The sequence below is a fragment of the Indicator indicator genome, chromosome 1 (assembly GCF_027791375.1).
Source record: "Indicator indicator isolate 239-I01 chromosome 1, UM_Iind_1.1, whole genome shotgun sequence".
NCBI lineage: Eukaryota > Metazoa > Chordata > Aves > Piciformes > Indicatoridae > Indicator > Indicator indicator.
The window spans coordinates 81,241,282-81,385,460 of NC_072010.1; the positions used below are offsets into that span (position 1 = coordinate 81,241,282).

At 40.7% G+C, this 144,179-nt stretch overlaps 3 protein-coding genes across 6 annotated transcripts; all 3 read left to right on the forward strand.

The window, feature by feature from the left end:
- The first annotated feature begins 4,015 nt into the window (after positions 1-4,015).
- On the forward strand, positions 4,016-28,386 carry PRPS2 (phosphoribosyl pyrophosphate synthetase 2). 4 transcript variants are annotated; one of them, XM_054391234.1, is made up of 8 exons: positions 4,016-4,149; positions 14,630-14,817; positions 19,236-19,242; positions 20,392-20,488; positions 21,702-21,826; positions 24,165-24,338; positions 27,021-27,180; positions 28,131-28,386. In XM_054391234.1, exons 1-8 carry the CDS (start codon positions 4,028-4,030, stop codon positions 28,221-28,223), a joined length of 966 nt encoding a protein of 321 aa, XP_054247209.1. In that variant the 5' UTR covers positions 4,016-4,027; the 3' UTR covers positions 28,224-28,386. The 4 variants fall into 4 exon arrangements, with proteins under 4 accessions (XP_054247209.1, XP_054247185.1, XP_054247201.1 ...); XM_054391210.1 differs by lacking the exon at positions 19,236-19,242 and adding an exon at positions 17,375-17,395 and having other exon boundaries at positions 14,630-14,813; positions 20,390-20,488; XM_054391226.1 differs by lacking the exon at positions 19,236-19,242 and having other exon boundaries at positions 14,630-14,828; positions 20,390-20,488.
- Positions 28,387-42,947: 14,561 nt separating this feature from the next.
- On the forward strand, positions 42,948-48,014 carry TLR7 (toll like receptor 7). The gene is made up of 2 exons (XM_054384657.1): positions 42,948-43,001; positions 44,874-48,014. Exons 1-2 carry the CDS (start codon positions 42,948-42,950, stop codon positions 48,012-48,014), a joined length of 3,195 nt encoding a protein of 1,064 aa, XP_054240632.1.
- Positions 48,015-107,476: 59,462 nt separating this feature from the next.
- Positions 107,477-109,071, forward strand: TMSB4X (thymosin beta 4 X-linked). Its single transcript, XM_054381909.1, has 3 exons — positions 107,477-107,547; positions 108,108-108,221; positions 108,584-109,071. The coding sequence occupies exons 2-3, from the start codon at positions 108,122-108,124 to the stop codon at positions 108,616-108,618; spliced, it is 135 nt and encodes a 44-aa protein (XP_054237884.1). The 5' UTR covers positions 107,477-107,547; positions 108,108-108,121; the 3' UTR covers positions 108,619-109,071.
- The last annotated feature ends 35,108 nt before the right edge of the window (positions 109,072-144,179 follow it).

The following is a 144,179-nucleotide window of genomic DNA, read 5'->3' on the forward strand; positions in this document are numbered from 1 at the left end:
GGTAGTTTAAGAGAAAATCTGTTAGAGAAGAAGAGAACATCACTATGGAGATAAGTAGAGGGCTACGAAGTCGAGCCCATTGATGTGACAATGCATACAGAGAACAGTTACATTTATATAACTTGCAGTTGGAAATTCTTTTCTCTCCATTGATCATGCATTGTGTAAGGTGTTGTTAAATGACAATTAGAGCTGAGAAAAGTGTGTTATGATATGCATTAGGAGAAATTTATAAAAGATGTTTGGCTTAGCATTTTCCCTCAGAATACATGTAATAAGGGCAATAAGCTTTTCTTAAAGAATAAAGTAGGTGAGGCAGTAGGAGCTGTATCTGCTGACAAAAAAAAAAGTGGTGCTAAGTGATCAAAGAGATTTCACTAGCAGGTGAATCATAGAGCCGTGGCTCTGAAAGAGAATCAGCAGCTGAAATACTCAGTATTAAGAAAATATCGAGAGGTAACGTTAGAAACAATTACAGATACTGGAAGCCATAGAGCAAAGCGGGGAAACCATGGGGATTTGGAAGACAGCTGGGAGGAAGATAGCTGGAGCTATATGGAAATTGGGAACACCGCGGGCAATTTGGGAGCAGTGTGAGGATAAGCTCATGAAGCACATGCTAAGTTATTGGGTCTTATGACAAAGCTTTATGCTTCCTGAGTACCATTATTCATTTAACAACTCTTTATGTTTTTATTCTTGCAGGATAGAACAAGCTTTGAAAGAACCAGATCAGCATTTGAAGACAATAGAATCACAGGTCTCAAAATGCAGAGATAATACGTTTGGACACATGTGACTGTAATGCTGTCAGCTGCTGCTATTCCATATCAAGCCCTCCAATATCTGCTGTTTATTCTTCAAGCCAAAGCCCTTGGAGACAAGTGATTAGAAGCAAATATTAGCTTTCACTGTTTTTAAGGAACACAACTGTTTGTTTTATATCTCAGATTTTTCACTATCAACTCTTTTGAGGCCAAAGCTATTTACTGAAGTTTGACAATTAAGTAATGTAGCTGAGAGCAGAAATCAGTCAGTAAAGTCTTTTGCAAATTATGACTGTGAAAGGAAGGAATAATATAGCTTGATATTTTATTCTCAGAAAGTCACTAATTCTTTTTAAAGGCTGGAGTTTTTTTCCCAGCAGATATTCCCCTGTAAAGATATTTTTTAATTTGGAAAAAAAGGAAAAAAAAGGGGGGGGGAGAGGGAAGTCGCAAGTCATTGTGATACAAAAAAAAAAAAAAAAAATTTAAAAAGGCACAAAAGACCTGGGTTACTCTGAATGACTTTTTTTCCAGAGTGTAGCAATTTTTAGTATGGGAACTGCCAGGAGAATGATAAAGTCAGCTATATGCTAAGACTGTCAAAACTGTGCACTGCAATGAAACCAAGATGGATGAATATTTTTCAGTCCTATGTAAATCAGAGCCTCTTGATAGTTCAGTTTCTGCTTCTGATATCTTTAAGTCTCTTATTATTCCTTTGCTCTCATACCTTTGCTGGAAGGGCTTTCTTGTGCAGGAGCAAAATTACATATGCCTTCTCAGGTCCAGCTGACTAGTAATTGTTGCAGTCTTTTTCCTAGCTTAGCTAATCAATACTTGCTGGCTTTTAGTTACCAGGAAACAGCATTTACTAGTTCTGTACTGATTATTACATCCTACGTGAGGCACTACAAAGTGATGATAAAAGCAAGAAAGAAATTTCATGTAGAAATTTTTACTTTCTGCCATTAGGCAGGTAGTTCCTTTATTGTTCTTACTTAATTAAAAGAGAAAAGGGGAAATAGGGGTTATTTCTTTTCTTCTAGAAAAGTGCAGAGCTTCAAGTAGTGATGACACAAACTTTCAAATTCCAGTTTGCAGTTTAAGTCTATCACAACCAAATGAGAGATACTCTGCATGTCATTCAGCACTATTTCTTTCATATGTCAGCCTCCACAACTGGTTTTAATGAATGCAGTTTCTATACTGCAGCTATGGGGTAAGCCAGCAAATAGAAAAATATTTACTAACCTACATATGAGGACAAGAGTTTTAACTGGATACCTTGCGAAAAAAGCAAGAGCAGCTCAAGACATTCACTAAGTGAGCTACTTGATTGTAAGGGTCATCCTGCTAAAACTATATTTTAAAAAGTCAAGTCAGACCAAGTTGTTTTCATGTCTTTTGCAGATAATTTCTAAAGTTCTAGTGTTGTTTTGGGGTCTACAGTGAAGTATGGTTTTCCTTTATTACATTATTGAAGTTAAATCACCCTTTTCTGTCTAGAAATGGTTTTAGTTCTGATAATCATGAGGTTGTATCAGCAAGTTTTCTTTTTCACATATTTGAAATTTGCAGTCATAATGGAAGCTGAGATCTCCTGCCACGGAAACTAAAGATTTTAGAATTGCCAGTATTAAAAATCACAACAAAATCAGGACAGCTGGCAAAACTCAGAGTTGTAAGTAACATTACAAAATCTACAGCAGTACAAAATCTACTAGTTGTTGAAGATGATGTAGGAACAAGAAGAAAAACAGGCTTGACTTTCAAGATGCTCTGATGAGCCTACAGTGCTGACAGTTAAACCCATTTCTTTTAAACTGCATAATACAAACACTCCTTATAATACACAGAAGGCAAAATGGTGAATGGGCCGTAAAGCAGTTCTCATATGTGGAGATACTGGCAATGTATTAAAAACTGGAATAGATTCTGAAATTATGCTGTGGTAAGTCACAATACTTATTGCTTCCATTCTTGTCCATAAGTTGTCCCCTGTTTATATTGCCTCTGCAGTAATGCAGTACTCAGCAAGGAGTGTCTGATTTGTGTAAGTATCTGGCTAGATGTTTTAGGCCATGGAGAAAGAGTGATAACAACCCAGACTATTAACCTCTATATCCACAACCCAAACCATTTATTACTGAGATGTTTATTAAGACATTCAGTTTGGGAATACACTTGGTCTTTTTGAATTTTTTTTTTTTTTAATTTGATGGAAAACATTTCTTACTGGAAAAAAACTTAGCATTACTTTGCAGAAATTAAATTTCATCAGAAATCTAGTATTGAGTTGAAAAATTACCTTGATAGGACTTCTTGATCAGCTCTAAAACTGTCTTTAGAGGTCAACTATGTAGCACTGGGGTTTATCTAGTCATGAATTATCCCACTGATAGAGCATTATTAAACACACGTTTGAGACCTCGCTCTTTGAAGCAATGGTTTGCTTAAGGCAGGAAAACCGAGGTGGTTCTAAAGTAACTTATCCAATGCAATATATTTATTTTTATACATACAAGCTAAAATAACTGTAGCTGAAGGCTAAGACTTTTTTGTCTTTGTTCAATTTTCTGACCAAAGTTTCCACGTGAGCCTATTTCTAAGCAACAATCGAGAAAAACAAACATGTTGATGGAAAATGAATGGTGTATATATAGAATCGGCTGCAGGTTATTCAGGGACAGCTCTGGTAGCTAAAACTAGTTAGATATCTGTCTAACTAAACATACATCTAGCTATAGCTGTATTTGGCGATTGCTCTTTTAGGTGACAGCGTCACTTGTACAATACATAACCAACTGTATAGGCAGCCAAGCCCCTCTTAAGATCGTTCGTTACTCTCTGACAAGTAAGAGAGAGAAGCAGAGTTTTGCCCGTCTGAAGCACAGCCCGGCCTAACCCTGCTTCAGAGACAAGGCGGCAGCTCTCTGCCCAGAAAGTGGCATGGGCTGCACCTGGGCAAGGGAGCGCTTCGAGGAGGAGGGAGAGGGCTCGGAGACCGCGCGGCCACTTCTGTGTGCCTATCGCTCCATTCAGCTCCTCCGAACCCCGCGCCTCCCTTAACACCACCTCCCGGGCGACTAACCACCGCCGGCGCTACCTGTGCCCTGTGCCCTGCGCCCCCCGGCTCGCCCCGCCCCTCAGGCCCTCCCCGCTCCTGGCGGCGGGGCGGGGGCGGGCCCGCAGCGCCGGTTATTTGACCCCGCGCACCCTCTCGCCCTCCCTCTCTCTGTAGCCGCAGCTCCGGTGCCGTCATGCCAAACATCGTGCTATTCAGCGGCAGCTCCCACCACGACCTGTCCCAGCGGGTGGCGGACCGCCTCGGCCTGGAGCTGGGCAAAGTAGTCACCAAGAAGTTCAGCAACCAGGAGACCAGGTGCGTGCGTAGGGCAGGAGCAGCGACAGCTCGGGGACCGGCCGCTGCCTCTCGCGGGCGGGGCAGTGCCCGCCGCGGCGCTACCTGCGCTCACGACCGGCCGGCGTCACGGGCGCGCCCCGGCCACACCCCCGCGGCCACTGTGCTGCCGCACTCCGCTCTCCGCCCCGGGCCGGCAGGTCCTGCCCGTGCAGGAACCGCGTAGTTCTTACGCCATACAAGCGTAAGAATAGCCCCTGCTAGGTGCGGGTGTGCCCGTAGGGGTACGGCGTGGACAGATGTGTCCTACCCGGGCGCCCAGCACCCGTTCCCGGTTGGCCCTCCCTCCCGCTGTTGGCAGAAGGGGCCTGCGCAGCACAAGCGCCGCGGCGGAGCGGCCCCGGCTCACCTGGACTGACCCATCTCGGAAGCGTTCCCTTCGCTAGCGCCGGAGGGGAGGTGGCACGGCACCTGACAGAATCATAGAAACATGCAGGTTGGAAAAGACCCACGGGATCGCCAACTCCAACCGATAACCCTACTCTACAAGGTTGACCCCTAGACCACATCCCCAGGCAACCAAGTGAAGAGCATCCTCCCGTGGGGAGAGGATAGTACTTGCAACAGACAGCCCATCTACAACGTGGTGCTCATCCTGCTGTGCACAGATAGCTAATTAAATGGTTGCTTGATTTTATGAATTGGAGTATGTTACACAGATTCTGTATGTGAGTGGATATAAAAACAGGATGGTGCTGATGAATTCAGTACTTGAAAAAAATCCTAGGTCAAATCATACTTAAGGAACTGTTGTGGCTTGTCTTTATTTTGCATTAGTAACCAATTGTGTGTATGATGGCCTAATTACAGCTCCTATATGACTTCCTTCCTGAGTCCAAGGCTTTTGCTGGTCCTGCATGAGGGTAATACAGCCAAGCCAGGCCTTGGCTTACTAGTGAAAGTGCAGGGATATTAAGTTCCTGATCAGCCAAATGCAGAAGTGACTCTAGAAACACTGCAAAATATCCTGTGTGAAACTATGTGGACAGTTTGCTCACCTTGATTCTCAGAGAATGTGCTTGCCAAGTGCTTTTTCTACCAGTATTGCCTCTCTTCAGTAGTCTGTTATCTTAGCTTTCTGATCCATGTGTTTTATTCACTCACTTTCAAGGAACAATTTTAAATTGAAGCAACAGCTGTACATTCATCCCATGGAGCTAGTAAGAGTGTGCAACTGCTTTTCTGTATAGGTGCATGAGACTAGGCTGCCAGCTGATTCTGAAACACAAGATCCCAACTTTTAAGTACCTGGCTGGTCTCTGAGGCTGTTTTATGTTTATTTTTAGTTGTTCTTGTTCTGAATTTCTGGAACAAGCATGTTTTCACTGCTTCCTTTGAAAGATTAACATGGTGTATTCAAAAATTGCTCTCACAAAGCTTGTCCATTTGTCTGTTTTTACATTCTCAGTTTAATTGCTCTTGTTCCTAGTTATGCTCACTGGCATTACTATAAACCGTTTCCCTTTGGTGTTTATGCAACCTAATGTTTACACACTCTAACTCTTCTATTCATTCCTGATTACATGAAGGTTTAAATCTTCTTTCAAGTCTTTCCAGCCCCATGCTCACTTTATTTCTCTTTGATCTCTTTTCTGATGATAAAAATTTGTGTATTTGATTGCATGGCTTCTTTCTAATTTATGTCTAATACTTTTAAATGTTTATTCTCCAAAGACAGTTATCTTTAGTTCTGCTGTTTGCTCCATTTTAAGCACATACCTATTTAGATTTCATCTGAGGTAGAAATGTATCCCCAAAGTTTGCATAGTCATTGTATGAAGTAAGCTAATTAAATTCTAGGTTTCAGGATACAATAATATCTAGTTTTACCATTCCACCTGATTTTGCAGGTGTGCAATATTGGTCTCTGCCATTAGACAAGCAGGTAGTGGTGACTGCAGCAGTTTGCTGGTTTGGCTAATCTAGTACTGCCAGTTTATTTTCTTAGACAAATAGGGATGCAGTGTGGTATAGATATGAGGAATGTATCTAATCTAAACGTTGTTTCTGGTAGCTTCTGTTGCAACACTGAGGGTGACATTGTCTTTTTTTTTTTCTTGCTTTTTTCTTTCCTGAACTTAAAACGTCTTCACACTTTAAAACGCTTTGAAGTATTTGGTTTTGGCTTCTCTTCTTGTTTTTGTTTTCATTTGTTGGTTTGTTTTTTTTTTTTTTGGGGGGGGTGGTTGTTTTGTATGTTGTGGTTTTGGTTTTTTTTTTTACAAATTCATATTTCTGAAATCTTTGCACTATGCTTAGAAACTTGTTTCAGGATGTTGGCCTTCCAGTTTTGTAGACTGATGTTCTTGAAAGCAAAACAAAACCTACAACAAAAACACCCAACCAATTTGCAATAATAATAAAATAATTCTTCAACAGTGTACTTGGAGTTAAGCTACAGCTAAAGGCAATGTTTATGCTGCAGTGGTCCTTTCCTGAGGCATCTGGATTTTCAATCTGTATAGCAAAATTTCTTCATGTGCGCAAGCAAAAATTCATTGTTTCCTATATAATGATAATCCAGCACAGATGTTTTTCTCTCTTATTTTTGTGAACATTTTAATATTTATAAACAAGTGTATTTGCATTATGAAATACATCTGCAGTATTGCAGAATGCTAGAACCTGACAGTTAAAATGCTCAAAGAACATTAAGCCTTCCCAATGACACTTAGGCAAACCCCTGTGCAAACAGATAAGCCTGGGCCTGAGGGTCAACAAACTCTTGCTTGGTCAGGTCTGTTAAGTTAGCAAGTTGCAGAAAAAAATCAGCTTTTCTTAAAAACTATTTTGCTGTTTCTGCTGCATTCTCTTAAATATAAATGTAAATTATGTGTAAATTGATGAATGTGTGCAGTGCCACGTTTAAGTCCTTGTTGAAGGATTTGAAAACTACAGTTAGTCTGGCTTGCAGAATAGAGTGGAAGGTGGGGTCATTAAATATTTTGCATTATGTTTACAATTCAAAGAGGCTTTAGGTCTCCATCCCAAATGATAGGAAATGTAAATGGTTTTGAGGAACTAAAGCTGTACCCTGTGGTTAGTCAGGGACAGTACCCCAATGACAGGCACATTGGCACAGCTCCAGAACATTTAAAATAAGGAAGGCTGCTCTCTAATTTATAGCAAGAATAGTAAGTGTAGCAATATCCTAGTTCTCTTCTGATTTAGGCATTCAGTATTCTTGCAGGTCTGTAACTGAGACATAATATCTCTGCTAGAGCAGGTGAGGAAAATTGCTGGTGGACTCAACCACCATACCATTATTTTTCTCCTTCCATCTAAACTGTATGGAAATGCTTTCCTTCACCTGACTGTCAAAGCTATGCAACCTTAAGTAAAGCAGTGAGAGAGCTCCTTAATAATATCTGATTGTGGATTGCCCCTGTTACAGGAAGGATCTGGATGTGCTGGAACGTGTCCAGAGAAGGGCCATGAGGATGATCAGAGGGCTGGAGCACCTCTCCTATGAGGACAGACAGAAAGAGTTGGGGCTATTCAGTCTGGAGAAGAGAAGGTTCGGAGGAGACTTTCTTGTGGCCTTAAGGGGGCCTACAAGAAAGCTTGTGAGGGATGTTTTAGGGTGTCAGTAGTGATAAGACTGGGGGGAATGGAGCAAAAATAAAAACATGTAGATTCAGATTAGATGTTAGGAAGAAATTCTTCACCATGAGGGTGGTGAGACACTGGAACAGGTTGCCCAGGGAGGTGGTGGAAGTCCCATCCCTGGAGGATTTTAAGGCCAGGCTGCATGTGACTCTGAGCAACCTGATCTAGTGTGAGGTGTCCCTGCCCATGGCAGGGGGGTTTGAACTAGATGATCCTCGAGGTTCCTTTCAACCCTAACAATTCTATGATTCTGTAACTGTTTAGTATTCAAAGCGTATGGGCGTACCACTCATGTTAGTGCTGTAATGGGCAGTCTCAGTCAGTTTGTCTTCCAACTGTACAAACAACTGTAATCAACAGTTTGGCAGTCTGGAAGAAGAGGAAAGGAGAGGAAATCCTTAAACAGACATGGCTTCTGTAGCCTCAATGTTGTGAAACTGACAGACATGTAACAGAAGCATAAAGGTATTAAACACTGAAGTTTTTCACACAATTGTCTCCATATACTGAGATGGCATTTAATTATAGTTGATACACAGTTAAATACTAGTGTGGGTATTTTTGGTGAGTCAGCTGATAAAATTATCATTGAATGTACATCACATCTTAAATAAATATTTTTCTTACACAATACGGCATATTTGCTTCTCCGAACGCTATTTATTTTAGCTCTGACCTTGAATTACTTGGTATCCACAGAATGGAGAAACTGGAGTCATAGATGGCATCATCTTACACACATCTATCCCAGTGGAAGGAGATGGTGCTTCCACCCATTCTTGTGAACTTCCTTGCTTCTTCCTTTCAGATTCACTGGATGAAGTGAATCTTCTTGCACATCTTCTCCAGAGATCCATTAGGGACATTCTGGGATGTGAAGTCTCTTCATACTGCCAGCTGCTGAGCAAGTGATTCACAGCTGGGGTAGTTGTGCTCTGTGTGTGGCAGTGGAGGCAGCCATTTCCCTTGCTACCTGCTCACTTATGCTGTACTGAGCAAGGAGAGGCTGGAGAAATAGATTTTAGAATGAGAAAAATTATTTTCAGATTGCATATTATGGATGTTTTGTTTATGTAGGGAATTGAAGGTACAGCCAATATGGCCATTTATCACATTGTTCATTGCTCTGAATCTGAAAAGTCCCCAAAATGCTTCAGAGTTTTTGGCTTGAGACTTTCACTTTGTTGACCTTGCTGTATGCTGTATGTTTTTCTCTAAATACCAAGCACCTAGTATTTACTTAAAAACAAAAATCAAGCTGTGTGAATAATGGCTGATGATCACATATGTCTTTAGCTGCAGAGTCTAGCCTTTGAAGACTATGCATGTACTCAAGCTTTTAGATTCTGTTTCCGAATTTTTGAGGCTTCCTTTCAGATTGTACATGGCTTACCCAGAGTTGCTCAAGTGAAGGCACTTTCTTGTGATGGAAGAATGTGGTCCAGAGTGGAGGGTAAGAACAGACTTCCCATCTTGTGTTTCTCCCCATGCCAGTGCCCACCATGAGGTTGGGGCAGCTGTCAATGAAGATCTGGTTGGGGGTTGGTCTTGGAGGTGTTAAGGTGTAAGAGTAGTTCAGAGGAGACCATGGGTGTCAGGAGATAGGGGATAGCCCTGCACTTAAAACCAGCTTTGGCTATTTTATTGTTTCTTTGCTGCTTTGGGCTTTGCTGGTAGCTACTTCCTTATATAACATCACAGCAGTTGAAGTATTTGCCCAGTAAGCTGGAGGCCTTGTGTTAAAAAACTTTACTCAACAAAATGTGTTCCCAAAGGTCAGAGGTCAAACACACCCCTCTGCTGAATGCTTTCCATTGGCTACGTTTCAATAAATTGCAAATTCAGCATGTGGGGTTTTTTAATAGCTTTTGAGATACTGATTCTTTTTGTACATTCTATGAGGACTCTAAACCTTACATTTTGGCCTCTTCTCTGGTTATTAAAAGTGTCTGAAATACACATTTACGTTATTGGCACCTAAATTTTTATTGGCACCTAGATTGCTTGAGAAATCTTACGTCTTGTAAGCATGGCTAGAAACTTAATCTGTTATGATTATTTTTAAAGGTACATAGAGCCCTTTTAAGTGGGTGATTTGAGCAGGACCCTAGTTACAGAGTTACATCATTTAACCCTGTAGTCTGAGTCTGTATACTTATTCCCCTGCTTCCCCACAGCTGTTGCTGGGGCTTCTTTTCGGTTAGGTCATACAAATTTAAAATGCCTATCACTGTAAGTTCTGTTGTGAGTGTTCTTAAACCTAGCTCAAAAGGAGCTCAGCTTGCTGTTTTTCCTAATTTTGAAATGTTTGTAATGTTTTGAGCTTTATCCTTAATCCACCAGTCCTATTCAAGTTCCTACTTATTAAAATGAACTCTCAAGTCAGCCTTTGCATGATGAAGGCAGATACCAACACTCAGACTTGGTTTTCATTGTGTATATCTTTCCTAGTTAGAGGCTTGTGCTTGTGAATTCTAAGCAACTGTCTCAAAGTTAATTACTTTTGTAAGCTATTATTTTTATTTTATTCTATTATTTTTACTTTAAAGCACAATTGTGTGCTGTCAGAGCTATTAATGTACAGGTTCTGTTGACTCTTCTTGAATGAGAAGTTTATTTAAACTGTTATGAAATAGATTAATTTGATTAAATTGTATAAAACAGAGCTTGTAATCCTGAGGCAAGAGCTTTTCCTTGTGTCCTTCCTCTATGTCCTCTGTGAAACTGTTTAAATAACTCTCCAAAGTTAATTAGGTCATTATATAGATGGTTTAAGTGGAATATAGTAGTGATATTCACAACTGTCTCAAAGTTTGACTGCTGTTAGCTTAGTGTTCTTTGAGATATTTGAGACACACTACTTCAGATGTCTGATGCTATAGTTAATAGTCTCTTATTGTTTGCCTGTTTAGCAGAACATGGATTAAAAAAGGCAATCCCCCAAAAACACACAAGCAAAAGACCCCCAGCTGCCAAGATCCCCACAAAAAAGAAAAAGAAAACAAAAACCCCCACAAAACCAAACCAACGAGACACACAAAAAGAACCCAAACAAAAAACCAAACAAAACCCACGACTGCAAATCAACAAAACAAACAAAAATCAACCCCCCCCAAATCACCCAAACCCCTCCAATGTGATTCGTAGAGGTTATATCTGCTAATATACTTGCAACACAATGACTAGTTACCTTCATCAAGCCATACAGTAAAAGATAGGCAGATGTGTGTCTGATTGAATCTGTGCATTCTCTCAATACCAGTCTGTGAGAAGGTAAACAGTAAGAGATACTGATCTGTTGCACAGCTGTCTCCAGTTGACTGGGAGAAGATCTTTGTGCAAAAATCACATTGTGCTGTTCTCTGGCATTTCAGCTGTGTTATTCCTGAGTGCTACGCAAGTATTCACTTAAGCTTGAGTTATTTTAGTTAACATAACTTCAATGTCCACTAGAAAAGGTATTTTTCTATATAGATGTACACACATTCACATTTGTGTGACACACTAAGTGTGCCATTCTGGCCTGAAAAGCATAACAAATTTTTTTTTCAAATGCACCAAGAGAAAGAAGCAACTTCTCAATTCTTTACAAGATGAAAAAGTTATTGCTAGCCCAAGGTCATTGAAAAAGACAGTATTTAATGGCAATGGAAGAAGCATCACTCTGGTGCATTGCATTAGCTAAATCTGTATTTATCTCAAAGTATGTTCCATGGCCTTCTGAAACCTCTTTTTAGTGCTGTGCTTAGAAATTACTGGTTTTTAAAGGAGCAAAACAACTCCAAGTGTTCTTTGTGTATATAATGAACGTTAAGATCTTCTGTTTCTGTTACTCAGGAAAGCTGTGTTTTGGGGGGGGGGTTGTTTGTTTGTTTCTGTTTCATAATATGCCTATGAAACTAGTGGTTACTTTTTTTTTTTCTTCAAGTACTGAACTTATTCTGCATTCATTTGTCCTTCCCAGTAACAGTCTCCCCTGAAGACCGACAGTGTTTTCTTCTTAGCCTTTTTCTACCCTTCCCTCCCCTCCCCCCTGACTTTTCCTTTGCAATGGCTTCTAGGTTAATTTCTAGAACTGGAATATAACTTCACAGTCTTGGGTTGAAAGAGGTTCCACAGAGCTTTCACTTGTTGTGGTGGCTCTCATTCTAAAGGTGTAGTATGTAACGTTTGTTGTCAAGCAGATCTGTGTAAGTAAGCGCAGAGTCAAGTGGCAGTTAAAATTTTTCAAAGCCCCCATAATAACCACCATGAATCTGTAACAATGACTGAGGTTGCGTCCATAAGCTAATGGGTAGATATTTTACTCAGAGCTGTATTTGTGTATTCAGAAGCAATGATGGGTTTCTCTATTTTGTTTTGTTTATTCTTGGAAGTGGAACTCTGATATTCCAATACCAGGACTGGTTTTGGTAGGGCTTCTTCCTACTACGAAATGTGTAGTGTCTTGCTGAATTTTACTTAATTTGGCCACCTCTGTCCTTCCAGAGATTATGGTATTGCTTGATAGATTGCTTTCTTTTGGCCTTCAGAAATCCTGCTAGTTGCATTTTTGGACAAAAAGTATATGTGGCTAAGGAGAAAAATTAAGATGGGATCTTTATATAGGTTGTTTAGGACTTCAAAGGAATCAACTAGGAGAGCTGAGAGCATAGAGTCTACTATCTTGATAGCAATAAATCAAATGTGTATCAGCAAGATGTTTTAAGCAGTTAGTTCCTTTCTGTGTTTTATAGCTACAGAAAGCTAATGAGACTTGCACAGCACCCTGAAAGCTGATAAACAAGAGTTACCTGGACTGTACTTGACTAGAACAAGCCTCAATGTTGAAGGACCCATTGGAGAAATTATCCACATCAGCGTGATTTTGGATGGTTTTTAGCTGGAAGCTTTTGCTTATTTGTGTCTTGGGTAAAGGTGCAACCTTCTAAATAAGGGACCAAGATACCCTAATGTTTAATAATTAAAGACTAACCTAATACAGCATGGATTTGAAAGGTCTAATCACCTCATTGAAAGCTGTAATCACCTTGATTTGGAGGTCTGTATATTTCTTGTATGTTGTGTATGGATTGAGGTCTGCTGGTAGTGCTGCTAGTTTTACAGGTGTGAAAAGTTAGTATGTTTAACAGAGATTTCTCTTGCTTGGGTCTAGAAAAATAATCCACATTTAACTGATTTCTTTAATTTTCCTATTTATTTATCAACTCCATTTACATTTTTGAATTCTGTAGTATAAGCAGTGATCAGTGCCAGAATTTGCCTTGAAATCTTAGAATCATAGGATTGTTTTGGTTGGAAAAGACTTCTGAGACCATAAACTCCAACCATGGACCTACCACCACCATAGCCATTAAATCATGTTCTGAAGTGCCATGTCTACATGTTTTTTGAACACCTCCAGGGCTGGTGACTCCACCACCTCCCTGTGCAGCCTGTTCCAATGCCTGACCACTCTTCCAGTAAAGAAATTTTTTCTAATGTTCAATCTAAACCTCCCCTGGGACAATGTGAGACCATTTCCTCTTGTTCTATCACTTGATACTAGGGAGAGAAGACCAATGCTTACCTCACTACAACCTCCTTTCAGGTAGTTGTAGAGAGCAGTAAGGTCTGCCCTCAATCTCATCCTAAAAGTAAGCAATCCCAGTTCCCTCAACTGTTCCTCCTAAGACTTGTTTTCCAGGCCCTTCACCAGCTTTGTTGCACTTCTCTGGACACAGTCCACCAACTCAATGTCTTTCTTGTAGCGAGCACCCCAAAACTGATCACATAATTTGAGGTGAGGCCTCACCAGTGCTGAGTACAGGGGCATGATAACTTCCCTATTCCTGCTAGCCACACTATTGCTGATACAGGAGAAGATGCTGTTGGCCTTATTAGCAACCTCATCACAGTGCTGAATCATGTTCAGCTGGCTGTCAACCAACACCCCCAGTCGTGTCCACTGGTCAACTTTCCAGCCATTCTTCCCCAAGCCTGTAGAGTTGTTGTGACTCAAGTGCAGGCCTGACACTTAGCCTTGCTAAACCTCATACAACTGACCTCAGCCCATTGATCCAGCCTGTCCAGACCCCTCTGCATCTGTGGAAGAATAAACCAACTCTCAGATACTATCATAAGAAACCAAAGTATGTAAGCGCAGTAAGAGTAAATAGAACAACTGACGTAACATTAAAGGTGATGAGTCACAGTGAACTGTTGATGAGCAGCTCTCTTCACTTCTCTCTAAGGTCGTCTTTTTTAGAAGTATACTTTACTTGGAGATCATGATGTAAATCTTAACCAGAATTCTGGTGGTTTTGTGGTGTGACTTGGTACTCCTCTTTTGAAAAACTTCTGTGTTTTATAAAATTAGTAACATCTTAGTTATAGAAAAATAATTGTCCTTTTTTACGACAAATTTTGTTGCAGGTAGTATTTATTGCTCCGAAGTTGGCTCTGTTTTTTCTGTACTTATCTAGGTTATTCTTTAAATGGTCATCTCCTTGGGAGATGGCAAGGACACAGAACATAGACTAAACCAAAAAAAAAAAAAAAAGCAGTATCAAACTTAATAACAATGTGAGCCTCATCAGTGCTATTGCCATAATTATATGTTGGTTGGTGCTGACCTTACAGAGACCATATTTAGGATGAAGTAAATTTCATACTGGCTTATATTGAAATAGATTTTTATATCAAGGGGACAGTTATCCAAATTGCTTAAAAAAAAAGTCATCTTCCTCTAAATGGGGATAAACCTATTAAAGTTAAAACAACTTTTTTCTAGTCTTTAATAATGCTTTTCTAGTAATTCAAGTGTTTAAATGATCATCTCTTGCTCCTTCAGTGTAGAGATTGGTGAAAGTGTGAGAGGAGAAGATGTGTATATCATCCAGAGTGGTTGTGGAGAAATAAATGACAACTTAATGGAACTGCTCATCATGATCAATGCTTGCAAGATTGCATCATCCTCCAGAGTGACTGCTGTAATTCCATGTTTTCCATATGCCAGGCAAGATAAGAAAGACAAGGTAGGTAAGAACTGTGTAATTTCACAAGGCTTTTTTTTTTCAGTGTATTCTCTTGAAATTTTTAGAGATTAAATATATTTTCATAAACATTTTAGGAGTTCTGAAAGATTTGCTGATTTTGTCTTTTTTGGTAAAATGTACAGTTATATCTTCTCTAGGTGAATGAAGGAAAAGAATAAATTATTTTTTGGTTTTGTGACATGCCTTCAGTTTGAAAAAACAGGTACATCCTGTATGTGTCATATGTTGCAGAGTACTCTTGCTAGCAAGCCTCACCTTATGTGACAATTTTTCCTGCTTTTTCTAGCTGCCTTTTTTTTTTTAAACATCAATATATACAGAAAGTACACCCTTTAAAATATTTTAATTGCATGGAATGAAATTCTAAATTAGAGGTTTTCTAACGATTATGTAGGTGGGTTTTACAAAGAGCCAAACAATGGTTAAACAGAGATACAAATGGAAGGAACTGATTAAATCAGCAATGAGTAACAGTAATTAATAAAAACATTATTTTATGCTTCAATTCAGAATTAAAAAAAAATACATCTGTAGTAATTATTTTTATTGATGCAGGCATCCCTTTGACTTTGGACATAAGGAAACTGTCTTGAAAGCCTTTTGTTATTCTTTACATTATTTTATACAGAAAATAACAGGACTGAGAAGTAGCGCAGGAACTAAAAATATTAGCAGATATTACAAAAAGTGTAATGCTCAGTGTGTGATGTCTGGTAACAAAACTAAACTAAGACAATCTTTTATGTATTTAAAGAGCGGACATAAATAATTTTACTCCTGAAGGAAGCAAAGAGCAGACATAAATAATTTTAATCCTAAAGGAAGTAAAATGAAGATGCTTTCGCTGAATTGGAGAGAAATACAGAAATTTTATTTAAAAATATACAGGAAAATACAGGATACATGAATCCTTAACATCTAATGCATATACAGGATACATGAAAAACACCAAAAAACTTTCCCCCAACCAGACTAAACTACAGATCCCAGTTGCTCCTTTTCTCCCTCCCTCATTGTCTCCCTGGCCTAAGCAGAGCATAATTGCACATGAGAAAATTAGTCAGGTCTCTGAAGGCTATAACCAGGCCTGCTCCCCCATGTTTCCAGACAAGGACTCCCTCCAGAATACTGAAGGGAGGGAGGAAAAGAGAGTGAGTTGGCCTTTCTGCTAGCTTATAAAGAGATAGCAGAACTAAGGGATTGAATAACATCTACAGTTTTCCAGGGTCTACCTCCTGGACCTTTCTGGCCTTCATGGAGGAGTCAACTCTGTGTTTTGTTTTGGGTTTTTTTTTTTTTTTTCTTAAGGGCCTCAAACCATGACAAAGATATTTTCTAGTCTACTCATTTTTAAAGTTCAGATTCTCTAACATCCTGCTAATGTTACTGTTTCAAAAAGGAGTTAGGTAGTAGCTCCCTGTTCTGTGCCTACACCATTTGGAACTTCATTTTTGCTGTGTTTTGCATTGAGTAACTTGCTCTTTTGATCAGGAGGCCTGAAATGCTTATTTTAGTCAAAAGCGCTTCAAAGGGAACTGATAGACATTTTGGTGAAAGGGAAAGAAAGCATCTGTTCTGATTTCCAAGTTTGTACTGGAAGATTCTACTGGACCATCCTGTAAATTCTGGGAACAGGATGAATATGTCCCAAATTTCCCATGTGCCTAGGTTATGTCTTGTCAAAAATACCTAAAATGCATGTGGCACACTTACAATGCATAGTGTGGAGGCCCAGTGTGCATTTTGTCATTTGAAAATGCCATCCAAAGATGGATAGCCTATGAAAGTGATTTTGATTAACAGATTTTAAGCATTGTTCTAGACTGTTCTCTGGGTGTCACTGAGTTGTCATGCAATTCTAGTCAAGCCATTTCTCTTTTTATCTCTTCTTTTTTTTTTCTCCTGTTTTGCAATTGAGAAAATGTTTGCAATATTTGGAAATTAACCTTGGTAGTTGACCTCCATGTTGCAAAGTAAGGTATAATATAACTGTCAACATTGAGCAGCTTATTGACAGGGAGATCTTTCCTGCTGTTACATTGCATCATATCACTTGGTCTTTGACCCATGTTGAGTGCACAAGTTTTGTACACTGCCTGAAGTGTCAGTAAAGTGCCAGCCATTTTCCTCCTATGGCTATACACAGGTTTTCTTCTTTGTGGTGGAAGATTGTTGTAGTTTGCTTGTCTGCAAAGAAGTACAATCTTCACTAGCTAGATGCTGTTTTCTGCTTTGAATTTAAGTGAAATGAAAAAGCTTGCTGAAAATCAAAGTTGGTAAATTAATTTAGACATAATCAAGCACAATCAACTAGAATACATCTCATACACAAGTTAGCTAATATAAAACTAGCTCATGTGTATCTGTACTTTGGCCATAGTTACATTTATGTATCCTCTAATTAGGCTAACTTTCCAAGCCATTGGCAGGATGTGTTTATATAGGATGCTGCAGAGATGTCTTTGAGATAAGTTAGAAGTAGAGTGACAGGTAAGTTTGGTATTCTATAGCTCACATAACTTTGTTTTTTTGATTTGTAGAAGGGGTCCGTGGAGCGTTGGGTAGGTATCTTTTTTTTTTTTTCCCGTCTAACACTATTCATTTCCATTAATATGGCCTTAAAGGGTGAAACTTACTGGGTTGTGTTATGTATAACTGGGAACATTTTCAGTTTCACTTCTTGATTTCAGTTGTATTTCACCTAGGCCATGACAGTAATCCTGTGGATTAATTTGCTACTAGAAAATTCCTGAATTCTAGTTAAAAATGTCTGGACATTGAAGATAGTGGTTGTCAACTTCTGAAGCTTCAAAGCATATCTAATTTTTTAAATTATAAATTTAGTTCATCCATTAGTGAACATTCAGTATCTACACACTTCACAACCAGCTTTCTTGGAAGTGAAAGTTCCAGTTATATATCTTGGGGTATTCTTGGATTATTTGGGGTGGGTTTTTTGTTAATTTTTTTTTTGGTCAGTATGCATGTGATGTATTTTGAGCAAAACAATAAGGTGCTTAAAAGACAACAGAGCTTTAATCTTGATGGACAACTTCTTACTTTCAGCTGTGTCCTCTGCATAGTTTCTCTTGTGAGGTTGGTTATATTAGCTTTGTGGATTCCCTTCTGGCCTTGATAATTTTAACAATTGTGAATAAATCTGTAATGCATCACAAAAGAAGAAATTATTTCTATAATTTACAATAAGTAGAGATTTTGCTTAGGAACTAAAAACGCAGTAATTTTTTTTACAATTTAGTTTCTGCTTATAACGTTGCATTTCACACTAATTCTGATACTAATCTGAAATTCTGTCAAAGAATGGGACAATGAACACTGTGAATCTTTGTGTTCTTGCCTTTCTGATCAGAGGTAAACCTTACAAACTCCAATATAAAGAAACTTGTCATCCAAGTTTCGGAATAATAGACAGGTTGTCTGAAGTTCCCATGAATATACTTCCTTTGATTTAAAAATCATCATCACTTTGGGTCATGCTGTAGCACAAAACTTATTTTATATGCAAGCAATCAAGCATAAAATCCTTTAAACATATCACGCACAATTTTGTGTAAAGGAAACTCAGATAGTTGCAAACTTCATTTGTCTTAATCTTCTATTAGCCCATTCTTGAGAAACAGGTATTGGTGTGTGGCTATTCTTCCTTTCAAGACTCTGTCCACCAACATGTAGGCAATCAGATGTGTGCATGTCTGCTAAAATGAGTTACCTAGTGGTAAAACCTTCCAGTTCTTCCTTCTGGGAAGGCAGCCTGAAGGGCCAGCACCTCAGAGAAGTACCCAATGGTAATGTATACATTAGTATTTGATGCAGAAAAGTTTTGGGATCTTTTTTGTGATGGTGATGCTCATGATATTAGTGTATGAGACAAGCTAAGTGGCATTCATGTTGAACAGAAATGGAAAAGAACAAAAGAAAAATCCAGTGTGCTAGGTGGAGTGGAAATGGCAAACCACATTCTGGAATGTAATTTGCCTTTAGCAGCTAGCTTAAACTAGTTATTTGTTTCTACCAGAGCCTTACCTGGCTGCTGTGGGTTCAGACAAGTCCTGGTGTGCAGCACAAGGAAAATGGTGGAAGTGATTAGCCGTGGAAAAAGGATGGAAGGAGCAGGGGAGCCAACCTCTGGTTTTCAGCATGACCTATTAATCCAGTTTAGCACAAGATCTTTGCAAAGAGCTGATAAAAGATGCTTTTCAAAATGAAGAATTTCTGTAATGATTATGAACTTTATTTAGCTATAAGAAACATATCTCAGTTACTTTCCTGGAAGTTTGCTGTCCAACTGCAGGTTAAAGCAGAGAAATGCTGAGTTTCCAACTAAATCGGCAAAAGTTCTGAGGAGAATACGGGCTTCTTGATATGACATAGATATAAAAGCAGCCAGGTTAAATTGACAGTGGTTCAATTTATTTTAGGTTACGCCTTGAACATCAGTGGAAAGGGAACAGAGATACTTCATAATTGTGTATGGGGTGGTGTTATGAGGGTGTTCCTAGGAGGCTATATGAAACTTCCTCTTTGATAAAGAGATATGCCAGGAGAGAATACAGTGCCAGCAGAAAACAGTCTGAAAGAGAGATAGAATATCTGAAATCCAGTTCTGCCTTCATGCTAATGCTATTGCCAGCTATTAGCCTTATGTAAAGATCGGTGAGAAGGAAACAGGAGGTTTTGATTAGTGATTCTGTTACAGAAAAAGCTATCTGGGGCAACACAGCTATTTTTTTCAGTTTAAAATCTGAAAAGTCTTTGGAGCCGCTCAAAAAACACCAACCAGTGAGCTATCCTCCAGTCATGATTTCCTATCTCTGTGTTGCTGTCCTGCATCTTTGTCACATAACACACACACAAAAACCTCTTGATACTGGCATTAACTTGGCTAATTAGATTTCCCGCCCCTCTTCTTTTGTTTTTTCTACTTTTTTTTTTTTTTATTCACTCCTATCTCTTTAGGGACTTCTAGACCTCTAATTGTATCCAACAATCAAGCCTGAATTAGCTAAATAAATAAATAAAGTTGACAACATGGATCTGATACAAGTTTTACTGTATCATGAAGAAACGATACTGACTTTGTTTTAAAGCAGTGTTATCAAAAGTTGAGTTTGTTCTGCCTTCAGTCCTTGTTTATCTAGAACAGGATACCTGCTTCAGAGTTGAATGTTAAATGTAGGGTAGTGGCTTAGAGAAGTAGAGATTTTTCTTTCTGCTATAGAAAAGCTAGGTGAAAATAAGATTGGGAAGTTATACCCTTAGTTTTGTCTACTTGTTCGTAGTCTAATTACTATAAAGCATTATTAGGTAGATTGTGTGAACTGATTCAGATATTCCTAAATGTTTTGCAGAGTTTCAAAATCCTAGTATCAATATTAGCTATTGACAGGCTGGTTTGGCTAAAGCTCTGAGTCTCTTCATATCAGGATTCCAAATATTTTAAAGGGAAAAAAATTCAACAGAATTAGCTAATTTTCTGACTCATTGGATCTATTTGAAATCTTTTAAATATTTAAACATTTGTGCTTATTTCTCAGAGTCGTGCCCCAATCTCTGCAAAACTTGTTGCCAACATGCTGTCAGTTGCAGGGGCTGACCACATCATCACCATGGACTTGCATGCTTCTCAGATCCAGGTAACCATGGGTTCTTGCTAACTGTGGGCAGGGGCTGTGCTGAATTAATGTGAAAGGCTAATATTAATTCTGTTTTCTCATAGTTTTGAAAGGCTATGGTTGGAAGTGTAATTCTCAGAGTTAAGAGAAAGTTCCGTTACCCATTTCTTCTAATCAACTTCATTTTTTGAAAGAGACCATCCTTAATTTTATGGGGTGACTTTGCAAGCTCTTTGAATGCTTGTCTTAAGTGGAATTTGCTACATCTTGTGTTAACCACTCCCAGAACGTAAAAAAAATACTGATTTGAGGCAAGTTCTCTTAATCTTTGCCTGGTCAGAGAGTATGATTCTCTGAAATACTATCTATAAAATGGTTTGTGTTGGAAGGGGCCTCCAAAGGTCATCTAGTCCAACCCCACTGCAGTGAAAGGAACATCAGGTTGCACAGAGCCCAGTCAAGCCTGACCTTGAATATCTCCAAGGATGGGACCTCAACCACCTCCTGGGCAACCTGTTCCAGTGTTCCGTTAAACAGAGTTATTTCCCTAAACGGTTTTATTGTTACAGCAAGGGGACAATATTCTCTTAAGAAAAGCTGAGATGGAGGCTGGTAATTCTTAACTGGCAAATCACAAAACTTTCCTGAGACAGAGAGCAGACATCATTTGTTATTCTCATGTGTACCTCTTTCTTTTTTTTTTCCTAGAAAATACCCTTTTCAAGTTGTAAGATTCTGGTTAATCAGAGTTTCCTATTATGCTAGGTTACCACCATGCCAATAAAAAGCAATTTCATTTTTAATCTAACACAGATTTCTTTTTGTTACAACTTGCATAAAAAGAAATATTCATTTTCTGCTGTTCAGGTTATATTAACTTGAATCTTCAACTGTCAAGCAGTTGAAATTTATGTTAGTAGAATATTATTCATTGGATTTTTTTTTTGAGAGCTTTTCAAAAGCATGAATTTACTTGGCTGCCTAAAAATGGTGATGCTTTTCTGATTTTTATATAATTTGAAAACAGCTTTCCTTTATTTCACTACTCTTGGGTGAGATTTTAAAATTTGTCTAACTTCTGCTGTATTTAATAACATTTTAGAGGGCAGAATTAAGCCAGTGTAAAATACTCATTAAAGTTCTACCATGCATGAAAAACAAAGCCTTGTTTATTACCTGTGTCTTCATTCCAGGTAAGACATATATTCATGAAACTCTTTCTCTTTTGGACTAGGGTTTCTTTGACATTCCAGTAGATAACCTGTATGCAGAACCTGCAGTGCTGCAGTGGATTAAAGAGAACATTTTGGAGTGGAGAAACTGTATCATAGTCTCACCTGATGCAGGTGGTGCAAAAAGGTACTATACAAGCCAAAAACATTACTTTTCCATGTAGTTTGTGGTTAATGAACTATTTTGGGTTTTTTATCTCTATGAATTGTGCAAGATACAGGGTACATCACTGATGAATCCAACTGCATTGTAAAAACAGAACAACTAGTTCTTACACTGTTGTTCATGAATGAAAACAGCCAAGAGCTTTCTACACTCTAAAGAAAATCTTTTTGTCTCTCCCTGGATATGGCCTCATTAGCTGAATCCCTCTGCAGGAGGGAAGAGATTTTTCCTGCTGCTTGCTTCTATAGTCCAATTGCTGCACCTCTTCCTGCTTCGCTCTGGAATTGCCTAAGTTTCCTTCCTCTGTCAAAGCATATGGCCTATCCCCAATGTACCTGCTGGCATTTAGGTAAGAGCTTGCTTGAGTCCTGTTTCTTTTTTTTGTTTGTTTGTTTCCTTTTTCTTTACATTAGTGCATTTCAGCTATAAACTTAGTGCTCAACTTGGGGTTAGTAGGAAAAAGCATGCCATTGAGGCAGAATTCTTCTCAGATTTTATTGGTGGTGCTGATGCTGCTACATAACTGGATATGAACAAGGCAAATGATATAAGAATCTGGTAGTATCACAGTAATTTAAATATTCGTACTGTAGTATGGGGGCAAATGTTAAAGACCATCATAATTTGCTTTTAATTAAAGTCCTTGGGTTTGTTTTGAGTGTTCATGTTGTAAGCATAGGGAAATAGGGCTGATTAGAGCTCCCTAGTTGTTCCATTTTAGATTAACCACGTTAGAGATGTTAAGGATATCAATTATAGAAAGTAATCTAAAATTCAGATGACTCAGTCAGTTAAATTTCTTTGTTCATTCCTATCTGGATAGTATTGTTTTCACAGCTGTTTTGTTTGTGGGAGGTTTTTTTGTTTGTTCCTTTGGGTAGTGTTTTTTTGCGTGTTTTTTTGTTTTTTGTTTTTTGGTTTTTTTTAACAAAGTACCACCTTTGTTTAGAATTTGTCAGAAGACAGCTTTTTTTCCCTACCAAATATTTGTATAAGAGTTTACTTTTGAGGGTCACTTTCACTGTATATAGGAGTCTATCTTTGGTACATTTCTGCTGTAATGCAACCAAGCAGTTGCTGGTGAAGTTGTTGCTTTCAATAATTTCACAGATTCGCCTTCACCTCCAGTAATGTAAAGAAAATGCTTTAGCCTTTCCATTTAAAGCATGTAGATCTTCAGAATAATACTTCGGTTATGGAAAAGTGAGTAGAATATGAAGAAAGTTTGTCTTTAAATTTAAATAAATTTTTTAAGTGTTGCCACACTCATTTAAAATACCTGAATTCATTTTTGTTTCATAACATTTGGGTTTTTTTTCTCAGCTTATTAAATTTTGTGAGTGTTAAAAGGCACGCAAAACCTATAGATCTTAATTCTTTTGAGGTAATGAGACTTGCAATGAAATTAGACTATTGTTCACAAGAAGTGCCAAAACATTTGGCTTTTTTGTTTATCACACAGTTGTTGAAATGCAGTAACAAAAAATTTCATATTTAAATGGTAAAGAAGCAAAACTATTCTCTTAACTTTAATAACCTTGTTGTTAACATTCTGAATTATTTATAAAAAGACAGGCTACAAGGTTGTACTGGCATATAAAAAGCATGGTATTGTTTATTCCTATGTCTGCATATTTACTAGCTCTGGAATACTAAAAAAAAAAATGTTGAAAAAAGCATTCAGAATTCTGTAATAAAACAGGTTTGTTACTGGAGGTTTGTCTGGCCACCAGAGGTCACTCTGAATAGTTTTAAAAGATCTTTGTAAAGCAGATGTCTTGCTGAGGGAATTACTAATGAAAAGAGATACTTGATTACTAGTCAAGTACTGCTACAAGAAGTATTAATCTATTAACTTGTTGTTTGTTTTTTTTTTTTTTCCTTTGGTCTGGTTTCACATTCCTGCAGTGATATTTTCAGTTAGGAAATTACAGTGCATGCTGCCTCATTGAGGCTACTTGTGCTTTCAGTTATCTAGTATGACTATGTATTGCAGCAGCTTAGTGAAAGCTTGTGAATAGCTGAACTGTTTTCAAAGTTAGGCACCTAGTGACAGAAAATCAAAGGGAATTGAATTTAAAAAAAAACATCTATTACTGGAGTATCACTTAATATTCTAGTTGTATTTATTAGCAGTGGATTTATATTGTTTCAAACCTGCTCATTGCTTGCAAAAATCTGTGCTGTGGTAATTTGGAAACCAGGACACACAAAACCTGTGGTCTATGACAAATATATGCCTCTGTTCTTTCTTGTAAAATAATTCTCTAAATGTGGTACATGCCTTCTTTTAACTTAGGGTTACTTCAATTGCTGACAGACTGAATGTGGAATTTGCTCTCATTCACAAGGAAAGAAAGAAGGCAAATGAAGTGGACAGAATGGTTTTGGTTGGTGACGTGAAAGACAGAGTAGCAATTCTTGTTGATGACATGGCTGACACATGTGGCACGATATGTCATGCAGCAGACAAGTAAGTATTGCTATGAGCTGGCCTGCTGTCTCACTGTACTGTAACCTGCAGACAGCTGACAAACACAGTTGCTGTTCCCTGCATGCTTATAACCCAGCCTGACCTCTGTAGCATGAAGTCACTCTGATCCTTGAGCCTATAGGTCACAGTCCTGTGATCAAGCTGTGTCCTTCTTCAGAAGGTGGAACTGAGAAAATATTTACAGAAGTGTATTATCTGTATTTAGAGAGAGGACACAGTAAATAAAGTAATGTAACTTGGAAGGGCCATCTAGTGCATTTTTCAGTTTCAGCACTGAAATAACAGAAAGAAAATTATTCTCTTCATAAATCTTGGAGCTTTCCGCTCTCCTTAAGCAATCTTTCACAAAGCTGTACTATATTTAATACTGAACACTGTGGAGAAAATACTTTAGGATGTGTGTTTAATCTTTACTGTACATCTTCAGTATAAAACTACTCGTCCTTTTCATCTGGGGACACAAGAATAAGTTTTCCTGTCTTTTGTCTGGAAGTTTGTTGAAAAGTGATCTCATTCTCTTCTAGACTATAAGTTCAGTTTATCCAGTCTTTCCATATAGTATCTAGACTTATGCTCTGTTGTTGATGCCTTTTGGATTCTTTCTAGTTGGTCCATTTCTTGAAGTGAAGAGTGTGAATGTAGACCCACTATCTTCCCTGAAGCCCTAATAGTGCTAAGTGAAAAGGATTACTTTATGGTTTTCCAGCTGACTCTATGCTGGTATGTTGCAGGGCAATAGTACAGTCTTTTTTTTTTCCACAGAACTTGGCATTGTTGACTGCACTAAACTTTGGTAATCATTGTAGCCTTTAAAAAAATTGCCAATTTCTGAAATGATGAATTCTTTCTATTGCTGTAGCTTCAAAACTCAATATGTACGGCAATAATTCTAGCTTCAGATTTGTCTTGACATATAGAAGAAATTGACTGAAATGCATTAAAAACAAATGTCAAGTATTACAGCGGAGCAACATTAAAGTGCTTATGTGCGTGCACTCATATCCAAATATTGCTACCAAATTTAGCTGGGAAGTCGAAGGGTTGCAATTTCAACTTGGCCAGAGTTGTCAGTCTTGAAATATTCTATTCAAAGGTCTTGTATTTTGATATTGTTTATAGCAAAGCCCACCCCTCTATGACTGTAAATAATGCACATCAGAACTACTGAGGAGCAAGTCATGGGAATACTTTAAATAGGTGTTGCTGAACATTCACTGTAGCATTGGATGGGTTGGATTGGAAAGGAATGGATGTAATCCTTTCTAAAGCTAGTGTGTCTCTCTTGAGAGCATTTTGAGTTTATATTTGTCTAACACTTTTGTACACACTACAAGAGTATCAAATATTTTGCATCCAAAACAAGTCCATGTGGTACTTCCTGCCTGACTCTATTTGAATCATAGAATGATTTAGATTGGAAAAGACCTTTTAAGATTCAAATCCAACTGTTAACCTAAGGCTGCCAAGTTGCCCCTGATCCATGTCCCTGTGCATCACATCTGCTTTCAGGGATGGTGACTCCACCACTTCACTGGGCAACCTGTTCCAATGCTTGACAACCCTTTTGGTGTAGAAAATTTCCTAATACCGAATCTAAACCTCCACTGATGCAACATGAGGCCATTTTCTCTTGGTTTATCTGCTGTTACTTGAGAGAAGAGATGGACACACTCTTTACTACAATCTCTTTTCAACTAGAAGTAGAGTTGTAAGGTCTTCCCTGACCCTTCTTTTTCCGACCTAAGCTGCACACTTCTTTGTTTACTTACAGTAGATTTCTATAGAGAAAATTGTAAACCATCGCAAACCTCCAACTTATCTCCAGCGTTCTCTAAGAAAGGTGCTTTGCTTCAGTGATGCTGCCTTATGTTCTTGGCATGAAGTAGTTCTTTTCATTAATGCCAAATCTAGGTGAGATGTACTTTGTGCTTAATTAGTCTTGCTCACTAAAGTATCACACTTCAGGGCCTCAGTTTTTAAGACTACTAAAGCAGCTAGAACATAGCTGAGTGTGTGGAAGCAGAGGCCAGGCCAAACCTAATTTAGAGATTCTGACTCATTCACAAGGTGTTCTAATTTGTTTTCCCTTGTGGCATCACTTCATGGTGTGCTTGGATCAGCAGCATATCTTCCCACAACCCTGCAATAAGCTAGGCTTTTAATCGTTAACATTTCTTCTTCAAACTCTTTCCAAGCAGACTTGTTTGAATTGCAGATTAGAATAAAGGTGAACAATAATGGAGGTACAATAAAACTGTCAGTGTTGCCATCCAATCTACTTCATTTTTGCCTGATTAAGACAGAAAATTTGTGCTGGAATTCAGTTATATGTTGTGTTGATAGGGTTAAAAGTACAGCATTTTAGATTAGTATCACTGCTACCGATAAGAACTTTTAGTTAATTAACAGGTTTGGTTTTGTTGTTGTGGGTTTGGTTTTTTTTGTTGTTGTTGTGTTTTGGTTTTGGTTTTGGAGAGACTTATTTGTATAACCTCAAAAAAATTTAAATCCTCTCAATTGTTTTGTAGATGCTTGTATCTTGCTGTAGCTTTTAGGAGGAATTTGTGTGTAAAATGTACTTTTAAAGATTTGTGTCTGACTTCATTTATAGCCTTTTATGTAAACCTGCATCACAGCATACTATTCCTTTGTGTTCCACAGGTTAGTATCTGCTGGAGCTACCAAAGTTTATGCCATTCTTACTCATGGCATCTTCTCTGGTCCTGCCATTTCTCGGATTAATAATGCATCCTTTGAGGCTGTTGTGGTAACTAATACAATTCCCCAAGAAGAGAAAATGAAGCACTGCCCAAAAATTCAGGTACAGCAGTGGGTTTTTTTGTCATCTGTTTAAATTCTAGATTTGTATTTTTAGTGTTCACTGGTGCTAGAATTTGTGCCTTGAGAGGACAGCAAGATTCTAAAATACATTGTTTGCGGAACATCTTGCTAAAACATGCCAAAGAACTTCAAGGGGATTCGGGTAATGCAATAGAGTATTTCAGAATATACAGTATTTGCAACAGGATAGATTGTCTAACTGAAAGAGTGGTAGATATAAAATTGCCTGCTTTTTGGGGGCTTGGCTTTTTTTATCAATGGTAATTGTACAATATTTGTATGTAGGAACTGAAATTAGTTATGTTATTGTGAATGCCACGGGAAAGAAAACAATTTATTTTTTAATACACTAATGAAAATGGTCAAGCTAACAATGACATGCTGCTTTTCAAAAAGCAAACAAAATACAAAGCTGACTTATGTCAATAGCTTTTACATGAGATTCTTCTTGGAAGTCATGTGTCCATTTTGAATTTTTTGTTTAGTACAGCATGAAAGAAAGCATAAAAGATTGTGGTGTTCTTAATGCAACAATGAATTTTTTGAAAGCTTAAAATTTATTTGGCATTTATTGAATAAAAGGCAAACACTTAAAAGATGTGCTTCCCTAAATTGTTATTTGTGCCAAGTGGACACTGCCATCCGATGGCTGTAATAGTTTCTTTCAACTACCAGCCCTGTGCCAGAAATCTTTAGCACTATGCCTGCACAGCAATCCTGTTCAGTGCTTTCTTCCATTTTTGAGTTTGTATTTTGTATCAATGCAGTTGTGTATATTAGTTACCTAATGCTTTGATGTTGTTTGCTTCCTAAAGGAGATGAGAGCACAATAGTAAATTGAACATTTGTTCATGTGTGTATAAACTGCATAGCTTATTGTTCTTAGCATCTCAAAATTTATCTTCTTCTTGTTTTTTTTTTCTCTTTCAGTTCATTGACATTTCCATGATCCTAGCAGAGGCAATTCGAAGAACACACAATGGTGAATCTGTGTCTTACCTGTTCAGTCATGTCCCCTTGTAACAGCAGGAGATTGTTGCATCTTTGCAAAGGTCCCTTCAGCTGGCACTGTTTCTAACAATGCATCTCAACCACCAGAAATTAGTATCCTTGTACAATTCCAGAGCTAGTACATTTAATTATTATATTTGTCTTGTAATTACCATTTCTTCTTTGTAAATGGGCAATAAATCTCCATCTTGCAGAAACTATGAATTCCCTTGAGAGTCTGTAAGCCTTGTTGTGTAGGTCCTCTTTTATGTGGCTGTCCTCACTTTGTGCTAAGCTGCTGCTTCAGATCCATTTTTCTATACAGATCTAGAAACCGTTCAAAGAACTTAATGGGATCTGTGCATGTAAGATCATTTTCTCTGTTAAGCTAAATGCTTCAGGATTGGGTATCTTTTATCTATTCATCCATCTGGCAAGCAGCTGTTGATTTTTGTTGTTATGTTTAACTGTCATGAATAGTATTTTGTAAGCCCTAACAGTGCATAAACTTAATGTTAATTTCGAGGAACTGGTGACACATCCATAATATTGTTTCATACAATTCCTGTTCTTTTTTTTTTTCCACAAGAGATATGTGGCTGCTGTTTTCTTTTGTAAAGCTCTCATTACATTAAATCATTTGCATAACATCTATTCCATGGAGTTACTGTCTTCACTTGCAAGATTAATGTTTCAGTATTCCTGGGATGGTTCATTTCATGCATTGCAGTAATAAGGACTAATTTTTAATCATAAGCAGTTCAGTTTGTTTCAATTTTTTTCCTGCTGTTTTTTCCCTAGTTTTGACAGTCCCTGACTGTGATTGTGCAAATCATTTCATAGTATTTTCTCTTGATATTGTAAATCTTATTATGGAAAGTCCAAGCAGTGATTTTTATTTCTTTTCAAAACACTTACACAAGCTGGTTCTACCCACATTTAATGAAGAAAAAAATGTCTGAAATAAACTTGGGGTTTTTCAAACTGCATGGTCAATAGGGTTTTGGGTTTCTATTACAAAGTATGGCACTGCTTTACTGTGCAGCCAATGAACTGTGGTAGGCTAACTTATTCTGAAACTAGAGGATCATGAGAACAGTTTTATCTTTTGAAGGCTGAGAAGGCTTATGGTTAATGATTGGTAATGCAGTCAGTAATGGATTCTGCAAGGAAAAAAAACCCCAATCTAACACTGTAATTTTAGGTCTGCAAATCCTTCTGAGTGTTTTCAGTCTTCCTACTAGAAAGGAAGTCTCTATGTATTAAGACAGTGTCCCTGCACCTAGATCATAGCACAACTCGATTTTCTACCTGCAGTTGTTAATTATAAAAGCATTCACTATGCTTGAGATGTGCTTCTTTGCTGTGACACTGCATGAAAAATACACATTTCATCTTACCTTGCTTATTCTGGAATGTACTTATAATGAAACAATGTTGGATTATAAAATGGACTTTTCCCTTCCATTTAAGACAGTGTTCAGACAAACCATTATTTTGGCTTCTCTGAGATTAAATCTGTTTTGTCTTTACGTTTTTTCCCAGTAGTTTTCTATTTTTCTGTGAGTTGTTTTGGGGTTTTTTTTCCTGTATGAAAATGAGTAAAACAGAATTTGACCTCTTCTGCTTTCAGCAATAATAGAGAAATGGACTGTATAAGATACTGTGCTGAGAATTCAGTTCAGCAATGAGTTCTCAAAGGAATTCCTAATTACAGCTGAATTTTCAAAAATACATTTTAACACAATGGGAATGAATTAGCTGCCTTTTTTTTTTTTTTTTTTGCTTTGGTAAAGCAACTTTAAAATGTATAATTATTTAACCTATTATCTTGAAAATATTACTTTGCAGTTAAGTTGTTAACCTCAAGTATGTGGCCACATAATTGTACCAAAGTTTAGAAATTATTACTATGCAAGAGGTATGCAATAAGTTTAATGCACAGTATCAGTTCAGTTCCTTTTATAGATCAGATCTTTATTACTGAGGAAATGCTGTATTGTTTGACTTTACTGTGCCCAGGTTTTATAAACACTGAAAACTACTCATTCCAAGACATTGCTTGTGGTTTTGGTGCTATTTTGGTGGGATGGGCCCTGCACAGGTCAAATAAGGAAAAATGTAGGCATTGATTCTCATGCAAACCTTGCTCATAAATCAGGCTCCAGCTGTCCTGGACATAAGAATGAATTGTTAATCACACCAGACTGGTACACATCTTTAAGATACGATCATCCTTTTTTATAGTTTGACAAGAAAGACACAATGTTTAAATTTTGTTGACAGTTAATGACTTAACACTTTAAGAGCAGCTGAAGATCTTGTTTCTCAGACTGTTGTAAGCACACCCACTCAATTGTATTTATCGGGATGAAATGAAGAAAGGGGCATAAGGATAATCCTCTGTCTGCTTTTTATGCATTTTAAATGGTTCTGGAGGGTTATAGATTAATTCCAACCACCCTATGAAAACCTCATCTATTTTGACAGAATTAAAGGTGAGGAAACAGAAAACGGAGGTGTTTGATATGTTGGGGGTTTTGGGTTTTTTTCAGTGGGGTTTTTTTGTTTGGTTGGTTTGTTGTTGGGTGTTTGGTTTTTTGTTTTTTTTTTTTTTTTGTGCTCTAAGATTCCTAGTTCATGCTGGGATTCCAGTTTGAAGATTAAGTGGCACTTAAGTCTGGTGGAAAACTTTCTTCTCTTAGTAGCATTATTTTGAAAGAAGGAAAGAATACCCCATCTTACCTTAATTTAGAGGTTTCAGCTCCTATTTGTCTACAAACTTTATTCATTTTACTGCCCTAGTGGAAGTACAGATTTTTTCCTTTCTTGCTAAAAGTGTTTGATGTTCTCCACCTTTCTGGACTCCAGGGTTTCAAAATGTCAAAAGTTCAGATACTGTTGCTGAGGCAGTAGGGTGAGTGGAACCTAGGGGTGTTTCCAGTGCAGAAGTCCTTCTCTGAGTTGTCAGGCATCTATTGCCAGTGCTAATGCTTTTCTCTGTCACATGTGCAGCAGCTGACCTTGGCTGGCAGCCAAGCCCCCACCTGGCTTGTGAGAGGTGAGAGGGCTGACATGAGAGTAGCTTGTGGGTGCAGATAAAGATAGGATAATAAATGAAGAAAAGGAAATGGTACAAAAGCAATGACCTGCCCCGAGGCAGCCTCTGAGTGATGGCTCTTTTGGCAAAATTCCCCCTTCCAGTTTTATTTCTGTACTTGGCACCATGTGGCATGGGTTATCACTTCAGTCAGTTGAGATCTTCTGTCCCAGCTGTGTTTCCTCTCAGCTTCTTGCCCAACTGTAGCCTGCTGTCCAGGAGGACAGCATGTTGAGGCTTTGAGGATATGTAGCCATAACAGCAGCCATAACACTGATGTTGATTTATCAACACTGGTTTGGTCACCAGTCTAAAACACAGCACCGTGAAGGTTCCTATGGAGAAAACTAACTCCATCCCAGCCAGACCAGATATGGTGGTTGTGATTGTAGACATTTATCTCATTCTTCTCCAGGCCTGTTTCATGCTGTGCTGGTAAGAAAAGGTAAAGGAGGAGGAAAAGAACAAAAGACATTGCAGAGAGCAAGAGCTTAGGAGCTAGCTTTTCTCTTCTTCTGTCTCTTATTACTTGGGAGAAGACTAGCGTCCACATTGCCACAATTTCCTTTCAAGTAGTTTGAAAGAACAGTAAGGTTTCACACAAACCTCCTTTTCTCCAGACAGAAGAACACATGTTACCTCAGCTGCTTCTTATAAGACCTGGGCTCTAGACCCTTCACCAGCTTTGTTGCCCTTCTTTGGGGACACTCTTTTCCTGAACAGTGTTCAAGGTACAGGCTCACCATTGCTGAGTAATCACAACTCTGGCCTTGCTGGCCACACCGTTTCTAATACAGGCTGGGATGTTATTGCCCCTCTTGACCATCTGGGCACACTGCTGGCTCAAATTCAGGTGGCTGTTGACCAGTACCCCCAGGTCCTTTTCCACTGATCAGCTTTCCAACCACTATTCCCCAGGCTTGTAGTGTTCTATGGAACCGTTGTGACCCAAGTGCAGGACCTGGCACTTGGCCTTGTTGAACCTCATACAATTGGCCTGAGCCCATTGATCTGGCCTGTCCAGATCCACCCCACTGCAGACTTACAGGTGGTGCACTTGATCCACTAGTCCAGGTCATTGATAAAGATATTAAAGAGAAAAGGCCTCAGTACTGATCCTTGGGGAACACCATCTGTGGCCAACTGCATTTTAACTCCGTTTGTCACCACTCTTTGGGCCCAGCCATCCAACCAGTTCTTAACCCAGCAAAGCATTTACCCATCTAAGCCACAGGCAGACAGTTTCTCCAGGGGGATGCTGTGGGAAACGGTGTCAAATGCTTTATTAAAGTCCAGGTAACAGCCTTTCCATCATCCACTTAGCGGGTCACCTTGCTGTAGAAGATCAGCCTAGTCAAGCAAGACCTGGCATTTCATAACAGCATGCTCATTGGTCCTGATCACTTTGCTGTCCTGTATGTTCCATGTGATGGCACTCCAGATTATTTGCTCCATAACCTTCTCCAGCACCAAGGGGGACAGGCCTATAGTTCTCTGGCTGCTACTTCAGTCCTCCTTGTAGACGGGTGTCACATTTGCTAACCTCTAGTCAACTGGGACCTCCCCACATAGCCAGGACTGGTGATAAATGATTGAAACTGGCTTGGTGAGTGCTTTGACTGGCTCACTCAGGACCTTTGCATGGATCTTATATGGCTCCAATGATTTCTGTGTGTCTGAGTGGGGTAGCAGATCACTAACCATTTCCCTTTGGATTATTTGGGCTTCATTCTATTTCTTGTCCCTGTCTTTGAGCTCAGGGGTCTGAGTACCCTAAGAAAACTTGGTCTTACTGTCAAATAAGTATCTCAGTCTTTTCCCCAGTCTTTGTCACTGTGCTTCCCCCTGCATCCACTTAGTGTCTATTTTGCTTAGCCCTCCTTATTTATAGAACTATGTTTTATTGTCTTTTACTGTAGTACCCCATTAAGTTCTAGTTGGGCTTTTGCCCTTCTGCTTTTCTCCTTGCATAGCCTCTTGTAATCCTTCTGAGTTTACTGCCCTTTCTTCCAAAAGTCCTAAACTGTCTTTTTTCCCCAGAGTTCCAACCAAAACTCTCTCTTCAGTCAAGGTGGTCTTCCCTGCCAGCTCATCTTTCAGCACATCAGGATGGCCTTCTGTGTCTTTAAGATTTCCTTCTTGAAGAATGGCCAACCTTCTTGTACTCCTTTGCCCATCAGGACTGCCTCACAATACAATCTGTCAACAAGGTCCCTAAACTGACCAAAGTCTACTCTGTAGAAGCCAAAGATAGTAGTTCTGCTAAACCTTCTTCTCCAAGGATTGAAAACTCTTTATCATTTTGTGATTACCTTGCCCAAGATGTCCTCCCACCATCAAATCACCCACAAGTTCTTTGTTTACAAACAGATCCAGTGGGGCACCTTCCCTAGTTGGCTCATTCACCAGTTGCATCAGGAAGTTATGTTCCACACACTCCAGGAACCTCCCAGACAGTTTCCTCTCTGCTGTATTGCATTTGCAGCAGATATGGATAAGTTGAGTCTCCCATGAGAACAGGGCCTAGTGACTATGTGTGATGGTTTGAAACTGTCTTTTTAATTTTTCCTTGCAAAGTTCAAAACAGAGAAAGTGAAAGAATGTAAATAAGTCACTATTGGGTGTAAGAAAGCAAAATACTGATTGTTCTAAACACTTCCATTGGATAGATAGAAATGTTTAAGAACTATTACCCAAAACAAAGTAGGCACTCTGCACATTCTGCGTTCGGCAGTGGGGGCAGTTGCTGGGCTGTCTGGCTGCTGTTTCTTCTTCTCTTCTGGCTGAAGATAACACGTACTGACCTTGGCAGCTAAGTTAACAACTTTCTGCTTAACTAACTCTGCTTCTCTGTCCAGGGGGGTCTGGGGGGGAAGCTCCTGGGAGAGGGAGGCCCCTTTGGGAGGGTCCCCTTGGGGGGAAGCAAAGGGAGATCGGTTGTGCTTTTCTGTTGATTGTATATATTTGTGAATGTTGTGGATTTTGTATATTTGTACATATTCATTGCATTTCATTGTAGATTTTAGACTCTGCTTGTAAATACAGCTTTTCATTTGCTTCCAGACTGAGCTAGCCTGGTTATTGTCGGTGGGGGGGTGGAATTTCAGCTCACACCAACACACTTTTTTAGTTTTTGGCGCCCAACATGGGGCTCGATTGCTTGTGATTTATTTCTGCTCAGATTAGGAAGCAAAATGAAGCTGTTTTGGATTCTGAGTCATTCTATTTCATCTATTATCGGTGCAATTGTCTACAGATGGGCCATTTCTTGCATGATAGACAAGATTGTGAGATATGTGGCATATAAGTCGTTTCTTTGGGTTAAGAACAAGTTACTGAATGTTGGTGAATTCTGTTGTGGTCTTATTGGGCTAAGAAGCTATGGTAACTCAACTATGGATCTGCTAGCAGACACATATGAGTTTGTTACTCCTCTTACAACTACAGAGGGTCTTTGGAACCAGTGGTACCCTAGATATCTTGTGCTTGCCTTAATTTTGTTGCTTCTTGGAATAATCATATGGCTACTGATAGCACTGTGTCAAGAAAGACATAAGGCTACTTGCTCTTCCAACTCTGCTGTGAATGTGAAAACCAAGCCAGTAAATTTGGTTGCCACTATCACCAGAAAGCGCAAAGGAGCTGCAGGAGATGGTGCAGATGGAGATGAGGGTCCTTCTACTCAGGGTCCCTCTGTTAAGAAAGATCCTTCTGATGAGGAAGAGAGGGTTAGCCTTAAAACTCTGGTAGACCTCTTGAGACCCCACATGGATGATGGAGATGTAGGTCAGGATGTAGACCCTAGTAGATTAGCAACTGCTGGTAGTGCCTCTGAACTCAAAGAAATTCAACGGAGGATTAAAATAGGATTATGGGGACAGCGACCTCAGGATGATGATGATGATGATGAGGATGAGGATGACATACAGTCAGCTAATGCACCCAGACAGGAAATTAGACATGTGAGGAAGGATTACATCAGAGGAGATAATGAGCCAGTCCTGTCTTGGCTAGCCAGGTGTTTTGATATGGGAGCTCCAGCATTGGTGGTAGGCGACAAGTCGGCCTCTCAGTTGGGGATGCTCTCAAAGGATACAGGCATAGACAGGCATCTAGGCAAGTGCATTGGTAAAGTTTCTCTGTGGGCACGCCTCCTACTGGCAGTCTCGCTGAGGTACCCCAGCAGAGATGATTTACCATGGAACCCTAAGCCTTGGACCACAATAGCTGAGGGAATCAAGCGTCTGAGAGAGTTTGCTGTGAGAGAAGTAATGTATGGAGATCATAAGACTCTGAATCCTGATGAAATTCCTGTTGGAACAGGCCTTGCCAAAAAGCTCATTAAGCTTGCTCCTCCTAATTATGCCACTATTCTGGCAAGCAGGATTGTGGCAAGAAATTATGGTGGAGTGCCTCCTACTGTTGGCCATTTCACTGACCAAATGAGGCAGTTGGAGGATAGTCTTGCACGTACTTCTTTGGTTTCAGCCATTGAAACTTTGTCTGGAGAAATGAAGAATTGCATGAAAGAGCTGAAGGAGGAACTTAAAACCTCCATATCCAACTTGATGAAGGGGGATGATTCTAATTCCTCTTCCTCCAGATGGATACAAGTTTCAGCTGTTAGGAACAGACGTGCTCCAAGAAGGCCATTCCAGAATAGGTCAAACCAAAACAGACAGCAGAGGCAATCACGTGGCAGTATCTGGATAACTCTGTGTGATCAGTTTGGTGAGAACATGAACAGATGGGATGGTCAACCAACTTCTGATCTTTTCAAGAGGTTACGGGAGCTGCAGAGGGGCAGATCCCGAGGTAGCAATACCAGGAGGGTAGCTGTCGCTTCCTCAGTTTCCCAGAACAACTCTGATAGCTCCAACAGTGATCCTAATTCTGGTGCTGGACGTTGTGCCAGCTGTACATGTGGAGGTAATCCCCACCATTAGGGGTGCCCTGCCTTCCGCCAGGGGGAGGTAAGGGATAATGGAGATAACAGAATCTATTGGGATGTGTACATCCAGTGGCCTGGCACTTCAAAATTTCAGAAGTACAGGGCCTTGGTTGACACAGGAGCTCAGTGCACCATAATACCATCAAATTATCAAGGGGGAGAATCTATAACTATTCAGGGAGTCACTGGTGGATCTCAAGAGTTGTTTAAGATAGAGGTTGATATAAGTTTAACTGGGAAGCAGTGGAAGAAACATACTATTGTAACAGGTCCTAATGCACCTTGTATTTTGGGAATTGACTTTCTGAGAGAAGGGCGTTTTAAAGACCCTAAGGGTTACAAATGGGCTTTTGGAATAGCAACTGTAGAAATTGATGGAGGGAAATTGAAGTTGTCCATTAGACCTGAGCTTTCAGATGAATCTGCAGTTGTGGGACAACATGAGATAGAGGATGTAAAGCTGCCGGTTGCTTCTCAAACTGTGCATCACAGACAATACAGAACCAACCGTGACTCTTTGGTGCCCATTCAAAACTTGATTCGTCAGTTGGAGAGTCAGAAGGTCATCAGCAAAACTCATTCACCTTTCAACAGTCCAATCTGGCCTGTGAGAAAGCAGAATGGAGAGTGGCGTCTGACAGTTGATTTCCGTGCCTTGAATGAAGTAACTCCACCCATGAGTGCAGCTGTACCAGACATGATGGAACTCCAATATGAGCTGGAATCCAAGCAGGCCAAATGGTATGCTACCATAGACATTGCTAATGCTTTCTTCTCTATTCCCATAGCAGAGGAATGCAGGCCTCAGTTTGCTTTCACCTGGAGAGGCATTCAGTACACATTCAATCGTTTGCCCCAGGGGTGGATTCACAGTTCAACCATCTGCCATGCAGTGATCCATGATGCTTTGGAGAAAGGTGGAGCTCCAGAACACATTCAGTTCATCGATGACATCATCGTCTGGGGTGAGACTGCTGAAGAAGTCTTCGAGAAAGGTAACAAAATCCTTGACATTCTCTTGCAAGCTGGTTTCGCTATCAAGCGAGACAAGGTGAAAGGACCTGCCAGAGAAATCCAGTTTCTGGGAGTGCGGTGGCAAGATGGTCGCCGTCACATCCCAATGGATGTGATAAACAGAGTCTCCACCATGGTAAATCCCACCAACAAGAAAGAAACTCTGCATTTCTTAGGCATAGTGGGATTTTGGAGACTGCACATTCCTGGATACAGTCAGATTGTGAAACCTCTCTATGATGTGACTCGAAAGAGAAACAGTTTCCAATGGGGTCCTGAGCAACAAGCAGCCTTTGACCAGATCAAGCGAGAGGTAGTCCAAGCGATGGGTCTGGGACCTGTCCGAACTGGTCCAGACATTAAGAACATTCTGTACACGGCCGCGAGTGACAATGGTCCAACCTGGTGCTTATGGCAAAGAGCTCCAGGGGAGACACGAGGACATCCTCTTGGTTTCTGGGGTCGTGGCTACAGAGGCTCAGAGGCAAACTACACTCCAACAGAGAAAGAGATTTTAGCTGCTTATGAAGGAGTGAAAGCTGCTTCTGAAGTGATCGGAACTGAGTCACAACTTCTTCTAGCTCCTAGATTGCCAGTTCTGAATTGGATGTTCAAAAGCAAATGTTCTTCACCACATCATGCAACAGATGCTACCTGGTCTAAGTGGATGGCTCTGATAACACAGAGAGCTCGAATGGGAAATCTCGAAAGGCCTGGTTTGGTGGAGGTGATCACAAACTGGCCAGAAGGCACAAGCTGTGCTAAACCTCCAGAGGAGAGAGTAGCTCGTGCTGAGGAAGCTCCTCCTTACAGTGATCTGTCTGATGATGAAAAGAGATATGCTTTGTTCACAGACGGTTCCTGTCGTCTTGTTGGGAACAAGCGGAGATGGAAATCTGCAGTGTGGAGTCCAACGCGCAGAGTTGCAGAAGCGAGAGATGGAGAAGGAGAATCCAGTCAATTTGCAGAGGTAAAAGCTGTCCAGCTAGCTCTTAACGTAGCTGAACGTGAGAGATGGCCAAAGCTTTATCTCTACACCGACTCGTGGATGGTAGCCAATGCCTTGTGGGGTTGGCTGAAAGACTGGAAAAAGAATGGCTGGCAGAGGAAAGGAAAGCCAATCTGGGCTGCAGATCTGTGGCAAGACATTGCTGCTCGCATTGAGAGAATCCCAGTGAAAGTGAGACACATCGATGCTCACATTCCTAAGAGCAAATCTACAGAGGAACAACAACACAACCATCAGGCAGATCTAGCTGCAAGAGTTTCCCAGGTGGACACAAACTCTGATCCTGATCTTGACTGGAAACACCGAGGTGAGCTGTTCTTAGCTCGATGGGCCCATGACTCGTCAGGACATCAAGGCAGAGATGCAACCTACCGATGGGCTCGTGACAGATCCATTGACATTTCCATGGATGCTATCACACAAGTCATCCATGACTGTGACATTTGTGCTGCTATTAAGCAGGCAAAGCGGATCAAGCCCTTATGGTACGGTGACCGATGGTCCAAGTACAAGTATGGTGAAGCCTGGCAGATTGACTACATCACTCTACCTCGTTCTCCATCTGGTAAGCAGTATGTGCTGACTATGGTAGAGGCAAGCACTGGATGGCTGGAAACTTATCCAGTTCCTCATGCAACTGCACGTAACACCATTCTTGGTCTGGAGAGACAAATCCTGTGGAGACATGGAACTCCAGAGAGGATTGAGTCGGACAACGGAACTCATTTCAAGAACAATCTTGTAAAAAACTGGGCCAAAGAGCACGGCATCGAGTGGATATTCCACATTCCCTACTATGCACCAGCTGCAGGGAAGATCGAACGCTACAACGGTTTGCTGAAAACCACTCTCAAAGCCATGGGGGGTGGATCTTTGAAAAACTGAGAGAAACATTTAGCACAAGCAACCTGGTTGGTAAATAGTAGAGGTTCAGTGAATCGAGCTGGACCTGCCCAATCAGATTTGTTGCCAAAGGAAGAAGGTGATAGAGTTCCTGTTATCAGAGAAAAGAATCTGTTAGGCAAAACTGTTTGGGTATTTTCTCCTTCAGGAGAGGCCAAACCTGTCCGAGGGGTGGTTTCTGCTGAAGGTCCTGGTCACACCTATTGGGTGATGCAAGAAAATGGTGAAATTCAGTGTATTCCACAAAGAAATCTAACTTTGGCTGAGAGAGGTTAAATTCAGAGTGTTGCGCAGATACAGCATCGCGCCCAAGAGGAGAGTTCATGAGATCTACGGTGCACGAACCCTGAGAGCCCTGAGTCACCTGAGAGTCCCTGTTCCTTCCTTCGCTCCATCTGCGAGGAAACAAGCTGTTTGCTGTTTTTCCTGTGATTTGACTCTTTTGAATCATCTACATCTGAGATAGCCGGAATGGACTATGGTCTTTATTCACCTATTGTTGTAGATATTATTTTAGATTAGATAAATGATAGTAGCAGCCAATGGAATTGTTTCGAAGGGGTGGACTGTGATGGTTTGAAACTGTCTTTTTAATTTTTCCTTGCAAAGTTCAGAACAGAGAAAGTGAAAGAATGTAAATAAGTCACTATTGGGTGTAAGAAAGCAAAATAACGATTGTTCTAAACACTTCCATTGGATAGATAGAAATGTTTAAGAACTATTACCCAAAACAAAGTAGGCATTCGGCACATTCTGCGTTCGGCAGTGGGGGCAGTTGCTGGGCTGTCTGGCTGCTGTTTCTTCTTCTCTTCTGGCTGAAGATAACACGTACTGACCTTGGCAGCTAAGTTAACAACTTTCTGCTTAACTAACTCTGCTTCTCTGTCCAGGGGGGTCTGGGGGGGAAGCTCCTGGGAGAGAGAGGCCCCTTTGGGAGGGTCCCCTTGGGGGGAAGCAAAGGGAGATCGATTGTGCTTTTTCTGTTGATTGTATATATTTGTGAATGTTGTGGATTTTGTATATTTGTACATATTCATTGCATTTCATTGTAGATTTTAGACTCTGCTTGTAAATACAGCTTTTCATTTGCTTCCAGACTGAGCTAGCCTGGTTATTGTCGGTGGGGGGGGGGGAATTTCAGCTCACACCGACACACTATGAGACTTCTCCCAGTTGCTTATGAAATATATAATCTACCTCTTCATTCTAGTTAAGTGGTCTATAACAGACTCCAAACAGGTTGAAGAGTTAACTTTTGTTATCTTAAACTGTGCAACTTAACTTATGTCTCAGGTAACCTGGATAAATTATACAGTCTTCACTCACAGAAGTGCCAAAACACATGCGTTGTTACCATTATGCATTGTTCTTCCATTAGTAAATTTGCAGATGACACCAAGCTGGGAGCAGGTGTTGATCTGTTAGAAGGTAGAAGGGCTCTGCAGAGGGACCTTGACAGGCTGGACAGATGGGCAGAGTCCAACATGATGGTGTTCAACAAGTCCAAGTGCCAGGTGCTGCACTTCGGCCACATCAACCCCATGCAGCACTACAGGCTGGGGTCAGAGTGGCTGGAGAGCAGCCAGGTGGAAAGGGACCTGGGGGTACTGGTTGACAGCAGCTGAACATGAGCCAGCAGTGTGCCCAGGTGGCCAATAAGCCCAATGGAATCCTGGCCTGCATCAGAACTAGTGTGGGCAGCAGGAGCAGGGAAGTCATTCTGCCTCTGTACTCAGCACTGGTTAGACCACACCTTGAGTACTGTGTCCAGTTCTGGGCTCCTCAATTTAAGAAGGACATTGAGATACTTGCATGTGTCCAGAAAAGGGCAACAAGGCTGGTGAGAGGTCTCAAGCACAAGCCCTATGAGGAGAGGTTGATGGAGCTGGGGGTGTTTAGCCTGGAGAAGAGGAGGCTCAGGGGGAAACCTTATTGCTCTCTACAACTACCTGAAAGGAAGTTGTAGCCAGGAGAGGGTTGGTCTCTTCTCCCAGGCAACCAGCACCAGAACAAGAGGACACAGTCTCAAGCTGCACCAAGGGAAGTTTAAGCTCGAGGTGAGGAGAAAGTTCTTCACTGAAAGAGTAATTGGCCAGTGGAATGTGCTGCCCAGGGAGGTGGTGGAGTCACCATCCCTGGAGGTGTCAAAAAAAAGACTGGATGAGGCACTCGGCACCATGGTTTAGTTGTCAGGAAGTGTTAGGTATTAGGTATTAGGTTGGACTTGATGATCTCTGAGGTCTTTTCCAACCTGGCTGATTCTGTGATTCAATGGGTCCTCCCCTGGCACGTGACACAGTAAGAAGTATTTTTCTGCTTTCAGTTACTTCACATTTTACAGGAGACAAAAGAGATTTTGCATGATGTCTGAGGAAAACATGAGCTTGTGTAATCCTCAAACCAGTGAATCCTTGTGCCTCTAAAAATTAAATTATAGTTCTGAAGTTCTGGACTACTGAGCTCCCCTGCATTTACACCCCACCTTTTGAAGGGAAATATTGTTGTTTGCTTCCCACATTTCTTAGGTTAAAAAAAAAAAAAGGCAGAAAAGCACTCTGTGTTTCTGTTAGTGCCCAGCTGAAGTTGCAGTTTCATTCTGTGCAGAATTGAAACTCATGTGCTCTTGGCTGGGTGAAAATGAGCTCCTAATATGAAAAAAATAAAATTAGACTAGTCCAAATGAGAAGGCCAAGTGTTGGTGCAGCTACTGACATTTCTAGAGTTTGTGGGTATAGACTACAGGGCAGATCTTCAAAGAAACTGAACACCTGTCAAAAATTACAGGGTTGGGTGGCTGGACACTGTGTTTTAGAAAACCTCCTTACAACCACAGCAAGTGAGCATTAAGTATCTCATGTTTAAGTGATGTTCCAATGCCTCATACCAGGAATGTGGTTAGTGCTTGAAGAAATCAACTTTCACTATGCAACTTATGCCAAGTCATTCTCTTGTGTACAATTTCATAACTAATTAAGCACATTTGCTGTATAGTAAAGTGACTAACTATAAGTAAGTAGAAACTAACTTTTTTTCCTGGTGATCCACAGGCTGTGAAATATTCAGAGTGGAATAGCTATTGCAGAGTGTTTGCAATGAAGACTTTCCTCATACCAGAAATGCATTGAATGGCCTTGCAGAACACAGCAGGATTTTAGTGAGACATCTGTATTAGTTTCCCACACAGTTTTTACTTTTGTGTATGCTGTTTCCTATTCACTTACAACAGTACTTTTCTTCCTGGTTTATTTGTTTCCCTTCCCTGAAGTCCCATTTACTTAATAAACATTTCTACGAGGTATTCAGCTGAAGAGATTTGTCCCAATTCTTAAAGATATTTGCAACAGAAATGAACTCCAAATAATAATAGTAAAACACTAAATTTCCAAGTGTAAGTTATTGTCACTATCAGTTAACAATTTCTGTTGCTCTGTTTGTGCTCCTTACACTGAAAAAGCTGGGGGAGTGGGGAAAGAAGGAACTTGAGCTTTTGCAGATCTTAGTTGTCTGAAGTAAATGTTACCCTTATCTAATGAATTTGTCACCTAGATGATTGGTCTTATGCTCTATCACCAAGTGTTTTGCAGCTTTGGGGCTCCCAAAGACTTGGATGTTTATCTGCTTGCAATATCTCTTATTAGAGTCCCTTATGGTATGACATTGTAGATAAGTAAAATCTATGGTTCAAAATTAAAACCATATTCAAAAGTAGCAAAGAGAGTGAATTGCCTTATAAGACACCAAGAGAAAAAAAAAACAACAACAACCAACCAACCAATCAAAATGAATGAAACCCAACAAAAACGTATCACTTCTGTCACGACAGTGCCTGGATGTGTGAGTAATGTGAGCAATTGTTTAAAAGGGAAAAAATAAGAGTACTCATTTTTATGAAGAGTAGAGGAGTAATTAAGATACTGTTGCTTTAATTTGAAGTACAAATGTTTGAGGAAGTAGGTTACAACAGTTGTTTCACATTTGATTATTTCTCAAGCTGCAGTCCAGCTGAAGAGTAGTGAAAAAGTAGTGATTACTGCTGTTGTCTTGAGTGAGTTGTGTCATGTTATATTCCTCTCCACACCTCAGCTGAACCAGTGAGGATCCTTTTATGCAGTTTTCTTTTGCTCTGATTTACAGTCTCCTCCAATGACCAATCTGCTAGACCTGGAAGCACACAGGAAATGGTAAGCTAAACTTGCATTTTAAATTTACTTGCAGACATCTTTGGCTGGAACTGTTGTGAAATGCTTTCAAGAATGTAATGTAATTTTGTGCTTTCTAAATGTTAAAAATCTGCTCTTCTAGTTAGACTCTGCAATACCTAATGGCAGGAAAGGAAAGCATTTATGTGTGTAATACTAACTGGCTAGCATTTAATTGTACTACCATGCTACAGAATGAGTATAATAATGTCTTCTCTAACTGATACTACTTCCATTTTTCTCTAGTCTTCCCCTGTCACCTCATAAAATAGATATGGAACACATACAGAAAAACTTTGTTTGGAAACACCTAGCTGTATTGTTGCTGAATTTTTGAAGCATACCGTAACTGATTATGGGTTTGTGCACGTGCTCCTTAATATCAGCAGATCAGGTCTTTTTTAAACTTCTTACAAAGTGAAACATAGATCACAGAGAAAAGGACAATTCATTTTTGTACCTCTAGCCTGTACTATGAAACTAGCTTCTTATTGCAAAGATGTTGCATAAGTCAGCTTAGCTTGTTCTAATTAAATCAATCTTCTTTTTTTTTAACAGACACAATGTTTTACACATGCAAATAGACACAGCACTAGAATGTAACAGTTTACAGTTAAAATAGCTAATGTGTTAAAAAGGTATCAGCAAACAGAAGGATATAGAAAGAAATGAAGCACAAAGATGGCAGGAGCTTAGCCTGTCTCTACAAGAACACTTAGGTTCCTAAAAATACTGTTCTGTGTGTGAGTTCAAAGACTGAGCATTTGTGAATATCTCAGCCATTTTTGGACTTCTTAAGAAACCTACAAGCATATTTATGAATATTTTTAAGGCCCAGATTCATTGCACCTAATTTTGGGCACCTAAACATGCAGTGTTAGTCTCTGTTTGGTGCGTAGGCAGGCAGAGCTCCACCCACATTCAGAGCAGAGTGGCCCCTGCAGCAGAAGGACCTCTCTCTTCTCTCTCCTGCTCTCTTGTAAATGTCAGTGCAGCCCAGGTTGATGGCAATGAATTGAGGAACTTGGAAAAGTGCCTAAAATAAGTTGCCTGAGTGCAGCTGCTGAGCATGAGTTCATGTAGAAAATGTGTCAGTCTAGACTGGAATCTCACCTTGCCCAAGTCCTGCTCTAGTGCTTGGACAGAAGGTTTTCATTTGGTTTAGAAAATCTTTAAAAGTTTATTCTAATTAATTAATTCTTTTTCAAGAGCAGCAGATTTGTGGTTTGACCCCAGTTTGCAGAAGAGGTTTTCCTTCCTTCTTGTAAAGGAAATTGTGCTGCTCGAGTTTGATCCACAGCAGTTGTCAGTATTTCAAATCGTGGCTGCAAGTGCCTTGTCCGTGGCAGTTGATGGTCAGCACTTCACATCCTGCTTGCATCAACTAAAAATTGTAAATGGCATCCAGTTAGCTATATTTGGTCTGATCCAGTAGGTGGTCGATATGATATCCTATGAACTGTTCTCATTGCATGAAGTTAATACCTCCCTGCTTCCTTATTTTTAGGTACCTTGTGCAAAGATGTCAAATGGATTGCCGTTTGTCTTGCTCTTCCTGTGTCCTGTGGTGGTGTCAGGAGCTTGGTTTCCCAAAAGTTTACCTTGTGATGTCAAAGCCTCTAAAGGTACTGTGATAGTGGACTGCACCGATCGGCGTCTCACAGAAGTCCCCAGAGGGATCCCTGAAGATGCTACCAACCTTACCCTGAGTATTAACCATATCCCCCATATTTATCCAACGTCTTTTGCTCGTCTTGTAAAACTTGTGGAGATTGACTTCAGATGCAACTGTGTGCCTGTCAGAATGGGGCCCAAAGATAACGTGTGCAACAACATACTAAAGATTGAGAAGGGCAGCTTTGCTTCCTTGACCAGGCTGAAGTCATTGTATTTGGATGCAAACCAGTTGCTGGAAATACCCCGGGGCCTACCTACTACTTTAAGTCTACTGAGCCTGGAAGCCAACACTATCTTTTCTATCCAGAAAGCCAATTTCTCAGAGCTAACAAACTTGGAAGTATTGTACCTGGGACAGAACTGCTACTACCGTAATCCATGCAATGTTTCATTTGAAATTGAAAAAACAGCCTTTCTGGAGCTGAAAAAATTAACAATTCTATCCCTGAAGTCTAACAACCTAACTCATATTCCACCCAATTTATCCTCTACTTTAAAGGAATTGTATATTTACAATAACAGGATTCAGGTGATTCAAGAACATGATTTAAGTGCCCTTTACAACCTAGAAATTCTTGATCTAAGTGGTAATTGCCCACGTTGCTATAATGCCCCATATCCTTGTGTTCCTTGCCCCAAGAGCACTATTGAGATACATTCAAAGGCTTTTTATTCATTGAAAAACTTAAGAACTTTGCGACTTCACAGTAACTCTCTTCAGAGCATACCAAGCAGCTGGTTTGAAACTACCAGGAGTCTCAAAACCCTTGACCTCTCCCAAAACTTCCTCTTAAAGGAGATTGGAGATGCTCAGTTTTTGAAGTTTATTCCCAGCCTTGTAGATCTTGATCTCTCCTTTAATTTTGAAGTGAAGATGTATTCTCCATCCTTGAATCTGTCTAAGACATTTTCTTTCCTCACTAGTCTGGAAACTCTGAGGCTCAGAGGTTATGTCTTCAAAGAACTGAGAGAAGGAAATCTGGATCCATTGCTCAGTCTTAGAAATCTAACAGTGTTGGATCTTGGGACTAATTTTATTAAAGTTGCTGACCTAAGAGTGTTCAGGAAATTTCCATCTCTTAAACTCATAGACCTCTCAGTGAATAAAATTTCTCCTTCTTCAGGTGAAAGCAACTTTTATGGATTTTGTTCTAATCCTAGTATTTCAGTAGAGCAGTCCAACAGGCAACTATTACAAGAGATGCATTATTTCACCTATGATGGGTATGGGCGAAGCTGCAGGTCCAAAGACAAAGAGGCTGCTTCCTACCAATCTCCGGTTAAGGAAGACTGCCTGAAATATGGAAAGACTCTGGATTTGAGCAGAAACAACATATTCTTTATTAACCCCTTAGACTTCCGTAATCTTAGTTCTGTCAGGTGTCTCAACTTGTCAGATAATGCAATAAGCCAAACTTTAAATGGAAGTGAATTTTCCTACCTGTCCGGCTTGAAATACCTGGATTTTTCTAACAACAGGGTTGATTTGCTCTACTCAACTGCTTTCCAAGAGCTAAAACTTTTAGAAATTCTAGACCTGAGCTATAACAAGCATTATTTTCTAGCAGAAGGTGTTACTCATGTGCTCAGTTTTATGAAAAACTTGTCCCATCTGAAGAAGCTGATGATGAATGAGAATGCTATTTCTACTTCTTCTAGCACTGTCATGGAAAGTCAGTCTCTTCAAATTTTAGAATTCAGAGGAAATCGTTTAGATGTTTTATGGAAGGATGGGAATGCTATATACTTGTCATTCTTCAAGAATCTGACCAGCCTGGAACACCTGGATATCTCCTTCAACTCACTTAGTTTTTTACCTCATGGAGTTTTTGAATCTCTGCCTCCAGAACTCAGGATCCTCAACCTCACCAACAACCAGATGAAGAGTTTCAACTGGGGAAACCTCCAGTATCTAAAGAAATTAGAAACTCTGGACCTCAGCAATAACCTTCTGGCTACTGTTCCCCGGGAACTCTCCAATTGTTCTGCAACACTCCAGAACCTGATGCTCAGAAACAATCGCATTCAACATCTAACCAAACGTTTCCTCAGAGGGGCTTTTAAATTGAGACACTTGGATCTCAGCTCAAACAAGATCCAAGTAATTAAGAAATCTAGCTTCCCTGAAAATGTCATTAGCAACCTCAGGATGCTTCTTTTGCACAACAATCCTTTCAAGTGCAACTGTGATGCCGTGTGGTTTGTTTGGTGGATCAACCAGACTAAAGTGACTATTCCTCTTCTGGCCACAGATGTGATCTGTGCTGGCCCAGGGGCACATAAAGGAAAGAGCCTTGTTTTGTTGGATCTGTATACCTGTGAGCTAGACACGTCATATTTGATCATGTATGCTCTGTCAGCTTCTACTGTCCTAGGCATTATGGTACTCGCAGTGACAAGCCATCTTTATTTCTGGGATGTGTGGTATAGTTACCATTACTGCGCTGCCAAGTTGAAAGGCTATCAGCGTTTCTCTTCACCAGATGCTTGCTATGATGCTTTTGTTGCCTACGACAATGAAGACCCGGCTGTGAGTGAGTGGGTGATGACAGAACTGGTTGAAAGGCTGGAAGATGAAAAACTCAGACAGTTCAATTTATGCCTGGAAGAAAGGGACTGGCTCCCAGGACAGCCAGTCTTTGACAACCTCTCCCAGAGCATTCAGCTGAGCAAAAAGACCATATTTGTGCTGACCAACAAGTATATTAAAAGTGGCAGCTTCAAGACAACATTTTACATGGCCCACCAGCGGCTTCTAGATGAGAAAATGGATGTCATTATCTTGATATTTCTTGAGAAAGTTTTGCAGAAGTCCCGGTATGTCCGGCTGAGGAAGAGGCTGTGCAGAAGTTCTGTGCTGGAATGGCCAACTAACCCTCGATCTCAGCCCTACTTCTGGCAGTGCCTGAAAAACGCAATAGCTACGAGCAATACTCTGGCTTACAATAAGCTACTCCAAGAAACTGTTTAGCTCTACACTTCTGTGTAAATATTATCGTGATGCGTGGTGAGCAGAAGATCCTAAACTTCATTTAGAGAAACTGTCGAATCATGGAGGATAAATATAACTGTGATGTTGTACCACAAAATGAAATGCACAATTAACCCCAAAGCTGATGGTTCGCTTGTTTTGCTATGACAAGACTGGACAGAAACTGTTGCCAGCTCAGCTGTTTAGTTGACATGCACCTTGCTTGGTGTCGATTGCTGCATAGCAAGACAAGATGCACTACCCACTGGAAGTCCATGGTTTAGAACAGAATCACCACTTCCAGCTTTTAGTTCACTGGAGGCCTCCAGCACCTCCTGTGGCTGGGTCAAGTGTGATGCGTGAGTCACCGGTTCGGCTTACTCTAGTACACAGACTGCTGGGAGGAGCCTGGCTGTGCCTAAAGTTGCTGCTGTTCAGATCACTCTCCGAGTAAAAGTGATTTTAATAGAATATTATAGTTTCTGTATTTGGTGTATTTATGAAAAACAAAACAGAAAAAAACATTTGCCCATGTATTTGCCTCAGAAAATACCCTAGCAAAGCTCAAGCTTTGATTTTAGGAGCAGGGAAAACATATGAATGATTAACTTTCATTTTGGAGCCTGCCATTTCTGCCAGACTGGGTCACAGCCCTAATCACTGGGGAAAGGAAGTTCTGGTGGGACTGCGGTCGGGGGCTTTTAGAGGTGTGGTATGGGAACTCTCTGTTGCATTGTCAAAAATCTTGTAAGTCAGACAAGACTCTAGAATGTGCATGTGCTAAAGTGGGAAGGTATGCCAGAAACAAATTCAGAAGGGCTTGCAGGTTGTGTGTCAGAATGAGTTGCAAGATAAAGGGAGTCCCTGTGAGTGGAGCTGCTGTGTGAGAGTGAGGAGAGGAAGCAGAACAGAAGATAGACTGAGGGCAAGGCAAAAGGCAGATCGTGAAAACCAAGCAAAAGAAAGAGGAAGTGAGAAGAAACAAAGGAAGGTAAAAAGAAGAAAGAGAGTGGAAGAAGTGTAAAGAATGGGGGAAACCCCAGATAAACTAGCACATGGTAGACATTAATAAGCACTTACTGCTGATTTCCAAGTAATCTCTTCGCCTTTCACTTGCCTCCTTGGCTTCTGGCCCTGAGGACTCAGGGCTCCCCTTCAGTGTTGTGCTGTCAGCTTTAGGAACTCAGATTTCCTGTTTCCACCAAACATGTTTTACAAACTCTTGTGTATCAGCTGGGATGGTGTTAGCAGATTCAGCCAGTGCTTGTGCATCAGCTGGGATGGTGTTAGCAGATTCAGCCAGTGCTTGTGCCTGAGGACATGCTAAAGTGACAGACTTGTCTCTGCCTGTGCGGACATTCTCCAGAACACAACAGTCACTCAAAGTGTGAAGCATGTAAGACCAAGTCATACAAGGAAAGCATCCATCCCACTGTTTCTTTAGCTGTGCTGTGGTGCTCTAGAGCAGTCTCAAGCCCTCCTCAACCACCTTGTTTCCCAGTAGGGTGTCAGTCTGATGTGAATGAGTTCATATCTCAAATGTTGTGTGAGGCAGTAGCCTTACACTTAGGACAAACATGTGCATTGCAGTTAAGACAAGGAACAAAATATGCCAGCTCAGGAGGGTTTGAAATGTATTGGGGGATGTATGGCCTCCCCCACCCAGGTTGCCTATGTTCCATCAAGGTAAACAAGTTTGGTGTATACTGTGACAAGCACATAAAATACAGTCGCCATGCCCCCAGACTCAATTGGCAGAAAGGGTTAATGATGCCCTTCCTCCTTCACACATGTGCACAGTGGTGGGCACTGCCTTAATTGCTCACCATGCAAATTAAGGGATAATTCCTGGAGCAACAAAGCAACACTCCTCTTGGCAAGGAATAAAAGGAACTCGGACACACTGGCAGTCACACACCTACCACCAAGGAATGGACAAGGTAAGACACTGCTGCAACCCTAGGTGGTGATCCAGATCTTTACCTACTCTCTTTCTCTTTCTCCTCCCTCTACCCCCTTTATTTTTTAAGAACACACATGCACACGCATTAAACTTTAGTCAGGCAGTTAACTAAGTCTCATTTTGTATGGACCTATGGTATAAGTCTCTTAATTCAACCCAAGCAAATCATTGAATCTAAGTCACTCCCTTTTCCTTCCTCCTGCTTGGGTTGAGCAGGAAGTGACAGCCCGTCCCCCTCCCACAGCAGCTGGGAATGGTTATGATGTTAAGGCATACTAAAAAAGGGAAGAAATGCTGCTTAGAAACATAAATATTTGGGCCCACTCCCAGCTCAGCCTTATCAAACACAGTATTTCACTGAAGCCTTTTGTAATGGCAGTCTCTGCACGTGGCAGGGGTTTGATCTCTGCTTGCTGTGATCTCTGTTTCAGGAGAGTATGCCTTCTTCTTTCTCTCTCAAAGGCCTTTTTCTTTACTGCCAATGAATCTGGGTGACAGTACTGGTTGACAGGAAATGAACACTCTTAATGGGATTGAACCTGTTCATTTCAGCTGCTTCTTGCATTTTCTTATCTCCCCATTCTGCCTGGTCCTTTCTCAAAATAGCCCCTTTTCAATATAACTGTAAGCAGCCAGCCAAACAAGACCACAAACAAAACCCAGAAAACCAAGGTTCATACAATAATATTACAGAAAACAATAATTTTTTTCCCTCCCAACTTGTCACAGGGTTTTCACTGATTAAATAAACTAGGAAAAAGAGGGGGACCTTGTTTGGAAAGATGAGAATTTTATGGTTATCTTTTAATAATACGTACTTCAATAATGTATCTTTCTGGTGGTTCTGTCTGTAAGGCTCAACATCCTGTATCTCTAAATATGATAACACATAGATAACACAAGAGACGTAAGTCTCTTCATAAGGTAATGCTTGAAAAAAGGAACTTCTGCTTCTCAGTTACACCCACACTCTCTCCCTCTGCCTCTCCACACCATTTCTACCTGGAGCAGACCCTCTTTTTTCAGCCTAATTAATTAAGGCAGGGACTCAAGATCACCTGGTCTTTCCAAGGTTGAGGGGAGAAGTATTTTCTTCTTGTTCATTGAGAAGTATACCAAGGATGGGTATGGCATCAGTAGCAATGCATTTATATACAAAAGTCTGAGCTTACAGTGTGGGGAGGAGCTTTTACATGCTGCAGCACAACTCCACGTATAAGGCAGGGATGCTGCACCAACACTTTTGTGAGTTTCCAAGAGAAACAGTGAATGGTATTGTGGACTGCACTGGGAAATGAGCGATGGGTTGGCACAACATTGCCCACTGCTGGGGCTGGTGCTCTCAGACAGCATCTGGGCTTCTGAGAGAAGAGCCCACAGCTGCTTACATGTGACAAAGTTGTAAGAAGACTGAAACACCAAATTTGTGTTGTGTTGTAAGGTCTTTGATGAGAAGGAGGAGGTAAGGGCGTTCAGCTAAGCTAAATGAATGAATTCTACAGCTACACTGACAGGTGTGTGTGTGTCATTCTCCCTTCAGTCATGAGATGACACAGACTTCTTATGAGTACCATTTACCTTATCATAATGCAGAGGTTTAAGATGAGTCAAAGTATTTGCAGTCCCAAAGTAGGATTTCTGCATTAGCTGTAAAGTGTTCCCTTGGTGACCAGTTCAGATGTAGGTCTCTGCACTGCAGATACTTTCAGCTAGACAAGCTACTGCCATTCTAGGCTTACATGTGAACCCAGTGGCAAGCTGGTCTTGAACAGCCATGTGATATGGACATCAAAACAGCTGATGTGCTGTAAACACCAACTGTGATGACCAAAGCTGTTCTTCATCAGTTGCTGCTTCCTTACAGGAACTTTACCAGACAATGACTAGACTTAGTATTTAGTCTACATGACCTGGAAAAACCACACATGGAGTGAAAGAAGGGGAAAGAAGAGAAAGGAAGAGGAGTATTGGCAAATGGATTGAGCTTTTACTGTTATTGTGGGATTGGCAGAATAATGCACTTTACTTAATATATATGGAAGTTGGCCTACTATTTGAGTAGATAAATTGTGTGTCTAAATGTAAAAGATATACACATTAATACACCATTATCTCCAGGACTATAAGCAGCAAAAATAAAGCATACAGAAGTCAAACTATTTCTGCTATGTCCATCTGCTGCTGAAACTGAAAAGGGATCTGGATATCTCACTCACAAAAGCAAACTGTTTGCATTCCTTGGTTAATGAGCACATAGAGATTATTTATGCATGGGATTATTTAATTTAAAAAATAGCCAAAATTGCTAATCGAATGTGTACCTGGTGAGAAATTCTTAATTTGAGTGTACAAAATATGAGACCATAGGAAGCCCTGCTAAGTTCTGTAAAATTGGAGTAGATTCTTTTTTGTTTTGGTAGGAAAATGTCTTTGTTGAAGTCCTGAGCCAAAGAAGTGATATCAGAATATTCACTGATCTAAAGCCATGGCTTTATCTGCCTGCACTTTGTTTTCTGTCCTTCGTTTTTATTGATAATGGCAAAATCCTGAGCAAAAGAAGGAATGGGTAACTAAGCTTTATTTTAAGAGAAAAATCTGCAAAATCAAAACAATCTTTGCCAGCGTAAATTCAGAAACGTTTGAGGAAATAAAGTTTCAGTCTTTTCCTAGCAATGGCATTACTGAAGAATTGGTAACAGAAATACAAAATTATGGAAAAGCTGACAAGTTTGTAGAACCAAAGATTTCCACTTTCGGTTTCTAGATCTTTTTCTAACTATTTTCTTTTATGTCACAAGTCTCATTGTTATAGCTGTTTGGTTTATCTATGCCATGCTCTGCATAGTAAAGAAATAAACTAGCAGTAAGATATTCTTTGTGAATATGTCTTCTTTTCCTGCCCTCCCTTCCCCCTTTTTTTTTAATGCTTTTGCTTTGAAATCTGTTTTTTAACTGACATCCCTCTGTGGCAAATTACTCTTAATGAACAAGAACAAAGGAAACATTCCTGAAACATAAACCAAGAGAGTTTTAACCTCATATTATTGTTTTTGGTGTCGTGATTTTATTTGTTGGTTTGTAGATGATTCTTCCCCATCATTTACCCAGAATATTTGACATCCCACAATCTGTATGGAACAAGTATACTCATACAAGATTATGCTCTTGAACATGGCAGCTGAATGCTGCATTCTGTTCATAGTAAAATCTCTTTATCTAATTACCTTGAACTATGACTTATTTTTAGTGCAGGAGACACTCAGTTGCTAAGATGGGCACTTGTTTATCTACCCTGAACTCCCATTCATGATGCAAAGACCTTCCAAAAGAGAATTGTATTGACCCTGGCTTCTTTGAAAAAACAAATCTCAAAGGTCTTTTGTCTTTTCTTAAATCATGTGTTCCTCCCAGATGTTCCACAGTGTCACCGTGACAGAAGCTGTTATGTTCTAAAACCCACCTCAAGCAGAAGTGGCATCAGCTCATCAAAATGCCAGAGCTGGACTACTCATCTATGAAAACCAACCAGCACTTTTGGCTGTTACAAGAAGAGGAAGGAAAAGTGATGTATAATCTATACTCAATTCCAGTATACTCAGGCACTGGTGTAGTGAAAAAGGAATTATCAGCTCATGGCTTATAGCTTCCAGCCTCGTAATATCAGTGGAACCATGTTTTCTGACGTTTCACCCTGAGTATTCCATGTACTTCTACACAATGCCCATTCTAGCACCTGGCATGAGAAAAGATGAAGCCCATCATGGGGATGACCATCATTTTGTATACCTTGGCTGGGTCTGAAAGCGAGACGTAAGCGTGAGGTTGACTATGCTACCAGTGAGTTATAGGTGGGCAGCAGTGGCTGGGAGAGGAACACATTGTACTTTGAAGGATAACTCTTAAGTTTTGTAAACGTTGTGAAACATGTCTCAGTGCAAGTGATGCACATAAAGAGTAAGTTACAATGTGACTTCAGTTGTGTAATACTTAGCTGTCACCCTACACATCCTATTTTCTCACTTGTTGCGAATAACAAAATAATGTTACAGCACTGTCAATTCTTCCCGAACATATTCTTAACAACCAGTTGCAATGTCTGTAAGATACTTTTCAGTCACAGTTCCCACATGCATTTAAGGGGTAAATCAAAGACAACAGACTCCTTCTTAGTACTGCTCCTTCCCGGACTCTATTTCAGCTTCCTGGGGCCGGTCATGAATGAAACCCTGCTTTGAAATGAGTTCCAGTCATAGAAAGTGCCTGGCAGAAACGCTGGTCCTCTGGACTGCAGACATTTTGGGGTTTGAATTTCCTTGAGACTGATGTGACAGTATTTGTATGTAGTCATGGGCTCTGAGGAGTGATGGGCTGTAACCCTGACTCCAGAGCACCTACCAGCAGCCATACAGGTGACAGAGAAAGAGAAGTAAACATCTCTGCAAAGAGCAAAGAAAGAGGGACCTAAGAGCATGAAAGAAATATTTTCTCAAAGTAACATTCTGTTCTCGGGAACAAAAAAAAAAAACAAAACAAAAAAACCAAAAAAACAAACCCAACCAAAACCAAACAAAAAATCAACAGTCTGTGTCTGGCACCTTTCTCAGGTATTTTCATATCTTACTAATTTTATATGCAATGAGTCTATATATAATATAGTGCTAATATAACATAGTACTGTCACAGTGTATCATAGGTTGGAAGGGACCTCAAGGGATCATCAGGTCCAACCCCCCTGCCAGAGCAGGATCACTTAGGGTAATCCACACAGGAACGCATCCAGGTCGGTTTTGAAAGTCTCCAGAGAAGGAGACTCCACAACCCTCTCAGGGCAGCCTGTTCCAGTGCTCCATCACCCTCACAGTAAAGATGTTTCTCCTCATGTTGGGGTGAAATCTTCTGTGTTCTAGTTGGTCATAACTTCATAGAAGGCTGTCAGACAGGATCTCTCCTTGGTAAATCCGTGTTGGCTACTCCTGATAACCTTCTTGTCTTCCATGTGGTTAGAGATGACCTCCAGGATGAGCTGCTCCATCATTTTTCCAGGGATGGAGGTGAGGCTGACTGCTCTGTAGTAGCCTGGGTCCTCCTTCTTGCCTTTTTTGAAGACTGGAGTGACATTTGCTTTCTTCCAAGTGGCAGGCACCTCTCCTGTTCTCCATCGCTTTTCAAAGATATATATAATGTACTACTAATGTATATTGAGGAACTAGTTTTTTCTCTTGGATAAGCCAGTTCTTTTCAAAAACAAAAAGAAAAACCTCTCTTTTTCTAGTCTCTGTGACAAGGCACTTCAAACTAGTATAGGTTTTGCCATCACTGGAGGAGCAGCCAGGAAAAGGATGGATTCTCCACTTATCCCCTCTCTAGGCTGCTGGTCTGCCTGCCAGAATTAAGAGGGAGCAGCACAGGGTGCTCAGTCTGAAATTCTGCCTCAAACAACTCCCACCAGGACTAGCCAAGCTGCCCTCACAGTGTCCCACAGGAGACAATTTTGTCCTCTTAAGATCCTGCACTGGCTGGCTAAAAAAGAATAGTGTAAATGCTCTCATCTGTCAAACTCTCCAGTCTAGACTTTTTTCAAGAGACAACCTGCTGCATACTCTCAAGTGCTAATATTGTTTCTTTGGGAAAAATAAAGCTCAAGGTTTCATCCACAAGGCTCAACCATTTTCTCATACCTGTCTACATAGACTTTGCTGATTCTGCAGAGGAGGGGGAGGGTTCAGGCAGGAATTTAAAGGCAAACTTGGTACACAGACCCTAAGCTGCTTTGGCTATTCTCCTTACTAGTCCTCTGTGGCTAGAGGTAGGGTTGACATTACACTGAGCATAAGCTTGAGAAGGATGAGCAGAGGTGGAAATTGAAGGATGAGAGAAATTCTGCAGACCCAAATGCCACCTAAATGAAAGATGAACTAATGAGGATATCATTCAAAGAGCACTTAATATGTTACTATCTTGTCAATTTATTGTGCTCTTTCTCTTTAATTCACCAGTGTTCCCCTGCGTCCTTCATTGTGATTTGTTTTCTGTGTGCAGGGGAAAAAAAAAGTCTTAAATTATATTTTCTGTTCATAAATTCATAGAATCATAGAATCAGTCAGGGTTAGAAGGGACCACAAGGATCATCTAGTTCCAACCCCCCTGCCATGGGCAGGGACACCTCACACTACATCAGGCTGGCCAGAGCCTCATCCAGCCTGGCCTTAAACACCTCCAGGGATGGGGCCTCAACCACCTCCCTGGACAACCCATTCCAGGCTCTCAGCACTCTCATGGTGAAGAACTTCTTCCTCACGTCCAGCCTGAATCTCCCCACTTCCAACACTATTCCTGATAACTAAAAGAATTTCTAATAACTAAAAGAATTTCTCTCCTCTCACTCTTCCTCACTGTCTCTGTCTTGTCCTTCTCAATATGTTGTCAAGCCTGCAGCAGAGCACAGCAGCTGTTGTACCTTAGTAATGTGATGCATTTATTTCTCATGCACAGAATTGGAAGACTTCTTGTAGTACAGAAAATGCATTTTGGCAGAATGAAACAATCCAAACTAGAGCATGACTGGAATCTGAATTGGATATATTTATGTTTTGGAGGAAGAGTATTGTTGAGATAGTTCTTAAAAATCCTCATGTATCCTTTGCCTACCAATCATTACATACCTGCCTGCCCACCCATCCATCAACTGGACATAATGATTTTACTTCTTTGTCCTGATTTTGCTGGGACAGAATCACAGGCCAGCCAAGAGCTGCAGACCATTAGCAGTTCTGAGTCAGCCAGGACAGGTGACTTGAGTTGGCTCACAGCTGTATCCATGAACATCACACTCACTATAAAGGTGGAAGCATGGGGAGAAGGGAGGAGTGGTTTTGTTTTTTGTTTTGTTTTGTTTTTTTTTGCTTGGGCTCTTCCTCACCTTGCTCTTGAGAACTGCATTCCTGACTGTTGTAATTTTGCTGATCTGAGTATAACTTTATATACTTTGTACTGACACTGATTTGTTTATTTCATTCAATCTCTTTTTTTTTCATCCTCTGAGCCTTCTCTTCCTGATTCCCTTTCTCTGCCAGGGAGGGATCATTAGCTGATAGACTAACTGCTATAGTTTAGGCCCAGATACAGGCTAAACCTAGATGTTCTAACTTATCTTGGCACGTTTTATTGATGTCCTCCCTTATCTCTTTTGCTCCCTGTTTTACAAGGGTAGTTTTGTGCGAAGTAAACAAATTGACTCAACATTAATCTCAAATGTCTGCATTCTCTCTAGTAATGATGTTTTGTCATTTTAGAGGACAAAATATCTCCTGCTAACTCTATGAAGTATTTTATATACATCCATATGCATTAAGTGAAAGCCTATCCAGGAAACAGCTTTGTGTCATTTTACAATGATGCAGAAGATGCACACCTATGTTGCATATCCCAATGGATTCCTTCATCTTACTGCAGTAAAATCACTATATTTATTACCACCACCTGTTTGTCATTTCTACAATTAAACAGTTATTTCCTTCAACATAGAACTGTATTTAATCTTTTGTTATTATTTTTAATTTGTGTGGTTGTGTGTGACAGTGTTGTGTAGGAATAGCTGTGTTAGAGAACTGCATTGTTTCAGGTTTGTTGCTACAGCAATACATCTGCTAGCACAAATTTTTCAATCATCAGTGTAGAGGGCTTCATAACTTTTTTAATCACTAAAGCTTTTTCTTCAGGCGAATTCTGTACTGGGGAGAGTTTTAAGGCTTGCAATAACTAATGTGAATGCTTGCTACACTCTTTATTGATGTAAAAGTGTTTGTTTGCCCTCAAGTCAATGACCAGAGTGCAATCTAACTTCACCTTGGTCACTGTATTACAGACTAGGAGCACACTGCTTGATCTATACTACAGGTTTAGTATCTTATTTTAGCATCAGCAAGCTTTGAGTTTGAGGCCTGGGGAAACTAGAGAAACACCCTAAAATCATGACATTTTAAGAGTATCGAGACTTCTTGAGTACTTTTGTAGTTTTGAGAACTTTCAAGTTTTGATACTGAACGGGAATTGGCATGTTAATCCAAAAGACTCTAACCAGGGGAGGTTTCAAGTTTAGAATGTTAAAGGAGCTGCATCTTAACAGCAATGATTACAAAACAATGTACCCAGAAGCCTTCCACTTACTGTTACTTAGCTAAGGCTCAAGTCAAGCAGCGTTTCCTCCATAACAGCACTTTTTCTCTGCACCATGAACTTGAAAGAAGTAACTGGAGATTGGAATTGGTGCTTTAGTGACCCCTATGGATAATAGCTTCCCGTGGAATTTGGGACTGTCCTACTGTCACCAACCTGACTATGCTGTCACTCCCTCACCAACCTGCCCTGGGTACCATTCTGCTTACCTGTACCTCTACAGCACTTTGACTTGAGTCATAGTTCCTGACTGATAATTCCCTATTTGAACCTTGTTCTGGAAACCCTCCTGTTGGAATGCATCCTTAACAAAAGAGGCTTTCATTCTGACTCCCTAAAATCCCTGCTGTCTGGTTTTAGAAATGGCCAGAGCTGTTAGTGCATCCGGTTTTTGTGCAGCTGATAGCCTCCAGAGATATTTTACAGAACTCTGGAAGAACGGGATTTGTCTTTTGGTTACCAGCAGCAAATCTACTTGCGGTATTGAAACCTTTCTCAATGCGTATCTATAAAATCATTGCCTTTAGAGTAAGCTACTACTGAGGCCATTGTATGTTAGATGGTGTTTTCAAATAGCAAAACAAAGCACACAACTCTATTTACCCTTAAAAAGCTCAATGTCCTTGATCTTTGTCCAAACTTTATTAGAAAAGCCGGTGTGTCTGTCTTCAAGGAATTTAACCTTACAGATCTATCCCTGAAAGAAAATGAAGTGTTCCCACAAAGAAAGGAAACTCTTTCTTTTTTCTTAGGAGGGGGGAAAGGGGGGAAGAAAATATAACTTGACAGATTACCTTACAGCTGGAAGTAGAAAACCAAGTCACATGCATCACTAACGTGTTCTGATACTGAAAAAGAGCAAATGTAGTATTCAGCTAATGGGCACTGTGAATCATAATGAAGTAAAATTTGTTAATTTGTGCAAATCAGTTTAAAGATTTTAAGAGTATAGCTTGTTTGAATTTGTCCTCAAACATCCATAGTGAGGCTTTCAATGACACTGAATTAATCTTTTTGCACTTAATCTCTAATACTTGTGTATCTCAACAAATTTGATTTCAGCAGTCATTTTGCATTTAAATTATTACATAACCCTGAGGTACTGGACCTCAGCTATAACTAACAGTACTTTTTGGTGGCATATTTTGAACAGAAAGTCCTATTTAATGAAAAGCTTCCTAAAGTAATTTTTTTAAAATATGAAGTTGACTATTTCTCAATCAGTAAGATGCAAACTAAGGAGTTATTCTCTTCAAAAATTAGGCTTCGGGGAGAACTATCTTGTTACTATGTACAGAAATGGAGACGTATTGGATAAGATGTTTTAAGCACCTCTGATATCTGACACATTTAAACTTTTCTGATAATGGAGTTTTATATATCCCTCTGACAGCATTTGAAAATTTACCAAGGAGCTTAAGTGAACTGTATTTTAATAAAAACTGAGTGTAGGTTCTCATTTGGGAAGATCTTAGCTACTTCAAATCCATAGAGCTGCTTGATTTAAGTCAGAACTGATGACAGAGAGCTGTGCAGTTGAAGACTACTATATAACTACAGCTGCTTCACACTGATTCTGAGACACAGCATAATTACTAAAATCTCTGCTGAGTTGACTGATAGAGTTGCAGTCCACTATATCCAAAGCTGATTTGTAACCAGCTGCAAGTCTTAAACACAAAAATATTCCTATTGGAAAATACACACATTCCATTAAATCAAAAGGGAGCTGTTTTCATTGCTCCTGTTCATTCCAGAAACCCAAATTTCCTGTCTTGTATTGTCTACATTAATTTAGTCAACCAAGCACACACGCTGAGTACGACACCCAAGTGGCAGTGGTGACCAACCAGGAAAGCACTGAGCTTTGATCTGTCCTGGAGGAAAGGGGGAGAAGTGGGTCCTCCTTTGCTCAAATTGAAGAGCCCAGGAGTAGGGTATGGCTAGAACAAGCAGCTGTGCACAGCAGGTTGAAGGTGGCAGAAAGGAAGTGTTTGCACCCACAAGAAACATGAAGGGTGCTGTGGCTGTGGCCATGTGGCAGAGGGCAGGAGGGAATTATTAAACATCTTTAATTGGATACTTCTAGTTCTATAGACTGCTATTAAAAAAAGAACCAACCAATGCAGAAATGTCATAGTTTTCCATTTCATTAAGTTTTCAGACATGTGCCTGTTGCTTTATACAGCATAGTCACTTGTTACCATCTTACCTTGTTCCACTACCTACTTTAGAAGAAGACTTACCCTTTGGAAGTGCTATTTTGTCTCCAATTGGAGATGGACTCATGAAAAATTCAGATGTAGACATCTGTCTTTTACCAAAGGAATCCTACATCAGCAGTACAATTTATCTCTTGTGTGAGCACCTAAGGCTAGCTGCTAAGCTTGTTTACTGTTGGTAAATATCTGTAATGTAAGCCTTCAACAAGGCCAACTATGAAGAGACTCATGCTCAGCGTCCCAAACATGGCCCATGTGCCATTTCACCAATACTTCTCGGGTGAGTTAGGCTTGCTGCTTGTGGGCTAATCAGCTATCCAGGTTTTCTTGTAGGAAATCTGATTTTTCTCAGTGGTGTTTGAGCTGTTGGGCAGTTGTGACATGCATGCCCTACCTGTGTGCTATAGCTTTAACTGCTTCCCCTATGCCACTTCATATGTGCATTTGAGATTGAGTGGTAGGAATAGTGCACATCCAGAATATTCACATGGCTGTGTGAAAATTTTTGGTCTCCATATATTTAAAAATAAGGATGCAGGCAAAAGAGAACAAACCTAAATGACTGATAAACTTACTTCTTTCCAGTAGTGAGTTCCCTCCCCCACTTACAGACTCCCTGCACTGTGCTGGGACGTGCACAAGGAGCAGTTCTCTGTTGCTGAGATCAACACTTCTGCAGCCAGTTCCTCTCTGCTGTCTGTAAGAAGAGATGATACTGGAAATAGCTCTTCAGTCAGACTAGTTACACTGTGGATAAGAGCTCATAGTAAAAAGCTTGGGACAAACACTGAGTCTTTTAAATTAAAAATTGTCTCTTTGCCACTGCAAACCAACTGTGTGACACTATGCTTGCTTTCAATTTGTCTTCCTTCTTCCCTCCCCAACACTACAAAATTATAAAATAACTGTTTCCTATTTCTTAGTTCTTGATTCTATCTTCCTTTCAATTGCAGAATCACATAAAGGTTTGGGTTGGAAGGGACCTTCAAAGGTTACCTAGTCCAACCCCCGCTGCTGTGGGCAGGCACAGCTTCCACTAGGTCAGATTGCTCAAAGCCCTATCCAGCTTGGCCTTGAGCACTTCCAAGTGCTCACAATTTCTCCGGCCAAATGGTCCAGTACCTCACCACTCTCAGATTAGATAATGGGAATAAATTATTTTTCCAGTCTAATTATGGAATATCTAATTTGATGTAATAATCATATATAATATATATTAGATATCACAGTATCACAGTATATCATAGGTTGGAAGGGACCTCAAGAGATCATCAGGTCCAGCCCCCCCTGCCAGAGCAGGATCACTTAGGGTAGTCCGCACAGGAACGCATCCAGGTGGGTTTTGAAAGCCTCCAAAGAAGGAGGCTCCACAACCCCCCTGGGGAGCCTGTTCTGGTATGAAGTGTGTGATATGATATGATGTATAGTAATGCTAATTAGCTAATATCTAATTGTCTAATCTTTCCCTCACTTTCAATTCTGACAGAATACAATTATGTATTTACTTATTTATTCTGCAGGTAGCTTGCTACTGTCATGTTTTAATTCATGTATTTTGTTTGATGCCTAGGACAGCCAGAGAAGAGATTTTGACGTAACTGCTTCACACTAGACACCTTGATTTATTGGAAAAGATTTTTCTGAAGACAGACTTTATTTGACAGTGATGCAGAAATCAACATGGTTTCCATGGACATGATGTTTACTGCACAAATATTGGATAGTTTTTCAGTCAGCCTACTCCAGTTAGTGAGGCTTCACCATTTTGGTTTAGGTAATTTTTAAAATTCTTTTTTGCATAAGTGATAGGAACAGAACAATTTCTTTAAGGCTTAAAAATAACAATTTTCTTTGTGGATTGAACAGACCCTGTCTAAATCAGGAGGACCAGGATTCAATTTCCCATGCATTCCTGTTCACATTTCCATCATTATTTTTTTTCAGTGCCATGATGGAACAATTCAAGCCACAGGAACAGAGACAGCAAAGGCATGTGCAGCATTACTCTAAACTGAATTCTACTCTGTGACTACTAAGGTTTTGAATTAGGTCCTGAGGAGCAGCTTTATGAATGCAGGTGCCAGCATTTATGTAAATCCCACTTGATACCCATCTGCATATTTAGACAGATGAAGAGTAATGAACCTTTGCACTATCAGATACTCTTGTCTCAGACAAGGTCAGATGCATCTGCTACTGTGGTCTGTTCCACCTACTGGAAGCTTTATTTAAAGTGATTATGTGAAGTCAGTAAACTCTTACCTGAAAGTCATTAGGTAAATAGTAGTCTCCAACCACCCATCACTGACTTCTTCAGGAAAGTCAAAGGCAGCTCAGGCATTTTGACCTCCTTGGAAATAGATGTTTTGAGTATAGTCCCAAGGAGCTAGGGTTCTCTGCATGCATGAGTACAGGGTGAGAAGAAGGGGAGCTGAGCAGTGTGACTGCTCATAGGAGAAACCTATGAAGGTAGTAAGGGCAGCATTGTAGGATGGAGAAGGACCCAACAAGAGTCTTTGCAGGTCCTTGCCAAGAGGATGCTTGTGCTGAGAAAAGAGAAAATACCTACAGTGGCTGAGATCATCTTTGCTATAGCCAAATAAAAAAAATACCTTGTCCATTGTTCTGTAAGCTTTTATTCATAATAATCAGAAGAAGAAAATGCTTGACTTGAACATGAGGTTTGCCCATTATCTGGAGTAGCCTACAAAACTTAATTTTTCTGGCTAGTTGTTTGGATTAGGAGAAATTGCGTGTGTTTTACCAATGTAGTGTCTAGTGAGGGGTTTATTTGTCCACTCAGTTCCTTTTCTAGCAGCAGATGTGGCTTCATCTGCAATACAGTAACAGTATACTTCCCTTTTCTGAATAACTTTGGAAATCAGATGTTATCTCCTCTGAGTCTTGATATTGTTTATACAATTATCTGTTTATTTCCAGACCTTTTCTAAAGCTCTTGCTTTCAAGGTTATTTAGACACTTCTGCTTTTATTACCAACATGTGCATTTGAACAGGGGACTTGTAATTGGTCCCTATCTTGAGAGCCACTTTTTAGTATGTAGCATGGTCTTCATGAAAGATCCATGGCCAAGTCCTGCCTCTATAGAGGGAGAAAAGCTTTGGGTATACATTATCTGTACAGCACTGGGTTCCTGTTGTGAGGAAATCCAGAGCTGCAGCCAGATGGGGAGGATTGGTGACCTCCAACAGATCCCCAGACTTTGAGGGGGAAAGTATGTGATACATTATGGAGCATGCTCAGTAGGTCCATTTTTGGAGGACGTTTTCTCCTAGCTGATTGATATCTTTGTTTTTGTGGAGAAGTACAGTCCTTTAAGGCTTTCATCTGTACTTGTAATTTAGAAAGCTTGCCCTGAAAGGATCATTTTAATATTCTGGTACAGTGCTCTTCTGATCTGCCATGCCTACTTCATATAATTTTAGTCATTTTTTTGTTTTCCCCAACAAAGTCAGTGTCTGACAAAGGGATTTTGAATGAATTAGTCTGTGTTTGACAGGCAAGTTTGATTAACCTATTTGTGAAAGTTCCCATTTACCTTAACTGTTCAAGCAGAACCTCGGCATAAAACTCTGATGAGGTTCATGATTTGGTTGGCATGCAATAGACCTTCAAGATGTTCCAGAGTGAATTGCACTGGCAGCTGTCAAATACTTCCATATGCCCAGAGAAATTTAAGTCTCTAAACACTTTCTGAAATCTGCCACTAACTGAACTAGGCTCCACAATTTCTGGATTTAAAACTTGCTGTAATTTTTTTCTTGATTTAAAAACTGCCCTGTTTAAGGACATATGATAATGCACTGGTTGCACCACCTTTTCAAGTTTTATCCCATAGTTCATGCCCATGAAACCCATGATTGTGTATAAACTGCAGATACGAGTCACATGAAATCACTAAAGCATTTCCTGCTTTAGTTTGGCACATACCTTTCCCAACCCAAATGATGAGTACTTGTTGGTATAAGTAATAGAAGACAAGCTAAGAAATGTTATTTAATGACATATGTTGAAGCAGAACCAGAAGAAAATATTTTTTTAAAATCTCAGAACAAAAGTTTCCTATATCTCTTTTCTTTCTCTAACACTTGGATAGAGCATTGCTACAGACACTCCTGTTGCCATAAAAATTCCCATCACAGCCTGAGCAAACACCAAGAAACAGTTCTTTACCCCATTTTCATCAAACCATAGCTGATGTTCAAATCTGTGTGATGCCATCAGAAATGCAGAATATTTTTTAATAGTATGAAAACTGGACCTACAGAGAGCAGGTAAGTGCTAACACTCCTCCCATCCAAAGGCAAATTTAGTGGAGCTGGTTGAGTGTCTGCCTCAGTTTATAATCAGAATAGTGACATCCCAATGTCATCTGAACTGAAACAGTACAGGAGTGAGCCTGGTTACTATAGCAGCTGAGTATTTGGGAGTCAGAACACCTGGCTGCACATCAGGTTTGTGAACCTTGTTCAAGATGCTAGAAGATGTTGATGATAAAAATGGAAGTTGGTGTAAATCTTGTGACCATTTTGAAATGAAACATCCTAATTGTTCATCTTGAAATGTCTGCATACAACAGGAAAGCAAATGACATCCAAACTCCTATTATACATGTATATATCAACTCATAGAATGATTTGAGTTGGAAGGGACCTTTAAAGGTCATCTAGTCCAACCCATCTGCAGTAAGCAGGGACATCTTTAAATCAAGTTGCTCAGAGCCTCATCCAACCTGATCTAGGTTGTTTCCAGGGATGGGGCATCTATCACATCTGTGGGCAACCTGACTCACTGTTTCACCACAGTCATTGCAAGAAATTTCTTCTTTAATCTATCCTCTTTTAGTTTAAAACCATTATACCTTGTCCTCCTTGAAAGGTACCAAAATGCTGCAATAAGGTCTCCCTGGAGCTTTTTCCAATCCCAGCATCTTTGGCCTTTCTTCAGAGGAGAGGTGTTCCAGCCCTCTGATCGTTTTTGCGGCCCTCCTCTGGACCCACTTCAACAGGTTCATGTCTGTCTTGTTCTGAGGACTCTGGAGCTGTACTCCAGATGAGGTCTCACAAGAATGGAGTAGAGGGGGAAGTCCTTACAGAAGTCTAGATACATGATATTTGTAGCTGTTTCTTTGTTCACTGATGTAGTCATTCCATTGTAGACAGCCACTAAGTTGGTCAGGTAGGACTTGCCCTTGGTGAGGCCTCCCTGGATGTCTTGAATCAACTTCCTGATATACACTATACCTACATCTATTATATACTGCAATATATACTGTTCCAGTAAACATACCATATCATTTGGTGCAAAGGAGAATGGAAGTATCTATTCAGGAAAAAATCAGAATATCCTTTATCCTTCAGTTCTGAGAGCTGATGGACCCATATGGAGGGAACTGAATCCTAGTCACCAAAACTTGACCATCCTATCAGATCACAGAAAGGCAGGGGTTGGAAGGGACCTATGGAAACCATCTAGTCCACACCCCTTTCTAAGGGAGGTACCCCTGCAATGTGTTCAGGCAGGTTTTAAAAGCCTTCAGAGAGGCAGACTTCACAACCACTCTGGGCAGCCTGTTCCAGTGCTCCAGCACCCTCAAAGTAAGAAAATTTCTCCTTAAGATCAAGTGAAACCTTCTGTGCTCTAGTGCATATCTGTTACTGGCTTCAAAGGCTGAGCCTGGACAAAAATGAGGCGAAGTGTATCTTTTTTCTGTTTTTGCTAAACCAAATCAACTTGGTTCAGCCAGAATGCCTTTTTGTGTTGTTTTTTTTTTTGGTTCGTTTGCTTGTTTTCCCAGTGGGGGTGGGGGTGGCATAAAGCAGCTCTGCTAATTAAGTCTGCCCTTCTAGCTTAATTTGTGTTTTTTCCTTTAAGTAAACTGCATGCATTCAGTAATACCTGTTTTGTTTGCTCTTCATGTTCTTCATGGAATAGAAATCTTCTGTTACCCCAGGAAACCACCATGTGCTGTAGAAGTAGAAAACATCAGTTCCTTCATGGTCTTTCAATGAAGCTTGAAGGCTTTAACAGCAAGTGGAAGTAAATGATAAAGCTGTTACTTGGATACTTGCCCATATTCATAGCAAAGCAGTTTCTGATATCATCTTTCAGAAGTTCACAGATCTTAAATAATAACCTTAGCCATAATGTGTCAGATCATTTCCATCTCAGAAGTAGGGAATTTACATCTCAGTAGCAACCTGCACAAAGTACTCAAAGCCTTTTATTTCCCATTTCTGAACTAGGTGCAACTGTTCAGCAGTGGCTCTTACACTGCCAGGAGTTTGCTCTGGCAATTCTATTTACAGGAGCTCTGTTATAAGCAAGAACTTCTACTGGAGCAATTCCCCTGGGGAAAAAAAAAATCGGGAGATGAACCTTTTGCAAGTCTCACTGATTTCACCATTGATTCTTTCTTCAGCAGCTTTACCAGAGCACCTCTGCATCTGCTCTCCTCAGGAAAAGAACGACTATGTTACCTTTGATTAACTAAATAAACAGCATCCATTGTTGGGATTTAAATACAGTGTTTAATGTGGAAGCTCTTGATCTAAGCAGGCATTATTGGAGGTGCTATAATGCTAATTTTGTATGAGAGTCCTGCAGGGGTAACACTTCCATACAAACAGTTGCTGGTTTCACAAAGCCATTAACAAATTAAACACTGGAATTCTTACCAGCCATTCTCTAACTGTTGTGCCTGCCATCTGGCTTCATAGCATGCCCCCTCAAATCTTTTTTACACCTTACATTTAATTATTTAAGGAAAGAAATAGCTTTAGAAAAATTCCTGTAGAGCTTGACCTTTGTCAGTGATCTTTGAATTTTGAGGGGGAAAAAACATACTGAGAGTATCTAAACCTTACCTAGTCTTTTCCCTTTCTAGTATCTTCAAAATTACTAAATCTTCCATGTCATATTTTTGAAGACCTATGTGAACATCACTCAGAAACTGTTTCACTAGAAAGTCAGGCTTTTTTATTATCTGAGATTAACCTTATGAAACAATCTCACTTAATTATCTTTCAAAGTGTAAGTAGTCTCACAGAAATTAATTTGCAAGATGTCACCTTTCAGCCAAGATTAGACTCTTAGAACTTGTTGGGGAAAAAGTTCATTTAACTTTGTGAAAAGATGAGTAGTTCAGCCTTTCATGCACTTGCTAGGACAGAAAATATGGACTATTTACTTTATCTCCTCTCATACCACAGAATACCTGACATTGCAAGGCACTGGATCTGAGCTTCCAAAGTCTCACATCTCACATCAGTTTAAACTCAGATCAGTTAATAATCTTTGTGGAAATTACCTGATTAGATTAGTCTACAAATTGCATTAGGCTTTGAATGGCATTGAATTCAATATCTGTGATTTCAAATATTTAAATCTGTCTATCAAGCAGTATATTGGATTTTACATGTACTCTTGCATTACAATAAATTAGATATCTAGAATTATTAGACTGAGCATGACTCACATCTCAGCTGGCATTTACAGAAAAATCTCCCTTTCCTGAGGGATTTTAGCTTGTGTTGGAACACATTTTTTGCAAATATCTAAGCAGTAATTCTTCTGAGGAATCACTATTCATTGGAAACAACTTCAAAGCTTTATGGAGGAGTAGACAGATAGGGGAAAGACATTTTTTAAAAACATGTCAGTAACTTACATCTTGCTATATCCCTCATTAAAGGGGTAACAATCCCCACTGACAAGTGCTTGGTATGCTCGTTGTGAAAGGCAGCAAAGTGAAAGCCTTTGACCTAACACTCTTCAGTGCTTTTTACTCATGTGAAGCCAAGTTTTTGCCTCATCATGACCACTGATGCCTCCCACAGAGCCTCCTGACTCACTCTGTCTATTAGGCTGAACAGGATTTTAACAGGAGGTTTTTGCAGGATGTGCTGTCGAAAAGGCTGTCCTTGGTAACTTCATCTCATTTATAACATGCTAAAAGAGCTGATCAACAAGCTAGGCTTCAAAAGGTGCATGCTTAAAAGGCAAGTGGACAAAATTATGACTCTATCCGATGGACAAGGCCTTTGTACCACAGGTAACAACCACGAACCATTGTGCAACCATGTGAACAATAACCATGTGGGGGCTCCTACCTGGCAAACCATTGCACCTGGAGAGCACAGCAATGCATATTGCAGGTGACCTGAGCAGCACAAGCCTGTGCTGTGCCATGCTGTACCGTGTATATGACTTGACCTTGAGAACCTTGCCATGCTGCTAACATCCCTTGTTGCAGGATAAATGCAGCTGGCTTGTCATAACCAAAGATCCTATAGGCAGTATCTACTTGTCACAAACAATGATGCCAGGAGCATGTCCCTGACTTCATCTTGAAGAAAACAAGTATGTTTTCCTATGAACATTCTTTTGGACCATAGTAACAATGATGAATGGAGTTGCTTAGCTTCTAAGAAAATCCTAGAAAAACTCCCAAGGTGATAGTCCTGGTGGACCTCACTATGGATTCTGTGGTCAAAAGTATGTCATGGTTGTATCCTTTTAGGGTTCCCAGCATCAGAGGAAGCATAAGATGTTATAAATTGTTATCACCTTTTGTGAGATATTAATAATATGATTGACTTTCCTGATAGTGCTTTTGCCTTTCTTTATGGGATCCAAAAAGAACCAGTACCTCCTGGTGCCAAACAGACACTGTTTATGTTGGTCTGCAGTGATTCACACTATTTCCTATTTACTGTTATTAACGTCACTGTGACACTTATTTCACTGGGATGCCCACTAGACACATCACTCCTGTCCAGCAAAGTGCCTGGCTCTGTGTCCATGGCCACACAAAACACTCCTGACAACACACACATTATATAGGACACCTATGGGGCAGCAGTGACTGACCAGTAAGCACCATGCTGCACAAGCCTTTGATCTGGACTGGAGGGAATGGGTAGAAGTGGGACAGCTGTTTCCAGAGAGAAAGTCCTGAAAGCAGGGTGCAGCTGGTCAGCATGCCCAGAAGGCAGAAAGACAACACAGGCAGATGTTGCTTACAAGACATAGAAAGACAGAGAAAGGCATCACATTAAGGTTCACAGAAATTTCTGCTTTTAAGGGTGCTTATGTGTAGGACATTTGTTTACTTACTCTGAGTGACCCAGGAGTATTCTCTAAGCCTCTCTACCCTTTGCCTTAATTATCTGTGCAATGTAGATAATGAGAATTGCTTTGCAAATCATTTTGTATCTCTAAAGTGCTTTGAGATAACGAGATGAAAGACATAAGAGACCTAATCTTGCCAACGGGAGACCTCATTGTTCTCTACAACTACCTGAAAGGACTTTGTGGAGAGGTTGGTGCTGGTCTCTTCTCACAAGTAATTAGCGATAGAATAAGAGGGAATGGCTGCAAACTGCAACAAGGTAGGTTTAGACTGGACATTAGGAGCATTTTTTTCACAGAAAGATCAGTCAGACATTGGTATAGGCTGCCCAGGCAGGTGGTTGAGTCACCAACCCCGGATGTGTTTAAAGGTCGTTTAGATGTGGTGCTTGGGGATATGATTTAAGGGTGAACTTTGTAGAGTAGGGTTAATGGTTGGACTTGATGATACTGGGGGTCTTTTCCAACCTGAATGATTCTGTGATTGTGTCAGAATCTTCCAGAACAGTGTGCAGTTAATATTCAAGTTACTAAAGTTGTTGACGAGATTTTGCTATTGATATTTCCAGGTTATTCTGCCCTTCTCACATTGACTGCAAATTATTAGGACCATTTTCCCAGGTATTCTGCCCTCTGAGGTCCTTGATATTCAGCCATGTCAGCTATGGCTTTGTCTGGCTCTCTTCCCCATGTGCAATTATCAGGGAAGTTGGCTGATCAAATATCCAGGCACTAGAAAGTTAATTACTTCCAGCCCAGCTGAAAGGGATCTTCAAAGGTGCTTAGGTATATGCACCCCAAAGGACAAAAATCTTTAAGCTAATAGCTAACTATGGGAGCTGAATTCACAGTTTTCGGTCAGGTTACTGCTACAGGGCATGGGACAGAGAAAGGCACATTAAGATGGAGTTCAAAACAGGCAGCACATTGAGTGGAGGCATCGTTATGACAAGCAATAGGAGATGTGCATTGGGAGAGAGTCACGCTGGCAATCCTGCTCACCTCCTGAGATTTATGCATCTAAACACCTATCCTCATGTCAGTGGCAAAAAGGATTAAAAAGAAACGTTTTTTGCTTCTTTTCAGATTAGAAGCTGGGATGATGTATGGTTAGTGAATTGCAGTTAATCACTTTAGAGTGAAAGGGGTTTTTTGATCCTTAGGGTGTTCTTTCACTATTTGGGATTCATTGCAAATGCTATAGTTTGTGAATTTGTCCTTAAGTTTGCAGTTGTGTCTACCAGAGTAGAAGAGATGCTTAGAGATTTCATTTAAATTTGTGCTGAAAGCTTGGTGCAGTAGGAACAACTTGTGTCACAGGAGCAAGCTATTGTCCTGCTTATCAGGGAGGGAAGGAAACAAATAAGTATCTTCCTTTACTAGAAGAAATATCTTGCACACAGCCTACTATCAGGCTCATGCTGGAGTATTGCATCCAGTCTTTGGATGTGAAGTATTTAAACCTCTGGAGCTTGGCCAGTGTTCAAAGTCTGGTTTTTTTTGTTTGTTTGTTTGTTTGTTTTTTGGGGTTTTTTTTGCTTTTTTTTTTTTTGCTTTGTTTTGTGTTTTTTTTTTTTTTAATTAGTGATCTAAATTCATGTCCATGTGCAGATTGTTTATTTCAGATTCTCCTGAAGCTAGAGTCTGTTTTCTTCTTAGTGCTCTCCTGGGTCCAGTGTCATGCATCTCTGTTCCTTGAATCCCACCAAATCTGTTACCTTCCCAGCTCTTCATATAATATGCCACAATCCCAACAAAGCAAACATGCCACTCTTTTCCTGAAAAAAGGCAAAATGAAAAACAGTATACATCAGCAGAAATCCCAGAAGGTGAGGTGCTTCTTTCTTGTTCACTCTTCCGTAGGTGACTGTTAGTCTGTTACTGCTCAGTTAAGTAGACTGAAAGGCCATGGAGTGTGTGACACCTCAGCACCAAGCAGTTCGCTTCTCATGCTCTAGAAGCCTGACTGCTTCTTATACTCTCCTAGTTATGAGACTCTGTCTCTTTTATAAGACTTTTATAAACAGCTCAGTTAGTTACATCCTTGCTGAGGGACTCACTAATGATTCCGATTCAGATTAAATGCTATGAAAATAACATCAAACATAATAATAAACAATATAATTTCCAGAATGCTGCCATAAATGAGAGTGGAACAAGTTTCAGCCATTTAAGCATCAGGGCACTTTTTTTTTTTTTTTTTTAATAGTGTGTGCAAAGGAAGGGAAAGAAAAGGAGCTGTTAGAACTCTCTGAGGCTGGTAGGGATAAAATATGCAGCTATAAAACTTATTTACTTACAGTATTTAGTATTGGCATTTCAAAGTCATGTTTATCATATTTAATAGCACTTTGCCAGCAAATTCACAGATTCAGATAGCATTGGGTTGGAAGGGACCCTCAAATGTCATCTTGTCCAACCCTCCTGCAGTAAGCAGGGACACCTCCAACTACATCAGGCTGCCCAGGCCACATCAAGTCTGATCTTGAATGTCTCCTGGGATGGGGACATAACCACGTTCCTGGGCAAGCTGTTCCAGCATTTTGCCACTCTCACTGTAAAGAAATTCTTCCTTATGTCCAACCTCAATCTACTCTGCTCCAGTTTAAAGCTGTTGCCCCTTGTCCTGTGACTGCAAGCCCTTCTAAACAGTCCCTCCCCAGCTTTCCTGAAGGTTCCCTTCAGATATTGAAAAGTAGATCTAATGTCTCCCTGGAGTCTTCTCTTCTCCAGGCTGAACAGCCCCAATTCTTTCAGTCTGTCTTCATAGGAGAGGTGCTCCAGCCCTCTGATCATCTTTGTGACCCTCCTCTGGCCCTGCTCCAGCACGTCCATGCCTCTTTTGTTGGAGGCCCCGTAGCTGGACACAGTACTCTAGGTGAGGTCTCACAAGAGCAGAGTGGTAGAATTGTCCCTCTCCACCTGCTGGCCACGCTTCTTTTGATGCAGCCCACGATATGACTTGCTTTCTGGGCTGCAAGTATGCATTGCTGGCTCATGTCCAGCTTCTCATTCACCAGTACACCCAAGTCCTTGTCTGCAGGGCTGCTCTCAATTTCATCATCCCCCAGCCTATATTGGCATTGTGGATTGCGCCAACCTAGGTGCAGGACCTTGCACTTTGCCTTATTGAACCTCAAGCCCAACTCTCTAGCCCATCTACATTCCTCTGGATGGCATCCCATCTATCAGTCTTAACAATCACACCACTCAGCTTGGTATCATCTGCAAATTTGCTGAGGGTGCACTCAGTCTTGTTGTCTATATCACTGATAAGATAATGAACATCACTGGTCCCATCACAGACCCTTGAGGGACACGATTTGACACCCATCTCCATCCAGACATCGAGCCTTTGACCACTGCTCTTTGTATGAAAGCATCCAACCAGTTCCTTATCCGCTGGCAGTCCACACATCAAATCTGTATTTTTCCAGCTTGGAAAGTATGTTTTGGGGGACTGTGTCAAAGGCTTTACAAGAGTCCAGATAGATGACACCTGTTGGTTTTCTCTTGTCCAGTCATGTAGTTACACCATTGTAGAATTGTTGACATTGCCCTAGAGAATATTTTAAACAATCAGTGAAGTTTCTAGAGATGCCTGCTGTACTTGACTTTTAAGACCCATGAAAGTTCATTGGGCCTTGTATATATGTACACAAATACTCCAGGTACTAAGCAGGGAAGTGTGGAGTTGCATGGACCTAGTTCGCAGATAATTTTCTCTCCTTTGTGCTTTACCTCCTGAATAGGCCATCAGATTTGTGATCTTTCCTGATGAAACAATTCAACATGGAGTATGTCCCACTTGGCCATCTTTTTTCATCAGAACACCAGGTAAACATGGAAATGATGACTAAAGTCCAATGTGACTTCCAGCTACTCCAGGCCAAACACCACAGATGACTTCTGCCTATTCACTGGTCCCTCTGGGCCAATTGATCAGTAGATGACAGTTTCCAATTTTGTCATTACAATGCACAAATCTTTTGCTGTCTTTTATTCCAAAGACTTCTTTTATGGCAGAGAGATAAAGAGGATGAGTATTTTCATTTTTTAAAGTATATGCAATGCTGCCAGGAATTTGAGACATAAAAGTCTGAGACTGCTCTTAAAACTGATTTGCACTGACACGTAGTTTTCTGTATACGTTGTTGGAATCAAACTCACAGCTCTGACTGAAAAATCATTATGCTTCTGGAAAAAAATATAAAAATGTGTGCTTTTTAGTATCACACAAGATGGGATTGCCTTATGAAATCTCCCAAGTAATTTTGTCATGGTGAAAAAAAATTAAGAACTTTCCCATATTTCTTAAAGGTATATTTTTCTAGACAGCAGTGTACTTTAGTCAAATATTCAGTGCTGGCATTGAAACATAGTACCCTTAATTTATAAATGTGTTTCATCTTTGTTTCAGACTACTCAAAAATTCAAATGCTTTTATTAAATATTTTAGTATGTTTAGTTGTTTTTGATATTTTTTTAGTCCATCCTTACTGCATTTTACTGCATTCTAGTTGAGGAGCACAATCTTCTCAGTGGTCATACCAATTGAATAGATATCATGCTACAACTTAATCACGATTTCCATGACTGTCTTTCTTTGATGACAATCCTTTCATCTCTTTGATGCCACATTCTTCCCTTTTTTCTTCTTTGGAAGTTATATCAATTGCGTCCACAACATTTTAATAAATTCTTTCTAACCATATGCATTTATTTTTATTGTATAATGATGTTCTGAACAGTTTCCTAATCTTGGCTTTATCTTTCATCATAAATATTATTGTAGTTTTGAGACTGATACAACTCTCTTTCCACCATACCTAATCTTCTACACATGAAAAGGAAATTAACAAAGCTGACCAGGGAAATAAATGTTTCTGAATAGTGGTACTATAAGCCTGACCTGACACATTCAATGAGAGCCATTTTCCTGTCTTCAGCTGGCTTTAGAACGTTATAAGAGCAATACAAACACATTCTCATACACAAACATATAAAAGTAGCAAAAGTCTGATGAGTCTTTCAGAGGGATGAAAGATTTCTAGCATTTTCATCTTCTATTAGGGTAACAGATACTCCTCTGCTAAGTCTCTGAAGTGTCTGTATACCAATGCAAGAAGCATGGGGAATAAGCAGGATGAACTGGAAATCTGGGTGCTGTGACGGGGTTATGATCTTGTTGCAATTACAGAGACATGGTGGGACAGCTCCCATGACTGGAATGTGGTTATGGATGGCTATGTTCTTTTCAGGAAGGACAGGCTAACAAGGTGAGGTGGTGGAGTTGCTCTCTATGTGAATAAGCAACTGGAATGTGTTGAGCTCAACCCAGGGGAAGACGATAAAAGCATTGAAAGAGTGAAGGGATGTACAAACACACGGATGATACGGTTGTGGGGGTTTACTACAGACTACCGAACCAGGAAGAAGCTACTGATGAGACCTTTTATAGACAGCTGAAAGTGGCCTCAAGATGAAGTGCCCTGGTGCTTGTGGGTGACTTCAACCACTCAGATATTAGTTGGAAAGATCACACAGCCAAGCACAAACAGTCCAATGTGTTCCTGCAGTGCACTGATGACAACTTTCTCCTGCAAGTAGTTGAGGAACCAACAAGGAGAAGTGCAGTGCTGGACCTGATATTAACCAACAAAGAAGGACTGGTTGTAGATGTCAGGGTTGAGGGTAATCTTGGTTGCAGTGACCACATCATGTTAGAGTTTAATATCAATAGACAAAGAAGGAGGGTGAGAAGTAAAATTTCAACCCTGGACTTTAAAAGGGCCAACTTTCCCTTCTTCAAGACTCTACTGTGAAATATCCAGTGGAGTAGGGCTCTGGAAGGAAGGGGGGCCCAAGAGAGCTCTGGTTGATGTTCAAACATTACCTTCTCCAAGCTCAAGAGAAATGTATTCCCTTGAAAAAAAATCAAGTAAGGCAAACAGAAGACCTGCACTGATAAGCAAAGGACTCTCAGTAAAACTCAAAACCAAAAAGAAGGTTTACAATATGTGGAAAAAAGGACTGGTCAATTGGGAGGATTATAGAGATGTAGCCAGAGAATGCAGAGATGCAACAAAGAAAGCCAAGGCCCTCCTGGAATTGAATCTCACCAGAGGGGTGAAGGAAAACAAGAAGAGTTTTTTCAACTATATCAATGATAAATGGAAGAGCAGGCAAAAGGTGGGCACACTGATGAATGAGAGGGGAGATACAGTAACTGATGATGCAGAGATGGCAGAGTTGCTGAATGCCTTCTTTGCCTTAGTCTTCACTGCTAAGACCAGCTCTCAGGATCCTCAGTCTCTAGAAGCAAGGGAGCAGAACTGGGGAGATGTGGACATTCCACTGGTCAGTCAGGAAAGGTTTAGAGATCTCTTATACCATCTGAAGACAGACAAATCCGTGGGGCTTGATGGGATGCATCCACGAGTGCTGAGAGAGCTGGCTGATAGTGTTACTGAACCTCTCTCCATCATCTTTGAAAAGTCATGGAGAACAGAAGAGGTGCCAGATGACTGTAAGAAAGCAAATGTCACTCCAGTCTTCAAAAAAGGCAAGAAGGAGGACCCAGGCAACTACAGACCAGTCAGCCTCACCTCCGTCCCTGGAAAGATGATGGAGCAGCTCATCCTGGAGGTCATCTCTAACCACATGGAAGACAAAAAGGTTATCAGGAGTAGTCAACATGGATTTACCAAGGGGAAATCTTGTCTAACTAATCTGATAGCCTTCTATGAAGTAATGGCCAAGTGGGTAGATGAGGGAAGAGCAGTGGATGTCATATATCTTTACTTCAATAAACCTTTTGATACTGTCTCCTCATAGAAAAGCTCAGGAGATGTGGCATAGATGGTTGGTCAGTGAGGTGGATTGCAAACTGGCTCCACAACAGAGTTCAGAGGGTTGTCTTTAATGGCACAGAGTCAACTTGAAGGCCTGTGGCAAGTGGTGTCCTCCAGGGATCGATACGGAGTCGTTTTGTTTGGTATCTTTATCAGTGACCTGGATGAGGGCATTGAGAGTGCCCTCAGCAAGTTCTCTGATGATACAAAACTGGGGGGGGTTGGCTGACACCTGTCAGGCTGTGCAGCCATCCAACATGACCTGGACAGGCTGGAGAGCTGGGTGCAGGCAAACCTCATGAAGTTCAATAAGGACAAGTGCAGGATCCTACATCTGGGGAGAAATAACAAGAGACACCAGTACAGGTTAGGGGCTGCCCTGCTGGAAAGCAGCTCCACAGAGAAAGACCTTGGAGTGCTGGTGGACAGCAAGTTCTCCATGGAGAAACAATGTGCTCTTGTGGCCAAGAGAGCCAATGGGATCCTGGGATATATCAAGAAAGGTGTGTCCAGCAGGTCTAGGGAAGTTCTTCTACCTCTCTACTCTGCCCTGGTGAGACCACACCTGGAATACTGTGTCCAGTTTTGGGCTCCCCAGTTCAAGAGAGACAGAGACCTGCTGGAGAGGATCCAATGGAGAGCCATGAGGATGATTAGGGGACTTGAGCATCTCCCCTGTGAAGAGAGACTGAGAGACCTGGGGCTGTTTAGATTTTGAGAAGAGAAGACTGAGAGGGGATCTGATCAATGTCTATAAATATCTGAGGAGTGGGTGTCAGGAGGATGGGGCCAGGCTCTTTTTGGTGGTACACAGTGATAGGACAAAGAACAATGGCTTTGAACTAGAACATAGATTTCACCTCAACATGAGGAGAAACTTCTTTACAGTGAGGGTGACAGAGCACTGGAACAGGCTGCCCAGGGGGGTTGTGGAGTCTCCTTCTCTGGAGACTTCCAAAACCCACCTGGATGCGTTTCTGTACGGACTACCCTAAGTGATCCTGCTCTGGCAGGGGGGTTGGACTTGATGATCTCTTGAGGTCCCTTCCAACCTCTGATATACTGTGATACTGTGATATTAGCAATAAATCCTATTTCAGTTAAGTAGTCTCTATAGTCTGTGTTGTTGGTATTTATTGAGGGAGGCATCTAATTTCTTTACAGTAGCAATGAAACTCAAGACAAACTCTGCAATCTTTGTAGTGCAAACACCCTCTACGAATTCAAATTCAATTCCTAGCCTCTCTGTTTAAATTGTATGGAGTAGAAAAAAAATGAGGTATACAAATACCTTAGAAAAAATCTGAGTCCATGGATATGTTTATTTATGATATGGCTTTTTTTAAGCTAGTGCTAAGTACCTGTGGACAGGAAAATCAAACTCTCTTTTCTTAAAGCAAACTTGCATGCCTAAGGTACAAGTCTGTTATGAATAATTTTTTAGTATTTTCTAAATTCTGGCCGAGCCCAAGTATCCAAAATGCCGCCACTTAACATTGGAATGAACAGTTCTTCTGTGGTATGTGTTCTTTGGTGTGATATGCATCATCTGCAAGGAGAGCATGAAGAAGTAACTGAACTGAAACTCTCAGGAAACTGCAAGAAGAAAGTTTTAGAAGATTCATTTTAGGGGCTGAACAAGCTGATGAAAATAAATCTAAGCAGAAACCAGTTTCTGAAGGCAATTGAAATGCCTCATGATTTATGCAAGAAAGTGATGGAGAGTGAAGATGAATCTTTTGCTAACTTAGCAAATCCTAGGGAATTGCTGGCTGATGAAAACCGTTTATGTAAAATACCAGCTGGGTTTCCATTTCCTTTAACAACTCTGAATTTGAGAAATAATTGCACAACTTCTGTCAGCAACAATTCTTTCAGCTCTTGCACTTTGGAGGAGAATCAGCTTTACAATAATTCCTAAGGAAAAACAAAGCCAAACAAAACCAAACAAACCCCAAATCCTCTCAAAACAAACAAAACCATTAAATCCCCAACTTCTCCCCCATAGAGCCTTCTTCTCCCACAACTGGCAATCACGTCTCTGCATGAAGAGCCTCCCTAGAGGAGGAAGCAAACTGCTCCCTCCCTGGGGCACTTGTGCCTGGGGGTCAGGGGCAGCACAGAGTCTGTTGGGGCAGAGGATGGTTTTGTGGGGGTGGGTGGTGATGGTGGGAGCTGTCCAAGGTACCTGCTGGGTTCCATCTTCCAAACCCTGCCGTCCGCTCCCAACACCCACAGCATGGGTGCCATTGAAACCTTCCTCCAACTGCACCTCCCACCTAGCTTTATGTCTAAAAGCTGCTTCTCCTGAATTCAACTGCTCAACAAAAGATATAACCTGGAGTGAGTTTTGACTCCGTGTCATTTATAGCTTGTTGACTCAACTTTTCATCATGAAAGGATCCCAGGTATATAAACATCTCTCATAACTCCTGTAACCTGCTTCCCTCCAGTAACTGCATTTAAGAAGTTTGCTGTTCAAGGACTCTATAATGAACTCCTAAAGCCCTTCAGAAATCTTAAAAATCTTCCTATCCACTGTTTAGGAGTCCTATTTATCAAGCAAGATCATCTCAGTCTCTCACTAAGCAAAGCACAGTTCCTTTGTCTGGCAGCAGTATATCACCTTTATCACAGGGTAGCAACAACAGTGCTATTAGTAAGAAATCAGTCAAAACCAGATATACACCTGGAGTAAATAATATGCCCTTGCCAAAAGATAAGCTCAGCAATGATATATCTTTGCTGAAAGCTAGGTTCAACACCTTTGATAAATCCTTCAAAGTTCAAACACTGTTTTTTCTTCACTGATAAACAGCGATTTGAAGGTGTTTAGAGGATATTGTGTTTGAATTTGTCTTTTAATAGCACCATCCAAGCTTTGAACGATATCATTTTTTTCTTCCAACCTAATTTGAAATATTTAGATTTCTTCAGTCATAAACAAGACTTGATTTTTCACTGGGCTTTTCATGAGCCACCTACTTTAGAGGAGTTGGATTTTGGTGAAAATAAGCAATATTTTACTGTGGCAGGGATAATACCTAAGTTGAGTTTCATCTGCCTCTTTTATTTTGAGACTTTGAAAGCAACAAAATTATATTTATGGAAGTCACCTCGAGAGTTATTCACATGAATAAGAACATGCCAGGAGTACAGAATGATGGTGGAAGCTTTCACACTTCTTTGGAAATCACATGTGGATGGCTCTGTGAAGTGTTATACACTACTGCCCACAGGATGGGGAAAAAAGAGAATTAGAGGACTGTGTGAATTTTTAGGGCTACAACCTCATCAGGATGATAGATGTGTGGAGACAGTGCATACAAGTGGAATCCTGTGATTTTGGAAGCAGGCTTTTTGGGAAGGGCAGGCCAGGGTGGTGAGGTGGTGGAGTTACTCTATGCGAGAAAAAAGGATGAACCAGATAAGAGCAGAAAGATCAACATGAGTGACAGTGTGGTGGATATCTGCTACAGATCACTTGATCAGGAAGCAGAAATGGATCAGGACTGCTTCAGACAAACGGATAATGTCTGCATTTGCACATCCTGGTCCTCATCAGGGTCTTCAGCCACCCTGATATCTGCAGAAGGCACAACACAATGGAGCGCAAAAAATCAAGTCATTTAAGGACTGTGTTAATGACAGCTTCCTGATACAGGTGACTGAGGAGCTGACAAAGGGAGGCACTCTTCTGGATCTTGTACTTAGAGAAAAGGAAGAACAGGTCAAGGACATGAAAGTCAGGGGCAACCTTGACTGCAGTAACAATGAGATGGTGGTGATCAGGATCCTGAGTGCAGGGAACAAAGCAAAAAGCAGGACCACAATCCTTATCTTCTGAAGTAAAGAAAAACTGAAGATGAAACAGATTTCCCAGAGATGTTGTGGAATCTCCATCCTTGGAGATGTTCAAAACCCATTGGGACACAGTCTTCAACGATCTGCCTTAGCTGATACTGTTCTAAGCAAAGGGGACTGGACTAGGTGATGGCAGTGGTTCCTTCCAACCCCATCTAACGATCAAGTTACATGGCACTTTACATCCACAGAAACTATTTTGGTCAATAACTCTCTAGAAAAGCTAGTGTTTGATGGAAAACATCTCAGCTATTTATGGAAAGATGGATGTAACAGTTACATGCATCAAAAAAATCTGTGTAGTCTGGTGTATCTTGACACATCCCACAAAAAACTTCATAGTATTCCCTGCCAGAAATTCCTTGATAGCCCACAGAATTTACCCAAACTACTTAAAAACAACAATAAACTAAAGTGCTTTTGGAACAGAGAGTAAAGTCTTAAACCCTCAAATAAAACATCAAAGCTGAAAAATAAAATTTGAAGTATAATAGATAGTAAATGCCATATAATGATAGCAGTAATAATAATTTAAATAACTAATATATATGTGTAATAATCTTGAGAAAAACATTGCCTTCTTTCAGATACTTTTGCTCCAACATAACATGTTATCCCAGCTTGCTGATGGACTTCTTTGTGAAGCCAGCTTAGCTTTGGACTGGAGGAAAGAGATTCCTGCCATGCCTGGCAAGGGCCTTGGAGGTGGACAAGGCTGAGGGCCTTTTCTGGTAGAATGCAGAAACAGCAGGACTAACAGAAATTGGAAGTTAGTACAGCACATTTTTATACAGACTTCATTGGGACTAGGATAGAAAAATCAACCTTTGCCTTAGAAACTGTTTTATCAGCATGGAGAAGTTACCTAAATTGTGAAGGTAATTGAAACAGAGCTATTTAATAGTAAACAAGAAACACAGAGGAAGCACACAAAGGAGGCACTTAGGGGTTTCATCAACAGACATGGGTTTGCTCCTTAGAATATTAATTGTGTTAGAGGAATGCAACATTTCTCTCATGAGGGAGACACTTCTGTCTTCCCCAAAGAAGATATTAATATTCCTAAAAATAATCTTTCTTTTTCTCCTTTCTTAAGGATAACCTTATGGACTTCAAAGTTGAATTTAAGAAATAAAAACTTATTTCCATATGAAATCAATTACTTTGTGGTTGCCTTTGAACTTAGTGGAAAATCTGCCTACATTTGCAATGGCACAAGTAGATTAGCTGGGACATAGTTGTGTGTATGTGCTTCTGGAGACTACTTGAATTAAATACTGCATGCAACATAGGCTGCCACTAAACTATTACATTTCCAGGGGGGCTATAGTTTTGTATTAATTAGATAATTAGATCATTGCTCTATTTTTCACAAGCAGAAAAATCTTCTCATGTAGTAAAGTAAATAATGCCTATGCTGGTTATGCTGGCTGCTCTGCAGTCCAAGAGAGACAAGCTTTCCCAAAAGGGACAGACCCTAATATTTGGGTGCATAATCATGTCCATTTACTGTAAGGGGAGCCTGAGAATTTGGGCAGCTACCTTTGATCTTGAAATGAGTGGGTGTGAATATTCCTGCTGTCACCTCATTGTCTGGTTTAGCTCCTTACATTACATAAGGCATTGTCCTTCCACTTCCGTCACCTGTGGTTCATTCCCAAACTATGCATAAGTGAGATTTTCACATTTTCCTACTTCCCAAAGGCTCCTTACAAAATCTGAACTAGACTGCATGGAGAAAATTAAAGTAAGATTAGAATAGAAACAAAGATAATTGTTATAATGATGTAAGAGTGATGAAATAAGGCACTAAATCCCTACTTCCCTCGGGTAAGTGGAATTAAATACATGCAATTTGGAATTAATTTATTGAAAGATTTGTAAAAAATAGATTGAGGGGTTTTCCTGCTATTTTGCTCCTTGAGCAGTGCCAAACCAAGCTTTTATCTTAAGAAAAACCTGAAACACCAAGCAATTATTTTCAAGCAAATATGGAAAATTTGTCAAAGCTTGAAACTTTTAAACTGAAAAACCTATATAAAACTATTACAGATTTTAATGAAATAGTGAATAATTTAACTGCTTAATTTTAAATCTAGCCTTTGTAAAACTTTTAGTAATACAATTGATGAATGATTTTAAAATCTGATGCCAAAATCTGAAATAATTTAGTTTCGAAAATGTCAGTTGTGTCACATCTACAGTAGCATGGCTCTATTCCAAACACTGTCAGTAAAAAGATTTGTCAAAACTATAGTACTTCCACTATCTATTTTTACCATCCATTTGCATTGAGCAAAAAGCCTGCTTCAATGAAGAAATTAACTCTGCCAGATTCAGGGAGTTTCCACAAATAGTTTCATATTTAATTTTCATTACTGTTAAAGAGGGGACAAAAAGACTAAGTATCATTGTTTCCATGCTCTTTCCGTTTTTAATTATGTGACACTTAATTAAAGTTTGAGAAATCGGAAACTTTCTGACTAGTGTTTGCTGTGAGTTGTCACTACTGGTCGCTGGAGAAAATTCCCCAGCAGTTACTGGTACATTTGCAATCTTCAGAGAGACTCCATTTGCATTTTCCTTCAATGCTGAAGTTTACAACCAAATAAGCTAAACAAGATTGCATCTCTTTCTTCACATATTTCTTTAACAGGACTTGGTCTGTGATGCCATCACTTACAATAGCCTATGTGTTAGTAACGTGTGATGGTTTGAAACTGTCTTTTTTAATTTTTCTTTGCAAAGTTCAAACAGAGAAAGTAAAAGAGTGTAAACAAGTCACTACTGGGTGTAAGAAAGCAAAATAACGATTGTTCTAAACACTTCCATTGGATAGATAGAAATGTTTAAAAACTATTACTTAAAACAAAGTGGGCATTCTGCGTTCTGCAGTCGAGGCAGTTGCTGGCCTGTCTGGCTGCTGTTTCTTCTTTTCTGGCAGAAGATAACACACTGACCTTGGCATCTAAGTTAACAACTTTCTGCTTTAACTAACTCTGCTTTCTGTCCAAGGGGGTCTTGGGGGGAAGCTTCTGGGAGAGAGGCCCCTTTGGGGAGGGTCCCCTTTGGGGGGAAGCAAAGAGAGATTGATTGTGCTTTTCTGTTGGTTGTATATATTTGTAAATGTTGTGAATTTTGTATATTTGTACATATTCATTGCATTTCATTATAGATTGTAGATTCTGCTTGTAAATACAGCATTCATTCGCCATTCGCTTCCAGACTGAGCTAGCCTGGTTATTGTCGGGGTGGGGGGGGGAGGGGGCGTGGGGTGGAATTTCAGCTCACACTGACACAACATGTTTACCTGAAAATTAGTTCATTGCCTTTTCAGTGGAGATGTTCACAGGGTCACAGGATATTAGGGCTTGGAAGGGACCTCTGGAGATCTTCAAGTCCAACCCCCCTACCAGAGCAGGTCTAGCGCAGGTCGCACAGGAATGCATCCGGACGGATCTTGAAAGTCTCCAGACAAGGAGAATCCACAACCTTACTGGGGAGCCTGTTCCAGTGCTCTGTGACCTTACAGTAACATTCTTCCTCATGCTGAGGTGGAACTTCCTGTGCTGTAGTTTACATCCATTGTACCTTGTCTGACCACAGAGCACAAGTGAGAAAAGCCTGTCCCCTCTTGACACCCAGCCCTCAGGTATTTATATACATTTATTAGATCCCCTCTCAGTCTTCTCCTCTCCAGACTATAAAGTCGCAGGGCTTTCAGTCTTTCCTCATAGGACACACGCTCCAGACCCTTAATCATCCTTGTAGCCCTCCATTGGACTCTCTCAAGTAGATCCCTGTCCCTCTTGAACTGGGGAGCCCAGAACTGGATGCAATATCCCAGGTGGGGCCTTACTAGGGCAGAGTAGAGGGGGAGGAGAATCTCCCTTGATCTGCAGGACACACTCCTCTTAATACACCCCAAGATCCCATTGGCCTTCTTGGCCACCAGGGCACTTTGGTGTCCCATGGATAACTTGCTGTCCAAGTTATCCATTGGGAGTCCTGTCACCAGGACTCCCAGGTCCTTTTCCACAGGGCTGCTGTGGAGCAGATCACCTCCTAACCTGTACTGGTGCAGTTTATTTTTCCTTCCCAGGTGCAGGACTCTGCACTCGTCCTTGTTGAACTTCATTTGGTTCCTCTGTGCCTAGCTCTCCAGTCTGTCGAAGTCTCTCTGAATGGCTGCACAGCCTTCAGGTGTATCAGCCAAGCCTCCCAATTTGATATCATCAGCAAATTTTCTGAGCAGACATTCTGTCCCCCTCATCAATGTCACTGATAAAGATGTTGTTCCTCTGGTAGACATTCTGGAGCAAGATATGAAATAAACACCCCTATGACTGGCAGAAAGTTCTATTTTTTGACTGATTAATTTAATGTCTTAGTTTTAATTATGGTAATAGGGACATTTAGTAATGCGTGCTACTGAACGTCAACCTGTGTCGTTAAAAAATGTAACATCTATTTCTGTAAGCACTGCTGACAGCAGCCAGGTAATGAAGCAGGTAATTTAAAAAGTTATGCAGAGAAAGCCATTTTCTGGACACACAAGTACTGTCATGTTAGCCCCCAGAAACCCAGAACTCTACTGCGTATTCTTCAGTACCATCTACCGGTACAGTGTCATAACGTACTTATAAACATTTCTGTTAAAAAGCCAAACAGACTTCTGGTTTTCATTTATAACAGCCTTTTTGTGAACAGCAGCTTGGGGTAAATTACAGTTTTGAAACATCCAGGAGGAGTTCTCAATAACAATAAACTGTGCATTCATCATTTCTAGTCCTTAATGAGTACATATTTCTATTGTTAGGTAAATGTCCTGTTTCAATGTTGCTTTTACAGCCTTATCATGCTTTTAAAGACAGTGAGATTTACAAGGACACTATTTTTGGTCCAGGAAAGTTTAAAAAACCATCTTCACATCTAATAAAATAAAATAAATCAGTTTAGCAAATATTACAAATTCTAAACTGCATACCCTATGTTTTTCTTACCCCACAAGCAGAGCTTCAACCTATTTTAAAGACCGTTTTGACTATCTACCTGCTTTTTGAATTCCACACCACTCCCTCATCTGCTCAGAAGAAGAAAATATCATATTAAAGTCCACCAAACCCCAGAAAACTCCACAACAACACATTCTGCCAGGTTTTCAGATTCAGCATAAATCCTTTAACATCAGAGGGAAAAGTAAAGGAGTGTAAAATACATCAACACCTTATAAAAACAACTTTACTCAAATATACTAGCAACTGATCAAATAGCATTATTTTTACTTAAGTTTTAATGTGACAAACTCTCATCAGCACAAATTATAAAGTCAGTTAGGGCAAACTCTTTCTAGGGAGTCCATAAAAGCTGACTAATTTCCTCACAGTATGGGTCTAGAAATACACAGCTAAAATATTACCAAGAAACAAAATTAGAAGATGAAGGTTAAGCCTTCAAGATTTTGAAAACTCCAAAATTACAAAAGACACTACATTTTCAGCTTTGCTCCTTGCATCAGGTAGCAGCACTGCTAAGCCACAAGGTGTCATTACTCTGCCACACCTCCCAGGTTCAACCATCCCATTTTACCAAACACCATCACACCTCTCACACCCAGCACCACACGAATGGTATAGCTCTTCTTGTTGGTGGGCAGGTTACACCACGTGCCTCTGACCTTCTTTCATGAGAAGGAGAAAAAACACATGTTGGAGCTATATGAGTATTGCAATCTAGGCAACAAAGCTAGGAGAAAGAGGAGAGCTCTCAGTATTCAATCCAGGCAAAAAGCTTTTTGGAGACTACTTCCCCTGTGTTAGTATGGACATCTTGTTGGGGCCATAAGAGGAAAACAGTCTATGTAAGACATGTAACTGTTTTGGCTATGCACACTCATAAGCTTTACACTTCTGCCAGACCACTGAGGTATCATGACCAACTGCTGGAAGACCTCTTCTGAATAATGGAAGAGCTTAAGGTAATGGAGTCATTCAGAGGGGGAAAAAAAAGAAAGAAAAGGGAAGATTTTCAGGGAAATGTGCCTGATTTTTTTTAATTTGGAGGGTATTAGACAGACCCATTTCAGACCAAGAAGACAAAACAATTGTTGCCCAATCTGTGTACATAATCTGAACCTGGAATATGAAGCTGGAGGAGTGGCCCACATTTTAACAGCAGATTACTAGCAGGGACTGTAGAACTGCCAGGGGAAAAAAAAAAAAAAAAAAAAAAAGGGTTGATGGAAGTGTTTCAGCCCAATACGTAGCATGGCAACACGTAAAAACAATGGAGCTCCTCTCTGTGTCGCTGTGGGTTACTAAAGCTAGCTTGGAATTGCCTATCTGATATGTCACAAATCCTGAGCTAACCAGCACCAGTTGTTAACAATAAGCCCTAGGTAATAGGTATTGGTAATAGGTATTTATGATGGGATGGTGCTTTTCATCTTGTGGCCATAGGAAACCTGACCAAAAGCTCCTCTAGTCAGTGCACAGGTTACCCAGCTTGTTTGAGGACCCTTAAAGAAAACGTACACCCAGATTTAACCCTCTGAAGCCATTGTGTTTTGTCAGAGCATGGACGATACTCTAAAAATTCAAGTGTGCTCGACCCTCTGATGATGTGTTCCCAGAAGGAGCTGTAAGATGTTTTCTGGTAGATTTTAACACAAATTCCATCTACAGGGGAGGTTCCAGAATTCAAAGGCAGAGGCTCTGCTTTGTGCTGAAGGATTTTCCCATGAGTGGTAGGTTACATTTGCCCCTTCCTGTTAAACAGCAACAGGGGGTTTCCTGCCTTTCCACTGCCATCTCTACACTGGGACCCATGAGCTGCCTTGGCAGAACAGGAGAAGTCTGAGGACACCTGAAGGGAAAATTGAGGATTAAACACTGAACAGGGACTTATAAAGTACTGTTCAGCTTCCCCGTGATTAGAGGGAAGACAAGGAGGATCTGCCAACGTGGGGAATTTCAAAAGGATGCAGAAGGTGGCTTCTCTGCAGACAAACTGAAAATCTGCTTGTATCCAGAGGCAGGTTACAACAGGTGCCTCCAGTATGTAACCAGAAGCTGCCTGAAGCCTGCAGCTTTGCATCACAGTTACTGATGCAGAGTAGAATGTATGTGAGCATGGGCTCACATGGCCTGCCAGGTCAGTGGGCACACTGCTCATGTTGATACTAGTGGGCACCTCCCACAGAGTGACCAACCATGGCTTCACAGCATCTCTGCAGTCAGGGAAGGGTCAGAAACACTGCAGCCAAACATGAACCAGTCTTTATTGGTACTGTAGACTCCTTTAGCAGCTATAATATCGACAAAGTCACAACAGACCTCAGGGTGATTCATCTGGCAAGCTTCAAATCCCTGACAAAAGGGAGAGTGCTGACAGGGATTTCAACTAAAGGACTTTGCATCACTTATCTGCTTTAATCCCATTCTTGGTAATGAACAGATTTAATTAAACTGTTTAAGTTCACAGTTACAAAGCTACCTTATGCTTAGAAAATGCCAGCCAGAGACCTGACAGTACAGTTCAGGGCAACTGGAAAGAAAACATAAGGAGGAGAGTTCCTGTCAGCCTTAACACGCTGTTTCTAGCTGGAGCACACACTTCTTGTGCCAAGACAACACTGTCCTGAGCACAGGCAGTTCCTTTTCCCCAGGTTACCTGCTGCCAGGTGTAACCACCAGTCTCTGCATAACAGCTGCTGCTAGAAATGAGAAGAAGTGATGAGAAAAGCTTTTCTCAAGAGTGCTGGCCATCAGGAGATGAGCACAGGAAGCAGATGAGGGTCACGATTGCCATCTAATGGCCAGAAATTAGAAAACAGAGACTAGGAAGGATGATGTGACTGCAAGGCAGTGATAGGGTAATGAGGAAAGGGACTCACTTTAGGAGTGCTGGTTTGGGGCTGAGCCTTAGTGACTGCTCCTTTTTCTAAATGGAAATTGTTTGTGGGATTAGCATTAGGAAATGGTAAAGGGTATCTAGATCTCATATGAAACTTTCTCTTGAGTCTTGCATATTATGTGAACCATCAATCTGGGCTTATTGTATAGTTACATATTTTTAATTGCAGTAAATGTTGCAGAAGATCTATATACTTTTTGCTGCTCTTTAGAAAAAAGTGGAGAAGGAAATCAAAAAACTTGCTCCTGTTTGTAAGGATGCTGCAGACAAAGCATTTACTTGGGTAACAAGTATGAACTGCTCATGATAGAGAAATTGTATTGCATTTCCAAGATCTTTCTAGCCTCTTAACAAGATGGGAGAAGAGTTTTCACCTGCAGAGTGCAGTATTTCCCTAAAAATATGGAAGCATATATGATCAGCAAGGTCGTAAAAGGCATTCTCCCACACTGCACAAAAATTGTTTTTTACTGAAAACAGCCTGTAAAAACCAATCATATTCTCTGAAAGAATCTGTCCTTAATAATGATCATGCTGATCAGGGAAATTATGCCATAAGCTCCATATATGCATTGCTGTAACAATCTAATTACAGTAACACCTTCTGGCGTGTATCTATGTTTAACCAAGTGCATAAGGATTACATTTAGCATCTGAATAGAGAGTGAAACTAAGTATGTGCTTAAAGTCAAGCAAATTATTAAATTCCTTTGTAGATCACCATCATAATTAATATGCAAATTATTGCTAGAAGTATTTAATTTTAAAAAATCTGTTCTTTGTTTAAAAAAAAAAAAAAGAAAAAAATTAATGATTTTGAAATGTGTTTACTTCCCTGGAGGAGTTTATTTTCACTGGCTTACCTGTAGATTTCTCAGAAATATCATGTTAACTTTTTTTTTTCTTTTTTGTTGGTAGTTGGAGGGTAGGAAGAACACTAAAAATTTTGTTTTGAAAATCAGTATTATGTACAAATTATGTCATCTGTTTAATAAACATAGTGTGTAGTTCAAGCCTGCAGTCTAAAAACTTTTGGAGCAATTCTTCAGGCAGATGGAATGTGTAAACACAGCCAAGCAAATGGAAGCAAAACACAAGTGGCTTCCACTATGGCAATGAATTCAACATCCATTTAACATATGATGTAATTTAATAAGAATTCTGATTGGACTAGATCTGTAATTTTGCACCTTGCAAATGCATGTATAGCCCCACTGCTTAAAAAATTATGATACAAAGATCATTTGCCACACTCACTAGAAGATCAACCACTTTATTTTTGCTAACCCTTCAGCCACAGCAGAGCAGGGGTACTTGGGGCATACTGGTGGACCAAGTGGGGGATGCACATTTATTAATGAGTAAATTGGGCTCTGGTTCTAGACAACAGTGAGAAACAGATAATTCCACAGAGGATTTATGGATTTATCTGACCAGCAATAGACCTTAGTCTTAGGGTAATGCGTATTTCCCTATATGGCTGCACAGAGGGAGCCTGGAGTGACTAACATTAGATGACTATTTAAATAACTGACTTAAAGAAAATAAATCCCAACTTTATCTTTAAGAGCTTTTATTTCAGGAACTATTTGGCTTAGTAGACATGATATCCCTGAACGGGGTGAAAAAATCCAAACCAAACCAAACCCAAACCCAAAACCACAACAACAAAATCACTGTATATTTCCCTTCTACTTTTTTTTCCAAAAAAGAGTGGAGGGAGTCTAAATGGCAGCTCAGCCAGCCTCACTCAGAGGCTCACTGAGATAAGGTCATGCAGAGGTGGTGAATGAATGTACAGTGAATTCAGCAGAGTGCTGCTGGCTGCTATGATTTTGAAGGGGTAATGCAAGTAGAGAAAATGAAGATAAGCATGACTCTTTATTGAGAAATAGAAAGAAATTAAAGTATTTTTACCTTGGTATTTTTAAGTTTGTGGCTATTTTTAAACATCATAATACTTTCAAATCAAGCATGGTATTATTGTTAGAAAACTAAGAAGAAGCAAGAACAGTTGTGCTGGCAACTATATAAACAGAGTGACAGACATGCCAGAAATTTTTCAGTAGGCAGAGGAAGAATCTGGCAGGTATACAAAGAAAAAGAAAATGGGACAGTTAGGAATATGTGGGAAGGCTTGGAGAAGATGGAGAATCAGGCAAAGGGTGGCATCCATGAGAAAAAATAAACTGTGTTTTGTTTTATTTTATTTTGCACTAAAACACACATTTATGTACATGAACAAACACACATACATTCACAAAACTTCATGGCATGATAGTAATTTGTGATATTGAAAGTTATGGCTTCCAAAGGCCTGAAGAAAGTATATTGTGACCTCTAAAGTAAACTCAGGATTCACTTTTTTTCTTCTTTTTTTCTCAGAGAACTACAAGATATAAAGAAACTCCTCTCAGATATCTATTAATCCTGCAATATTTGTGCAAAATTGGTATTAACACAATCATACTTAAAAAAAAAAAAAAGAGTTCTAAAGTTCACAGTGCCTTACAGAGCATCACTTACTATTCAAATGGGTGAGTGGGCTGGGGTAAGACGGTGAGCTCCATATCCTGCCCTGGGAATCACTTAACTGCCTTCACAAGATGGATTTTTCCCTGTAAGAATTAAGCATGGTTTTTCCTTTTCCTGTGGCAGGAACTGTCTGGATAACACCATAGGGGAGGTGAGCTAGTTTTAACTGCAACCTCCAACAGGAAGTGGAGCCTTTCAGGGCCGTCTGTCTGAGAGAAAAATTTCTCCCTGCAGCTGGATAGAGAAATACACTCATATGTTTAGGTATTTGCCTTCATATTCCATCAGCACAGAGGCTTCCAGTATTTTGCAATGGAAAAACTCATTTCCTCTTTCTTTCAAACACCTCATTCCCCATGCTGCCAAATAAGTTGGAGAAAGTGTATTGTCTTGTGAGAGGCTGAGTAAGCTTTGGATTAGGTGAGAAAACACATAAACAAATATCTGTTGCTTCACCTGCCTTAATTATTGGCATCTGTAAGTAAGATCCTTATTCACACTGTGTAGATTTATGACTGTTCCCTTATCCATATGATCACTATAATATGAAGTAAACAGGTTTACATGCTGGAGCATTTTGTGTCAGTCTTTCTCAGTAGCAGCTGGTCCTATGTTTATTCAGAGTCCTGCGGCTGCTGCATGATGGCAGCTGCTCCCATGCCACCTCAACTTGGTGGTTCAGTGCCTCTGCTGAGGAGCAGAGCCATCACAGATATCACAGACAACCTTCCCTTGTAAAAAGAGGGCTTAAAATCCCTCCTGTCTTTGGATCTCAGTGGTGTGATGAACCTTGCAACACACTACAATTTCAATCACCATCCAAATGGAAAGGAGAAGCCAATGCTTTGACCCAATTAAGGGAGCTGCTTGGCCAGTCATTGCATCAGCCCTAACACTTGTCCTTTGTCTTTGCTGAAATGCTTCCTGGTGTCAGGGTGGTGATGTGGTGGGACACAAGCCTCTCACTCTGATCACCTTCTGTGAGTGGAGTGAGGAGTGAGCAGTGGCTGCAGACATGGATGTACAAGGGATTGCAGATTTGAGAGGTATGTGATACAGCTGTGCAACAGCCTCAGCTGTGCTGCCAACTGGCAGGTAAGGCTTTATTTGTTCCAGACCTGAGCAACTGGGCTATAGAAAATGAACATAAGATCTTACTCCACTTCTGTGAGTGCTGCAGGTTTAGGCTAGATTGGGCTGAGAGATGAATTGTGACAGAAAAGGTTTGTTTTAAACAAACTTTAAAATGTAAACAGAACTTGCATCAAAAGGTGTATGGAAAATCCCATGGAATAGCAGAGTTCTCTCTTGGCTCTTAATGCCAGAGTTCTGCTGTTCTGTTGTTCCTACCTCTTTTTCTTTTCTTTTTCTTTTCTTTTTTTTTTTTAATGCTAAAAAGAGAATTATAATTCTTTGATAGCAGAATTATCAATATTTGTGGGGCTACTACCCCTTCCAAATGTCTGCAAATGACCAGGTATAAGAGATTGTTTCCACTGAGGTAAAATTAGCAGTTCTTCATTTCACAAGAAAGGCTTCCATAAACATCATTGTGGCCTATGTGGGAAGAGGATGTCTGAGGCAGGGGATCAGCATTAGCTGATGGATTTACTGATGCAAATGGTAGTCCTTTGCATTCAGTAATACTGCACAGACTGTGACATAGGCCTGCACCCTAAGTTTCATACTTCCTTCTGAGCAGCTGATAACCAGATCTATCAGATAATAGCATGATCCTGCATCCCTACTGTATCCAGAGCCATTAGTGAGCCCAGCAATTTACCTGGAAAAAGCAGGAACAAGCAAGAGTCTGAAGACCCCCGTAGAACCTGTTTCATGTAGGACCTCATCACTCTCAGGTCCAAGGCTGAATTATCAGGCCTGCTTAGTGTCTTCTTTAAAAGGGAATTAAGTATCTAAATATGTATGAAAACCTAGGTAATTAACTAGCTACTAAAGTTGGGTTTCATCTCACCTAATCTTAGCAACTTAAAAGTTAAGCAGCTACTGTAAGATAGTCCTTTTATACTCTCCTACAATCAACAGGGTGGAAGGGAGAGGAAACGTTGAGGAGTGATTAATTTCCCTTATCCTCAACCTCTGTCCTAGGATGGGATGAATCACCCAAGAAATGTTTAATTGTGGGAAGGGCCTGGGCTACAGCTGCGGGTTGACTCTAGGTAGGATGACTCACATTCTCTGTGATGTTTTCAACAGCAGTCAGGGCAATCAGAGAGCATTCATTATTTCACAGTCATAAGATGGTTTTGGTTGGAAGGCACCTTAAAGATCAGCTACTTCCAAACCTTCCGCCATGGGCAGGGACATCTTCTACTGGACCAGGTTGGTCAAGGCTCCATTCAATCTGACTTCGAACAGTTCCAGGGCTGGAACCTCCACAACTTCTTCATACAGCCTATTCCAGTGCTTCATCAACCTCATGGTTGATGAACCAATGGCTTCATGGTTTGAAGCCATTACTCTTTGTCCTATCACTACATGCCCTTGTAAAAAGTCCCTCTCCAGCTATCCTGAAAGCCCGCTTCAAATACTAGAAGGCTGTTACAAGGTCTCCTTGGAACCTTCTCTTCTCTAGGCTGAACAATCGCAATTCCCTCAGCCTGTCTTTGTAGGAGAGGAGCTCCAGACTTCTGGTCATCTTTGTGGCCCTCCTCTGAACCCACTCTAACAGTTCTATCTCCTTCTTACGTTGGCTTCAGAGCTGGACACCGTATTCCAGATGAGGTCTCACCAGAGCAAAGTAGGGGGAGATAATCACTTCCCTCAACCTGCTGGCCATACCTCTTTTGGTTCAGCCCAGGATACTATTGGCTTTGTCAGCTGCAAGTACACATGGCTGGCTCATGGTGAGCTTCTCATCAAGAATCAAGAATCAACGAGCACCCCCAAGTCCTTTTCTGCAAGAATGCTTCCTATCCATTTTCTGCCCAGCCTGTATTTGTGCTCGGGATTTCCCTGATCAGGCACAGGACCCTGCATCTGGCTTTACTGAATTTTATGAGGTTGGCACTGGCCCACCTCTCAAGCCTATCAAGGTCTCTCTGGATGGCATCCCTTCCTTCTAGCATATTGACCACACTACACAGCTTGGTGTCAACAGCAAACTTGCTGAGGGTGCACTCAATTCCACTGTTTACGTGCCAACAAAGATGTTAAATAACACCAGTCCCACTGCTGATCCTTGAGGAATAGCACTCATCACTAAAACATTCAGCCATTGACCATTGCTCTTTGAATTCAACCATCAGGCAAATTCCTGCAAGTGAGACTAAGGTTTCCAAACCACTTCTGTTTTTTTGAAAATTACTCTCTTCCAAGCTGCTAATAAAAATCCCCCTCTCAAAACATGTCTCACCTTGGTAGAGAAGCAGTTGCTGATTCTTCCTCTTAGTGGACATGTTTCATGTGGGTTTCTCATCCTGACACTACTTCCTGATTTTGTTTGTGAGAACGTAACACAGGAACAGTCACAGGGACCTTAGTGGAGTCAGTATGTCTTACACCTACTGTTTTCCCCTTACTGAAAGAAACTGGATTGGCTTGGATCTCCGTTGGCAGTTCTTTATCATGACATTATCCTCAAAGCATTTCATTTTTTGCTGAGGTTTGAAGTTAGACTGTCAGGTCTGTAATCTGGTGTTTTTCTGTATTCCACCATTTAAAAATGGATATGGTCTTTGACCTTTACTGCCTTTCAGAAACCTCTCTTGTCTTTTCCACATTCTTTAAAGAAACCCCTATGCCCAAGTTATTACTTTGATTTGCTCCATAAAAATTTTAATTCAAATTTCATCAGAATGATTCAGCTTAAATACATTTATCTCAGTCACACTGTCTAACCAAATATTCCCTTAGCTTGAACTGCACTCCTGTCTTCATCTTTCTAAACTAATGTGATTAAGTCTTCAGCACAGTTTACTTTTTGTCACCCAAAGCTCAAAGTGGGACTTAAGTTTTAGCTGCTCATATTTGCTCAGAAATTTTTGTTTCATGCATGTGGGGACTTACTGCTCTGTCACATCCCATATTAATTCAGATGGGCCTCACCAAGTAAATGTGGGAGTGGGAGGGAATAAAATCAACAACCTTGTGAGTAAGAACATAACAATTACCTGGGAAACAGGAGATCCTGTGGTTTCAAGCCAGATTCCTTCTTGCCCCTTGTCCCAACCGTTGCAGTCATGCAATCGAGAAACATAATTTCAAGCAGTCTGCATCCTTCCCTGATGGTTTCCCAAGATGCCCATCACAGGCTTCAGCACAAGTGTGGCAGTAACATTAAGGTAGACTTGATTTTTTTTCCCCCCTGCTCTCCAGGCTTCATACTCAAATGTTCAGTGAAGCATTGCCTATGTTGGGCATCTGAATTACAGCAGACTGGATTTCATCCATCTAATGCTGCTGATGTACTCGTAAATTCTCAGGGGAATATTGGCATTAAGAAACCACAAGAGTACTTTGATGGATAATTTGAAAAGTGGCATATTTATATACACTATTTAAGATATTGAGAGAAAAATTATCCCGAATCCCCATTTATATCAAGTAATTTTACAGTGTCTTTTGACTTCTTGCCAAAAAGTAAAAAAAAGAGGCTTGGGCCAAAAATTTGTGTCAGAAAATAATAAATCCATTCTCTGATGAAGGCTGATCAGTCTCACTTGATACTTCACTCTTTCTCCATTGCCAGCACCTCCTTTATCTTTAACTTCTTTCCTTTGCCCATTAATTGAAAACATACAACACTTCATACATACATAGTTCATACAGTATGAAATATACATACAAGATGGTTTTCACTAGAAGTTTCAAAAGTAGTGTCTGACTCCCCCATCACAGCTGCTATTGAACTCCCTCAGCCCTCATTATAGTCTGGTAGTAATAGTGGTAACAGGGGGATGGCCACAAATTGACCTATTTTGTCACCAAACTCCAGGACAAAGGTGAATGCTGATGGAATACTAATTTAGATATCATCCATAGCCTAACTTCACTTATGCAAAAGAAATAATGGATGCTTTTAAGGTTTTAAAGTCAAAGTGAGTTACTATGGATGGTGAGTGCAGATGGGTAGCTATCCAGATTAATAAACATAAATAGCTTCTTGCGCTGGCTGACTTTTTAGGTTATCTTTCCCTGATTTCAAAAGAGGGTGTCAGAAAGAAGATTCATAGATTCAATGGCTGAAATAAAAAATGCAGTTCCATACTTGACTACTTTGTTAGTGGCTAGTTTCAGGTAAAAAAGCAAAAGGCTAAGCAAACTGCTGAACTCCCCCCACCAAAAAAAAAAAAAAAAAAAAAAAAAAAAAAAAAAAAAAAAAAAGCCACAGCATAGCCCGTTCAGAAGTGCATTAATACAACTCATGCACTTGGCCTTACTTCAGCAAAATAGTATCCCCTGCAAATACTGACTTGCCCACTCTCAGTTTCGTGGAACTATTTCTTTTCTCCCTAATGGTGGTTTTTTTTTTCCTAGTCATTTCCATCACAAGCATGATTTTAGGACAGGTAGAAAGCAAATACAAATGCATGAAAGGAGAAAGAAGTAGTTTGAACTGCTCCTCGAGTAGAGGAGGAGAGGATAGGTGAGGCCAAGGTGAAGTGAGATGAGGTGAGGAGGAAAGGATAGGAGAAGAGACATGGGGGTTTTGCTAGTCAGCCACAAGACAGACCACTACCTGCCTTTTCCTATCTCATTAAGGAGCTCTGCTCTGTTGCACTCAGAAAAGCAAAGCAATACAGGGGAGCACAAGAGTAATACAACAGCAAGGAATGTGAAAACTGCAGCACACCATTAAATGAATTACTAGCTTGCTCTCATCTGGGACAACTGCCTGAGCATTAAATAGCAACAGCATCACTGACTAGACAAGCAAGTCCTGGGTGACATCACAGGTGTCACTCAGTGGTGGTCACCATGTTTCTCTCTGCTCTCCACCAAGCAGAACATAGGCACCGCTCAGAAAGACGGTGTCAAATGACAGATGTCTATCTGAAGGGAACCTGATTATGCTGCACATGGTTAGTCTCAAAAGAGGATAGGCAAAAGTATCCTGGTGAAGATTTAATAAAGGAAATGAAAAACACAGAGGAAAAAGAATAACTGGGGATGTCTAGTACTTGCTCTCATGCAATAAAAATAGACCCCAGTGAGTGAACACAATGCATCTACACTAGACAAAATGATTTCTAACACAACTGAAAATTAACTTTGGGAGTTGTTGTCATGTGACACTGAGAAGCAATTGGTAAGACACCTCCCTCAAAAAAAAAAAAAAAGTTATGAAGCAAATGCACAGTTCTGCTCTGTTCTCCTGAAGGAATGTAAAGCCTCCTGTTTTACTCCAAAGGACAGTGAAGTTCCCACATCAAAAATGGATGTGGAAACATCCATAGAGTGGTCTTTGTCTGGATCCTTGCAATTCTCCCATGTTGATTACTTACCACACTCAGACCTGAATATTTCCCTCACACCTATTCTTCCCACTGTTTCCAATCCATGGCACTATTTTGTGTCTCACTGAGTTCAGACTCCCCATAAGAGATCTCTCATATAGGCTGTTTTTAAAACAAACAAACAAAAAAATTATTTCCTTTTATCTTCTCATCTAGCAGAAGGAATATTAACACATCATAGAATATTTTCTGAGCATAGGTGAAAACTCCAATTATAATTCAGCTAACGACCCCATAAAAACCTTCAAGTAAATAAAATATATACAGTGCTGTCTACCCAGCGAAGTACTTGCCCAGCAGTTGACTGTAATGAGATTTATATGCATTCCTTGCAGATCTGCTTCTTCAAAGCTATTGGGGTGTCTTTCTGACTTACAAGGTTGCTAATTAAACTGATAACAAGCAAGGATTCTTCTCTCTCTGACTGCAGGTTCCCCATCATTGGGTTTCTCATTCTCACCAAGAACAGGAAACTGTTCAGCATTTCCTTTTCACTGCTTCCTTCCACATTCCTTGCTCCATAAATGGTAGGGTTTTAATCTTTGGCTTTGCTGTTTTTTATTTTTAAAATGGACAACACCAAAATTCAAAATTCTTTGTTTCACCTTCAAAATAATTATTATCTTATTTTCTAAGTGTTGTGTAAACAGCAGCTGTCGGCAAAGTCAGCAAATCCAGGGAAAGTTATTTATGGAACATATAATTATTGAGTTGGAAGTCCATATACAGTAAATGGTTAGAGGATGCTGAAGCAATTGAGCTCAGTAGTATGGGCTGAAGAAAGACATTTGACCAAACACCAATAAATTCTTCTGTTTCTTGTTGAAGCATTCTCTGGCATTGTTCAGATGGTGGACAGAATGTCCTCCAGTTGCTAGTAATAGAGCTGCATTCTTATTTTTCTGATAACTCATGTTACTCTGGGAAAGGATATACAATTTTAGATTCCTTATAATAAGGAATATTAAAAAAGACTCATGCTACATATCTATTATCAGTACTCCCTTTATGCTCAGAACCTTCCTCATGGCAGTGTTGGGTTGGCAAACAGAACAAAATGATGGTTTTAGATTTACTGCAGGAAACAGAGCAGATGTTTTGCTCACCATAAAGTAATAAATTAAGCTCTTGCTAGAACTCTACCCAACTATCAGGAGGAGAGAGAGAGTATCCTTAGTCCAACATAAAGCATCACTCACTCGCTCACTCAACAAGAAAACCACCCCACATTTACAGAGCCTGAGTCCATTACTGCCTTGGAGAATTTGAAGCAAATTTGAGATTTTTCAACTTTGTAGCAAGGATGGTGACAGTAGTAAACTGCATGTGAACATTAAGTTTATTCCTGAACCCACTGTGTGGTCTTTGTTAGTTCAGCATCATTTTTTAATGGGTGAAAATCTGTGGCAGGGTGGATGGTCATAGGTGGTGGAGTTGAGCACACTGTGGGCTGTGCCTCTGCTGTGCAAAAATCAGCACGTTAGGCAGCTCTCAGTGCTCAGAAGGAATCAGATGCTACAAAGTAACGAATCTGTTCAGGAAGCCTATTTTGGCTTTTAGGAGCCCAAATTTGTGGCAGTCAGTAACCCACCCAAATAGGAGGGAATGTCCATTGCCCTGCTACTTTGTTTTCTTTACACTGGTGTGTGAGCAGGATATGCTACATTAACTGCTACTGCATGGATCGGATATTTTCTAGCAAGGTAAAAGATGTTAATCTGAAACTCTAATTAATAAAGCTAATAAATAAATAAGGCTAATAAAGAAAGCTAAAACCATGGAGCGAATACAACACAATGCAATACAATATTATATATATACACTGTAGTGATATAACATTATATAACAATGTAACATTATGCTGTGTATTTATGTTATGTATTTATATATATATATATAATGCTTCTGTTGTATGTATATGTATATGTATATGTATATGTATATGTATATGTATATGTATATGTATATGTATATGTATATGTATATGTATATGTATATGTTGTAGGTACACACATATATGTAAAGATTATCATCACCACAATCTCTGGCCACATTTTCAGATAAATTATGGAAGCAATCACATTTTTGAGGAGTCAGTCTTCTTAGTGTATGTTAGAAATGGCCTGACCAGGCACTATGGGATTCTGAAGTGATTGCATTTCTAGATATTTGATAAACTTAGTCAAGAATAAGGCACTAAGTGTTCAAACATGCTGGTGGCTTATGTGTCTGCTTCAAGACTCATATGTATGTATCTTACCTGCTGAAACCACTCTTCAGTATCTAAAGCCTGTGATTCCTTGAATACTGATCTCTGCAAACCCATGGCAATCACAAGTAAAAGTTTAATCCCTGTGATTTATACATGTACAAGCATATTTCTCCCACATAAGCCAGTGTGGGAGGACTAACACTAGCAGATGTGGTATGAAGTTTATCCTGAGAAAATTACTGCCTTATGGAATTTGCAAGTGTGTCCAAACCAAGAGAGTAACATCTACACTCAGCATGTATTGCAGAGATGGATGTGAAATTTTTGGCCTACTACACATCTCCCAACATGTGTCCTGTTCAGCTGCAGCCTCTTTTTAGACGCGGAGTCTTGGAATATTTTGGCTGTTGTTACAAGCGTCTCAGATGTGTGGCATTACAAGCATATGTCAATACAAACCACAGCCCACTGGTGGCAGCAGTTCGTTGCTACTGGAGAAAACTCTTGGCACAACATGGGATCTGCACACACAGGGGTGATGATGGGGAGAGACAGACAATTTTCACATCTAGTTCAATTTACAGGGCTGCTTTTCTTTCTCCTAACTCCGATTTTATCAAGGTAGTAGCTGTGAAATAAAACTTATATTACAAATGTAGGAGACTAATAAGCAGAAGATACAGAGTCTACACATATGAGCTGTGAAGTGTTCCCTTTGGGAACTTTGATATTATACCCACTTTCACATCCATTCTGTTTAAGACACATCGAATCATTGAATAATTGTAATAAATGGAAGTTGGACTCAATCTCACCCATGGGCTGAAAAATTGAAAATTACATATTGTTTTCTCTTTTCTCTCCTACGTGGTTGTCTTCATTCAGGTTCTAAGTAGCTGTATAGCTCTCTGCAGAAACAACCTCTGCCTGCCTGCCTGCAGTGACGTGTTTTGGCAATAATCCCACTACCTCAATACATATTGGTGTTACTGCTGCTTTTCCTGTGCACGTGTACAGTAACTTCCTACCAACCTTAAAACATACCAGGGACTGTTTTTGTTTCTGTAAGACATAAACAAATTTATACCTAGTGATAAACGAGCAACAGAGGTGGCACTTGAGTGAGCAGATGACACAGACTCTGCTACCAACAGAAGCTGTGAGCAACTCTGAGGGTTCCTCTTCCTGCAAGGTAAAATGGACTCTGCTCCATCTGTTCCTACCACTACTTCTTACTGCCAGTAAGAAATGCACCCTGTCATTGGGTGCATTTCTCTAAGCCTGGTATTTTAAACACAAAGATCACAAGCTTCAGCAATCTTTCATCTCTAGCCCTGGTCCAAACCCTTCTATGTGGAATAGCCTGAACATTCCCATGGGCAAAGCAGGGCTTTCCCAAGCCCCCTGCACACCTGCCTTAATTGCCCCAACAGTAGTATTAATCAAGGTGAGATTGTTTGAAAAAGTGAGACACAGAGAAGTCTGGGAAAATCCTAAATGCCATCCTTCTCAACTCACACATCCCATGAGTGTGACTTTACTTCAATGGATGCCCCTCCTAGTCCCCAGGTCTGTTTGCACACAGACATTGTAATTCCCTTCTGCTTTGAAAGCGAAATGCGCAGGCAAGACACTTGAAAGTTTCAGGGACTGTTTGAGTACCAGGGCAGCCTTCTCTGTCACACACACTGGTGGGGTGACAAAGACTTCATGCTCCAAGAGTTGTGTGTTTCATTCTCGAGAAGGTAACACTTCAAACACACACATACACGCTCCTAGTCCCTGTCACCTGCAGAGGCAACTGAAATCCATGGCTATGGCAGTCCCAGGAAGCACTTCTTCTCCCTTGCCTTTTACAAACAGGCATTGTGAGGAAAACATAAATAAAGTTTAAATGATTGGATATGCTTTACCTGAACAGCTCCATAATTCACTGTTTACCTTGGTGAAAGCTTGAATATCAAGGAGGGGAACCAGGTTTAGCTGGCAAGCTTTTTTTTTTTTTCCCTTTCTCCTTAAAAATAAATCAAATTAAGAAGGTAGTAATGGAGAAAAAGAAATAGGGTAGATAGATAAACCCACATGAAAATCTTGCCTGCCTACAATTTTACAAAAGACATAAGATTGTTGCACTTATATGGGTTTGGGGACTCAAAAATATAAAGGTGGGAGATAGCTGAATATGCCTAAGATGATTTTAAAGTGTCTGCCTCAGATATAGATAGCAGCATTCAGAACAAGTAGTAAAATCCACCCAAGAAAATCAACACAGAGCAATAAACCTGGGGTGTGTTCCAAGTTGCCACTAGTTTAAAGCCAGCTCAGAGATAGCTCTATACAGAGCAGATAGCAGCACAGGTGTGGTCTCAAAGGTAGTGCAGTTTTCCAAGCTAAATAAACTAATCCTGGTGGGGGTTAAATCATGACACTCGTGCGTTACAGACTTACACAACTCTTCTCTATCATGTCAAGTTATGCCATGAGCATGACAGCTTTGGAGGGAGGGAACCCCACCTTTGGAATAACATAATTCACCTAATAAATGACATCAGGTATACTTTGTTGTTCTGCAACTCATCCACAGTACAGTGCTCTGTATGGGATCCTAGGGATGTTCACTGATGGGTATCACCCTATCTCCATTCTTTTCTTTACAAAAAAAGTGGACTGGCAATCCCCAAAGGGGATCCCCAAACTGCCTAAGCAGTTTGACATTATTATTCATTGTTTCATTCTCTGTGATTACTTTGGTCATCCCTTTTTCAATGGAATTCTGATAAGAATGGTCGCCTTGTCTTCTGTACACATTGACTTGTTTGTATGTTGAGTACAGAACACATTCTTTTGAATGCATATCTAACTTTAACTTTGCATTGAAAGAAACTCACATTCAATGGTAACATAAAAATTTGGTCTCACCACTTCCCTGAGATTTCTCTTTGAATTCCCTGTTGACACCCATGCACAGGCTGTAAAATTAGCAGCTTTACTTATGAGAAGCCTAACACTGGAGGATCAAGGGATTGCTGAGTTGCACTAGAAGAAATGATTCATTATGCTTTTGTGATGTGTTATGCTGATGTTGTCACTTACACACTTCCAATATTATTATTTTTTACTCACATGAACAAGAAGGAAGACATATTGCTGCAAAATTCAGAAAGTGATGACAAACACTTGTGAAAATTTGGCACAGAAACATCCTCTTCAGGCAGGAGATGTGTTGAGTATTGGTTTTTGTTCTTTTAGGTACTTTGCAAACCAGACACTGTTTCTAGAGCTATCTTTCAAACACAGTGTTTGTACATGCATTGGGCAGCAAGGAACCCCAGCTAAAACAGGTCATTTGGACAGTTTCAGTTCACACACCTTTGGAAAATATCCCCTGTGTGAAACACATAAGATAAATCATTAAAAACTTGGTGGTTCTCTGTAAACTTGAAGAAATCTTTCTGAAAACTGGAAACAGATTCTCTTTCTTCTTCTCCCTTTATTAAAAAATTCAGAAGATGATGGCAATCCTTCAAAAGCTGGAAGCTGGAGCTGATGGCCTTCTCATCTTATTTGCTTTTTATTGACTCTACACAGGCAGTCTTCCACTTGAAATATCAAATGGTCTGGCTTCCAAACTGTTGCTTTACCACAGCTTTCTGCAAGCACTAAAAGAAAGGCTCGATGCTCTTTTATTGTTCATGGGCACAGGGAAGGCAAGGAAAGCAGAGGCAGGCAAACTGGTGTGAAAGAGAAGCATCTGCTACTTGAGGGTATTCAGCTTCCCGTGCAGGAACTCAAGCTTTGCAAACTGGCTTTTCCTCTCCCATAAGTACTGCTTTCCTAAAGTCAAGACCTGTTGTGAAGTTGCTTTTGTCAAGCTCAGTTAAAAAGGAAATGCCACTACTTGTAAAGCCTATTAGTGCCAGTATTTGTCCAGCAAGGACAGGTATTTTGCAATCCTTCTTCTGAAATTAAGGTGAGGGGGGATGGGAAGTTGCCCCACGAATCAAGCACTCTTTTTTTTTTTTTTTTAATTGATAGCATTCAGTGGAACGTGACCCACTACAAAAATTGTGCTCTGACATTTGAACAACTGACCATCCAAACCGTGATGTCACCATCAACACCCTTCTGCTGATGGCAGCAAGAAAGTTCGATAAGAAACTACACAAAGGGATCGTCTCTGAGCTTAAGGTCTCAGGATCACTGCCAGCTCCTGTTTCCTCTAGCAGTATATGGAGTGAGAGAAAGCATTCTCTCAGAGTCAAGCATGTGAAAAGAAGATTTCACATGTGAAACTGAGACCTGGAAAACAATCACTTGGCTTCTCTTCCTTTAATTTATTTTCCATATGATTGAGAAATTTTCATAAAGAGTTTATTTTTATCTTACTAGTCATCTGATGTGCCTGGGATCCCATTATGAATAATAGGTTGAGATGGGAATTATTCTTGGGTGCTTTATGACATCGACATTTCATGTTCCCCTAATTAATTTTATTTTGTTTTGTTTGTTTGTTTGTTTTGTTTAATAATAAATGCATAGACTCTACGGCAGAATTAGCATAAGGTGTGATCGTGTTTCAAAACATTCTTCGAACAGAGCTCAAGGAAAAGCCTCCTGAAGTCAATCTGAGATACAGACACTTTCACTGACATCTGTTAATATCTAATTGAGCTCCTGTTGCATGGCCTTGAGCTAGTCTTCTATCACCACATTTTCACAACCAGGAGCAGTACATACTTACTTGGAAAAAGAGTGTTCATGGCTTTTACAAGGCTTCAAACATGGATATGCAAATGAGACATAAGAACAATGGTTTACCAGTTACTACCTTTCCTACTATGTGTGTTTTGTAGAAGGCAAGAAAGAACTTGTAGTCTTGTTCTAGTTGAAACACCCAAAGGTGTTAGCTGGAAATTATCTTTGCAAGGATCCAATTTCCTTCTTGCAAATGGATCAGCAATGTGCTGAAAAGTGCTCTCCTTTAACATGCAAATGACTAAGAGAGTGCATGTCTAACGGGGTTCTACACCACCAAATATTTGTTGACCGAATGTTTTAAAAATAGTCACGGTAAGAAACTGCTGACAAAAACACACACACCTCACAATAAATGAATATTAATTAAAAAAAAAAAAGCAGCAACTCATCAATACCCAAAATAAGAATTTCTAAGCTATCATTTACATCAGGTAGCCTAGGACATTTATAGTGGATGCCAGCTCTTCCCTATCCAAATGCACTTTGGAGTTTTTTATTCTCAGAAGTTATTTGACATGGGGCAGTCTTGTATGAACACGTACCTTCCTTGCATTCTCCAAATAGCAACAAACAGAAGCAAGCGTAAAACGGAGATATGCAATTTCTGCTGCTATACCACTAAAACCAAAATGCTATAAAGAGGATTTTCATTTACAGAAATTACCCTATGTACTGCCACAAAAATGTAACACCCTCATTTTGCTTCAGTGGAACACTATTGTCCTCTTATATGTAGTAAAGTACAGATGATTTCTCTAAGATACTGTGACTATCTCAGTACTAATCCACCAGGAAAGATAAAGGCAAAGAAACAGTAAAAGGGTAAACCTTTATTCAATCTATAATTGAATCTAAACTCATCAGAGGTGTCTGGTTTGTAGATAGCAGCAAAATTCCATCTGAGGTGGTCAATTACACTGATTTACAGTGGCTCTGTCTCAAAATTAGCAGGACCAAAAGAAGGCAGTACTGCTATTGGACAAGCAGGCCCCAGTCCCACAAACACTCACTGTTCTTTAATTTCAGGAGTGCATTTCCCACACTGAGGTTGAGGGAATAGATTTGCTCAGACACACAGGTGAGCAACTGCAGAAGCTGAAGAAGAGAATAATTCTAAACAATATTTATATTAAATGCAACCTCACTTAAGATGACAAAAAATCTTTGGCAAAAATGAAAATTCTGAGGCTGTAATATCACTGAGGATGCTGATTAACTGAATGATACTGATTAACTGATCAACACAGAAATTTCACAACTCTTTGTCACAAGGTACAACTCAAAAGCCTTGAAGCAGTAAAAGGCCATAAATTTGTTTTGCAGAACTTGCTCAGAGGTTAGACAGTATCCAACACAGGAGATACCTTGGGAACGCTTTTTATTATGAAAACCTATAAATATTCCCAACTTATATGATATATTCCTTGCCATTTCTTTCCTAAGTGATTCTTTTGGCCTTCAGTATCACACAGGCCCTGGCTCATAGGAAAACTTTGAGTCTGCCCCATTGCTGTCAGGTATACACCCTGTTCACATCAATTTTGAAAAACAAGACTTTACACACCACACCTCCAAATGTGAAGGAGCTTGGCTTTAGGAAGGCTGAGTCAACTGGAAATCTTGGTTCATGATAGCATGTATTGTTGGGATTGTCTTGCAGAGTAAATTTTACCCCCTTGAAATTACAGCTCTGGAAATGTTATGAAAAAAGTTGAGCCAAGGGGCATGGATGACAGCCATGAAACAGAGGAAGCAGCATCCCCAGGGAATTTATTGAAATTTATTTACAGTTCTGCTTGCATGTATTAATAGTGTTTATGGCTCAGGGCTATTAATTCATCAGCAAACCACCCTCGCATCAGATACCCAGCTGGAGGGCAGGGAGTAAGAGGCAATATGCTACATGATTTCCATACAGATGTCCCAGAAGCAGCAGAAATTAAATAAATTACCCAGCTCCTGTGCCATCTCACATCTTGAAAGCAAGCATGCCTCCGCTCCCTTGCAGACCTGCTGCCAGACAAAGGCACAGAGATTTACCCAGCTCCTCGTCATTCAGCCATACGCACACGCACAGATACACCCCCACGCACAGATACACCCCCTTGTCTTTCAGTTCTTCCACGTGAATAATTCAGTTTATTACCGAACGCTGTAAATGCAGAAACGAGAGGCATCCTTGCTATACACCCCTTTTTGCCCCCTGCTCAACTGTAATTGTCCATCCACTTAGATAACGCTGCCTTGGTGCTTATTGTCCGAATTCCCCAAGCCAGCCCTTAGAGACACCTAGAGCCCTGCAGCGCGGGGAGGCAAAAGGCCAGGCCCAGTCGGGACCCTTCACAGCCTCAGCCTTGGCCCTCCTCCCTCCGGACAGAGGCAACCAGGATTAAGAGGGAACTGCAGTGCCGGGGCCGAGCCGCTGCTGGGGAGTGGGGCAGGGAAGTTGGAGCCAGGCGGCATCCGGCCGGAGCCATTGTCTGCCGGACTGACACCAAAGCATGGCCTGGCCTGGGGGCGGGAGCGGGGGCGTGTGTGCTCTTTCTTCCCGTTGCAGCAGGGCCGCAAGGGCGGCCATGGGATTGTATCCTCTCCTTGCAGCGGGTCTGCCAGAACAGCCATGGATTCTTTTCTTTTTCTTTTCTTGCAGCAGGGCGGCAAGGATAGTGATGGGGTTTTTCTCTCCCTGCGGCAGCACAGGCAGCGCGGGCAGAGGAGCGGGAGGGCGGAGGCAGCTCTCGGAGCTCTGAAGGAACGAGGGTTTCGTTTTTTCCTTCCAAACCCGGAAATTTTAGTAACATAATCAGCGAGCTGATCCTTCTCAACCGGCTGTGGGGCACGTAGAGTGCTGAAGCGAAATCACCGCACAGCTCAAGCACAGCGGCCCGCTGCTGCGGAGGCTGGCCGACGGCCACTCCCCTGCCCCGGTTCCTGCCCCTGGCCACCCGGACGCGCTCCGACCCCGAGGCTGCGAGGCAGGGCGGGGCGAGGGCCAAGAGCCAGGGGCGGCGGCCGCCGTCCCGGACCTTCCCGGGGTCGCCTCCCGCCAGCCTAAGCCAGCGGCGGCGGGGGCCGGGATGCGGATCGGGGCGATTTTCAGTTCTCAGGGTGTGCATGTGTGTCTGCGTGTGTCTGCAGCTGTGTGTGTGAGTGTGCGTGTGCGCGGCGGGGAGGAGGGCTGGGCGGAGAAGGAGGAGAAGGAAGCAAGGCGCGGGGGGGGGGGGGGGGGGGGGGAAGCGAGAGAGAAAAAGGCGGAAAGCGGCAAAATGGTTAGCGGGTGACATCATCTTCATTTGCATAGGCGCGGGGATAAAACCGCCCCGCCAGCGAGCGCCCTTTATACTGGCGTGCGGAGCGGCGGCAGCAGCGAGCGGCGGGGCTGAGCATCACCGCGCAGCGACACCGGTGGGTCCCGCCGCCCCCCCAACCCCCCTCCCCGGGTTCCCCAGCACGGGTAGTATGAACCTCAGGAATGGAAGGAACTGCGGGCAGGGCGCGGGGGCTGTTGAGTGGTGGGGATGTCTAGGGGGTATTGTCTTGGGGAGGGGAAAAGGGTGTTTCTGTCTGGGGCCCGCGCCACTGCAGGAAGGTGGCGTGCTAGCCGCAAACTGGCATTGTTGCCGGTCCAGGGCTTTGTCTTGTAATTAATTTTCCTTTCGCCAGTTAAAAAGGCGGCCAGCACCGGGCTGCCGCCCCTCTATTGTACTCCGCAGAGCGCAAAAACTGGGAGTTGCCCCCGCAGGCAGCTGGCGGCGAGCTGCACAATCTTTGATGCTGGGCTAAACTGACGCTTCAAAAAACATTATTAGTATTATTAAATATGCCGGGATTAAACGCCTTATTTCCTTCGTGCGCTGAGTTTTGGGCTCCCGCGGCTCCGCGGGAGGGGTGCGGCGGGCACAACCCCGGGGTGGCGGCCGGCGAGCCCTCGCCGGGGGTAACAGACTGTTCCCTTGTGTGCGCAGAGTCACCTGCCAACATGTCCGACAAACCCGACATGGCCGAGATCGAAAAATTTGACAAGTCCAAATTGAAGAAGACAGAGACGCAAGAGAAAAACCCACTGCCTTCAAAAGAAAGTGAGTGCGGGAGGGCAGGGAAGCGTGGGGAAGGGCAGGAGGGAGGGAGGGCAAGCAGGCAGGGAAGGGGAGGGAAGAGGAGAGGCGGGAGCAGACAAAGAGGGGCGGCAGGCTTGGAGCCGGGGGTGCGGCGGGTGCAGGGTGGAGGGAGGATAGGCGGCTTTGGATGTGGCAGATGCAAAACCCTGAGCCCACCGCCTAGGAGCGCTTAAGCTACAATTACTGACGTATCTGCTCCGATATATATATACGCACACGTATATACACATATTTTTGCAAATTGTAGGAATTGTTGTATGAATGCACTTCAGGATCTCAATCTTCATTTTTTTTTCCCTCCTTTCTGTTTTTCCCCCTTTCAGCAATTGAACAGGAGAAGCAAGCGGGTGAATCGTAATGAAATCTGCCCTTCCAAATTATGCACTGTACATTCCACAAGCATTGCCTTCTTATTTTACTTCTTTTAGCTGTTTAACTTTGTAAGATGCAAAGAGGTTGGATAAAGTTTAAAATGACTGTACTGCCCCTTTCACATCAAAAGAATAGAGAGAACTACTGACACTGAATGAAGGCGCTGCCTTTCCCTCTGCCTGTCTGGCTTTGGTCCTGGTGGCATGAAAGAGCTTGCATGTTGATGAAAGAAGAACTTGGGTGGGACTACAGTAAACTAGAGTAACACACGAATAAATGCAAAGCTGTACCAAGGTCCTGCGAGCTGTAAAATGCAGTTAATCGAGTGCCATTTTTTTTTTGTTCAAATGATTTTAATTATTGGAATGCACAATTTTTTTAATATGCAAATAAAATGTTTTAAAACCTGGATGGTATTTATGTCCTCTATTCGGAGAACTATATCAAAGGATCTGAAGCATAAAAGCCGATACTGAAACATGGGATACTATAAAACCTTTGGAGATGACTCAAACCTCAATCACCATTTAATTTTTTTCAATATGTGCTCTCACCAATAGATAAACTTGTGATCCTTGAAGCTAGCTTTTAGACAAATTTCAGTAAAAAATTGCATGTCTTGTAATTTGTTACCATGTGAGTATATTGCTTTAAATATTTATTGTTTTTAATGTAGAGATTGATAAAGGCAAAAAAATGGGCTGCATTTATTGCTTTGCCCCTCCCACAGCATAGCTCTTTTAGTAAGAACCGTTACGTACTCTTGCAGAGATTCAAGCTCGGTTGTATAAATCCATGATTGCTTAAATTAATTATTAAGGCTTGTTCTGCTGGCATAGTATTTAAAGGAAGATGAAACTTGAATTATATGTCCAAGGCTGAACATAAGCTTCTTATTATCCTAAAGCTATTTTAGCAGTAGATGTCCCATGCAAATAAATTTTTACTATGCTCTTACTCATGTTTTGGACACTTTTATAATCTTTTAATGGTCACTTGATCCTAAGAATTTGTATCAAGGAATAAAAAGCTAATTTCTATACTAATTCAAAGCTGATCATTTCGTGGCAAAAATGTAATGGTAACTTACAAAATGAACTTGATAGTAAATTCTACATGCAAATAGCAGCTCTCCACATTTCTGGTTTACAGAAGTTTGTTCTGGCCCAGGGCACTTACTGGCTATTTTTCCTCAAATGATAGCAGGTAAAACCTGTGATTGAGGGAGAGCAGTAGGAGTTAACTGTAGTAGTCACAGATTTCATCCATTACTCACTTCGCTTTGAAGTGAGTAATTGACATTCTGGGGAAAAAAATGCTGTCAGATAGCCTGTAGGAGGGTGGTGAGTATGGCTCTGCAGTGCCTTAGGCATGTCTTCATGGGTTGAGCCTGTATTTATTTCAGCCATTTTCTATAAAGCAAATTAGTCCCTCTGGGGAAGCCTCAGTTTTGCTGAGGCTGCTGACTTGACAGGGGTCACGCAGATTTGGGGTTTCATCCTACCACCCCTTCCTTGTAGCATCTGACTGCAGCAATGAACTCTCCTTGAGTTTGCACCAGTCAGAGCAGTGGGGTTTCTCTTGTAATTGGAGATTTGGTGGGTGTTCATTCTTCCAGCAAAGGAGGGAGCCCTGGGGTGCTGTATGCTTGTGGGTGCTCTCCCCAGCCCCAGCAGTGGAAAACTTGCAGAATTGAGTATTTGATTGGAATCTAAGGTTCAGGCTTGCAATGTTTTGATGAAATTCTATGGAAAGATTTGTGAAGTCCTGGTAGTGTAAGGACATCCACAGCTGATGAGTTCAGGAATGAAGTGAACCACTTCTTGTGCTCGTAAATGTTCTAAGCTTTCATTTGATCTCCAAAATATAATGGGAAAGACATAGAAATTTTTAACTGAGTTTCTGAAAAGTCAATTAAACAATCAACTCCCAGCTACTGATCTTAATCAGGTAACACAGGATGTAGCATGACTAAATTCTGAAGTGTACTGTCTGAACCGTACGTGCGCAAGTGAGTAGAAGCAAGTGCTTGCTTACTGTGGATTCATCTATGGGGAAAAAAAAAACCAAAGCAAGCTATTTCTGAGAGAGACAAAACATGAAGCATACATAGCTTGGTGGAAGACATGTAAAGTGCATGCTGTAAGCCAGCATAATTTGGCAAAACTATGAGGTATGAGGCCTCTGACTTCAGAATCGCAAGTGCAAAGGGATCAGAAGACAATGCTGGCCAAAGGGTACCACCATCTGTGATGTGCCTGGTGGCTGCAGGCACATAATTAGAGGTGGTGAAGCTCAGATCTGTTTTCAGGAACTATGACAGTAAGCTACTAACTACTGTTAGGACCTGTCTTTCTGGCATCAAGGACTGAATAAAATACAAAATCAAGAGGAAAGTAAACCTCCCAAGAAAAATTCAGGTATTGCTCAAACCTGTCATCCCCTGCCTCCTTGCACCTTGTTTGGCTCTTTGCATATATTTAGAGAAGACTGTAGCAAATGCGCATCATGGTTTGCACAGACAATATTAAGGTGGTCACATCTGACGCCTACTTGGCAGCAATCCAGTTGATGGCATGAAAAATTAAGGCTCAGGTGGATCGATTGTAATACTTGGGTCTGTATCTGCACTAGTTGTTGGTCGTGGCTAATAAAGGAGGCAAATATCTTTGGCTGTCAGTCTAGAAACTTTCACTAGTAACAAACTAGGAAAAAAAAATCCAACAAAACCCCCCAATGAACCAGCTGAAGATGTGGTTATGAAAAAGGGTCATCAGAAACAGAAAGGCACATATGGTTTTTGATCTTACACGCTGTGCAGTCACATTATCCTAGCTCTACGAGACGATGGCTTTACGGTGTCTGGCGTGCTGCCTCCCCGCCCCCAGCAGAGAAGCAACTCCATTGAGACTAACCATGAGTATCTCTGCCCTCACGTACTGAAACAATTTCTTCCTTTCTCAATATTTAAGAAAAGATTTTCCTCCCTCTTTCACACACCTCCCCAGATATCATTAACTACGCATATGTTGGACAGAAAGCATGTGCTAACGATAGCCAAAACAGATCGTTGTGGTATTAAAATTACAAAAATGTGGAGACTCGAATGCAAGAATTTTGGTCTTCTAGGCTATTTTTGTGCAATACTGAATGTGTGACAGAATACCACTTCCCCTAGTAACCCTTTACTTCCCTAGAAACACTGTAGAAATGAACAGTTCCTATTGTGTATTGTAATCATATATGGCTGCCACATACAGCTGCTGCACAACATAGTTTTATTAATGAGGAACCGTGCACTAATCTGAGCATCCTGTAAAATACAATGAGTATTCAGAGCAAGAATTCCACAGGGCTGATACTAAAAAGGGTGTGAAGAAGTGAAAAATGCAGCTCATGCTTATTTGTTGATACACACTAGGATGACTATGCAAAGCACCCTATGTCAGTCTTGGCAAATCTGCCTTCCGTGAGATCATTTGATGCTCCAGCTTTGAGCATTTTTCAATTCAACAGGCAAGGTGACTAAATTGTAAATAAAATGGGGTATTTTGTTAATTTGGAGAAAGGCAATTCCAGACAACATTTTTCTATTATTTCTACACTGTCTGATAGATTAATATGATATTGTCCCTATGATACGATGATTTTTTCAAAAAGCTTTGCTCTTTGCCATACATTTATTTTGAAATTCTGTGGGTTGTGACAAGAAAGAGTCCATTTTAATGTTTCCAGAAGGAGTTAATGACCTGAATCCCAGTATTGCTTTTACTAGATTTTTAAAATATCTGACCCTTCTCTGAATTTCTTCCCTTCCTGCTTAGGTAAGAAAAAGATATTTTTTTTAAAAAAAATTAAAAAATCAAGCCTAGCGGGCTCTCAAAGATGTTTAGTTTTGCCTTTGAGTTAATTAGCCTTCATCATATTGGAAGCATAGCAAAGATGTATCTTTCTCTCTTGTCTCTGCAATCATGAGAGCTACAATACTCCTTTTTCCCTTGTAATCAAAAGCTGAGGTTTCAGGAGATTTTTCAGTCTCCTGGAGCTTGGGCTTAAAATGTCAGACACAATGAGATTCACGCAATGTAATGAGAATTGGCAACTGGGAGATTCTTCAACCACTGCTCCCTCACAATAAGAGGATGATGATGGCAAAGCACAGTCAAATCTATAGAATTAGTTTCAGGCCATGATATGCAAAGCATAGCAGAGTGAGGTTGTAAAGGCTAAATTTCTTTTTTTCTTTTAAAAGTCAAAATTCCTATGGCCTCACTTTTTGTGATGGCTCTGAATTTATTGTTTACCTAGCATAGATCTTGCATTTATCAGTATTTTGCAAATGAATCGGTGAATTTAATCTAATTTAAATGTATTTTCTGCATTTTAATTGTCCCAACATTTTCATATGCTCAATCAAAACATGGTTTTGAAAACAAACAAACTAACAAAAAAAACCCAAACAAAACCAACCAACCAACCAAAGTCATTACTGCATTGACTAAAGGCTTCTTGGCGACAAAGAAACTTTCCCCAGAATTGTCACCCCAATAATTTTATCTTTAGATAAAAAGCTTGAAATCTGGGTCTGGAAACAATCTCATGTCACTTTATAGACACAGCATATTTAATGAACAGACACTTGCAGTGCCCTTTATTTGCATACTATGAATAAATAGTGAATACCCTTATAAATTGAGTAGACTTGTTTGAAAACCATAACAAAACAACAAACAAAAATTAAAAACAAACAAAAAAACCCCAACAGCAATGAAAACCACTAAACCATCCCCCCCCCAAAACCCCAACACAAGAAAAGGTATGCATTTGCATGTTCACCAACATTTTCTCTGAATAATTTAGTTATCCCTAGTCTCTTCTAGCAGTTTGAAGCTACAGTAGCAGCATTCAGGTCTGTAAAATAAGACAGGTAAACTAGCTGAAAGCTACTTCTCTCTAGATCAAAAGGAAGAAATTCAGGCTCTCAGATGGTTCAAATCTTACCTAATGCAGTTCATGAATTTTGATAGGTAGTAGTTTATGGTTTACTTCCTATAATGGTGCTGCTTTTCCATCTGACAACTAACTACATATATATGGTTTATAATTCTTGGGTATAGCATTTTGAAATATTTGTAATAGACAAATATTACTTCAAACTGTCACTCTCAGCTTTGGAATTTATCTTTAAGGCCCTTTGCAGAGCTAGATTTTGATGCAAAATGATGTAGAGAATTTTGGAGCTACGTAATAATCTGAAAAATTGCTTGCTGGATTAATTTTTCATGCATCTCACTTGACCTCACCTGCTCTATATCACGTAGCCTGTGTGAGAAAATTGAGCCAACACAGGGATATTCTTCACCCTTCCCTTCAGTTTGAGCACTGCCTCTCAGAAATTACACCAACCCACTGTGTAGTGGAAATAGCAGTTATTATTACCTATGGGACAAAATCTGGCCTGGTGTGATATGTCCTGTGGGATGGAAATTTCAGCTTTCTGGCAAAGGACTCATAACACTTTCTTACCTCTCTGAAGGGTCTTGATTTGGTAACGGACAGCACTATGCATTTTATGTCACTTTTTTACACAAATTTTATGTCAGCTTTAGAGGCTTTTCTGGTCCTCTCTGAGGCCACAGAGTTATAATTTTCAAGGTGTGAACCAGGCAGAAAATCAGAATGAAACTATTCCTAACTCATTTCCAGGATGTCATGTGTGTGATTTCATCACTTAGAAAGGATGTGGCCATACCAAACTCAGGCAGTAAGACAACACTAGTTTATACCCTGGTGTAAGCCTGGTTCAGTAAAGTTCACCAAGGGATTTTATCACTGTTATTTTTTCAAGGTATTATGGTACCACTTTGGTGCTTGTCATAAAACCAGGGATGTGAAGAGGTTTGTAGTGCAAGAAACTGTTCCTGTGGGAACAGAGCTCACTTGTGGGCACAGATCGGGTAAAGTCATGGTCTGAATGAAGACTGCCCACTGCAAGTGTGGCTGAGTTGTACATGAAGTAGACCTAAGGCTTCAACAGATTGTAGTCTGCCTTGAAAATGTGACCATCTGCTTTCTCTTCTTGCCAGATGACTGCTTCTGCCAGACTTCCTATATGCAGCTGTGCCTTTGCATGCATGCATGCAACTTCCCAATGATTCTACATATCTCTACCATTTGTTTTATTGCTAAAATTTAGCTTTGATTTCTAGGGTTGGCATAGGCAGTTGATTCTTCACTGAAGGAGAGAAAGTCCAGAGGGTAGGATTAAGAAAGAATGGCCTAAGAAAAGTCCATTCTTTGCATTGCACCTTTTTCTTAATGCACAAATAGAGCAACCAATGGTGAGGAAAGAAAGCCATTTCAGAGTAACATCCCCAAACAGGAAAGTGGATGTGGCCCTAAGCGTCTACATTCCCAAACAGGAAACCATCTTCAGCATGTTGAACACCCTCCAGGCTCACAGCAGGTTTAATCACATAATTTTGGGTTCTCACGAAGAGGGACTATCTAGGCAGGTCACTCAGAGTGTCACCCAGTGCTGCACATCACTGGCAATATTGCATGGTGGGGTACTAGGGTCAGCCCCAGGACACTCCCCAGGGCAGGAGAGCCTTTTTTGTTTTTAACATTTCTATTCAGTTTCCCTGTCACCTCATTTCATTGCTACATGGTCTGCAAAACCAGGCTAGCTCCAGCTCATCTCAGGGTTGGTGCTGGCTGGGTACAGTTGGCTTTGGGTGCTGTGAACTCCTGTATGCCTGTCATATCAACTCCAGTACCCCTTGCCCTGCTTTGCCTGCTCTTTTTAGATGTCCAGGTGTTGAGTGATCCCCTATCTTACAGTTTTGCTCCTTGCCTAGAGGTGAGAACAGTGACACTGGTATCTCTTTGTCACCATAAGGTCAGAAGGAACACAAAGAACAAATTTTTCTCTTTCCATTGCCAAAGATGGCAATGGAAAGAGAACTTTGTAAGAGCAGAGGGGATTTGGTTTAGTTGAATCAAAAGAAGCTGGCAAAAAGCCTTGTTATATGTGATTGCTAGTTTCAATCCTTTCTTGGACCCTCTTTTGAAAAATACGTTTCAAAATACATAGGAACCTTCTCAAAAATATATATTTCATATTACAACCACTGACAACATGCTTTTCTTGGAGGGAAATGATAGGCAGTGTTGGTTCTAGTTCTGAAGTTTCGGTCATACACAGAAGCACTGTAAAATGTTTGAGCAGGAATGCAAGAATAAAGACCAGTTATAACCTTACCAGTGCAGACTTGGTGTTTGGTTTAGGGCTGTTTTGCATCCTAGGAATGGGGCAAACCAGCTCACGTGTAAATCAATTACTTAAGAAAACAGATTAGTAGATTCAGAATACTACACTGTATATAAACACTTTTTTTGATAGGGAACTTATGCCTAGGTCTTCAGAAGATCTTGTCGTTATATTAGATCAAAGGCTAGAAGGTCTTATGAGAAGTTATCACAGAGGCCATGTTAAAATTACTTCCATGAGAAAGCACCACACAATGAGTTTTATACAAACATTCCTATTGAGCAGTAGCAAACAAAGCACCACAAGTAATGATGAGAGTTGCTAAATACATCAATGATTTTAGTCCCACTGTATTGTTTCATCATGATTTAGGAATAAGAGAACTCCTAGCAGCTGAGCTCCCCTACTGCTTTGACATGTTGGGGCATGATAGATGGATCCCAGACTTGTCTCCATAGCTTGCAACTACAGAAGCAGCCCAAGCTTGCTTGGCTCATGCAGAGAACATTGTTCCCAGAAAAATTTCATGTTTCTTTAATAACTTTTTTTTTTTTTTTTTTTGGTAGCCGCTTTAATTGCAACTCTGGGAGACACAAAAATCTCTTACCTGCTTTGCTCTTGGTAGTCAGTTTGACAACATTAAGTGGAAGGGGAAAGGGAAGCTCTGAAAATGTGAGGCTATTATAAATAATGCCACTTCTCAATGTGAGGAGTTAGTGTGATGCGAAGAGGAATACAGGTGAAAAACCTTGCTGGAAGAGATGCATCCTTTTACAGGGGTCCATAGACTGTACATACCCATATATGGCTGCTTCCCTGGTGCCTGGCTTGTTAAAGTCATCTCTGTTGTAAGTGGGAGGTGTGGGTTACACTGAGAAATGCCGAAGTATCTCTCAAAGTCCTTGCTGCCTTTTAAAGGTTAAAACCAGGAACAGTCTGGCATTCTTTAAAAGGTCTTTAAATGGAACAGAGCTGTTTAATCACATGCATTGCAGCATGAGCACCATGTCTTCTGTATCCTTTTCAGCTGGACTTTACCAGCCGATAGGCACAGAATTTGTTTTCAGCAGAGGCCATGCTGTGGTTATCTATCTACAGCCTGCTCTCTGAGATCAAAAACCCCCAGCAGATAGTGTTTTGAGACCAGGAATAGTTTCACTTAATTTTCAATTTGGTAGCCTGAAAGACTCCTAAATGTATATTTAGGGATAACACAAATGGAGCAGTTGGATGCTCAGATTCCCCATGGAATTTCCCTCCTTGATGAAGTAAAGGCCCTATGAAATGAGTAGGTGTGAACTGCCTTCATTTCAGTGAGTTTTTCTAGATGTTTAGGACACTTGCACATCAGGCTGTTTTTAATCTGAGTGTCTAATTAAGGGTAATAATGTCCCTTGCAGCTCCCCCCAGTTCATGATATTAACTTGCATGGCACCTCATAGGTATGACTCTGTTGTGACAAGTACTTCTCACAAGGAATTGGGGTATCCCCTTTCTTTGCACGGCATGTGAAGTGCAATTGCGTAGCTCAGGGTTTTCTCTCCTCACATATATGCTTTTTTTCACTGAATTTTGTTTCCTTCCCTAAATCTGTTCCACTCTCTTTGGATAGTCACCCTAATAACATCACTGCTAATGTGCTCAGGAAGCTTGGTCATCTCAATCCTTTCTCATCATATCCACTGTGGGTGGCCATCCCTGCCAGCAACTACTCCCTACTTCATATTATATGTCTGACTCCATTATACTGTCTAATAGTCTGTCAGATGTCTTGGTGTCTCCAAATTGCTCACTCTCAGCAGGAGGCTGCTGCCAACTCTTTGACAGTAGGACTGCATCAAGTATCTTCTGCCTGAGATGTCTGTGCCTTTAAAACATTGCCAGTAAAAGCTTTATTCTTTCCTCTCCCCTCTTTCTGGAGTGGACAAAACTGGTTTCTCAGAGCTGACCCAGCAGAGGAAAGCAGCAGCATGTCAACAAACTGGAAGGGTTAGGTGCTGTGTCAGCTGTCCATCATGAAGAAAGAGCTGTTATCTAACTTTTATGCAGTGCCTCCTTTTGTTTGTCTTAGCTTCACAACAATAAGTTTTAGTGCTTTTAATGAGCTTGTTTATTTCTAGTGCTAAGTCTCTAGACTTCTCTTTCAGGCTGCTAGCCAGCAGTGGGAAGGTTAAAAATGCAGTCAGTTACCAGTGGCAACATACTAGTGTTGTAAATCCTGCCCACACATCTTGAGATCTACTGACATTTGAAACATCTAGGTCTTTTCTGTTAGCTATACCAGTGTAATTATGTCTCAGTGTATCTTTTTGTCTTCCGTGTCATCTTCCAGCAGTGCTCAGACAGTTATATATGAAGTGTATATATATGGAAGAGAAAGAATGAAGGAGGCTGAGGATATAAAGAAAGGAAGCCATTACAAATTGTTCACTGGGAATTCTGAAAGATCAATATCATATATTAAGAATTGCAATCTAATAGCAGATTATCGATCTCTGCATTTTTGTGTCTCACCTGTGAGCTGCAGGTCAGGCTGTGCTATTGAAATCAATTGCACTTTATATCAGTACCATATACTCCTCTCTCACAGCAAGGATGTGAATGTTCTATACATCCTTCTCGTCAGCAGTGGCATAAGATGACAGACTGTATGTAGTGGGACTGGCATATATTCTAAGGCGAACATATATGAAATCTCCATGCAGAGTCCAATGAATAATTGCCACCTTTTGTTAGAGTCAGTACGGACAGGAGACAACTTTGCTCTTGGTCAGGATTTGAGCTGATGCAAAACTGGCCTAAAAGAATGTGAAACCCCTTTGTTTATAACACACCTATAAAAGATGCAATTTCCAGACGAAGTGTGATTCTAAACGCTGAAAGAATCAAGCTCATACAATTTGTTTGAAGCTTTTGTGCACTGACTACCACCCTGCTCAGTGGCTGAGACTAGTGTTACTTCTGCAGGACTTAGTGGAAATCCACCCTAGTACAGGCAACAAAACAGAGCTGCAGGTGATGGGAAGAACGAATCTTGACTTCAGCTGAATGCATCCAGGAAAGCAGCAAGCCCCAACTAGAGTCTTGCCTTTGTCAACATTTTTCTGCATAGCCCCACAAAGGAGGGCAGGGGAAAAGGGCTGTCCCCTCATGCCTAGCTCTGACAAGTGATCTAGAGTAGCCAGTCACTTTTGTTACTTGCTGCTGGCCCAGAGCACTGATCCTTGTGGGACAGAACATCTCATTCATCAGCTTTCACACAAAGTTGTATCCAAAGATGCATGTGGCATTAAAACACAGATAGAAAACCGGATTAACCATGCAGTACTTAACATTTGTTTTAAAATTCCCTTTATTGATTTTTATACAGAAGTAATATAACTTACATCAGCACCGTATTATGGGCATCTTAATCACAAGTGTCTTCAGGCTTGGTATCTTTCTAATATATTATTGGTGTTAAAAGAAAATGGGCCACTAGAGAGAAAAAACTCATAAAAGCTTATGATTATAAAGAAATCACTAGCAGTTTATACCCCTGTCCACTTCTGTGGGGAGGGCTATTTATGGGATGGGCATGCTCTAGGCTGAGTAAAGGTGGCAGTAAACAGTGCAGCTAACACATGAGTAAACACCACACTGATGAACAAAGATTTGGCAGGTTTAAGTACCCAGTTCTTCCCTGCTGGTGCTTGGACAAATCAGTTGGTTATGTGATCAAGGCCTGGGCATTGGTCTTTGCAGATGTGAATTATATTATAACACCATGCTCAGTTTCAGTCATATGCACTGAATTCTTTCAAAAGATTTAATGAAGTCAGAGAAATTATCCTTTGTGATATGTCTTCATGTTAGAGGGCTCTTATAGCTTGCTTCTTCCATAGATTCAGAGTACCTATGGTAGTGGACTGTCCACTGTGTTCAGCCATTGTTCTTACTTTTGACAGTAATGAGGCCATTATGACAAATTCAGTACAAGTTGTCTACAGTTTATTGCTTCCATAGAAGGGGCATAGAACAGGCAGATGTTGCTTCCTCATATTCAAAATGGTATTTCCAGTGATGCAGGCAAACATACTTGAGCCCTTATGAACATTCAAACATTACAGTACTTGATAGATGAAGAAATATCTCCAGTGTAATTTCACAGTATCCAATTTGTTAGAGTCAATACTGTGCTTCTTAAGGTAAATGACATATATAGAAGATGAAAATTGGCTATTAATTTGCATATACTATTCTTGGTAGTATTTTTAAAATTACTATGTAGTTAACCAAGCTGCCAAATACTTCTTATGTTACACCATACTTCAGTTTTATCTCAACAAGCAAGGAGATATTCAGCTGGCTACTGCAGACATGTCTCTTGACTTTAAAAGGGAACTTGTCTGCTAGTTTTGGTCTTTCAAATTGCACAGAAGTTAGGTCACCAAACAAGCCTAAAATAGATAGTGTGGACACCATTATTAGAAGAATCTGTTATAGCACTCTTTGGCTTGCAGGTTACATTTCAAATACTCAGCTGGACTAGCAGGGGCTGCACGGCTCTGTGAATGGAGCTCAGAGAAACTGTGGAAATTTATATCCACCCTGAGTCTTGACAGATCATTTACTACCTGATATTACTAGGTTTGATTAGGAAAAGAAAAATGCCAACATTAATAGCCTTTTTTTACAAGCAGATGGAAAAGAATGTTCCTTTTGAAGGACTAGTCTCTCGTCCTTGTCGCCATCCCCGTCTCTCATGGCTGAGGAGGCTGGTTTCTGCTGAAGAGCAGTCCTTCCTCTCTTCATCCCTCAGCAACCAAAGTAAGAATGCAGTCTGATGCTGTGCTGTCATTGCTTAGAGAAAGGTTTCACCCTTAGCTCAGGCTTTGTCTGGAGCTAGACAGAAGTTACAAACTCAACACTTAGACTCAAAAAATACCACTTTCTCCCACCTCTAGATTCTATGTCTGTTCTTTGCTTAGCAGACGTTCAATCATACATGCATTATCCCTTAAGGCAATGATGACTTTTTAAAAAACCCACACTTTTAACTCAGTCAGTAGTTTCACTGACAAGAATGTACATACTTCACCACCTTCAGAAAGCAGGCTTGGATATATGAGTGCTAAATTAAGTTTTGAATAAGCAGTGGTTTTATCATTCTCATATTTTTAATACATTTTTATGACCAGTGATTTTTTTTACATAAGTCATATCTTAGCAGCAACATAATAGGACTGGAAATTAATAACTGCCTTTTTCCTGTGATACCTAATGAGATTCTAATTTCACTTTTAGCACCTATCCTCTATGGGAGGTTGCAGTTAGTTTACCTTAATGGTAAACATTCAGTCGTTTTAGAGCAGCAGCAGAGCTTGTACCGTACAAATGCATACCTTTGTAATTCAGTATGTCCCTTTGATTTATATTCTTGATATAATTTCAACAGGTATCAATATTAGCTAGAATTACCATCATTGAGAAGATAAAATATGTGATAGGTCAATGCCTTGTTTTTTTCTCTTACGAAAACTGAAATTTATGAATGTTGTTTGACTGATTACAAAATTTGATTTCAGGGTGAAAACACAAAAATATAGTCTACTTTAGGCAAAGCAATCTTTGTGAAAACATTATAAGATATATATCTCATAAATCCTCCATGAAATGAAGCAATTATTGAGAGTCATCACAGTCATTAAGTTCTTGTTTTCTTGATTTTCTCCCAGTAACATTAAAATATGTGTATGGCTGATCCTTCCTTATAAAAAGATTGAACTGATGGTCTTACCTTATTTTTTCTCTCTCTTGTGAGATTGTTTTAGTAGGGCTTTTTCATATAAGTCCATATGTTACATTAATGCTGTGTTGAGGAGCACATGCATATATGCCTCACTGAGTATTAAACTTAAAAGTTCGAGGTAGACAGCATTGTAGTTATGTGAAGCATTTATGGGGCAATGTATACCCTCATACATTCTGTTGAGCATTTGCCCTCCCCTACTGCCTTTATGAACATGGTTTTCCTCCTTCTTTGCCTTTCAGTTCTTGAGTTTATTCCCATATGTTTCCTGATAAACAGTGTTTCACACTCTGCTTCTTTGTGCAGACCTTAGAGCTCCTGTGACACTGAAGGATCCCAGAGAGTCCACACAGGCTGACAGAGGGAGTGGGACAGACTGTAGTGCATATCTCGTAATTAAAAACCATACTCAGAGTGTTAACACCATCAACAGTTGGTATTTCTTGGGGGGGGAAGAAAGAAGAAAATTCTAATTATACTGCCACTTCTCTTGTTTAGACTGTAGACTGCCCTGAATGTCTGGACAGTCTTTTACCACATTATGTTTATGCAGGTACTCAGAAATTGGTTAACTCGTGCAGGGAGGGACAGATCCTCAAATTGTCCAGTTAATTTGGACACATGTGTGTGCTGAAACCCTGGGTTTGAGTATGAATTCTAGTTGCTCTGTAAATTTGCAGAGACCTGGGCATTTAAAAATTTGCCTCAGCACAAACTTGAAAAAGCCAGCTCTGTAAAGTCTATCCCCAGGTTCCAGGTGCACTGGGATCTGTTTGCATTACAGCGTATTAAGGAATAAGCATTACCCGGTGGGTAATTCAACATAAGCTGAGTAAGTCACTGTGTACCTAGGTCAATTTTTGTCTATTCATATCAGAGGCACGACTCATTTCTATGTGACAGGTTGTGATGAATAAGGTTATTAATTATGATTTATGAAAATACAAAATATGAAAAATATTTTTATTAATATTCAACAATTATTATTAACCACGTATCAATATTTATATGCAGATTCTAGTGCACAGTAAGGCGGTGGAAGGGGGGATATGAGCAAAACATCTTGGGACAAGCTTTGGCAATATTTAGGGCATGATTGTGGGCATAGGCTCCCTTCACAACACAGGACATTCTCAGATCCCTTCCTCTTTGCCCTTTTGTTCACAGTTAGCTAAAATCCCAGTTACTTTATGACATTGTTGTGCTACTTCTGACAAAAAGTAGCTCCTGTAGTCCCATTTTGGATGTGTTTTTACCTGAAACTTACCTATCAATTTTGTTCTGTGAACAAGTGTCTTCAAAGCAGTTAGATATTCATTCTCTTTGATTGAGTGGTTGTGTTGGATGCTTTGCCCTTTGTTTGATAAGACACAGCCTTATCACACATTTTTATACAGAAAGATATATAATCATTATCCATCAGGATTTGATAATACTTCGAGTTAACATATTGGGAGCTATTTATCTGTGTACAAATTCAATGAAGGAAAAGAGGAAATACAGCCCAAGACCTGCAAGCTGACAGAGCGCTCCTTAACAAGAACTTAGTTTTGTGCTTGGCATCTCAGAACCACAGTTTTACACCAGGAATCCTGCCTAAATACGTTCTTTAGAAAACCAAGCATTGAAATCTGCTGTGTGGGGTTCTCTGGCTCTGCTGGAAAGATTTAGAGGTTTTGAGGTGTGCAGATTGAAAAGAATTAAAAAGTCCCTGGTTTCTTTCAAAAGTCTCCTCCAGCAGCAAGCATCCCTGATGGAGCAGCAGCATGTAAGGAGCATGCTGATACCAGGATTGGGGCATGCAGGAGGGCACACACTGGCAAATGCCAGATGAATACTAGATACAGTTCTGGTCCCTGTGAGCAGCATGGCAAGCAGGTTTCACCTATTTTAAGCCATACTTAGATAGTTAGTAGCAAGCTAAGTTTAAGTAGTCCTGCCTTTTTTCCTCTCCCTCCCAAACTCTGCTGAATTATGTCCACATTAGCACCATTTCCTCCACCGAGCTAGCAGAGCTGTTGGTATGGGCACATGCTGACCCCAGTTGAGGGGTAAAACTGCCACTCAAAACCATTTTCTTTTCTGATGAGAGCATTTCTCTGCTCCAGCTTTCCGAGTAGTTGCACGAAGACTTGTGCCAGATAAACAGAGAGGTGCGGGAGGGAAGCAGGAGAAGGGCTAAAGACCTCCAGCAGTAACGAAGGCTGAAAACTCCATGAAGCAGATGTGCCACTGCAGCTTTCCATGGTAATTGAATGGAAGTTTCCATTTTCCTCCATATTTTATTCTCTGAAGGTGCTGAACAGTTAGCAAATGCTCTGTCATTTGGGCTGTTGTGCCAAATAATTTGAGGACTCTGGTCTTTGATAACTAATGAGTACACTTATGTAAGTATACTTATAATAATAGACAGAGAGAAAGAGTTGCTGATACTTTGGCCCATATTGCTCCTAAGTGCTACCTGATGAGTTCATTGCTAGATCTAACACCCTTCTCTGAAATAGCTGAAAATGAAAGATTTATTCTGAACCTCTCACCAAGACGCTAATTTAAGTTTCAGTAGCTATTTGTTCCTTTGCCTTCAGCCTGTTCTTTCCTGGGTTTGCCATTCTCCTCGCTTCCTGCAACACAGGGCTCTGCACCACAGGGAAGGATAGGAGGCAGCCTTCGGGAAGGAGTGTGGCTGTCTCCAGAACAGCACAGTTGGGTGTGCTTTGCACCTTCTCTGGCCTGCTAAGCATGTAATTTGCACCCTCTGAGAAGTAGATTCTCCTCAACTCCTACTCCCATGTACTCAGCAAGACTTCCTGACACTTAATGTATGGATCTTCAAGTGGGGACTACAGGACTCGACTGACTCAGAGCTGCCAGCTCCCTGGCAAGGGACAAAACAAGAGGTGCAAGTTACAGAAGGTATAATTCAAAACTACACCACTCATGATAAACAGCAAGCTGAGCCTGCCATAAGGCAAACAGATGGATGCAGCGCCCTTTGGTTCTCTTTAGCTAGAAAAGTAATTCTCTTTTCCTGAGTCATGCCTAGAAATTGTACCATTATTTTTGGACCACCACCAGGATATCACTGATAGAACAATCATGTCTGTGGTACAACCACTGGCAATTACTTGTGGCAGCAGTATGTAGCAGTATGTACAGACCCACTGTTTTTTATTTTAAGATGTTTTTGCAGCTCAACTTAAAATCTGATTGTCAGAAAATTTTATAGTGTTCAAGTGCCCAACCTGAGATACACTAAAGGACCCTGGATTTCAATAAGCACCAAAAAGCTTCTCTGTCAAAGATAACCACATAAGAAGTCAGCAGGACACTCCATATGCACATTTTTTCAGTACTTTCATCCAGACATCTGAGTATATTTCATAGACATTGCAGCCCACAGTTGTATACTTTTCAAACACTTACATTTCGTGGTGTATTCTTCAAGGAGTAAACTGGTATGAAGCTTGTCAGGATCGAAGTGATGATGATAGTGCATTGTTTTGTATATTAGTCTATGTTGTCTCTGTAGCATTATTAGAAATGGGACGCCGGGATGCATCTTGAGATACTTAACAGTAAGATCACAGCACTTAATTTATTTGAGGTCTGGGGTCTATTTCTTAAGCAAAGCAGTGTGTTAGAGCAGTGCTAAAGCTCTCCATACAGCCAACAGAGAGAATCATCTCCTGCTGGAACATCTCTGCTATGAGGATAGACTGAGGGACCTGGTTGTTCAGCCTAGAGAGGAGTGGGTCTTAGACCAGATGATCTTTGAGGTCTCTTCCAAGACTCCGGGGGGATCTTATAGCTGCCTTCCAATACCTGAATGAATCCTACAGGAAGCCTGGAGAGGGACTTTTCATAAGGGTATCTAGCAATAGGATAAGGAGGAATGGTTTTAAGCTGAGGGAGAGTAGGTTTAGGCTGGATCTTAGGAAGCAGTTCTTCAATATGAGGGTGATGAGACTTTGGAATAGGCTGCCCAGGGATGTCATGGATGCCTTTTCCCTGGGGCCAGGTTGGATGAGGCCCTGAGTGTAGTTGAGCGACATCCCTGACTGTGGTGGGGAGGTTGGGGTAGATGGTCTCTAAGGTTCCTTCCAACATAAGCCATTCTATGATTCTATGATTCTATGAAACTGAAAGACAGGGATCAGATTTTCCATTATTCTAGCCAGGTATACAAGTGTTGCCATCCTTCTGATCCTTCTGTTTCACCTCCATGTATACCATTGGTTATATCCTCATCTCCCTGTGAACTTCGCTGTGGCTGGTGTCACTTCTCTGCTTCTGTGGTGTCTCATGAAGGTGATTTTACTTTACAACAAGGCATTAGGATATGCTATGTATTGTGGCAACTTTTATTCTTTACTGGAATTTATTTACCTGACAGATGACTGTGGAATATTCCCCTATCCTTTCTAGGACCTACAGCAGATAGGACACATTACAAGTGGCTCTGGTGTTGACTTCTGGGACACTTGGGCAGGATAATAAAGCTCTATTTTCCCCTTTTTCCCTTGACACCAGCAGTTGTGACATATGCTCAGCATTTGACATGGCCACAGTTGAGCAGCTCCCCATTAAGATCTGGGCTGCATCTGCCTCTAGAGACATAGGTGGAATCCAAGCCATCTGTCTAATGCTAAGTGGAAATACAGCCCAGAAACGGTGACCTTACATGACTTTCTATTTACTATAAATATACAGGTTAAGAGTTCTTGATTTTCTTGCAAATTTGAAAAAGTAGAGGGGTGGAAAATGCATCTGGGAAAATGTTTCTTTGGGGCTTCTAAGTACAACAGGTTCTTTGACATACTGGAGTAAGTCCAATGGAGAATGACTAGAGACTGGAGTACATGATATAAGAGGAAAGGTTGAGAGAGCAGCTGGGGTTGCTCAGCCTGGAGCAAATCCAGCCTTAATGGGATGTTATAGAGAAGATGGAGCCATTCTTTTCATTTACAAGCTGCAATGGGTTACATATGAAAAAAAGTTTATGACAATCAGGATAGTCAGATTGTGGAAATAAATAAATGCTAGAGAACCTCCTTTATTGGTGATCTTTAAATCTCCAAGGGCCCTGAGCATCTTGATTGATTGCAAGCATGGCCCTGTTTTTGAGTGGGCTATTGGAGGAGATAACATGCAGAGCTCTTTTGCAAACAAAATTATTTTATGATTTTAGCTCATGACATGAAGGCAGAAAACTAGCAGCTGCATACTAGGACAGAGCATGAACACTGGGCAGCAGAAGACATATACAATTTATATGATGTGGTCATCACGGCATGAACTATTTCCTTGTCTTTCACCAGGTGTGTTACTAGACTAGAGCTATCACACTAGAACCGTGCTGCAGTGTTTTTTGTGATATATGTACATTACAAAAATGCATTGTCTATGCCTTGCAGTCATCTCATTTCTCCAAGGAGTGAGATGAATATAGGCAATGTCGTGACTCCTCTGGTATTATTTACACCAATAGGCAATACTCAGTCACATCACAATGTGAGTTGCATTCATTTTTTTTTTGCATTTCAACATTCTTACCTGATGCATTAACATCATTTTTTATCCTTGCAGTTCTGTGACAACCATCAAGTCATTGACAGTGGCAGGGATATCCTTTGGACTGTGATGTTTGGAACAGGAAAGGTCCTCCAAAGACCTCACACACTTGAGGAGATAATGGCATCCTTTCCTGCTTAAGGATGAAAATCCAAACATGGACCTTTATCAGCCAACATCCTTGATCTATAATCCTTCTGCGGATGTCCTTGCCCCAAGATGCTGTGATCTTGTGGAGTCAGTTATAATTTATTCATATTTCAAGAGATATTTGGATGGACCTGAGTCTATTTACCTCATGACATCTCAAAGCTCCTTCCAGCTTTGTTTTCTACCCTTAACACAGTACATAACATAAATCAAAAATACTAGCTCAGCCAGGCTAATGTTTAAGAGTTTGCTTAAGGGACGGTCATGAACTAATTGAGTCAGACAGAGATCATGAGGAGGGATCTTGTGCTTGGAAGACAACATATATAATCTGTTAGTTATAAATGCAAGGAAGTCTTTACTGACTCAGTAAGCATTCAGACATGTGGAGAACCATGTGTGACTCAGGGAATACTGCAATCTGCACTGGAATCCAAAATTTTGTGCTGCCAAGCTGGTATATGTAATCTTATTGCACATCAAGACAAAGACAAACAATTTCAGAACCCTTGACCTGGAAGTCTAATAAAACACAAGATACAGTATCAGACAATACAGAAAACAATAAAAAAGATAAACACAAAAGGGTCATGACTTCATAGAGGGATGAGTCACGAGTAATTTAAGGGACCCTGGAGCAGTTTCTGCCGGTTCCATCAGGCACCTCAGTGAGCAACACCACAAACCATGTTGCCATTTCTTGCCTATTGGTTCAAGAGTTCTTCTGCTGGACAGGAGACAAACAGATGAGGAAGGAACTTGCTGTGTTGGCTGTGCTTTTTTGGAAACAACTCTGTTTTACCTCATTTGTTGCAAGGCTGTGGAAAGGTGACTTTGGCCCATGGCCATGCCATGAGGGTGGAGATATCTGGCCAGGCAAACAGCTGTACAAAAAAACCATGATGAAGTCCGCCAACATTGCATTCAAGGCGACTCCTAGGCTACGGGGTGGGTGTGCAGAGGATGTCATAGTTTCCACCCAGCAGGTTTTTCCCTTCCATAGTTCCCCCATATTGTCTTGGTCCCCAGATCCATGGGAGTATGACCAGGCTGTGGACATGGTGCAGCCTCCATGGCACCGTCCCTGGGCAAGACTCAGCCACCAAGTCCCCATCTGCCACACAGAGTGTCAGTTCACCAGGCAATCAACTGAGTAATATTTGATACGACAAACTGAAGGCAAAAGCCAACACAAATAACATAGCTGTACCTGGTGCTCCCAGATCTCCTCACCCTGTAAATTCACCAGAAACCCTCCATGAGTGGGGTAGTCAGAACCAGGCTTTCAGCCACCCCTTAGTTGATGGCAGGACTGGATGGTACCACCACTGGCACTGCAAAGTCTTTGCTTTTAACCTTTTGTCCCTGGAAAATGTTCCTGCCTGTCTTTTAGGTGTTTGTGGGATGCAAAAAATGTTTGATGCTTAACCTCAGTTGTCTTGTGCTCATGGTAGTAACTGCAAGTGACATTTATCAAGAGTTTTGCTCTCAGCGTGGGGAGCACTGAAGTGTGACAGAAAGTGAAGAGAAAGTATGTGCAAAAAAACAGGAAAAGAAGGGGAATTTGGGTGTGAATTTAAGAGGCCAGGGTGCACTGGATGAGGCAGAAGACCAGATTGAATGTCAGAGTGGAAGAAGTGAGGTTGCATAAGATCTCAGATGAGATGCAAAGTGTAAATACAGGCAACAGTCAGCCTGTTCCATCCTTTCTACTGGCAGTGCACTTCTCCCTGGCATGAGAGCACCACATAAGTTTGTGAGGAGATGGGATTGTGAATCTTTATTTTCACCCTTGGAAAATGTTTGGGGTTTCAGACCAGGAAAGCAGACAGATGGAAAATGGAGGAAAAAAGCCAACTCCAAAATGCCTGAAAATTCCTACTTTGGGTACAGGAGTAGACTTCTCTGTAGACTGGTACTTGGAAGAAATGAAGAATTCAACATTTTCTCAGGAAAAACAGTTTGCTGGAAAATGGTGCATATGGTTGGAGGTAGTTGCCAAAAGGCCTTTTCTCTGCTTATATCATTGCAGAGGACAATACTCACACTCATACCTTCTTTCCAGGGGCACACTTGTGCTCTCTAGCTATGGCTTGGGCAGGACTCTGGGGCTCCACACATCTGCACGTGGCCTCTGAGGAAGGACACAAGCATCCACAGAGGTAGAGAACCACAAACAATTGCCTTGTGAAACAGCTGTGGTTACAGAGCAATAATCCTAAATCCAGGCTGAATCCCAAGGAATAGGACGAATCCCAGGGAAATCAATAAGCCCTAATTTCCCAGAAGCCATCTAAGGCAAATGACACTAAAAGCTTTTCAGTGCAGAGAATGATGAATGCAGTCTGTTGTTGCTGCTGCTGTTACTATTCTTACTATTAATAAAGAATCTCTCTTTCTTCCTGATAACTCCCTTTGAAATGTTTCCCTGGTAGAAGCCGGATCAGCTATTTTCCCAGAGAGGGGGATTTTCCTGACCCCCTGCACTGTGGTGTGTCAGGAAATTGAAAGGCATGGAGCCCCTGCCCTATGGACAAACAGCAGAGCGGGTGTAGCTCTCCAGGCATCCTGCACCCTGGGTCTGCTCTCACCCCTACAGCCTGCAGCAGAGGACAAGAGTGTATCCAGTCATATAGATGAGCATTTGTTTAGTCCAGGATGCTGAAATGAGTAACACAGCAGGAACACCCTCACAAGTCATGGTCCTGTGGGAGGAAAAAAGATAAAGTGCCCTGACACATGTGGGGCTGTCCTTGGGAAAGGGATGGATTTCCTCTTGCTGCAGACTTCCTGCTGCAGTCACAGGGTTGTGCAAAAGGAGGCAATACATGGACCAGTGCATCTCAGGACAGGTGTTTTGGGCACTTTGCTGTTGAGTCGTTCTCACCACCCACTTGTTTTTCTGCTAGGAAAAGTTGCCTTGAAAACAGAAACCCCTAATTCCTGCAAATGCAGCTGTACTGGCATCAGGCTTCGATGAATGCGTTGCTTGTGGAGCAGGCGATGTGCATGGGGAAAGGAGGCACATGGGCACCCCGATGGGATAAGAGGAGCATTCCCTCCCAAACAGCCCGTGGGATGTGCTCTAGAAACCCCTCTTAGCACCCTTCAGCCTTCAGTTCAGCCTGAGGCCTGCTCTGGTTACACCACTTGTTCCTGGCACCAGCAAAATCCAGAGCATGACTGCATTCCCTGAGCCCCTGCAGAGCCCATTCACCCTGGGAGGCCTGAAGACAGGTGTTGTGGAGGGATTCACACCAGCTTCCTGTGCCACATGGGCACTCGGCAGGGAGTGATGGGAACTTGGACCATGGAGTGTTTGTACACAGCCATAGACACTGCTTACACAAAAGAGACAGTAATAGGCTCTCTGCTCCCGAGGTGTGAGATTAATTTGAATTCCTTGAGACGCTGACCATTTATGAGAGAAAGTACAAGCTTTAAGTAACAGTTTTCACAACATTTAATGCTGATGTCCAGCTAGCAGAACTTACTTGAAAACAGAAAATGTCTGCATTTTAATTTCATATTCATGTAAAGAGTGCTAAAACAACACCTTTTCAAAAGTAGTCCTTCACTCAGTGTTTACTGCTTTCATGCTCAGTGCTTGATTTCTTTCATATTCTTGTTTTTTTAATCAGCTATAGTATAGCCTCACTTAAGACAGAGACACATGACATGCTTTGATCCTTTTACTGCTTTGCTCAGTAAGTGGCCTGAGAGCATTTGCTGAAGCTTGCACTGCATTTTAGGCAGTTTCAGTTCAACCACTGAATCCTACTTTGTCAAACAAAACTGCTCAGACAAGTCTGAGACAGCTCAGCTTTTTGTTTTCAAGCAATATAAAACCAAAAAGGGAAAATTTAAAAAAAAAAAAGAGCAGGAAGGCAAAAGAGATGTTTAGAATTTTTTCCTGAACTCCACAATGCTGAGTGCTTCCGGGTTTAGTGCAATCTCTTTCTCTGGCCAAACATGGTAAGGAAGTGACTCTGTTCCTCACAGAACATACTTGCAAGTAGCTCCTTTCAGCAGGCAAAGGAAGTGAGACACAGCTGCTCGTCTTTATTGCCTCTAGCTTAAGTTCAGAGAAAGCCAGTAACACACAGAGATGCCATATTTGTATCAAATAAAGGAGGAAGTGATAAAAAAATTACTTATTCCAAAGATACATCCAAATCACAGAACTGTTCTTATTTTATCCCAAATATGAAATTACAAATGCAGTCAAGATTACAACTTCCATAAAAAGGAGCCCAAAGCAAGAAAAGGGGCTGTGCTAGCCCTCCCTAGCCTTAAGTGGGGATCTGAATGTCTGGCGTTGGTGGCAGCAACTTGCTGTCTTCTAGAGGCTTTCCTTCTGCTCCTAGTCACAGGAACATGACACCTAAAATTTGCACAGAGCCACATCACAGGGTCACAGGATCACAGGATCACAGAATGTCAGGGGTTGGAAGGGACCCAAAGAGATCCTCTAGTCCAACCTCTCTGCCAGAGCAGGACATTACAATCTAGTTCAGGTCACAGAGGAATGCATCCAGATGGACCTTAAAAGTCTCCAGAGAAGGAGACTCCACAACCTCTCTGGGGAGCCTGTTCCAGTGCTCTGTGACCCTTGTGTTGATGTGAACTTCTTGTGCTGCAGATTACAGCCATTGCTTCTTGTCCTATCACAGGGAGCAAGTGAGAAGAGCCTGTCCCCTCCCTTCTGACACCCAGCCCTCAGATATTCATAAACATTTATTAAAACCCTTCTAAGTCTTCTCTTTTCCAGACTAAAAAGCCCCAGGTCCCTCAGCCTCTCCTCATCAGGCAGTGCTCCAGTCCCCTGATCATCCTCATAGCCCAACACTGGACCTTCTCCAGCAGATTCCTGTCTCTCCTAAACTGGGCAGCCCAAAACTGAACACAGTGCTCAAGATGAGGTCTCACCAGGGCAGAGTAGAGGGGGAGGAGAACCTTCCTCGATCTGCTGGACACACTCTTCTTAATACACCCCAGAATCCCATTGGCCTTCTTGGCCACAAGGGCACATTGCTGTCCCATGGAACTGTCTTTTTGTGTTTTAACGGGAAATGATGAGAATTTCACTGAATAGATAATTTATTTTTAATTATTTTATATTATTTTGGTTTTTAATTATTTTATTATTTTATTTTATTGTTTTATTATATATTTATTATTTTATTTATTATTTTATAGTATTTTTAGATAATTTATGAAAAGTTTGCTCATTGTAGACCTTCATAAGTGATTTAGTAAATAACTAGAAAAGTGAACAAAAGGATGACTTGATGTTTTCAGTGGCAATTTGGTGACAATTTCTACAGGTACAATAGTGCTGTATGAAAAATGTATTTCTTTTTGTTTCATGGTTGGCATGAATGAGATATCCCCCCTGTATTTTTTTCCCTGCAAATTCATCTCAGAAATTTTTCATTTTGTGTGTTAATAATGCAATGTCCTAAGAAGTCCTTGACTGGTGCTCTTTGCTCCCATTAATAATAGCTTCTAGAGGTAGTTCCTCACAACTGAGTAATGTATTGATGCTATATTGATGCTATATCAGACTCCTGCCCCAAGTTTTATGAAGGTAATCTGTGAAGATTAGCTATTTCAAAATTCTCACACTTACAGTTCACAAAACCAATTTACTTTCAAGTCTTAACAAAAAAAGGTAAGAATTAGAGGACAATGGAAGAAATTTCAGTAAATGTTTGTCATACAAAAACTTCCAAGGTGTTATTAGAGCACAAGACTTTCATTTTAAGTCATACTTATTAGTTGCAAAATTGAAGAACAATTATTTTACCAAAGTTAAACTTTTTATAAAGATATTTACTCCATCGTATACTGTCCTGTAGCTTTTTATTCTCATTACTTGCATGTTATTTACTCTTGTTATTAATGCATTTGAGAATGCATTATTCTTATTATTCTTAATATTGTTTATATTCATGAGAGATGTCCTGCCTTCAGTCATTTTCAGACAACAAGCAAAAATTATATTCATACCTCATAAATTCTCATATAATTTTTATGACCTCTGATTTAGAAGAATTAGAACAAGAAAGCTTCCTACATCAGCTTTGCCCTAGATTACAAGAGGAGGTCTTGCCTTCATTATGATGTCTATCGAAAGCATAGAACTACATTTTTATAACCTGCATAATATTTTACTCAACACTTGGTTTCTGTGCTTTCTGTGAACAAGTCTATGGGCCTTCAGCATTGCTGAAATTGCAATTGCAAGCTTTTATGTAGTGAGGTGAGTGGGTTTTGCACAGGAATTAGAGTGGGGAGCAGGTGAGCATATCAAGGGTAAAGTGAGGTTATCAGTGGCATTCTTCAGGGACATGTCTGGAACCAGTGGAATCCAATTCTTTCATTACTGACCTTGGAACAAGAACTTGGTCTAAGCTTAAGATGTTTGTCAGTGATATGACATGGCACAAGGTTGTTACTGCAGAAGAAGACAGGAAAGAATAGGATTACTTCTAAATGCATTACGCAGAGAGAGTATACTAAAGAAGAACCACGCTGAAGTTAAAGGATAAGGATAGTGACATGGGCAGCCCTGTATTTAGAAGCTAAACTTCTGAAACATCACTTGCCAGCTTCCTCCTCGATAAGTAATGAGTTTTGGAAAGATCAGTTGGGGGATTTCTGCCTTTGTGTTTAGCTTGAGAGGCTGGCCTCTGCTAGAGATGAGAAGTTGGGTGGACACTATTAACAGCAACTTTGGCATACCTTGCTGATTTGTTCAAGGTTAAATTAATGACCTGAATTAGAGCCATAAACTCTAACTAAACTAAACTAAATATTCCCCATTGGATTAGGAGGAACTACTGGGAAAGGCAAAACGCAAACTTTGCACAAATAAAGGGAAGAACTCTCTCGGCACTCTATAAGCTCACTACTAACACAGGCACTCAGAATGGTAATGCTTAGATTGATTTCTCATTTTATCTGTAGAACTGCCCCTTGCAGTTGAATTAGGATGCTGAAAAGGATTTTATGCTTGTGTGGAAGGCCGTGGATCAGGCTGGATTGCATCTCTCTAGCCTGTTACCTGTGACTGCAGGGTCATGGTGGACTCAGCTTCAGGCAACTCTGAGATCCAGGTGCCTGGTCCTCTGAAGAAGTTACTGCAGTTGGGATACCTTGTGCTTAGATTTTGTGGAACGAGCACTTGGGAAGCCTGCGGGTTGCCCCAGAGTGAGCTGGGTGAGGGTGTGGTGCAGCCTCAGTGATCCAGCCTTCCTGCTTGTCCGTAAGTAATTAAATCATTCAAATGAGGGCAGTCCCACAGCATACAAGGACTTCTGCTTTCTAGTGCTCTTGGGGTTTTCTCAGAGATATCACACAAGAACTGAGCTGTCCCAATCCTGCATAGTTTATGAGATAAGACGAGCTCACAAATGGTAATTACTAATTTATGTGCGATGGAGTGCACTAGAAAGAGAAGCGCTTGAGCCATGAGCCCTTTTCAGAGCATCTACATTTCAGATGCAGACTGGAGAGAGAGAGAGAGGTTTGATAGTCTGTATTTACAGACTGGGAAAGAACGCCATTTTGTTTGACCAAACATGAAGGAACGGTGAGAGTCATTGCCAGCTTGAATGGCTAGTGACTATAGAAATTAACTGTAAATGAGAGTACCTTAGGAGGTGGGACCTTAATTGTTGCTCTGGGTCACCTTGTTAAGCAGCTCATTCACTCTGTTGTTTGCTTTCTTTACCTCCCTTTTCTTTCAGGAGTTCAAAATCAGTTCAGTGTGTCTCTAGACAGGATATTTTTATAAAGACCAAAAAAAAAAAAAAAAAAAAAAAAAAGCCCTTACAATGTAGTTAATTACTCCATGAGGTGTCTCCTATCTTACTTATGTCTAGAGAATAGCTAGGTGCCTGAAGGATATTGCTAGGAATAATTACTGGTGATGAGCAATTGCAGGCTACCTTTTAAAATGTACCCTTGTATGGAAGCAGTGTTGGCTCATAAAATCTGGAGAAAATAATAGGTATTCTTAATGAATGCAGTCAGCACTACAGTACAATATGTACCTACAGTACAATATGTATCTAAAAATGGCATTTTGCACTAAGAATTTAGTCTTTTTTAACCTGAAAAATATTGTGCTGTATTGCGACAACCATTTAAAACAACGATTTCACTGACTCCATGAGCATCATTTACATGCAAATATCAATGCGTCTTGGGTTTAATTAAATCTATTTCAGCTTAGATTAGGGTTTTTTTTGGTCAAAATCACCATCAGATGAACTCATAAGAATATTAAAGAATATTCACTAAGAGGAAAAAAAACATAATCACAGAAGGGTATTTTAGAGTGACTTGCTGAAAGCAGTGTCTGAATTTCTGTGGATAAATGTGTACATCTTCCAAATTGTGGCTCTTATGCTTAAAAGTTCTCCTTTATGCCTGATAAAAAACAAATAATCCACAAATTTTACTGTTCAGCTGAAATTTCACAAGCATCTATCTCAAGAAAGATCTGTTATGTTTTAATCCAGCTGCATTTTGTAGTGCTACTATTGTGTGTGAAGTTTTCTGCCCTTGTTTTACTTAGTGCATTCAAAGGAAGCTGCATGCTAACAAAGAACACTGTAAGAAATCTCAATGACCTTATGCATTTCAGTACTGTACTTGAGTTTAGTCACTCAATCCTTTGTGTCAGATACTGTTCCTTCAGATTTGCTTGGAGAGAGGTCTTACTAACTTTCATAACTGTGGACACAGGCAGAGACAATGTGCAAAACTGGAGTCAAGATTGAGAGTGGATTTGTAGACAGTTTGGATTTCTGTGCACTGTTTTACTTCACAGTGAGCTTTTAGTATGTTCTGAACCATTTAGTGGTGGTACAGGGAATTTCTGATTGATAAATTTCAAGGGCTAAGTTTTGTAACAGGGTCTGGAGACTAAATGCCAAATTTGCAACATTTTCAAATAGCCCTATTTTTACTGCGTTATCTGCCCTGTAAACCATCATCTTCCTGGGCAGGGTGAACTAGCCTAATACTTTTTTTTATGAACAGGATGAAGGGATGCTTGCATGAATTCTCTTTCTACCTATGTATGCTGTGGAGAGCAGGGAGTGATCTTCACTTTGGAGTAGAGACAGGTAACCAAGGCAGTGCCCATTTTCAAACAGAACATCTGTTTGCAAAATTAACTTCTGTTCTTAGGTTTCTGTGTGTATGTGAGTATGTCTGCAACATGTAAAATAAAGGCTACAAAATCTGAGGCAATTAACTAAGGGATGTGCAATTTGATTTCAGCAATTGAATCCCCAGGCCTTGGGTATTTTTATGCTGGATGTTGAGGAAAGCACAGTTTAGTTTCTATTATTACCTTGCTTTGCTGAGCATTTCCTAGCACTCCAACACCACTGCCTATTTGCCCAGGGTGAATGGAGGCTGAAATAGGCTGGAGGAGGCTGAAGGAAGCTGACTCTTCCAGGTCAATTTTCCCATTGTCCTCTGAAAGAGAGTGGAGTTTGCCCAATGCTGCTCACTCCTTGGCGAGCTTTCCTGCAGTCTGTACCTGACCTATGGAGACAAAGAAATGACCACTGGATCAACAGCTCAAGGCTAAAAATAACAGATGGGTAACCTTGAGAGGCTGTGGTGCGTGCTTATCCTATATCCTGCTGCCCTGCCCCTTGCTTTGTTTTGCATCCTGCCTGAGGAGTCTGCTAAAGCTAAAATCAACAGGCTCTGGCACACTGACATCCAGATAGCTCTGGAGCTGCAGAGGCTGCTTTGCAATGGGAGGCCCTGAGGCCTGTTCCATCTGGAGCAGCTAAGGGACACTGAAACAAAAGCTAAGCACTGCGGGTGTACATGGTGGGGACAGGGAGGCTGTCTGCAACCTGCCAGCTGTATATGGAGTGGACTCATGTATTAATGTCGCCAGAATGCTAAGAATAAAGCGGGAAAAAATGCATCTGCTTCTACCTGGCTCAGACATTATGTTTTTCCCATCTTATTTCTCCAGATGACTGACCAATGCTGTACCTGCCTGCTGAACACAATGCGTGAAAAGGAAGGTCAGCATGCTGCTCTGGCACCACGCTCAAACATTGCCTGTGCTGTTAGACTCCTCCTGCCCACAGTCCTGGCCAGGAACTGCAGCCATTGCTTTTGCTGCCAATAACAGTGATACTTGGCTGTAATATACCCAGGAACCTGCTTTCTCATCCATCCTCCTGGGATTTATGCAACAGTCCTTTTACATTTCATGCCCATGCAGACAGTCAGCCTTAAAGGAGAGAAAATAAATACAGCTAGAGGGGGTCACTTCTTTTGCTTCTGTTTCTGCAGTCTGAGAAGTGCCCCCACACAGTAATCTCCCCAAATGACAAAAATATTATGGACTGTACCATATTAATCTGTATGAAAGCTAGAAGCAGCCACATCTTCACACTTTCCTCTCTGTCCACAAATAAGAGCAAGGAAGACCAAAACCCAAGACCTGCTCTGAACTTTAACTCAGCAAGCATTTAAGCCTGTGCCTAACTTTAGCTGCTCACATAATCCCATGCTTAAACTCGTTGCTTGTGTTGTCTGACTGCGGTCAAAAGGTCCATGGGACTCTTATTGAATGAGGACTGGGGGTACTCAGGGAGCAGAAAATAATAGGTTGGATCCTGCTTACCTAGCTCAGTTATGTCATTCCATTCACAGTTTGACTGCTCATATAAATAAAATTAATGGGATCTGACTCAGCCTTTGCACCTACTTGGAAATAATCCCTCGTCTTGGTTTTCAGAGCAGTTTTTCAGACAGCTTTTATTTGCTAGGCCTCTAAACAGACAGATTGCTTGCAAACTCTATCAAACTCTGATTAAATTGTTCTGTGGGAGTCAACAGGTACATATTAAATAGGCTGCAAGATTACTTTCTATCTTGAATAGCAGCACCGTGTCTAATTAGAAAGAGAAATGGGGTTGGAAGAATGAGACACACTGCAGCAGGAGCTCAGAGGAAGCCAGGGGACTGAGTACGTAATCCAGCCCAGAGACCTTTGACCAGAGGCTTCAATGTCTCTGAGGATTGATTAAGCTGTATCTTTTACTTTCTTTTTGCCTGTTTCTCATGCAAATTGAGCAAGCTGTAGAAGGGAGCAGGTAGTAGGTCCTTAATGTGACCCAGGGAGAAATAAGAAAAAAACCTGCTTTAAGTAAATGCAACAGCTGTAAGAGAATTTTGAGCTGGAGGATAAGGAAGTTCTGAAATCTTAGAATAGGAAGGAAAGCCTTTATTTTACTTGCTGCTGATGGTTGTGCTTCCTATTATGTGCCTTCTGCAGTGTTTCATAACAGCTTGAGGACTGCGAAGTCTAACACTGTAATGAGGAACTAAGAATCCTTGTTCCTCCATGCTATCTGCAAGAATTAGAGGTCTCATTTGTCTGATGATGACAGAAATTGTAATATAAATCAAAAGTCATCCCAACAGCTGAAGAAAATTCCCATCTCTTTGTGGCCAGACCTAGGTACTTCAGGTACTAGGTCTCAGGTACTTCAATGTATGTTCTGAGTAATGCTCACATGTTTCCTGGATGGAAATGATCATGCCAATTTTAAAAGGGCTTTTTAAAAAGTTGTCTGCACAATCAGACTTTGAGGTGCTCTAACTGTCAGAGCAGAAGAACAAGGACGGGATGGGAGGTTGCCAGTATGAAGGCAGCTCTGAACTGCCCCCAGGACTGGTGTCATCATACACCAGCTCCTCTTGGGTTGGATCTGCCACATCAAAACATGTAGACTCTGATATGTTGTAGCACTGTCTCCAGTTCCTCTAATTTGCTATAGGTGACCTTCACTGTTTACTTTAGCTGTGGCCAGTGGAGCTGGGAAGGCATGAATAAGAGAAAGTGGAATTTTTTGGATAAAGAAGCTCTTTGCTGATACACACCGTGATTATGCGTGTGCACACAAACTCAGAATACCAGTTAAATGCCTTTTGGATCCATGTATTCATCTTCCCAAACATACATGGATGTCTAATTCTTTGCATAAGCCTTTTTACTAGCTAGACAGGAGAAAGAGACTACAGCCTAAAGCATTGTCAAAACCTGTTTGGAGACCTGCAGCTCTGCAAGAGGCATGTGGGCAAGAACACAGTATTTGCACATTGATAAGGCATAATAACTTTCAGAGTGGTTACTGTAGTTCAAGCTCACAGCATTTGTAAAGTAAATCTAATTAGGATTTGTTCACTAGCAATACACCCACACAACTAATACTACAGTAAGTGGCAATAAGATAAAACCTGGAAATGCAGTCATGGAGAAAAAGAAAATATCTGTGGGGACAGGCAGAACACAAGTCATACAAATAGTTTTAAATCATCTTATTGGTGGTGTGACATCTTGGTTGGTTGTACTTTATCCTTTAAGACCAGTGAGATGGACAATTTATATAGTAGATTGGTTAGCTGGTGTTCACCCAAGGGGTAATAAGAGATGCTCAAAAAAATTGAGTATTTGGCAGCAAAAAAAGGATTTTTAGAGCACAGCTTGTGATGTTGGCCAATGTATTTATTACATTAAAAAGCTATATTTGAACAGAGCAATGCTGTTCATCTTATGAACATAAATTCTTAATCAGAACAGAACAAACTTTTACTTTTTGCCCTTCCCTTCTCTCCTTTTACTTTTCTGTCCTTTTTTTTTTTTTTTTCTATATTAAGAAGTGTGAATTGCATTTCTTCACTAAACCAAAATAATTCTTAGGTGAGATTTCCTCTTCTGTGTCTAGTAGACCTTTCCTAATCAAAGTTACGCTAAAATTAATTCTCTTCAGTAACCGTTCAGTTTGCAAGGAAACTGCATTTCTCTACAGACTACCAGTCTTATACTACCAATTTCATCAGAAGAAATCCCAACTTTCTCCAGTATAAGTCCTGTGAAAAGTCATTATCAAACTGCCTGGAAGAAGGAAACCATCCACAGAGTGGGTTATTAAGAATATATGCTGTACAGGCTTCTCAGAGCTACTCCACCTATCTGTGTTTTCCACACCTGGATGCACACGCTGTCATCATCATCAAGACTTCCAGCAAAATTGCCAGCCCCTGCAAAGGGATTGGGTGGTTGTGGGTTTTGGCACAGTAGGAAAATTTTCCATTCTGTGACTGAAGTATTATCTTATCCTTTCTTGGAGACTCTGGATGAATTGCAACTAGTCAGAAGGGCAGAGCCCCGGGGCACAAGAACCAGACAGACACGTCTTGTGAGTGAGATCAGATGCAGAAGACCTTACCTACTTCTGCTGTGCTACAGCCAACTTAATGTCACCACTGAGTTCTCTTGAGTATTTAGGGTAGCATGAGTAATACTGATAACACAGATGCAGATAATATGTTTCAATGGTATCTACTGCCTTTAAAGCAACAGTAAGTAAGAAGAAAAACCTAGTAAGATTATATAGTCTGCTGCTTTGCATGGACAACTCAAAACACCCAAAGTAAGCTTTAGATCTCATCCATACCTTCCATGTAAACTTAGTAGATGAATTAGAAAATATAAAAGAAATAGGCTAAACACAGATGAGAAACTGAGATAGACACTCATTTCAGGTAAAAATTTGAAAGCAGGCAGCATGATCACTTTATGTGTCCCAAGAGAAGAGCTGAAAGTAGGGTTAGAAGAAACTCAGAAATCTGCCTTTTTTCTAGCAAAATTTTGGACCTGTTAACTGCATCTATTTTAAATCTGAAGAGGAAGTTTTAATGGAATAATACTGAGGCTGAGAAACTAGCTGGGAAAGTACATGTACGTTGTAGGGCTAAACTCTCATTTGCCTCATTTGCCCCTTATACCTTTCTAGTGGCAGAAAGAGTAGAGAAAGAGAAACTTAACTAAGATGAAAATTCAGAGACATAAGTTTGGGAATGACATAAGAACATGAAGAAGAAAATTATTGGAGACTCTCCATGATAAAAAATCCCAAAGTATAGATCTAGAAAAGAAGGACAGAGATGGTGGGGTGTGAAAATAGTCATACTGTACCTTCTTGGTCTTGGAGAGTAAAATCTTTCAAATGAGGAAAGGTGATTTCCTGTCATATCTCAGCCTCTTTTAAAAATTCTGTATGAGTTATTTTACAGCAATTCAGTTCCTGGCACAGACTGAAGAAATTTAAAGATTAATCACTTATGGGAAGTTTTTATGGCAGACAGTAGACCCACAGTCAGCACTGCTGCTGCACCAAAGGAGCAAGAACCACCACCTGGATTTGTCCCAGCACTGGCTCACAGCAACGGGAAAGGCTAAGAATCCTCACAAGCCTTGCACCACTGGTGTGGTGGGTTGAAATTACCCCCCAGCGTAAAATTGCCAGACCAGCTCAGTTAGAAAGCAAATGAAGCTGTGTTTACAAGCAAAACTACAATCTGGAAATGAAATGCAAAGAATATGTACAAAATATACAATATTTACATATATGTACAATTTATAAACAACACAAGAACCTCCCAGGGGTTCCAGGGGGCTACTAATAGCTTCTCCCTCCCTGCTCCCTTCCCTTCCCCCTGTACAAGGGGGGAGAGAGAGGAGAAAACCAGAGAGAGCTCTTTGTTAATACTTGGCCACAACAAAGCAATGCAACCAAGGTCAGCAAAGCCAGCAGAAGCCAGAAGCTAGTATCTGCTAGAGCAAAGGAAATTAAAAGAGAGAAAGTTAGTTTACAGATGTAACTCATGTTTGTTATCTGTCCAATGGGATCATTTAGACCTTATCATTATTTCCCTTTTTACATCTAATGGTAATTTACTTACATTCTACTAGTTTCTGTTCAAGATCTGTGGAAAATTTTCCAGGCACAGCCTGAAATTACCACAACTGGGAAGCCCTACAAAACTTGCCCCCCACAGACAGACCCATCCCACTTCCTGTGGAAGTGCTCCAAGAGAAAGAGACAGTCCAGGTGAAACGTACTGCTTTGATTTAATGCTTTCTTGCAACTCCTGCCATCAGGGCTTCTGCGATGGGTGGTTGGTGGCTGAAGTGGTGTGAGGTGATCTGCTCAGGTGAATGAGAGTGCAGGCAACATCTGTCTTTCCCCAAAGTGAATGTTACAAAGTAAACAGCATGCTAAATTATTATGAGCTTGCTGAAAGCTGTTTTAGGTGCTACTATCCTGCACTGCAGTCTGCTGTCAACCCTCCACTTAATGCTGAATCAGTCTATAAAATGGTTCCAAACACTTCCCAGCTGGGTAGTAAGAGCTTACATCTCCAGAACAGACATATCAAACAGGCCTGCACTTCTTCTTCATGAGCTGGGACTGCTCTGCAGTTTTCTGCTAGGTCAAGTGTTTTTCTTAAAGGGGTTTCCTTCAATACCTGCAACAAAGGATCAGACAGTGCCCTTTATAATATATATAGAAAAGTCTTAGTCAAAACTACTGAGGCCAAACCCCCATTTTTCAAAGTAACATTGAAATGCTACAGGTTCAACATTTTCTTCTCCAATTACTTAAAATGGGTGGGATATCATTCCATTTTTTAGGAAACCTGGGAATGTCAGGCTGGACAGATATAGTTAAAAAAAAAAAAAAAAGAAAAAAAAAAAAAAAGAGAAACAATAAAGTGAATATTTCCTGGCAAAGACCAGCAGAAGAATGTAGCTGCCAAAAGAAGAATCTGTCTTTGATTAACCTTTACATTCAGTATGCATCATGACTCTTCATTTTTCTCATTGTAGCAAATGCATAAAAAGGCCATGATTAATGTGATTGTCTTGAAATAATTTTTATTTATAACATCCTCCAAATATAAATCTGCATATTCAGGACATCTGAGCACAGGTTATCTTCCTGTAAGTGCCTTGTGAAAGCCGTTCTCTCAAGCATGGAGAGCTGTGTGTTCTGGGCTGCAGCTGAGCCAGCAGTGCCTCTCCTCCCTTCTGCTTTGCTTCAGCTGCCCTATTTCTGACATGCCCAGCCATGGTAATAAATGAGAGTGTATAAGGATGGAAGTGTGAGAGCTGTGTGACAAGAGGTGATTTGCAATGTCTGGCTGTAAAGGCATTTCATAAAGCAAGCCTCTTGGAGAATAGCAGAGCACTAGGAAAGCTGGGCAGTGCCAGGCAGAGGAAAGGGAAGCGTGTGCCCCACTCCTGGCAGGGGTGGCTCTGCATGGTCATGCACCCATCCATCTTCCTATGTGAAGTGCCAAGACTGAGCTAGGCATCTCAGCTTCTTCTCTGGTCAACTTGGAGAGCCCAAGGGAGGTGTCTAAGGTAGAAGGGGTGACTGTTTCTCTGGTGTTGCCCACATTTCCACTATTGAGTGACTCTAGACAACCAACTTTGACTAGCTATTCCACTTTTAGATGACAAGAGCTGCATAATAGAAATCTTTTTCTAGGGCATAGAGATTAATGGAGGATAAATAATTCAGATGAGTTAATCATAAATAATTTACTCTCTGAGAACTCACATTCTATCAGCTCTTTCCACTAAGGGTCTTGGGGCATTTTATTAATTTTGCACAGTAACCACATATTTTTGTTCCTTTCTCCTACAGGTGTCTGAATAAAGTACAGTCATTTCCTGATACTATTATTTAATGGCTCTATTCCTGTGCTAAATAGATGGAGGCTTGTATTTTGGAGCTAGAGGCTTTGCAGAGAAGTCCTGCTGTTGTTCATTGTATCTGACATTGCACAAACCCTGAATGAAGGTTCTTGAGATCCAATGAGTTCATAACACACCTGTCCCACAGCTCAGCAAACT

Excerpts from the sequence above, each read along its gene's own strand:
- TMSB4X (XM_054381909.1), top strand. The coding sequence starts at position 108,122 with ATGTCCGACAAACCCGACATGGCCGAGATCGAAAAATTTGACAAGTCC. Across the intron at positions 108,222-108,583 it reads CCCACTGCCTTCAAAAGAAA|CAATTGAACAGGAGAAGCAA; the intron begins GTGAGTGCGGGA and ends TCCCCCTTTCAG.
- TLR7 (XM_054384657.1), top strand. The coding sequence starts at position 42,948 with ATGAATGAAACCCAACAAAAACGTATCACTTCTGTCACGACAGTGCCT. Across the intron at positions 43,002-44,873 it reads TCACGACAGTGCCTGGATGT|GTACCTTGTGCAAAGATGTC; the intron begins GTGAGTAATGTG and ends CCTTATTTTTAG.
- PRPS2 (XM_054391210.1), top strand. The coding sequence starts at position 4,028 with ATGCCAAACATCGTGCTATTCAGCGGCAGCTCCCACCACGACCTGTCC. Across the intron at positions 4,150-14,629 it reads TTCAGCAACCAGGAGACCAG|TGTAGAGATTGGTGAAAGTG; the intron begins GTGCGTGCGTAG and ends TTGCTCCTTCAG. Across the intron at positions 14,814-17,374 it reads GGCAAGATAAGAAAGACAAG|AAGGGGTCCGTGGAGCGTTG; the intron begins GTAGGTAAGAAC and ends TTTGATTTGTAG.